The sequence below is a fragment of the Hoplias malabaricus genome, chromosome 5 (genome assembly GCF_029633855.1).
Source record: "Hoplias malabaricus isolate fHopMal1 chromosome 5, fHopMal1.hap1, whole genome shotgun sequence".
NCBI lineage: Eukaryota > Metazoa > Chordata > Actinopteri > Characiformes > Erythrinidae > Hoplias > Hoplias malabaricus.
The window spans coordinates 6,171,564-6,313,575 of record NC_089804.1 but is presented as its reverse complement, the minus strand read 5'-3'; the positions used below and the strand labels follow the sequence as shown (position 1 = coordinate 6,313,575).

The following is a 142,012-nucleotide window of genomic DNA, read 5'->3' as shown; positions in this document are numbered from 1 at the left end:
AGCTTGCGTACAGACACTTCTGCAGTATTTTCCAAGTGGAGCAGTGCTGTGCTGTGTTTTAACTCCCTCTCTACATAATTCTAGACCTGCATCTGAAGCTCTCGCTGCCTTTGGGGTATGAGGGAAACCTACACCCCCTCCTCATCATGGTGTAAGCCCATGCTGTGTCTTTTAAAAGATAAATCTCTGTTATTACAACTGTCCTTACACTGCACTTCATTATCTCCAGTGATTAATTGACGTACAGTAATTGATTCTCTATTGGCTTTAATGAGTAAGACTATTTAGAGCTAATCCAGAGATTTTGACCTCTTTTTAAAAAATGTTAATTAATGTGTTCTCAGTCAAGAAAACATATTACTTGATGTTTTAAAGGAACACTAGGCAGTGTTTTCATCATAAAATTGCAGCTTCAAAATCATTGTGATGCTTCACTGACCTGTAACAGCGAGAATAGAGCCTTTTTTGATGCTGCTCCAAGCTCAGCACAGCAGAAATTGCACTATGTAACTTTTGGAAGAGGGTAGGAAATGATGCCTCCTTCCCTCTTCTCATTGATTTCTGTACAGTGCTGTAAAAATTATTTACACTACAGTGAGCCCCAGGAGGTCACTGAAAAAGAAAAAAAGAAAAAAAAAACTCAAGATGTACCTAGTGTTCCTTTAAATTATTGTGTTTTTTGGGTAAATATCTGCACCTCTATCCACAAACTTTGCGACAGGATCCTACCTTCCTTTGCCTTTCCTTTACTTAAAAAATAGGTTTTCAGTTCTACTGGGCCTACATTGTGTATCTCTCTCTCTCTCTCTCTCTCTCTCTCTCTCTCTCTCTCTCTCTCTCTCTCTCATAGTGATGGCAGTCCAGGCAGTCAGACGGTGACAGAGGAGTTTGCTCTGGGCTGGCCTCAGGTTCTGTCCAGTTTGCACGGAGTAGCTCTTGCCTGGGTGGACGGCAGGAGTAGAGCCTCCCGAGGCCAGAGAACCAGCGCAGTGGACCCCCGCAAGCTTGGGTCGCTCCGTATCAAAGACCAGCTGGGAGTAGTGGAGTGAGTCAGCTCAAATATGTGCGACTGTGTACAATCTTAAATTTCTCAGTTATTTGGCCTGACTCACGTGAAGGATTATCATGCAGCACCTCAGTCATTTACATCTGCAGTTGTTCAGATTTAGCTGCGGTATTTAAGATGGTTCTGGTGAAGGTTTAAAGAAGTGGGATTGTTGGATCATGAAGACGGACGTGCACATATGATCAGTGTTGGGGAGTTATGGAATACTATTCAAATTGTGTAGCGGTTTATATTTTAGCCCTTGGACCCACCTTAAATAGTGCTCTAAATACATGTAGTGACAGTTGTGTGTCTAAACTTTTGCACTACTGTCAGTTACGGAAAGGGGGAATATTGTCCTTTCTCTGTCTTTTTTTTTACCAAGCAATTCATTGAATATCTTTTATCTTTTTATACATCCAGGAAATCTCAGATTACATTTTAGGGAGTGTATTTTGTATTCAGCAGTGGAATATATTTTTAAATTAACCCTCTCAACACTGCACATGTTGTCTTTGTGCCGCTATGAGTCGCCATTTAAAGCCTGAAATAGTCAATAGTCATAGTCAATCACATTACGGGCGGCACGGTGGCTTAGTGGTGAGCACGTTCGCCTCTCAGCACTGGGATCTTGGGTTCAGACCCCATCTGGGTGGAGTTTCCATGTTCTATCTGTGTCTGCGTGGGTTTCCTCCGGGGGTTCTGGTTTCCTCCCACAGTCCAAAAACATGGAGGGTAGGTGAATTGTCTTCTCTTATAACTGTCCTGGTGTGTGAGTGAATGAGTGTGTATGTGAATGTCTGTATGTGTGAGTGAATGGCGCTGTGTCCTGGGTGAAATCCTAGTGCCCGATGCAGTCCTCCAGGTGGACGGTTGTTCCTGGTCGAGAGTACGCTGTGCGTGTTTGGCTGCCGCTTCTCAACAGTGTGTGTGTGTGTGTCTGGGGATTGAGTGTTCTGAGCAGTGTAAAGCGTCTTTGGGTGTCTAGAAAGGCGCTATATAAGTGTAACGATAGATAGATCACAAACATAGCTCAAATGTCAGATCCGTTTCCATGGGCAGAGTATGAGAGGATTAGAGAGATACAGCCAACTGTCTTGTAACATACAGCAATTTCTAGATGAAAAAAATACAGATGACAGAAATGACTGCTGTATAAAAATGCTGTTATTGAACAGTGTAAATAGTTAAGTGAGGAATGACGACTGGGTGGAGCAGTGGTTTCCAAAGGAGTTGCGGTTTTATATGAATTTCTGCATAATTTCAGTTAAACATTTTCACCAGAGAGGTCTCACAGCACGTTCTACAGCGATTAAACATGTTATTTAGTCCTTCCCTATCATAGTGTCCGAACGTCTGCCTTAGTGGTGGTTTTTACTATTTGGTGCATTATTAAATCCATCTGTTCATATACTTTCAGGTGGCTGACTCAGTTGCCGTACATTGATGGTCGAAGGATTGCTCTTTACGGGAAGGTATTTGTTTTTCCGTTTGGATTTCTGTGTGTTTCACCCATAAAGATGATGCAGATTAATATACGCTGCTGAGAATAGGTCTGGTGTAATTCTAAATGCATGTCTGATAAATGCTTTCAGTGTAATACCATCTACACTGTGCCTGATATTGTTGTCTTTAAAGGGATTTGGAGGCTATTTAGTCTTGAAGATTCTGACAGCTACTGAGCAGATGTTCAGATGCTCATCCATCATGGCCCCAATCACAGACTTCAGACTTTACAGTAAGTTACGCCACACTTCTTTTCTAAAGTGAGTTTTTTTTTTTTTACTTTGTTACATGTGTATATCTAAAATTGATTTGCGGAAGGGACTACACTTAGAGCTTTGAAAACAAGCAATTGTGTGTTCCCTCTTTAAAGAGCCTGTCAAATGTCTGCAACTGCATCTTACAACTGGAAAGTTGTAAGAATCTAAACATGATTACGTAAAATCAAGAATATTTTAATAATAACTGAACAAAAATAAGTTTTGTTGTATACTATATGTGTCCAAATCCATTTTAAATCCATTTTATGAGCCTGTGAGCTCATCCATATTCATCAGAGCAGTGTCACAATACATTGTGTGTAAATCTGAGGTGTTTGTAGATGCAGAAAACAAAATATAAATTACAAAAAAATATGAGTGAGCTGTGGATTATTATCGAAACTTACAGATCATCCATTTTGTAGGTGCTGCGTTCTCTGAGAGATATCTGGGACTCCCTGGAAAGGAAGAACACGCCTACATGGTCAGAACCAAACCCAATTACTTTTCTCACACGTGTCATGTTTAGGATTCATGAACATTAAGAATATGCTTCGCAATGGTGCAGATGTAAATAATTGTGAATGGACCGGAAGATACTTTCTAGCAAAGGGAGACACAGACACAGAGAGAACACACCACACTCCTCACAGACAGTCACCCGGAGGAAACCCACACAGACACAGAGAGAACACACCACACTCCTCACAGACAGTCACCCGGAGGAAACCCACGCAGACACAGAGAGAACACACCACACTCCTCACAGACAGTCACCCGGAGGAAACCCACACAGACACAGAGAGAACACACCACACTCCTCACAGACAGTCACCCGGAGGAAACCCACACAGACACAGAGAGAACACACCACACTCCTCACAGACAGTCACCCGGAGGAAACCCACACAGACACAGAGAGAACACACCACACTCCTCACAGACAGTCACCCGGAGGAAACCCACGCAGACACAGAGAGAACACACCACACTCCTCACAGACAGTCACCCGGAGGAAACCCACACAGACACAGGGAGAACACACCACACTCCTCACAGACAGTCACCCGGAGGAAACCCACGCAGACACAGGAAGAACACACCACACTCCTCACAGACAGTCACCCGGAGGAAACCCACACAGACACAGGGAGAACACACCACACTCCTCACAGACAGTCACCCAGAGGAAACCCACACAGACACAGAGAGAACACACCACACTCCTCACAGACAGTCACCCGGAGGAAACCCACGCAGACACAGGGAGAACACACCACACTCCTCACAGACAGTCACCAGGAGGGGGAATCAAACCCACAACCTCCAGGACCCTGCAGCTGTGTGACTGCAACACTAACCTTCTGTACCACCGTGCCGCCCTTACATTCCACTATTTCTTACACATTTAGGACTGTGCACACAGGAGGCAGATGTTGAGGATGCAGAGCTTGATTTATTTATTTTTTTTCACCACAGAATTTGTAAGCTCTTTATTCAGAAAAACGAATGAAACGTTTATAGCTCTCACTCTCTGCTCTCCAGTGGCCTACTAACATGAACAGAGAAATATTAGAAGGCCGTCATTAATCAGTCTGTTTCAATGGGACTGGCTCTCCGCCTCGAAACGGATCAATACCAGACCTCACTAATGCTTATGTGGCTGAACGCAATCAAATCCCATCACTGAAATGTTCCAGCATCCAGTGTTTGTCCTTCTCAGATGATTAGAGACTATAACAAAGAAACAAAAACCACTATGTCATTACCCTTCGTTTCAGAAGAATGTTGGATAATCAAGTGTCCACAAATGGCCTATTCTACTGATAAATGCTTTCAGTGTAATACCATTTACACTGTGCCTTAATATTGTTGTCTTTAAAGGGATTTGGAGGCTAGGGTTAGGGTTGGAGGGCGACACGGTGGTGCAGCAGGTTAGTGTCGCAGTCACACAGCTCCAGGGACCTGGAGGTTGTGGGTTCGAGCCCCACTCTGAGTGACTGTCTATGAGGAGTGTGGTGTGTTCTCCCTGTGTCTGTGTGGGTTTCCTCCGGGTGACTGTTTGTGAGGAGTGTGGTGTGTTCTCCCTGTGTCTGCGTGGGTTTCCTCCAGGTGACTGTCTGTGAGGAGTGTGGTGTGTTCTCCCCGTGTCCACGTGGGTTATATCTGGGTGACTGTTTGTGAGGAGTGTGGTGTGTTCTCCCTGTGTCTGCGTGGGTTTCCTCCGGGTGACTGTCTGTGAGGAGTGTGGTGTGTTCTCCCTGTGTCTGCGTGGGTTTCCTCCGGGTGACTGTCTGTGAGGAGTGTGGTGTGTTCTCCCTTTGTCTGTGTGGGTTTCCTCTGGGTGCTCTGGTTTCCTCCCACGCTCCAAAAACACAGGTTGGTAGGTGGATTGGTGACTCAAAAGTGTCCGTAGGTGTGAGTGTGAGTGAATGTGTGTGTGTTGCCCTGTGAAGGACTGGTGCCTTGCGCCCAATGATTCCAGGTAGGCTCTGAACCCACCGCGACCCTGAATTGGATAAGCGCTTACAGATAATGGATGGATGGGTTAGGGTTGGATACAAACCACTTCACTGAACTCGCTAAACCTCATGTTTCTCTTGGGTTTTTACAGACTGCTTCTTTACTGGAAGACGTACAGAAGTTAAAGGATGAAAACTTTCTCCTGTTGCATGGCACTGCAGATGGTAGGGTTTGTAAGGAACGTAAACTTCACGTCACATCAGTGTCAAAAGTAGACTGTGCAAAAACACCAGGTGGAAAATATCAACTTGCAAGTTTTAACATTTTGCGTGTGTAAATAACCCTCTTGTCTGTATTTACATTCTCGTTCTCGAATGGTTTTTACCCTCTTGATTTTAAAGTGTCCCTGAAGCTCCCAGGGCGCTCTCTCTCTCTCTCTCTCTCTCTCTCTCTCTCTCTGTCGTCAAGAGGATTTTCCGTGCTCATGTGTGAAATGGGTGGGTTTTTTATCAGTTTGGGGCGGGGTCTGGGCCGTTTCAACCTATTGGCTGATGTTCTCTGTCTTCCTGCCTAAAATCAACAGGGTACAAACCATTCAAGAATGAAATAAAGACAGTTAGAGAGTGAAATTATGATCAGTGTGGGTGCATTTCTTGGCTCTGTGCTCGCGAGGTTCACATTTACACAATACGAAACACTGCAGCTCTATGCTGCCAGTTGATCAATAATATATATATATATGTGTGTGTGTGTGTGTGTATGTGTGTGCAGCTCGTGTGCATTTCCAACACAGTGCAGAACTGCTGAGTCGACTGGTGAAGGTGGAGGCCAACTACACCCTGCAGCTCTACCCAGATGAGGGCCACACTTTGAGGGAAGAACGCAGCATCCAACACCTTCACCGCTCTCTCCTTCACTACCTCCAGAACTGCCTCAAACACGACCCCATGCTGGTCGCAGAGGAGGAGGAAGAGGAGGAGGAAGAAGACTGAACTTGTCTGTTATTCTGTCCTCCTCCTGCTCTCCAGAGATTCAAAGGACTAATATCTCTCTTTTCATCAGGACCCAGGATCCCGCTGACGTTGCTGTATTTTGCCAAAGGGAAGAGGAACTCTATGGCAGTGAGTCAGAATCCACCAGCCATTTACAGCAACTGAAGCTGCGCAGAGAATTCCTGCATCGTACCGTCATTTGTATGTTTTTTTTTTTTTTTTTTTAAATCATTCATTCCTAGAGTTTGGTGGAGGCCCATTGCATCGTAATACGTGCAAAAGAAGCCAATTCAATGTTCTGTATGAGTATTCATAGTGGTCCAGACAGACTCACCTCTACAATGGACAGTGTGTCTGGCATTCAGCCTCAGCTCAAGTCCTACAGTGACCCCCTATGGCAAATTAATGCCACTACAATGGACAATGACTCGAGGATCACTGGCATTAAGTCTCAGATACTCCACAGCGTTTTCTGTGTGAAATGTATTGGGACAGAAAGCTACAGCACACTGTCTGACCCTAGCACTTGCTATGCATGACAAGAGGACTGCATCGTGAAGTATAGTCTGATTTTAGCATAACCCTGAGCCAACAGCTGTTCCTCTTTGTACATGAATCAGCATAAATCACCTTAACCTTATTAGAACCTGAATAATGTACGACAGACAAATGAAGCATTGCAATGTGTGCGAATAACCCTGTATGAAAGAACCAGCGGCAACCTGTGCATCATCCTGCATGTTACGCAATGCTTTATAGATGCCTAGTTGTTTACACCTCTCAGTATGTTCCTGCTCATGCATTAATACGTCATTATACAGTGTCCATATTTTGTATTAATAGCTCTTCACTTAATGTTGTCATGCACTCGGTGGTGTTCCTGAACGAAATGTGCCAAATACCATGTGACCAAGCTTTTTTAGGTTCAACTTGAGTTATCAAACTATTATTATTATTTTCTCAATTTGTGTCCATTTACGCCCAGATGCTTTGGCGCAGTCCCTCAGTGCTGAGGCATCGTACATCAAACAGAACAATAACCATGTACTGGAGAAGGAGAAGAAATATATAGCAATAATCCTACAGTATACACAGAATGTACAAAATGTTACGGACACATTACATTACAAAACTATTGGGGCATATGTGAAATGCTCGTTATAACAGTTATAGAACATTCTGGTTCATCTGTGTACTAAAGGAACACTAGGTAATATTTTTACCTGAAATTACAGCTTCAAAATCATTGAGGTTCCTCACGGACCTGTATTAGGAACATTACAGAGCCTCTGTCTTTGCTACTCTGGGCTCATCACTGTGGAAACTGCACTATGTAACATCTAGAGGAGGGTAGATTACCATTCCAACTCTCACCCACTGTGTCTTGTTTACAGTACAGTGCTGTAAAGTGAAATACGCTCTTCAGCTGTAGGGGGCGCCCAGGAGCAAAAATACCAACTCTAACCTAGTGTTCCTGTAAAATGAAATGAAACCAATCCAAAAATACAATGCTAACTGGAGCATGTTCACCATTGGGCAGTGTTTGTTTTAATTTTACCAACTTTTTCTAATCTTCTGGAGGCTACAAGCTGATCCAGGTTTGAAAGTGGAATATTTGAATTGGAATTCTTCTGCTGTACAATTGTTGGCAGCAGGAAGACCAAGCTAGAACCAGCACACACTCACAACGCAACCAAGCTGTTTTAACAGTTAGTAAACATAAATGAACACACTCTACACAAAGACATACACTTTATTGTGGCTCACGGCTCTGTGTGATGGCCAAAGATGGGATGCTAAGGGACCTAGCCCAGTACCTGAAAAGCAGGACTAGGCTATTCTTTCTCTTCCTGGCATCTACAACAAACAGGTTTGTCCATTAGACTGCCAAATAGTGTTTACACCACACAGAATTCAGTGGCATTGTGCCCTACACCGCTCCTGTCAACACATGGCAATGCATGTTGTGTTCTAAGGCACAACTTAAAGGAACACTAAATAAGATTTTGATTTTGAAGCTGTAATTTTAAGGTGAATATATCACGTAGTGTTCCTTTACAAAACAATAAATAAAATGAGGGTGAATTTAATAGATCAGATAGTATCTATGCTCAAAAATGCTCAAATGAAATCGTTACACTCCCAGTGCATCTCTTCAGTCAAAATCTGCTCTCAGTGAACGCGTGCTCCCAAAATATCTGTAACACAACCGTCCTAGAGACTGTACGAAGACTAATAAATACACAATACTGTGATCATTCCTGGTGTTTTGTATATTTAGCATAGAGCTTCACACTGTTTCAGCCATGTCTTTTTTTTGTTTGATAATTGTACAGTACTTTCTTACAGTGATTGTGTCTATTACTGACATGTATTTGAAAATTCTTTTTGAATGTAAATTTGTGCTAAGATTGTGATGCACTGAAGAACAATGAGATGTTTCAGAATGCTCTGTCACATATATATCACTGACACAGGAAAATCCCATGTGAAACAATAATGAAACCATTGATGCCAATTGTACGTTGCATGATGTCTGCTTGGAATGAGTGTCCTTCAGCCTTGATGTGTGTTTTTAAGGACTCTTTTCCAATAAAGTCTTAAATATTTGTGTATGTTGTTCTTTTCTCTGGTCTTGATAAACGTACCGTACACGACAAATGATTAGGGATATCTAAATAGTCTAAAAGCACTTCATCACGTCATGACCTGCCGGCCCTGGGGATCAAACCAGCAACCGTGTGTTTACAAACCCAGCTCCCTAACCACAAGGCCGTGGCTGCCCACTTTAATTAGTCTGATTTATTCAGACATCGTATGTTTCACGCTGTAACCTCCGTCTGTGAAAGTACCACTCTGGACCTTGTTTGCCTGTAGTTACTCCAGAGATCACGTGTGAAAGTGGCTATAGTCACCATGTTATAACAGACACAGATGCTAGGAGAGCACACACACCTCACAGATATTGACCTCAGGTGAGGATCAAACAATGGACACGGTGTTTAAAATCACAAGTATCCACTGGTATCAGCATCACGCCCAAATCTTTTCTGCTTGGTGGTGGTCCTGACCATTGTAGAACAGTGTGAAAGGGGGCCTACAGAGTGAAAGATGAACCACAGTCTGCAATTGTCTAACTACAATGTGCTTGTGTATGGTCAGTACAACAGGGAAGAATGGACAGTGATTGTAGAAGCAAGGGGGTGGCCATGTTATAGTGTGACCAGACGTCCTCTTTTACCCGGACATATCCTCTTTTAAAGACTTAAAAAAATGTCCGGGTGGAATTTCACAAACGTCCGGCATTTTGTTTTTCTAGAGCTCACATAGAACTTCGAGAAGTTTCGTTCACAAACTAGTCCCGCCCTCCCCTACTCCGATTGGCTCGCTTGAGTGAGAAGGGGGCGTGGTGAAGTAGCCTAAAGTCTTCTGATTGGACGGTCTGACTGTAGAGCTACCGTTATTGGTCGATAACCTTCTCTGTAAACATTTAATTGGTCAGTCTGCACGTCAGTAGTCCTTGTTTACCTCAGGCAAAGCTCATGTACCTACCCTCATCTCGAGCAGCTATGCCGAAACGTAAATGTAAGTTCTCGGATGAATTAAAAAAGAAATTCCCATGTTTTGTGGAGCAAAAATAAAAACACACAAAGGTGTCCTGTTTTTCACCATCTCAGATCTGGTCACCCTACCATGTTATGATTGTTAAATAAAAAAATAATAATATACACACTTCCACCACTTAACGTCTTAGCGCTGAAATTGTTTGTTTGTTCTCTGGACTCTGGAGTCTGGCTTTAAAATTCTGTCATGATAATTTAGTATCGGCGTGTGGTATCGCAATGACAAAAGACGAGCGTTATTCACCAAGCCGTGGCTTTCTTTTTCATCAGGCACTACCTACAACCACTATTACCCGTCTGCCGTTCCACTCTCTGGCGTTTACCCAATCTCGTAAAAACGCGAAAGACTCAACAGCCAATCAGATCCCGCCTTACAGCCTCTGACCAACAGCGGCGCAGCGCGCTGTCTCCTTTTCACAAGGCCCCGTCCGCTCTACACTGCGGCTACATTTGGGCCCGAGTCCCTTCTTCAACCTTCACTGCGGCCACGGTTTCAGAGGGGCACCTTCAGCAGCTCCGCGGCGGATCCACCTCCACCGAGCTCCTGTATTAACACCCACACACAGACACCATGTCCTTCCTCACTCTCAGCAGGCTGGCCCCGAGGCTGCTCGGCTCCAAGGTAAGATACTTCGCCCAGGGCCGGTGCTCGCAGTAAAGGAGAGTCCGCGCTAACGTTAGCTCTCACCGGTTTATCCGTGAGCACCAGCTGCTAGCGCTGAGCTAGAGTCACTCTAGGGTTAATTTGCTCATAGAGTTGCTTTGTATCTAACACATTATACCAGCTCCTTGGTTACGGCCGTATACGGGCCTCAGTGTTGGTTCCAGAGCCGCCTTCCCCGTCCCCGTCAGCCGAGGAGCGGTTAACGGAGAAGGGTGACTTCGTCTTTTGAGCGCTCCGTGTTAGCTGCTTAGCTTCCAGCCGGCAACGTTATAGCACTATTGTGGGAGGCGAAGCTGCCAGGGCTTTTCTCTCTGGTCCTCCGCTTTGGCTTTAAATAAGAAGCAGGCTTTTAACCTTCAGCTGGGGCGTAGCAGACTAGCCTCTAACTCTGTTAACCGTTAATGTTTGTGTTGTAGTGAGACGTTAACTTCACTCTCCCGCTCTCGAGTTAGCCGACGTTAACGTTACTCGGCCTTCGCCGCTCTCACGTCCTGTAATGTTAACTCTAGTTCTCTCAGGGAGTGAGGGGTGGGGGTGGGTCACACGTAAACCCCACATTTATCCTTTTGGGGTGCAATTCTTTGAGTATTTACGCCTGTAACGTTAGTAGTAAGTTCTTATGAAGGCCACTGATATGACCTTCAGAACACTTTATTTCCCTATTGCTTCTTTGAGGTGTTTTATCTCCTGTCCAGTTCAACTACACCTCGTCCCCCTCAGAGCCGTAATACAGCTGTTATTCAGTGCACAACTCTTACCTCCTGCTCTGTAATTTAAGTCAGTGTTATGTTGTGCCAGAACAGTCATACTTCCCTGGCACAGTGAGTATAACATATGGATCCAGTGATTGTATTCTTTCTTCTTCTCCTCCTTTCACTGAAATAAACGTGCATGCCATTTGCTGAACGTTTAGTGGACGTTACATTCGATCTGGAGCTAAGCTGTCACTAGGGAAAGCAAATCCACAGAGAAATGTCTGTTTAAGATATTTAGAAAAACTTTCCCCTCAAACTGACTGTTTAAAACGTTATTGAACTCTTAAAGGATTACTCCTACACAGTTTAGAGGAAGTCTACGTGAAAATGGTGGAGTAATCCCTTTTTTGTCGCAGCAGTGAAAGGGCATTTCTGATCTGAGCTGCCAAACAACAACAGCCGAGCGCTCGTGCTTCTCGTCTGCCTTAGTGTAGTTAAACAGACCGCTGATTTACTGTCAGGATGACGGCATCTTAAGTGACTGTGTCCTTATCTTGTGTAAAGTTTCTGAACTTTGTACATTGTGAAAGCTGACTGAGAGTGCGGGGTCTGAATATTAAGAACTACTACACCAGTTATACAAAGAGCGGTCCGTCCCTTAAAGGATTACGCGACAAAGCGTATCATCTCCATTTTTGTCAATTTGTCCGCATCGTTGGAACACGGCGACTAATGAATGGACTAATAGGATTGCTCCAAAATTACTTGGAATACAATCTTTCATTGACTTCTAATGAAAGTTAAGAAGGATTTCCCCTTCTCCTGTTAAGCTACTATTTTGGGGATGCATGTTTTTCTTTGGATGACTTTGATATCTTTCACAGTGCTGTACAACTGGTTTGGGAAAGACCTTTTTTAAATATTTGAAATTGGTATATTTTCTGTACCTTGTGTGTTATTACAATTGAATTTAAATGTTGGTGCAGTGGAGGAACTTGTGTTTAACTTTTAATTAACTTGTAATTAAATGCCGACCGTGGCCACATTGGCCTTCAGAACCTGTCTGGGTGGAACTAGTACAGAGAAAAGAGTTGTTTTTGACTTTGAAGAGGCTGGTGGCGTGCAAATTTGTGTTGCTTACTTTTGTTTTGTGGAAAAAAATACCACTCTTCGAGATTCATGTCGCGTAGAACCATCCTCTTTTTCAGGTTAACCTGACCCTTGTCAAACTGTGTTTTGCACGTTTGCATTTTTATTAGAACCATACTCCTGCTGAATCCATAATAAACTTAACACAGCTGTGTATTTGCTTCTTAAATGTCCCCATTCTCTTCAAAACGAAGAATGGTTTCTCATAGTTATTTAAATCGTCCTGAGCCCTCAGTGAATCTGGTGTCCATCTTGAACGTCACCACACCTCACCTCGTAGCTCAGTGGCAGGACTGTAAGCTCTGTAGGAATGTCCTTCTGTTTGGGCCGTACCTCTGTCTTGCCATGAATAGAGCACGCTTTTTTAGCAGAAGTGAGTCAAAGGTCACTGAGAATGTAAGTGACAGCCCCTGACCGACCGTTGGCTCTTTAAGTATATAAGTCGGACATAGTTTTCATTCTGTTTGAGCCCCCTTTTTACCTAGAAGGGTTTTTCAAGGTCACTGTAGCTTGGAAAGTAATCCTGCTGTGATAAGACTAGGGTGATGTAATTATGTCTTGCCTCTGCTTGTAGATAAAGTATTATTAATAAAGGTTTGGGTGAAGAGCAGGGCTATTGACCCTAGAAGAGGTTGGGAGGTGATATCTCAACTCTGAATAGAAGTTGGCATGAGGTTATTGTCCAAATAATTTTTCAAATAAAAATGTTCATTATGTTTATTATTATAATCATAGGCTACTGTGCTTTTGCTTGGCCTAGCAATCTTGAAAGGTTTTAAACTTTGAGTAGAGGAGTGAACTGAAGCAGCCATGCCTCATGCCCATTACATAATCTCCTTCTGCTCCAGTGCAGTCTCAATATCTGCTGGGAGCAGCCTCCTCTTCATTAGAAAGTTGGGGTAATTTGAGTCTAGTGGAGTGATGGGCGAACGGCGATTTATGGCATGGAATGTTGCTTGGCGAAATTGACCTGAGAGAAAGACTCTCTCTGGTTTTGCTTCAGTTTTTTTTTGTTTTGTTTTTTTAGACGGACATGGGCTATTGTTTGCCTCAAAAGTGAAGCGTGTGCGTAGCAGCACCGCGGTACTCTTTATGTACAGGTTTGTTTGTGTTCAGCCTCCTGACTTGGGGCGGTATGGGTGCTGGGTATAGAGCTGCAGAGCCCTAACTTGTCACAGCTACCACAGAAGGAATACTGGCCTGTGTTCAGGAACGTAGTACCCTTCTGGCCTCAGTCCTTCCAGTTGTTGTGCAGTCTTTCCCTTGGGGGAGCCGGGCCATATCTGTATTGTTACTCTATCTGGATTTTGAGATTTTCTTGGGGGGTGATATTCCACAAAGCAAGATTTCTCATTTAACTAGATAAACCCTAGTTTGGGGAATGTCCCTTGGCTATTTTCCTATTGGACAGGCTTAACTCTGGGCTTAGTCTAACTGGCTGAAACAGAGAGATCCTGTTTTGTGGAATGCCCACCTGAAGTTCCTGACAAAATACATGACATGGACCCCAAAGAAAGAAAAAAATCAGTGTTTCTCCCTCATTCTCCTTTGCAGTTCTTAATGGTGGAGTTCAGAACAGATCCACGCCACTCCCTCTGGGGGAACATTTTAATACTATTTAAGCATTGATCTTTAAAATTGTATTCTTTGTAAACATATTTGATTAATGTGTGCCTACTGTACTGCTAAAGGTTTGTGTTTAAAATGCAGTGACTAACTATTGTTCTTTGTGGTTTCCCCTCTGTTTTGAATGCTGTTGTTGTTGTTATTGGTTGAAGTGGCAGATGAAAGTATCTTCTGCTCTTCTTACAGTTAATCAGGGGCATATTTGTTAGCTGAAGTGTCAGATATGGGTGGGGTGGGGATTGCAAAATGAATGTTGCACTCTTTTATAGCCATTAATCTGATGACTCATTTCTGGTAACGTGGTATTGAGTGTGACATTCATGCTTTTTACTCGTGTTAAGGTTTTTCTTACAGGCATTTATAAGTATTTTTGCTTCTTTATTTGTCTGTTTTCAGCTGCTCTACTTTTAATAAAGATTTGAGAATGTCTTTTAGGATCCCTATGGGGTGCTCTTTCATTAAGTGGCCTCATACCTACTTTATTTCATGTTTCATTTTGCAAAATTCATCTAGCCGTATGTTCCTAATCCGTATATTCTCTTCTCTTCCAGAATGCAGCATGTGTTGTTGTGGCTGCTAGAAATTCTAGTGCAGCAACAGTAAGTATCTACACACAGTTCTGTAGTAGCTAATTGATTTTTGCTGTCACCACCCTATCTTTTTAACTTCCTCTGATATAATTGTTTTTTCTTTTCATCATATTATCTCACTTCCAGTGAACCTTTGTCTCTCCTCTTGTCACATGACTTTAGAGCAGTTTGTGGCGGTGAAGGTTCATACCCTTATTGACGCTATCTTTAAAAAAAAAAAAAAAAATGCAGGAGCTTTAAAGTGGATTTCCTTGTTGCACTTTTCCTAGGTTCTCCACAGGTTTAGTTCCATGTTTATAATCTTTTTTAGACTGTGCCCTGATCACTTTTTACTTTTGACGTTTGCAGAATTTAAAAGACGTGCTGTCAGATCTCATCCCCAAAGAACAGAACAGGATCAAGAACTTCAAACAACAGTACGGCAAAAACAACATCGGCCAGGTCACTGTGGATATGGTGAGTCTTTGTTTCGTTCTTTCTTTATAAAAATGAGTTCACTTTACGCAGATGTTTTGAGCTTGAGTTTTCCAGCACTTTCTGTGGAAACAAACATCTTTTTCATTATTAATTTACTTTAACAATTTTTATAAAAGTGTCTAATTTTAAATTATAATATTTAAGCTGTATGTCATTCACACCCCAGGACAGTCGGACAGTTATGTTATTTCTATTTTAATTTTGCGAGGGTGATCATTAGACTCTGTGTCTTATTTTCTGGCCCTTGTTTGAACTTTGGGCTTTGGCTATAGTTTAGAGCCTAGGGCAGAATATGTGGCCTTTCCTGCTGTAGTTCTCTGATTGGCTACCTTGTCTTTTCAAGGACCTTATGGTCATGGTGTGATGTCACCTCATAGATGGCTTCTGCTGAGTCATGTGGGTTGCTATTTTTGTCCTTTAATGTTATTTATTTTTATTTTTTCCAGCTTGTTATCAGTGAAACCTACTTATAACTTACTCTCCCTCCATAACTGCTGCATTCCTATATAAATTCATTACACTTTGATATTGTTGTACTGAACTATGAGTACCACGATGTATTTAATTGTTTTGAAAGTATATTTAGAGCCACTGTGGTTTAATATCATCCTGTTTGTCTCACCTTGTCCACTATATTAATACGAATACGTTGGAACACTAATAATGGCAGAGGCCTATGTTGAGTACCTGTATAAAATATGAATGTTGTTCTGTATGTTTTTACTCAACAGGTTTATGGAGGAATGAGGGGTATGAAAGGCCTAGTTTATGAGACCTCTGTACTCGACCCTGATGAGGTAAGTGTCATGTTGTAAACTCATGAGACGTTTACGTAATCTTTATAAAACTAATCAGTGTAGGTCTTTAACCTGCGGAGATGTTACTAGCCTCACACAGGTACGTCACGACTCACTGAACCTGTGTATTTGTTTACCTGTGTCTTCCAGGGCATCCGTTTTCGCGGCTACAGCATTCCAGAGTGTCAACAGCTGTTGCCAAAGGCTGTGGGAGGCGAGGAGCCACTGCCCGAGGGGCTCTTTTGGCTTTTGATCACAGGGAAAGTTCCCACTGAAGAACAGGTAAAAAGGATAAAAATTAATGAATAACCCGTATACACACGTACAGGGCGTGCTCATGTGACGACTTTTTTATAGGAACCTCAAACACACGCATAGGTCCCCTGTATTGTAAATAAATTAGCCTCCACTTCCAACGCTCAAACTAGAATCAGTACAGTTCAAATTCACTTCAGGATATCCATTGAAAACGAATGAATCTCTCATACTAAACAGCTATTTTAAATCCTTTATTGCTGCCTGCTGTGATGAACTGATACATTTAATGCGCTGTAAGATTTAAGAAACACACCTGTGAATTTTGCTGCACGTGGTTATTAACTCAGACGCAAGTCTTACAAAAAGCAATGCTGCAAACTACACTTTTAGATGTTTATTCTGTACTTAAAAGAATAGAAAATAGACTTTGGTTGTTGTGTTTTTATGGTTGCACTATGGCAGGGTTGTGGATGTTTGAAGAAAGCTTTCCCCGTCCTAAAACTGGCTGGACAGCATGTTTGCTGCATGCACATCCTTAGTGGCTGGAGTGTATTTATTCCAGGGGCCTTATCTCTTCTGACCTTATGTGATTATGAGATTAGCTATGACTCTGCAGGTCTGGGCTGCATTACTGCATTGCTGTAGGGAGCAGAAATACTGCATGAATTATGCATGATTAAGGTTAACAGGGTTACTGTCAAACAAGGTTTTCCTCTGGATGGGATCCACTATGATTCATATTGTCATCTAAATCAATGACGGATGGATGGATGCATGGAGGCCTTTATTCTCTTGGACTGGTTGAAAGGAAAAGGAAAGTAGCCCACAACTGTATTGTCAGTTGAAACAATGAGACGGGGACAGCAAGAATGGGCAAAAGTTCTACCTACAAAAAACAATTTGTATCTTCAATTCCCAGATTAAAAAGTATAATTAAAAGTAAAGGTGATGTGCGCTGGTGGTAAACATGCCTCTCTCCGAGCTTTTTATTTTAATTAAGTGTGCTGTGGGCATCAATTCCTACATGTTTTTATTTAAGGAACTAAGTTAATTTGCCATTAAAAACACAATCTTTTCGATGCCCTTTTGTGTGCTGTGTAAAGGTAAGTGAATTAACAAACTACAGATTTTAATTGCGTTTTTAGTAAGTATCCCACCTTTTCTTGAAATGGCGATTGTATATTTCACTTCAAATGTAGGGCAACACTAAATCAGATGATGATTTTTTTCCTTCAGTGTAATAGTGTTTATTTGTTTAGCCCTAGTAGTTTGTGTTAATGCAGCTAACCATGCATCCCCGGTGTTGTCCCCTGCAGGTGAACTGGTTGTCTAAGGAATGGGCCAAGAGGGCGGCTCTCCCCTCTCATGTAGTCACCATGCTGGATAACTTCCCCACCAACCTACATCCCATGTCGCAATTTAGCGCCGCCATCACTGCCCTGAACAGCGAAAGCAGCTTTGCCCGGGCGTACTCTGAAGGAGTTCACAAGGGCAAGTACTGGGAGGTGAGACATTTTGAGTTGAATTTAATGAAAATTTAGTCTGTGACATGGAAACTATGAAGCCCATATTACAGCAGATGAGGTAAATGTGTTTTTGCCTCAACGCACACTTGATGTTCACTGTACACTCTCATCTCTCATCTAAATCATTATAGCTGTTTCACCTGGTGTGTGACACATCTCCCCATTGCTCAGTTACCACGTATATAAGAAAACTAGCAGCGGTGTTCCAAACTTATATTGTTGCTGTTAGCTGTCTTCATATGTCCTCTACATAAAGTTTAGTTAACTATTTAACAGACAGGGATTTTTCCTCACCTCCTCCAGGAAAAGTAACAATTGTGTTTAATGTGAAATAAGTATTAATTTTTGGAAAAACATAAATTGTGTTGTTTCTTCTTAAGGCTGAAGCTTTGGTAGTGGAAATGTAAGATTAACGTAGTTGGATTATAATTGTATCAGTAGTGTCCATCAGTTTTAAAACGTTTCTGTGTTAATATTGACATCTGTCTCCGATCTGATGTTAAATCTGGGCGATTTGAACTAACAGGCTTTGTTCTCCCTGAAATCTTTTCTGGTTTAGTTTGTGTATGAAGACTCCATGGACTTGATCGCCAAGCTTCCTTGCGTTGCTGCTAAAATCTACCGCAACCTCTACCGTGAGGGCAGCAGCATTGGCGCCATTGACTCCAACCTGGATTGGTCTCACAATTTTACCAACATGTTGGGCTACAACGACCCCCAGTTTGTTGAGCTCATGAGGCTCTACCTCACCATCCACAGGTAACAACTCTTTAAGGCATTTAACAAGCTTATAGCTGTTTTTAAACCATAATAAAATGAAAACTAATATTGAGTGTAGTGCTGTATATTGTGATCAGTACACATTGCCATGTGCTAAATGCTTCAGTGTGTCAGTCATTATATTATGCACCAGTCATTATATTATATTTAAATTCAATTTATTTAAAGTTTAACAAATTACTGTGAATAGTGTAGATGTTGTGTTCTGGCCGTACAAGCTGGTCTTTCCCTTTGGGAGGAGGAATGACTTGGACTAAGATGGAATTGTTTTAATGGAGAAATCTCATTGGCACAGATGAGTGCCAGCACACAGACTTGGCTTTTACTTCGGGAAGAAAAGCACCTTACAGCCCCCTCATACTAATGTCATGTGTGAATAGAGCCGGTAATGTACCGGAGTATGATGCCGTGCCTCACGGGTGCTGCCCCATGCCTAAAACACCAGACATTTACAACTCTGAGAGCACATCTGACACTGAAAATCTCCAAATGTACAATACATGTGTGAAAAGACAACTCTGGAAAACATCTAGACCTAATGCTCCATAATTCATATGTGAAAATGTCTTTAGAGAAACCAAAATGCCTGCTGCGTGCAGTGTCTGTTGCCTGATCTAGTTTCTAACGATGACTCATTAGAAAACAATTTTTCCTCCCAAATACTGATGATAATTTTTTTCCAAGCTTTGGAAGTGATCCTCCTTTCTTTGGCAAACCATGACATTGTAGGTGGGCAGAGAAATGGAAGGAGAAGCGCAAACTTAGGTTTTAAAACCTCCCTCCCTCCCACTACTTAATGTTAAATGGTTGACATTTTTGTCAACGGCCATGTTTTCTTCAGTGCTTTATTGAAGATTCGCTTCAGAAAAGCACAAGGGTTTTCGTTTTCATTTAAAGGGTCACCTGTATTAATTATTCTGTTATTATGAATACTATATTTTATATTAATATGTGTGTTTGTGTTTTTCTCTCTGGTTCAGTGACCATGAGGGTGGCAATGTCAGCGCCCACACCAGCCACCTTGTGGGCAGTGCGCTCTCTGACCCCTACCTCTCCTTCAGTGCAGCTATGAATGGCCTGGCTGGACCCTTGCACGGACTAGCAAACCAGGTACACACACTTGACTGAGACTCTAAACTGACAGGTCTCTCAGATGTCTGTTTCTGGTACATATTAAATATGAAACATACAGTTCACACTTTCCTCAGATTAACCAAATTTAGCTAAAAGAGAAAATATTCAGGTTGCCTTTTTTGGTACTCACTGTGGCAAATGTGCAGCCAAATATGCATGATATTCTTAGTCAAATATTTGTTTTTATCTTCAGTGGTGCAGCATTTAGGAGCTAAATTGTAACCGATCCTCTCTTTTTAAATAAAAATCTAAATTTGCATAAAACATTCCTGTATAAACGCACAAATGATGTAGTACTGTTTAGTCCAGTGGATCAGATACAGACTGAACCTCTGCTTTTGCTAGCTTTAACATCAACAACTTTTGGATAAGAATTTATACCATGGAGATTTTGTGGGCGGTGCCTGCTGCATGCTCATGTCTAAAAGCCGATTCAAAGAAACTATACAAAGTTGTTCTCATTAGCTGTGTGTTCAATCAAAACAAACGTTTGCAAACGTTGCGATTGGAGGAGGGGGTTGGGGTGTGAAATGAGTCGATGTATCTGTCCATTAGACTTTTGGGAATAAACTTCAGAAGGCACAGGCTCCCGTCAAAACGAGATGGAGAGAATCGAGTGGGGATTTGCTTTGATCAGAATTGTTTTTGCAGCCGTTTTAATATCAAAAATACACTTCAGAAAGTTGATATAATATGTATTGGAGCTTCAGTGTGGTTTCTGTCATAGAACTAGTCCTTAATGATTTGGCAGGAATGCATGTAAATGCTGTGTATATGTGTACAGTCTAAAATGAGAAACTCGGGTGGTGTTAGTATGAAAACAGATGTCATGAAGTATTTATAGTAGAAAAGGAAGAAGAGTCCAGAGGAGTCTGTTAAAAGCCTGTGGTCATGGGGTCAGTCCAGGGCACACTGTGCCGCATGCGCAGTAGGTGTGAACCAGCCAAAATGTTATTGTTTATTCAAAAAACCCTTTTTCAATCCTTCATTTGCGCTTTAGTGATTGTCTAACTTTCCTCCTCGTTCTGACATGAAGCACTTTTTAAAAATATATTTGGGAGGTTTTATTTTTTTGAGGGCTTCAGGTTTTTAACACACGTTTTAATAATTCGCAAAAACTACGTGGATGGAAACTGCTAATGAAAAATATTAGTGGAAATGTTCAAGATCTAAGCCATAAGCCCATTCCATCCTCGTTATGACTCTCAGGTAGGGCTGCAACTAACGATTATTTTGATAATCGATTAATCTGTTGATTATTATTATTTTTTTTTTTTTCGATTAATCGATTATTAATCTGATAAAAAGGAAAACAAGCCAAACTTGATTTCCAGCATTTTATTTAATAAACCAAACTGTCTTTGTACAAAACTTGTTTCCAACAACTCACCTAAAAAAATAAATGTGTGCTACATTGAGTACAAAAAAATAAATAATTTTACAGCAGCAGAATCAATGTAAAGAAACACACAAAATCTTTTTTTATAACGTGCAACCAGCATTTCTTTATATTGTTTTGTTAAACAAAATCCTATTCAAGTATTGAATTTACAGACGGTGAACAGTTTAAATGTCTTTTTAAAGTTAATAATTATTGATCTAAAATGCAGACAACAATGCAGGCAAATTGAAATGACATAAATGGATATTGGGTGATGCCGCCATGTGCTGAGAATAAAAGGGAAATTCAACTAACACACATGATCAGATATGGTTAAGATATTTTAGAGAACTAATGTTGTAATTGTATAAGGAACACACAACCTGCCATTATTAAAAAATAGTGTTTACATGAAGAATTAACCCAACCATTACATTTTATATTTATCAATATTTAATAACACAACAGTGTATGTAATGTAAATATACACTTGGCTGTGATACTCAAAACACTAACACGGGGAGTGACGTGCTAAGGCTTGTTCGCTAAACGCGAGTGTAATATCAATTTACTAAGAAAAACAAATGTTGTTTAACTACTCTAGCAGGCTCTAGTAACAATGAGTGAGAGAAAAAGTAGAATTAACTTACTATACTTAATCTCTTTCACACACAGCTCCAACAGGCTTCCTGTTCAGATGCTTGTGCAGTGATGTTGTGCTGCCGTGCCATGCAGTGATCAGCTGTGCACATTTTGCACCTAACGCTGTTCTCTGAAGGCGTTAATGTAAAGTGCTCCCATACCTTTGATGACTTGTAACACACAGGTTAGATTCAAGCCTCTAATTTTAGTTGGCTTTTGTTTTGAAGCATTTCCCCTTGTGCTCCACAGGAAGTGTTGGTGTGGCTGACAGCGCTGCAGAAGGAGCTGGGAGGTGAAGTGTCCGATGAGAAGATGAGGGATTACATCTGGAACACGCTGAAATCAGGCAGAGTAAGGACAAAGCCGTGTAGTCGTTACATCTCCGATTTTAATAATAATGAAAAAAAATCAGTGGCCCAAAAGGTAAAGATTTATATTTTTCTCCATTTTCTTTTTGTGACCCAGGTGGTGCCTGGCTATGGACATGCTGTTCTGAGGAAGACGGATCCCCGTTACACGTGCCAGCGCGAGTTTGCCCTCAAGCATCTTCCTAATGACCCCATGTTCAAGCTGGTGTCTCAGCTCTACAAGATCGTGCCCAACGTGCTGCTTGAGCAGGGCAAGGCCAAGAACCCATGGCCCAACGTTGATGCTCACAGTGGAGTGCTACTACAGGTAAGTCCCTGACGTTTCAGAGAGACCTGCATTGTCTCCAGTAAAGAGATTTTATTTATTTTGGAGCATTGTTTTTGGTCCAGTCTTCATTTAAAGTTCACAAGGACAATGCAGGAAAACATAGAATTTATTTACATAAACTATAACCTATATTATATATTATTATAAACATCCATATTTTTAAATGATACCCATATGTAGGATACACAATTGGCTAATTCTTGGGTGTGTTTCATTTATTTATGTATTTATTTATTTGCAGTACTATGGCATGACTGAAATGAACTACTACACGGTGCTGTTCGGCGTGTCCCGGGCCCTGGGGGTCCTAGCTCAGCTGGTGTGGAGCAGAGCACTGGGCTTCCCTCTGGAACGTCCCAAGTCCATGAGCACAGACGGACTTATGGCTCTTGTGGGAGCCAAGTCAGGCTAGAGGAACCAGGCTAGGCTACGGGAGCAGAGGCGATGCTAAGCTAACTAAATTAGAAACGAGACCCGGGGCCGAGGGATTCGAAGAGACAGTACACTTTTAAACTACACCTGAAAAAGGAAGTAAGAGCCACCTTTATTCAGTAATATTAATCTTGATCTTGAACATCCCAAAACACACTTCCACAACTCCTAACCCTGCAGAGAAGAGAGGGGGAATAGACAAAACTTAACACCTGTTTTAGACATTTTGCAGATTTTGTAAAAGTGCTTGTTGTCCCTGACCTCCTCCTCTCATGTCCTACATCAATACATTATTTTCTTTTTTGTTAAGTACGCCAGTTCACTGATCGTTACAGTCATTACCACATACAAGGAAGGGGGAGCTTTACAGATCAACACTCTCATAGTAGCATTAGTTATTTACTATTTACGGCTTCTTTTGCATTATGTGTAAAAGGCCCTTTACAGGAATAAACCAACAAGAGACACCATGCGTTCCTCAGCTTTAGTAGCGCTTGGCTAAGTATGATTTTATTTTTATTTTATATTTTTCTCCCCCCTTTTCCATACGTTAGTCATTCGACCAGACACCCCCCCTTCACCAATATTAATATCAGAACGTTTCTCCCTAAAAACACTCCAGATGACAATAAGGTCCTCCCTAAATTCAACTCAGTTCATTAATGAGCAACCAATTCAGTTAGGAATAGATCTGTTAAAAGGGTACTGCCCCTTTAAATTCATGAATTTCCTGAACCACTCTCTGACTTCAACCAGTCGAATTGTTTTAAGAGCGCTCTGGCTTTCCCTCTTTTTTTCCCCTTTTAATTTATCATCTGTGTTTTTACTTCAAATTGGTGTCTCTCTCTCTCTCCCTCTCCATTTTGAAAGTAGATATTTTAGGAAGATCGAATGCAGAACAGTGCGATGGAACCAAGAGATTTAAACTTGACTGTGATTGTACTGAACTGTTGGTTTGTACCCATCCATTAACACTTAAGATCAGCGTCGAGAGCAAGCTAAAGACTGAGCAGTCAGTGCTTTCAGTGTTAAAGGCCAGATTTTTTTTTTTTTTCTTTTAAATTAATGCCTGTTAATACGGAAGCGTTTCAGTGATCTGCTACTCCAAAATAAGCACTTGCTGGTTTGGAACCCTCAAATTGCTAGTTTTGTTTTCATTTTTTTAGGTGTAGGAAAACCCCTGGTTTGATTTTAGTGTCCTTATCATCGGTAGAGTTTTGAGTTCTTGTACAGTTCTTGTACAAAAGGAAATCGCTAATTTTGTGAGTACATAATTTGTGATTTTATTTATGTTTTGTAAATATTTAGCTTGAATGTATGAGCTCTGCTTTAAATAATCTCACTAGATCAACGTTTGGGTGTCGTGCTCTTAACCCTGGAGCACCCAGTAACCACTCTTTTACACCTTCTTATTTTGTCAGATTCTTCCATTTAATACCAGTTCAACACATGCTCCTGCTTGTAAATAAAACCACGTTGTCTATAGGGTTGTGTTTGTCTTCTGGGTTGGCACAGGCTGGTCCTGCTTTGTTTTATGCTTGCTCTCAGGTGGTCGCTGGTTTGAATCTGTAGCAGCTCATTTGTCGAACGACAGGTCCATAAACACTCCGTGTACAACGTGGGGACTCGTCCCCCATCTGAATTTCCCTTTCTGGCTAATTATAATTCACGAGGTATTTTCAGTCATCAGTGTTGAATGCGTTTCTCCCGTAGATCTGTTGTTTCTCGTTGTGTGCTGTTTTAGGATGTTTTCAAATGGTGAGGGACAAGAACGGTCAGAGAGAACATGAATTGGTTGAAGTCAGCGTGAACCAGAGAAGGTAGAGGAACCAGTGAATGGGGTCACGTGGGTCAAATGGGAACGAGATGCTTAGATGAACAAAAACAAAAACTTAACAAAAAAGGAAAACCAATAAATGTTTTTAACAAAATGATTCTCTGAGCCTTTATTTCCGTAATCCATTCAAGTAATGAACCCCTATCAAGGTTAAACCCCTCAGTGTCGGGACTGAGAACAGTCCGCCGACCAAAAACATCCAGCCGACAGCGTCCTGTGTCACTGATGAAGGACTAGAGGACAAGCGACACACACTGTGCAGCGACAGATGAGCTACTGTCTCTGACTCTACATCTACAAGGTGGACCAACGAGGGAGGAGTGTCTCACAGAGTGGACAGAGAGTGGACACAGGGTTTAAAAACTCCAGCAGCACTGCTGTGTCTGATCCACTCTACACCAGCACAACACACACTAACACACCACCACCACGTCAGTGTCACTGCAGCGCTGAGAATGATCCACCACCACATCACACCTGCTCTGTGGGGGTCCTGAGCATTTGGAAGAGCAGAGTGAAATAGGGGTATGAAAGTATGTGGAGAAACAGATGTCTGTAAAAAAACTAATTGTGGAACTACACCATGCTCCTGTGCGGTCAGTGGAGCTGATAAAATGGACAGTGAGTGCATAAAAACTCTATAAAAACAGCCACACAGTTTGTTTAGAAATAATTTATAGGAAAACAATCCAGTAACATACAGCAATACAATTTCACAGAGCCAAGACATGAAATAACTTCATCTGACACCAGCCATGCTTTCCACTTACAGTCAATCAATTTCCAAAGCAAAACACGGTTCTCCAATATAGAAACTTTACAGCAGAAGGAAAAAAAAAACTTGGCTTTCAATGGAATCTGAAAGAAATACCATTAGAATTTAATTCCAATTAATTTTAGAGCATTTTTATTGGTTCATTCATGACATTTTCACACAGTGAAGAACAGTGGCTGTGTTCAAATGACGTAGTGAACTGAAGGCTACAAAAAAAGGAAGTTACACGTTTTTCTTTGGACAGCGATAGGTGATGGATTTAAAAAAAAAAATAAGAATAAACACTAACCACTACATAAAATAAAAACATTTTGGTGATTAATGTTTTAAACTTGATATTCTTACATCATGTAAATACTGAACAATGAAACAATCTGAGGAGCTCAACTGTTTCATCCACATGCTGAAAGAATACATTATTTCACTAGAGCTAAATATTAACAAACAGGCCGTACACAGGCGTGGGAACACACTGAGACTGTCTCTACCTGCAGTGTGCTGTAATCAAAACAAGACCACATTTATCTTCATTTTGAGGTTGATCCTGACCCATTTTAAGCCCTGAGTAACAGTTCCGTGTATAATTTGAAAAAACAAAACCATGCTAATACTCTGTAGAGTTCTAGTGTAAATGACTATACAGTACTTACATTCTATCATCAGTTAAACAAACATGACTAGCGTGTGTGTTCACTGTGATCGACCTGTTGCTGGCAGACTGAATTAACCTAAAGTAAAAGCATAAAAAACACAGATTGTGTAAAATAGAAATGGTCCCCTAACAGAAGTGAGACGAAGAGAGGCTCTGTTCTGGTGAAGACAGAAGGATGAAGTGCAGAGTGAGAGAACTCTGTGAGGTAGAGGGAGATTATACTCCTTCAAAGTGCACTGAGTAAATACATTTACATTTTTTAGGAAGCCTATAGATTACAGCTGCATTGTGGGGACACAAACAATATACATTTTTTAAAAGAAAGTTATATTTTGAGAATTAAGTCAACATTTCCAGACCTAATGGCAATGTCAATGATTCTGCCCAAATGCTCTTCTCTCTGGTTTGTTTACGTTAAGAAGCTCTGCTTCTTTTAAAATGAAACGGTGTGTTTGAAATAAATGTTTTTTTGTTACGTGCTTGAAGCTTAACTCAGTAGTAAGTCGAGTTTCATTTTTCTGTCTGTATTTCATGCAGTTAGCGCTCTCCCAAAATTTTGTCTGTTCCCCCTTAAGTATTTGGAAACAGCAAAAAATAAGTCAACCTCACCGTCCCTGGCAGGGAAAGCCTTTAGTAAATACATTAGACCAGTTTCAAGGACGCAAACAGACTTGAGAACAGCACACGTTAAAGGCTAAGCACCAGCTCTATGAAAGTGTCAAAGAAATAAATACAGTGGAGTTTGAGTTCCTAACTTGTGTTTATTGATCGTCAGAAAACATGTTATTTCTTACTAATTGAAGGAATAAGGTTTAAAAGACCGTTGGTCCCCCCCCCAACGGTGTTGGGAAACTCTAATAGGCGTCTTGCCTGTGACGTAGATGGTGGACAACACTCTAGAAGCTGCACTTAATTTAATGCAGAATGAGGAAAAGGTGTGTTGTTTTTGGCTGCAATCATTCAATGTACAGTGGGACATCTGTGAACAAATGGCCCAAAGATCCCAAAATATCCAGAAAATAGACTAAATTTGTCAACTTTAAACGGGCACTTTGGAAAGGACCCTCCACTCACTCCGTTATCTGTAGCTCATTTCACTGGCGCTTTTCCAACAATATGGGCATGTAAGGACACCAACGAAAGGTGTTCAAGAGCCTCTGTAACATGGAGGTAAACAGGGTAAGGACACTCACTTCGCCTGTTTTAGTTGGTGTTAGTTAACGTTAGCTTGACTCGCTAAACTCGGTGCTCAGATTATACTCGGCTACGTAGCTGCATTACGGAGGTTTATAGTGTCGGATGAATTCGAGTTCGACTTCGATCACATTTACAAGAATAACGGTACCTCTACATTTGAGTTTAGCTTATTGCTAGGCTATTGTCATGAATAATGTTGGTTATTTAGCTAGATACTGTCATAACAGTCAGTCATAACGGTGTTTTACCGCGGCGTTGTTCAGCTGTTGTCCACCAGTGACGTCACTGTCGCGTTCAAGAATTTCCGTAGAGAGCTCGGGTTTTTCCGTCAATTTAATAAAATTGTCAGTTTTAAAGCAAATTAAGCTGCTATTTTCATTTTAATTCATACTTATATCTGTCAGTCACTACAATAATGTGGAATATTCACGGAGGTCCATTAAGTGGTGTTTAGCCTTTAATTAAAATCGTGAATGTCACCTTTAATTCATAATATTTCAAGAATGTCGTTTTCTTTTGGTAGAACTGTGGAAAGGTGACATCAGATAAAATGTAGGCAGCAACCTTCACAGGGATTTGGAGAATTTCTTTCAGACTTAAAAAGGTTTCACAAATAAAGAAATACCTCCTACACATCAGCACCAGGTAGTTATTAGTTTTTCCAGAAAAATTATTTTCCAATTAATCATTATTATTCTTTAATTTTTGAAATATTGCCTTTCTATCCCATAATATTACAATTTTTTTCTCAAATTAAAAAATAATAATGAAATGAAGGTTGAATTTTTTGCTCAAAATCTTAACTTTTTCCCGCCATTTTGAAAGTGTTCCTTAAAGCAATATTAGGTAGTGTTTTTTGTTTTTTTTTTAATTACAGCTTCAAACCCATTGTGACGCTCCACTGACCTGTAACAGGGAGAAACGAGCCTTTGTTGTTGCTACTGTGGGCTCAGCACTACAGAAAGTGCACTATGTAACATCCGGAGGGTAGAAAACCACCCTTTCAAACTTGATTTCAGGACAGTGCTGTAAAAAATGAGTGACACTAACTGTAGGGGGAGCCCCAAAAATACAAAACATTACCTAGAGTTCCTTTAAACGCTGCTGTAGAATGAACAGAACGTTTGTGATTAAATGGTGGGAGACATTTACTCGGTTCCACATCCAACGGAACAAAGCATGTCCATGTCTCACATTTGATTGACCTCGTGAAACATGAGCTCCCGCGGGACGTGTGTCTCAGGTCCATACAGTTTCTTGGCTCTGTGCTCGAATGCGGTGACCATCTGCTTGACCACCTCATCAAAGAACACGGTCGCCAGCTGGGAGTGGAGCAGCGAGCGGAACTCGAATGATATCTGCAGTGGGGTCAGAGTTAAACAGAAGAGGTGGGGCACAGAGAGGAGAGATTACCAACATGAAATACAGAGAGTCCAGAGAGGGTTTAGAGAGGAAGCGCACTACTCACAGAGAAATCTACTGTGCAAGTACGTGGGTAACCAGGAATGCCGGGACTGAAGCGCCATATCGTTTCCAGGTGATTAAAGAGTTTACCATCGGTGCACACTGCCTAACATTAAAACAACAGAGGAATCCAGATAAAAACAGCTTCAGATTCTTAGAAACAACTGTGAAAAATGACCCTTCATTCTAACAATCTGATGCAAGGCACCCACTGAACCTGGCTTGTTGATGTCGTACAGTTAGCAGGCTTTATGTTTGTTAGATTAAAAATAACATTTAATATAAAGGTTCTATGCCAATTAAAGCAACACTAGGTAATATTTTTGCCTTAAAATTACAGCTTCAAAATCATTGTGATGCTTCACTGATCTGTAACAGTGAGAATAAGACTCTGTGGTTGCTAATCCAGGCTCAGCACTGCAGAAACGGCACTATGTAACGATTGAAGGAGGGTAGGAAACCACCCCCGCCTCACTCCCGATCGCCCTTGATTTCAGGACAGTGCTGTATAAATGAATTACTTTTTGCAATTGTAGGGGGAGCCCAGGAGCAAAAACAACACACCTTCCTGTTGCAGTTAGAACTGTGAATCCCAGCTAAGGTCCAGTTAGGAACTGATATTTTAGAGTGTCAGATATAGTGAATACTGACATTTTTGTGGCTTAAATGTAGAATAGATTTGTCACATTGAGACGGCACTTACTTTGACCAGGTGTGGGCGGACACAGCTGATCATAGACGTATATCGCTCTATCACCGGGGGGAAGCCCACCTCCAGCTCAGCTTTGGCGTGGCCAGACCGCCTCGTGATGGTTTGGGACTTTTTGCACCAGGGCACAAAATATTTATAGTCATCCACATTGGCTACGACGTCATACATCTCTTGCATCGAATACCTGCAGGTCACATGATGAGCGGTCAATGAGATTTACTTAAAGAAATTATATTTTATTCTAGAACTAAGCTGAATTTGAATTGAATTTAACATAAACGCAGAGAGTGAGAAATCAACATCACTCTCACACTGGTGAGTTTTACACAGACAATCCACCTACCAGTGTTTTTGGACTGCGAGTAAATAAAATAAAAAAATAAATTAAAAAAAAATTAGCACTGGGAGGAAACCCACACAAACACAGGGAGAACACACCAACCTCTTCACAGAGTGTCACGACCTGTTGCACCATTTTACCGCCCTCTCTCCAGAAAGTCTGCATTTTTATTGTCGCTTTTAAAACAAAAAGCTTGAATCTCCAAAAATGTCAAGAGAAGGAATAAAACACGATGGCAAAACTATGTGATTAGTGCTGTTAATCAATTATTTTAGCCCAAATTAAATGTAATCTACCTTCTGAGCACAATACAGGATTACGTCGGGTTACGTCAGTGCCGAGTTACGATGTTTCGTGGTTACGACATATCTCCCATTTACTGTATAAAGCCTTGTTTCGACTTAAGTGGTTTTGCGTCGTCAACGTCGTAACGTGAACTTCCTGTGTGGTGTGCGCGGCGCGGCGGAAGAATACACGGTTACGCGGCTCGGGACCGAGGAGGATCGGTGTTAGGATAGGATAAGTGCTTACAGTATGTTATTTACGTACAGTATTTACGTATGTTCCGACTTACACCGAAAATCGGTTTACGACGCGACGTAGGAACGGATCAACGTCGTAAGTCGAGGACCCCCTGTAGTAGCGAGGCTGTGTTTACATCGCTACATAAAACCGCTAATGTGTCACTAGACTCTTTAAAAAGAGTGGATTGTGGGAGAAATTTTGGCTAAATTTGGTAAAATGATTGTTTAGCTTTAAAAATAATTAACACATTAATTTAAGGTTTTGTTTTTGACAACACTAGTAATTATAATTTAGTGTGTAAGAAAAACAAATTCAAAATGTTATTTCTCATTAATAATAATAATAATAATAATAATAATATATAATTTAGTGTGAATCAGAGGCGCTACACGAAAGGTCACCATCTGTTCGGTTTGTTCTCCCTGTGTCTGCATGGGTTTTCTCCAGCTTCCCAAGTGTCTGAAAACGATGCTGACGAGTACAAATTTGTTGGTATTTTTCCGTAATAAAGTAAGAACGCACAATTTTCTCAGACATAACATTACACTGAATAAATTCCAAAATTCCATAGTTGACAAATAAAAATCAGTCATTGATTGTGATTTTAAAATAGTATGAAAAACTGAAAATGGCATTGACAAATTGATGGGACCTTTATCGTAGTATTTTGTTACTGCACTAATATTTTTTTTAAAGGCATTTACTCAAAATAATCCACTCCTACAGCTCTGAATGAGACTTCTGCACCTGCTGCAAGTGCCCACTCTTCCTGGGCAAACTGCTCTAGCTGTCTCAGGCTTGGAGTGTGTCTTCTCCAGACACGTCTCATCCCTTTCCACAGATGTTCCAGAGGATGCAGTTGAGGGCTCAGAGGCAGAGGCATCTTTTTTTTCTGGTATAAATCATTAGATATATATTTAAATTGCAGTTTCCAGATAATTGTACTTGCATTTTACCCACAGTCCTTTTCAGTAACAGCGCTGAATCTGAAACACACCCTTCTTCGGAGTGGAGTAGAGTACGGCTAGAGTAGGGACGCATTATTGTCTTACCCCATTATCCTCCTCTCAGAGTACTCTTTTCTCTTATTGCTGAGACTGATCAGACTCCTCCTGTGGTGAGTGGGGGTCAGCTCCACATCTTGAAAGCGAAGCATTCTCTGCGTCCTAGTCATTAAAATTCCACACGAGGACAGGTGCCTGTGAGGCGAGATTCAAACAGGTTGCACGGCTTACTGGGCTGTAATGATATGTTCTTTGTCAACAGCACAGTCAGCGGGAAAGAGATCTCGTAACATAACACCATCCCAGACCTTCACTGCTGTGTAAGTGTGGTTCGGCCTTGTCCTACTGACAGAGGGACTTTTTACAGTTCTTAAGCACGACCCATGTAAACTGAAGAGAGTCTCAACAGTGTCATTTAGCTGTCCTTTAATTAAGGAAAACCAGCGCTGTGTGGTCAAATGTTCAGGGGCCACTGAGCAGTTCTGATTTTAATTGTTAGTTAAATATCTTTTAGAGAAACATAAGTGCCGTGTGTGCTGGAGAAAACCTGTTTAAAAACAGCAATCTGGCCTGTTATTATTGAGGTTTAACTGCTGAGCCCCTGGAGTAACGCACCTGGAGATGCGCTGCCCCTGGTGGCTTCACAGGTGAACTGCAATAACACAGACAAAGACACTTATACAAGTATACTTCACTTTTACAGCACTCTCCTGAAATCTACTGGGAGATGAGAGGTTTCCTACCCTCCTCCAGACGTTGTATTCTCCCTATCACAGCTCAGTGGAGCGTCACCGTGATTTTAAAGCTGTAACGTTAAGGGTAAAATTCTACACGGTGTCCCTTTAACTCATAACTAAAGACAGGTAATGATGTTGGAGGATTAGTTCTGGATCACAACCACCAATTCAACTCATCTCAGAGGGTCTCTGCAGCTCCATCACTCCAGAGAACAGGGGTCCACGTTTCATTTCATGCCTTTTGTGAGTGAGTGAGTGAGTGAATGAATGGATGAGTGAGTGTCTCTGACCTGATGGGCCATCTCATACGGTCCGCACATTTCTCAGAGCTGCCACAATGACCAGGACGAAAAGTGGCCATTTCAAAAACCTCACTCAGTGTCCGCACACCCATGGGCACACGCCGGGTGCCGCCGCCAAATGCCATTAAACGAAGAGGGGAAATGGACGCTGCGGCAGGCTCCTGACAGGGCTTCACTAATAAAGAGAGGGTCCGCCGCTCACAGGCCCCCAGCAGTAAACACACAGCGGGGTTCTCCCTCCGCAGAACACTCGGGAACACACAGAGAGACCGGCTTTATCCGCGGAACTAACGGACTCGGCACGCCTTCCTCTCTCGGTGGAGTTAACGGCAGTAAACGACCAAACCCTAGAGTGATAGTGTGTGTGTGTGTGTGTGTGTGCGTGTGTAAACACAGGGAGCTTGACTCCGGTCTGTTACCGCAGTGAGCGCTGCCACCAGCTGAACTGGAGGTCCAACGTCTTACTAGCGACCTTCATAATAAATGTCTAACCCACACTATCTTCAAAAACCGGAAATATAGTTCGGTCAACACTGTCAGCAGTTTTGTGTTATTATCTGCAGCTCCTTCTCTGCCTGGCACTGCGTTGGCTTTGTACTTAAAGCAACAGTATTTGGTATTTTTGCCTTAAATTTACAGCTTCAAAATCATTGTAATCTTTCACTGACCTGTAATAGCGAGAACAGACCCTCTGTCGTGGCTACTCCTGGCTCAGCACTGCAGAAACGGCACTATGTAACTTTTGGAAGAGGGTAGGACCCAAAACCATATTTCCCCTCGATTTCAGGACAGTGCTGTAAAAATCAATTACACTCTGCAACTGTAGGGGGAGCCCATGAGCACAAATACCAGATTTTACCTACTGTTTGTTTAAAGGTGCCCTAGGTGATTTAATTTTAGTTTTGAAAATTGTAAATAATTAAAAAAAAAGATGTAACAATGACTACAATTAAACTGACTGGCACTCAGGTCAAAATGCATAGTGCATCTTTAAAAAGGAAGGGCCATGTATATTTACTAGATTGCAGATACCAGATTGCAGTGAGTTTCTTTTATCCTTAAATTCTGAACTATCCAACTGAATACTGCTGAATGCTACAGAGATTTAGTGCAGTACCTTGGTAGTGTGTTCAACACTTGAATCCATTTAAAATACATTTAAACAACATTGCTGACAGCTGTTTGTGTTTTATTGATGGTCATTAGCTAGAAGGAATGCTCTTTATGTTTGACACTGTTATGATCCAGGACTTAGGGCTTCACTGTGAGGCCTGGACCTCAGTGGATTTACCCTCTTTGTGTCTAAAATGGCTCCCTATTCCCTATATTATTCACTATATAGTGCACTACAGGAAACTGGATTCAGGAGGGTAGTGAACGATTTCAGACACTACCATGATTCTTTATGGGTAATTATTGTGGGCAATTGCTATCTGCTAGTGTACACGGGTTGTACAGTACTTTATTGTTTGAGTGCACTGAAAATTGTCCTGTGTTTTTGAACTACTACAAAATGGCGGAACCTCAAAATAGTGCACTATGTAGTGAATAGGTCACAGTTTCAAACACAACGTCTCAGTTCTCTGTGGAAATACTAGCTGAAGGTTTAAAAATATAGGCTTTTTACAACCAAATTAATGCACTATACGTCAAATATAAACAGATGATATTCAGTATAGGTAAAGGACTCCCTTTCTAAGCGCTCCTGTTTTGACTTTAGTAGTCAGTTTTGCTTGTATTACCTCTGCAGGTGATAAAAAAGCTTCAGTCTTAGAAGAGATCTCCTCTAGGGGCGCCGTTGGACAAACGTAGCCCTTTGTTTTAACAGGAGGATTTTTCAAAATATAAGTTCCTACTCTACTTATTATAATAAGAAATTCTAACAGTGAGCAGAACTTGGTGACTTTATAAGTAGTGCTCATACCCTCCAAAGAGAATCTCAAACAGAACTATTTATAATCGTGTAGGTCTTAATTCATTTTTAAGTTAATTTTTAAACTCTGCTTATCACACAAATGTATTACTTCATTTAATAAGTCTTTTATATCAGCTTCATCCTGTGTTACGGTGCACTCTTAAAAATGAAGGTGCTACAAAAGGTTCTTTGGGTGATGCCATAGAAGAACCACTTTTAGTTCCATAAAGAAGCATTTTTGTTATAATATGATTAAATGGGTAAAGCACGTTAAGATCGAGTGATGGATTTTTAAACCTTTAAAAGGTTCTTCACACTCACACATCTCCTAAACAAAGAAAAATGGTTCTTTGTGGAACCGAAAGTGGTTTTTCTATAGCATCGCTCAGACATTTTGTAGCACCTTTAATTTAAAGATTGTGGGTCCAATCACTGGGCACAATGCAGGAACACACCCAGTCCATCACATGGCATTGCACACTCACCCAGTCACTCAGTCACACCTGTGTGTGTTTACCTTGTTAATGTTTCTGTGTGGGTGCGCTAGAAGACATATCACAATTCCCAAACATGCAGATGAGCCAGCCAAGGTTTCTGATGTCATAAACCCAATGAACCAATCCCATTAACTCATGGAGTGGAGATATTGATAGAGGCAGGGACTAATTGTATATTTTTGGATTCATGTAAACTGAAAAAAAGCGAAGATTTAATGGCTTTACATCAGAAACCTTTGAAGGCATTAGGGTTTTCTTCTTGGGGAAAAAAAACTTTTATTGGAAGACCAGAGGGGGACTTAAAGGCTGTATACATAAATGAGCTCTGTTCTTATTGACTGCCCAGTATCATACCTTGTTCAAAAATAGTCCAGATGGAGAAAAAGGTTTTTTACAAACATATTTTAAAATAGACCATTTAAGAAAATTCAATTTTCCATATAATGTACAATTTAAAATGTGCAGGGGGTACTCTGCCTGCATTTATAATATACTAGATAACATTTTTCATATTAGAATATTAAGAAAAATATTTGATGTTCCATTCACTCCTCAGCCCTGTTCCAAAAGCCACGGTTGGTTATTTCCCAGCTGCGTGTAAATTCGAGGACAGTGAGACTGTAGGATGTCCCACTTCTCATTTTGCCAAACGAAGCGTGGTTGTGAATACCCACTACTTCTGAGGTTTATTACCCAGAATTCCTTGACATATAAGCGAGGACCAATAGGAAGGGACAGTTCTGTTTATGGCTGTATGACCAACACGGCAGAGAAAAATGTATTAAGATGTGAATATGAATGCACTTATATATTTTCTGAATTCACACAGAGCTGAATTCTGCTTGAAATATGAACTGAGCCTCTGTAGATTCCCAAATCCGATCATTTACAAACACAAGCTCAGGAGAATCAGAGGATTGTTTGTTTGTTTTTATAGACTTTCAATACAATGTACAATAATAGTTCAAGAAACACACAGCACAAATATAGAATATACATTTAAAAAAAAACAAGGCCGCTCCTTTTTTCCTTTAGCAAAATTCTCACCACAATTTAGAAACTTCACAGTCTTTGGATTATTAAGCATTCTGAGATTTTTTGTGTAGTATATTCTACTAAAACAAAACAAAAAAAATAAATATAGGTAAATTCTGTTGTTGTTGTAAAAGTAAAAAATTTCACAACTATTTCAAGAGGTTCGTTTTTAGATCAAAAACAAGTTGATTTTAAGGTTAAATTATAATCAGAATTGATACAAAAAAAACAGTAAAACATTCTCTTTTCAGAAACTGCTGACCGCACTACGATTATAGGAAAGAGGTACAAGGTTTTCATCACAACTTCCACAAAAGGTACAAATGGCGAGGCCCGCTTGGGTGACGTTAAAAAAGTGTGCACTTCGAAGAGGACTTCCGGCTATTAGCGAGAATTGGGACACGGCTCCCCCTCGGCCACGCCCGGCCACCATAGATATATAAGGGGCGTGACCTAGTCACGTGGTTCTGCGGTTGAGCGGCGGAAGGATGGTTGTTGTAGTTTTATAAACTGTTTCAACAAGTTTGTAACGAAGACACATGGGCACGTCTTTGGCTACGATCCCTAACGAAAGTAAAAGCGAGTAAAGCCCCTGCTTCTCCTCCTCCTTCATGTCGGCGTCTCCTCGCCGGGGAAGGCGTCCTGTGTGCGGTGGTCTCTGGTGGTCTCTGCCCCTCGTGTTGACGCTGAGCGCTGGGTCTCTCCGCACGTAGTGAACGGGTGAGTTACTTTGCTGTCAGAGCTTTTCCTGTTTAAAGTTGTTCACTGTCGAGTCAAAACTCAACGAGACCTTCGTTTAAACGTCGCTAAAATGTCGAAGCCAAAGCGAGGTCTCTTTACTGACCGTGAATGTATAACTTAATTATTCAGTGAAATATGTACAGCTGGCACTTCCTTCATTCATGTTTGTGAAATGTTCGGTGTCAGGGAACGCTGAAGTGTGCAGAAGCAGAAGTTTACACTAGAGCCCCAGTCTTCAACATTATTTACCTATTTCTTATGCTACACATTTATAAACCACATTATATTTGTTAATTAAATGTTTATATTACAATTATGAGTTGTTGATAATGGGCTTTGCACGGATAATATCATAGGCTTAATGTATTTAAAAAAATAATGCACCTTTACTGGGGGAAAAGTTTTATTTTATATATATTTTTTACAAAACACGTGGTTTTGAATATGTTACTAGGTGCACTAGGAAATAAAAAAAAAAACCCTTTCATACATTCACAATAACCCAGGACTGTTTTTCACCTGGAACAGCTGTATGTTTGAACAGCAACATCCATAACTTTTGTACCGAACATTACCTAGACTCCGGGTGACTGTCTGTGAGGAGTGTGGTGTGTTCTCCCTGTGTCTGCTTGGGTTTCCTCTGGGTGACTGTCTGTGAGGAGTGTGGTGTGTTCTCCCTGTGTCTGCGTGGGTTTCCTCCGGGTGACTGTCTGTGAGGAGTGTGGTGTGTTCTCCCTGTGTCTGCGTGGGTTTCCTCCGGGTGCTCTGCTTTCCTCCCATGCTCCAAAAACACGTGTTGGTAGATGGATTGGTGACTTAAGTGTCCATAGGTGTGTGTGTGTCACTCTGTCAAGGACTGGTGCCCCCTCCAGGGTGTGTTCCCACCTTGCGCCCAGTGATTCCGCAACCCCTAATTGGATGAGCGGTTTCAGACAATAAATGAATGAATGAATTACCTGGACTCACATTCAGAACCCCTAATAGTCCTGGGTGCATTAGCCAAGGTGACCTCCAGTGGCCAAACCTAAGAACTACAACAACAAAGACACGCTTTGTTCCACGGTGCCATTTTTCAGAATGGTTTTCAAAAACAAAGCACAGAAAGTTATTGAGCTGGTGCCGTGGTTAAAATAGTTACTGTTAATCACGTCCTTCATTTTTTAGAGTTAATTTATACTTGTTCAAAAATCAAATTAAATCACCCCATGCACCTTTAAGTACAAAGATTACAAGTCCACGCTGTTCACGGTTGTTGAGATTGGATATGAAGGTTTTCACTGTGAATGTGTCCCTGATATTGTCATTGAGTTAAATGCAGTCTCCCACTCTTCTGTCATTTTATAGTAAACATTGTGTAGTAATAAATATTACTTTGTTTCCAATAATTAATTTTTAGGGTTTTTTTTTTTAATAAAAACAATGATTGAACTTCGGTTGTTGGTAACGGTATAAAATGTTGATATAAGTTCCAGTCTGTTCAGTTTACAGGAATATGGCACTGATCAAAAGGTAGGTTTGATGCTATGATGTTCCGGGTCTTGGCTCTTACTGGACCTTAATGTATTTTAATGAAATACCCGTGGCCTAGTGAATTTCTCGAGGCTATATCACTATGGGACAGTTTCCCAGACATGGATTAAGCCTAGTCCTGGAATACACATTATTCTGAATCTCCACTGAAAGGAGGATATCCTGTCTGGAAAACCAGCCCCAAACCTTTTTCCTGACTGAATAAAGAGTATACACTCATACCGCCGTTATCAAAGTGATGACAGCCTTCTGTTTCTTTTCTAAGGTTTTTTTTAGGATGGATTCTGTACGCTGCCACTGGAATGGAGGGAGTGTGGAACAGGCCTGTAAGAAGCGCAAGCCCATGGTGGGTGCATTGTCCAGACTGGCTGAACTCATGGCTCGTGTAGAGCATAAACAAGAAGGACAGTCTCTGAAGACCCAGCAGTTCAGTCCTTCCATATGTAAAGAGTGCGGTCAGAAATGCTCAGATCTGGACAGTCTGGCCTGCCACCAGAAGAGCGAGCATGCTCTGCGTAAGCCTCATGGCTGTCGTCACTGTGGCCAGGAGTTTGCGCTCGCGTCTACACTGCAGCTGCACCGATGTCTCAGCGTCCCCTCGCCGTGTAAGGTGTGTAAAGGGAAGAAAGGCTCTTCCTGCCCCTCGTGTCAAGCTCAGGTGACAGGTCCCCATAGCCCAGAGGAGACGGCCCACCCTTTAAACCACAGGCTTCACCATGACGACAGTCCCTATGCCTGCGCCCCATGTGGGAGAGCCTTCAGTCATAAGCAGGATCTTCTTTACCACCAGCAGGCTGGAGTCTGTCAGCCAGCCCCACTGAGCCCTAAAACGTTAGCTCCTCCTCCGTCTGTGCTCCCCCGCTCTCCTGACGATGCGCCCGTGCCCTCCTACCCCTCCCTTCCGCCGTCGCCCTCAGGGACGACAGATTGCCCGTTTTCTTGCGACGCCTGCCCAAAAACATTCCGCACCCCGCAGGGCCTGGCTGCACATCAGCGCTTTGCTCATACGAATAGCTGGAGGAAGAAAAAGTGTGCTTCCTTTCCATGCCGGTCCTGCGACAAGGTGTTCTCCAAGACCACCGCGCTGTACCTTCACAGGAAGGAGGAGCACAGACGGGAGAGTTTGGGGATGAGACAGCAGAGGAGCTCCAAGAAGAGCACGCGACAGCAAAAGAAAGGCGAGACCTACCCGTGTTCGCACTGCGGAAAGGTGTTCCTGCACCACCTCACTCGCTGGGCGCATTTCAGGAGCTATAGCGCCCATTATCAGGCGCACCTCGCAAAAAACGGGAACTCAGGGAAAGTGCAGAAAGCTGACCGAGCCGCCAAAGACCTCAAAACGGCCAAAGGCCTGAAGGTTAAACGCGTCTCAAAACCTTCCAAGGAGTCCAAGCTTGGTAAGACTTGCAGGAAGAGACCGCAGCTACGTTTGAAGACCAGGCGGCAGAAGAAGGCAGAAAAGGAGGATACAGACGTACGAGAAGATGACGGGGAGTTCCCTTGCCCCTCGTGTGAGGAGGTCTTCAAGACTCGCTCTGCCTTCCAACAGCATGAAAAAATTCACCAGTCTTCACAGACCCCTCATCAGTGTAGTGTGTGTGCTGGTGGGATTGCACTGCCTGAGGTGGATGGGTGCTCTGTGGACAAAGTCTATCACTGTGTTCCCTGTAAGAAGGCCTTTGTGAAGCTCGGTACGTTTCTGCAACACTGTACGACACATCTCCATAGCGTTGACGACGGGAAAGATGGTGAAGACCAGCCAGGTAAAGAATGACGAGGCAAACGATGAGGTCTCGCCGAAATAACGTCAGAAGTTCTCCGCTACATACGTCTTCCTCTGACATCTCCAGAGTCGTAGGTTCCTGTGTTTAGTAGCTCTTCTTCATCATCTGTGAAATGCTAGCTTTTAGCGCACCGTGCCAATGACTTCTTATAGATCTCAGTGAAACACTGCCATCCATCGTTGAAGAAAATGGGCACAACATTAATCACCAGAGACATGCTCACAAGACGCACACTCTGAATGTTAGACTGCTTTTGCTGAAACATACACTGTTACTATGGAATGTTGTTTACTGTTTTAGGCCGAACTAGCAATGCGCTAGTGGAATGCTTTGTGGAACAGTTCAGCTTCATTGTTAATAGCTATAACCCTGTACACACACACACACACACACAGACCACAGAGACAGCCGCGATGGTTCAGAGATCAGCTGTTCTGGTTGATCATGTTCCTATGACTCTTGTGTGACGTTTGCTTAATCCTTTTCTGTGCAGACTTCTCTGAAACTAGAAGAAAAACTGCAGTGTTTATCACTGAAAATGACTTTCTTTAGATACTACTCCTAGCAAAAAATGATGGCATCAACACACTCACTCAGTGCCTGGACACACAGCTTATTTACTTCAGCGCAGACCACACATCAGACTCAAAAATAATGTTGTTTAGTAGTTGAACATTCTGACTGTGAAACATACCTCAGACAAATGATGAATTATATTAATGAATGGCTTATACACTAAAGGTTCACTGGATTAGAAACATGCCTTGTGAAGGACTGGCGCCCCCTCCAGGGTGTATTCCCGCCTTGCGCCCAGTGATTCCAGGTAGGCTCTGGACCCCCGCGACCCTAAAATGGATAAGCGGTTACAGATAATGGATGGATGGATGGATTAGAAACACCCGTCTAGTGTCTACACTCATTCTCCATTTGACCATCCAATGAGACCTCTCTCTCTTTATCACTCTCTCTCTCTCACACTCGCATTCTCTCTCTCACTCTCTTTATCTCTCTCTCTTGCGTTCTCACACGCTCGTGTTATCTCTCTCTCTCACACTCTCTCACACTCTCACATTCTCTCTCTCGCTCTCTCTCTCTTTATCTCTATCTCTCTTGCGTTCTCACACTCTCTCGTGTTCTCTCTCACTCTCACGCTCTCTCTCTCTATCTCTCACATTCTCTTTCGCGCTATCACTCGCGCATTCTCTCTCTTGCACTCTCTTTATCTCTCGCGCTCTCTATCTCTCTCTGTCACAGAATAAAAAGATTTAACGTTAAAACGATGCTGGAGCTTGTGACTGAGGTGATGAGGTTATAATGTGATGAAATAAAGATGAAAACATTCAGGTTTCTTTTTCATTAAGGTTATGTTTTGCGGGTCAGTTTAAAGAGCACTAGCGCTTCAAAGCTCCTCCAAATGTTACATAGTGCAGTTTCTGCAGTGCTGAGTCTCTGTTCTCCCTGCTACAGCTCAGAGGAGCTTCACAGTGATTGTGAAATGGTAACTGTGAGGTAAAATGATTGTGTAGTGGTCCTTTGAAAAGTTGGCATTCACTGCCTCAGCAGGTGTCCATTTGAAAATTAAATCTACAGAAAATGTCCGATGGTGATGTAAGTCTCTTTATAATTTCAAGTTGAATTTGTGTTTCACCAAAGAGCAGTTGTAAAGCATTTCGTCAGGAAAGAAATCAACTCAGTGACACGTCCAGTGAACGGGCCTCGGTATGAAATGCAAAAAAATAAATCAGATACTATTTGAAAAAGCTGGAGCCTTTATTTATTTTATTTTATTATTTTTTTTAAGTTATCGTTGCCTGGTTTTACTTATTTCCTCTGACTTCTGCAAATACACGCTGTTAAATCAAATGTTCTAAAGTGAAGTGTGTGGTGTGTTTCACAGAACCAGAACGCTCGGCTCTAATCGTTACAGTGTTGTTTCTTATCTCTGATCTGTATATTGCAGCTTTAAAGTACATTTCTGGTTGAATACCTTCCCTCATTTTAACTAAGGGTCGAAGCTGACAGAAAAGAACCTTATCTTTTGTAGTTTGGGCTTTTCTGAACCCGTCTCAGATGGTGCCTTTACAGCAGAGGAGGCTGTGCCTGTGTTTCTCTAAAGCAGCTGAGATGAGCTGCATGAACACGTTTGTTGTAGACAGACGTTTTTCAGTAGTTTTTAAACAATATGAAGTTCAGCACTGAAGTCATAAACATATTCACAGACTACCTCTCCACATCTGCTCTTAGTGTCCACCCTCGGGCATTGAGTCCACCATTGTGTTTAAATGTCTTTGATCTGTATGTGCATTATAGGGTTAAATGTTTCAGACTGATGATGATGTGATATCATTCGTTGTCATCTGTTTTTTAAAAAAGGCCTAAATTGATAGACAACTCTGTTATGATCTTCTTAAGTGAACTCAATCTAACTGAAGAACCCAAAGCAAAAATATAATTAAACTGTGATTCAGAGCAAATTCATCTCTGGGAAAGGAAAAGGATCCTGTAGAAGTCAGGGTTCTGGTGCCTTCTGTATAGTTCTGTTCTACCAGTGGGACATTTGAAAGCTTAGTCTTGTAGAATTTTCATTTTTGCCAATTTTTGTGAAGAGATGAACTATAATTAAACTTTTGCTGTGACAATTAATTAAAAACTGGTCTTTTTCATAAACATTTCAGTTCATAAACGTTGTCTGTTTTGACCTGTGTGAACTATTATCAGTGGTGTGTATTTCTGCACAAAAATGTATTGCTATTTGTTATATTTCATCAAAATATTAAAGGAACACTGTTTAATATTTTTTACCATAAAATTACAGCTTCAAAATCATTGTGACACTTCACTGAGCTGTAAAAGGAGATTAGAGCCTCTGTCATTGCTACATTGGGCTTATCACTGCAGAAACTGCACTATGTAACTATTGGAGAAGGGTAGGAAACCACATCATTCCCTCTATGAATATGAATTACACTAGGGGGCGCCCCTGGAGCAGAATACACAAATCTTACGTAGTGTTCCTATATGTTTAATATGTGTGATTGGGACGTATAGGATAACATTACAATACAAAAGACTGCTTTGTTGAGAATAGTACCATGATAAATATCACATCAGAAAGTACACCACTGATAGCAGTGAGGTTATTAGGGTCTAATATGTAGCGTAGTGGCCCTGTACCATACACTTGCCTTGGGCCATTTGCTTGTGTGACTTGTTTAGGTTTTATTCCAAAATGGAGCTCACTGGTGCCCCCTATGTACACACAACCTGCTGAACAGTAGAGGACCAATCAGAGTGGATTATTTTATTATTATTATTTTTCAATATAGCTCTCTGTCTTATACTTTGATTTGCTTTTCATTTTAATGTTATAGATTAACCACAAATTCCTATTCTGATTTATGATGGGAGGAGTTGGTGTGTTCTCCCCGTGTCCGCGTGGGTTTCCTCCGGGTGCTCCGGTTTCCTCCCACAGTCCAAAAACACACGTTGCAGGTGGATTGGCGACTCGAAAGTGTCCGTAGGTGTGAGTGAATGTGTGTGTGTCTGTGTTGCCCTGTGAAGGACTGGCGTCCCCTCCAGGGTGTATTCCCGCCTTGCGCCAATGATTCCAGGTAGGCTCTGGACCCCCCGCGACCCTAAATTGGATAAGCGGTTACAGATAATGGATGGATTTATGATGGTGGGCTTTCTGCTGATTGGATGAAGCTGTGCCCTGGTTTATCGGGAAATTAAAAGAGTTGAGTTAGTTGTAAACAGCCCAAAGAAACTGACCAACATGATTGATGGGATGGACAGAGCCGTTGGTGTAGAGACTAGGACTGAGAGTAGAAGCTTGGATTCCATCAAGGAGCAACTAACGGCTTTGAACTCCGAGATCGAACGTCTGGAAGACCAGAGCAAAAATGGAAGTTTGAATCAGAGGCACTACGAGCTCACAATTAGCTCAGGTCTCTGATTCTAACAAGCTGAACTGTATCAGTTTTGGCTGCCCCTGCTATCAGAGGCCTTGAGCGGCTGATACACCAACTCCTCCAGAGAACGGTCGCACCTCCACTGTCTGAGCTGGGGGCTCAAGGACACGTGCCTTCACAAACTGAACCTGCCATTTATTCATAAAGCATGATTTTACATTGCAGTTCAGAGCAGGTGTGTTTTGCACAATTCTGTTGGTGCTGTGGCTGTGTGCCGGTGACAAATTTAAAACAATTTACAAGAAACAACTAAATTACAAACAAGCTTCTGAATGAGATACTGCTTCAGTCTCACCCTGAACAGAGTAGCAACCAGTATTTGCTGTGTATTATGTATTTTTTAGTCAAATTCTTGTATTATACTTCCTCATGAACAACTTTTGGTACTTCATCAGGTGAAATGAGTTTTAAAAGCTGTAAAAGGCACTGTGGAAGCATTTGATAGAGTTCACTGTGTATACAAACACTTCCTGTCCTCCATCTGCACTTCACGCAGTGACGTAAAAGCACCCAAAATGTAGGCTTGGAGGAGGCCCACAGGGCTAACGGCTCCGTGTATGACTGGGCCCCTGCTCATCCTACCAGCAGGGGGAGACACACAGCGCCTCTCCGCGGAAACGTCACATCCGACTTCAGACGCGTGTTCCTCGTTTTTAGAACCGCGAATCGTTCGGTGTTTTCTGTTGTTGTGTCTCCGTTAACGCTAAGTAAACATGAGCAAAGCGCACCCCCCGGAGCTGAAGAAGTGAGTACGGGCGTCTGTGAGAGGGCGGTTGGGCTGTGCGAGGTTTTCGGGAGGTTTAATTGGTGTGAAGCGCTCCTCGGCGCAAGTTTAGCTCCGCAGCTAACGTTAACTCCGCCGGTAGCGTTAGAACACAGAGGAACCACAGTTCTCACCTCCCGCTTTAATAACTTTAATAGGACCGGGGCTTTTATAAACATTCCCCCGCTGTAAGGCCCAAAGCTAATGGTATATATTTGTGGAGAAAACCTGTTTAAAATCCCCCTTTTTTCGGAACTTATTCACAAGCTGCATCCAAAAACGTAAATCGTTAGTTTTAAAGTTGAGGTTAGTTTAGTAGCTAGTCACTCTCAACGGAAGCGGTTAGAGGCCCCACAAATACACGAAAACAAACGTGTGTGTGATGTTACTGTTGATTGTATTGTAAATGTATTTATTTAAGATATTTTTAAAAGACAAACAGCAGTGTTTGAATCTGTGGAAGCCCTATTATAAGACCATCATTCGGCGTAAATATGATTTTCTCAAGATATCTACAGTTTTATTGCAGTGTGGAGTAGACACCTTTAACCTGTTGTTTCTGGAAAATAATGTTTATTTTCTCAACATCTAACAAAAGTATTTCTTAAAGAGTAGCTTCTTGATCTGAGCTGCAGACTAAAACATGGATGAACATAAAAATAAATGTTACTAACGTTTATTTTTTGTGTTTATTTGTAGGTTCATGGACAAGAAGCTCTCGTGTGAGTAAAACAACCTCAGATAAGGACAGGGAAAAGTGAAAAGCCACATTCAACATGTTTGCTGTGAATGTCTGAAGAGCGTTATGTTTTAAATCTGTGAACAGCTCTAGAACCACAGTGTTGAGGGTTTAGAATTAAAGACACACCATCTCACTTTGAATCTGTTTAGATTATATTTCCTTACCCCTAATTATTTAAATAGTAACATGATCATTTTTTAATCAGGGTCCCACTCCTGCATTTCATTGGCACAAGTCATTTTCACCAACTGTTTTCTACCTTCTCTTGTCTGTTGTAGTGAAGCTGAATGGAGGCCGGCATGTCCAGGGCATCTTACGAGGATTTGACCCCTTTATGAATCTAGTGGTGGATGACACTTTAGAAATGTCTCCAGGAGGACAACAGAATGCCATTGGCATGGTGGTCAGTAGCCCCTGTGTAAACACGCCTGTCAATTGTCCAATGAGAGAATGAGATGAGATCTTAGTGGGCCTTGTGTTTTGGAGTCAAGAATGTTCTCAAATAAGAACTCGGAGCTTTACACTTGCTTTATTCATGTGACGAATATAAGTGACCTCTGAAAATCAGCCCTGTTTCACTCTGAGGTTCACAGACGTTACAAAGCAACAACACAGTCTATAAAATCAACCCAAGAAGGAAATAACTCACATGTTTGATCTCTGTCAAAGCTGCTGGACCTGTGAGAGACCATGCTGGGTGTGTGGGCATATTTCAGAGAGGTTAATTGCAAGAAGTGTTGGACTGTGTGTAGAATCCTTTACTTGGACAGATATGTACAGACTCCCGAGAGTCAAACTGAGTCCCATTCTAAATAAAAGGAAATGAATATGGAGTGTCCCATGTGTGTGTTTTCACCACTAATGAGTCGACCTTAATAATGACCTCAGAACTCTCATAAAAATCATTGACTCATAAAAATTTCAATTTCAATTACAATTTTTGTAAACAGTTCTTTCTTTTTTCATTTCCAGGTCATCAGAGGAAACAGTATAATCATGCTGGAGGCTCTTGAGAGAGTATGAGGCTGACTTCCACACGCCCCCTGCCCTGTTATTTTACACACTTTGTGTTATATATATATATATTTTTTTTTGCCTTTTTCCTGACGTGAAAATGGTTGTTAGTTGTTAATAAAAAATGAAACGCTGTTGATGGGATTTAGGGTGCTGTTTGTAGACTCTCCTTAATTGGTCTTTGTTTCTTTTGTCATTTTTTTATATAATAACTTAAATTTTGTGTATCACTCATGATCCATTTTTCAATAAATTTGAAGTTAACTGCCATCGTTTGTTTATTTATTAATGGTAATGTACATTTGAATCCATTTTGATCCTTACACTTTCAGAAAGGTAACAGTGTGAGCCAATCAAGGTGTCAAGTCTGTATCTAAATTATCATATGGTTTTGTACAAGTGATCCAGAATGCAATATAATCTGTGCCTGCTCTCACTAAAGTCTATGTAGCTGAAATCCATCAGATCCTCACAGCATTGTTCCTCTCTTTTTAAATGTATATTGACCTTATTGAAACAGCCCTCGTGCAGGAGTAAATAAACAAAGGACTAAGTATACTAAAAATCCACAATGCGTACGGGGGACCAGTTTATTTTTGAGTCTAGTAAATGCTTGATGCAATTGTCCCACAATCCTTAGGGAAACAATGGGAGGTGTCTAGAAAAAAATAAAGTTGGAGTACTTCTGGTTAAAGGAACGCCTAAGTTTTCATCTTAAAATTACAGCTTCAAAATCATTACTGCTCAACTGACCTGTGAGAAGGAGAATAAAGATACTCTGAGCTCAGCACTGCAGAAACTGCACAATGTAGCTTTTGTTGGATGGTAGGAAACCCACACACATCCCCCAGCTAGAGTTGATGGGTTTTTAAATTAATTTTGTGTCAAAGAGATTGCCCAATGCCACCTTCAGAACTGCAGCTTGGGTTGACTTCTGTAGTCATAATAATAATAATAAATAATAAGCACATTTCACATATATAAATTGCAGCTTAAAGTTCTGCACAGAGACAAACCGATAAAAACAATATAAAAGCCAGGATATTTAAATAAATAAATAATAGTAACACCTAGTACAATAAAAAAAACATTAAAATAAGTAGCAACTATAAAAAGCTAATAAATATTACTAGCTTATTTAATGTTGAAGTAAATAGATTTATTATAATTTTTTTAAACACAGCCTGAGCACACACAGTTCATCACATTCTGTTAGTAAGAAACAGTTTCATCTATAAAATAAACAAATGAATATTTATAAATGTCTAATAACCTGCCGAACGTATTTGTAATGGAATTAGCACATTAAACAAACTGTAAATACAGACAGTATCGGTGTGTAGTACACAACTGAGACGGAGCTAACGGCTTTTACTCTGACAGCGCAGGGCCCGGATGTGTCGTGTGTGGGAGGGCGAGCTTTGCCCCGCGCTCCTATTGGCGGACCCCTGTTCGGCTGCTATGTGGAGAGTAGTGATGTCGGAGGAGGTTGGGAAGAAAGTGCAGGCGGTGGTGGACCGGGTGAACCAGGCGGTGTCCCGACGCCCCAAGGTTAGTTTTTATATGTTTCTCCGGCGCAGGGAGAGAAGGGCACAGCGGCCGGAGGCGCCCCGTGAGACCGCCTCTGCGTGTCTCGGCGCCGCGGGCTCCTCTGCTCGGTTATATAAGCAGCGTTCAACCCTTGGACCTGGTTCTGTCTGAACACAGAGACGGAGCTCGATACCGGAGTCGGCTCCTTACTCTGCTTTTGACTTCACACTGAAAGCCTTCAAGCCGCGTATCAGCTTCAGCGCCCCAGGGTGCGGGAGCTTTGTTCCTTAGATGAAGCCAGCTCCGGGAGTCGAGTGGAGGTAAACGGCCCCGTTCAACGGTAGACCACTGGGAGACCTAAGAAAGACCAGCAGACTGCAGTCACTCTGGAGGTCCAGCTTTAAGCTCCTTTAAGTCCTGGGCAGTTTCTCAGTGTGTTTTCTTGTATTCTCAGGTTCTCACCCCATGTCATTTCCCACTCCCCTCTGCTTTTAAATCCCATGTTTTGAAGTTCCTCTTAAAATGTCTTGGATGTAACTCTACACCTACACCTTCATTCACTATGCGCAGGTCTATAAATATCCAGTCCCCCACGTGACCTCCACCCACACCTTCACTGCTCACCTGCAGCTCAACTCGACAGGATCGGATCTTTATGAGTTCAGAAACACTGCTTGTCTGATTTAGCCCTGTTTCTGAATGCTCCGTTTTTCAAAGTTGACTATTTGTTTTGCTCATTATTTAAATCATTCTCATACCAACTCACACACTGTGAAACAAGACCACTCAGCCTACACATGAAAACATGGGATAAAACAAGCCATTTTGATGTTCCTTGGCTTCTGAGACTTGGGAGTGTACCACTCCTTAGTCCGAGTCTCTTGACAGCAGAGCTGAGTAAATGGTGAAAATTAGAATGGGGGAGAAATGGCTGTAAATGAGAGCTTCTGCTCCTCACTCCTCACTCCTGTGTGCTCGTGTTTGGGTGAACAGTGGCTCACCTCATTAAACAGGCTGTTCTGAACGGGGCTGTTTAGACAGGGGAGGGAGAAATCCTAACACTGTTATAGAATGTGATTTATGTTCGGACATGGATTGGCGCTGTGTCCTGGGTGAAACCCTAGTGCCCGATGCAGTCCTCCAGGTGGACGGTCGTTCCTGGTCGAGAGTACGGTGTGTGCGTTTGGCTGCCGCTTCTCACCAGTGTGTGTGTGGATTGTAAAGCGTCCTTGGGTGTCTAGAAAGCCACTATATAAGTGTAAAGATAGACATAAAAATGTATACAAACTATTAGTTTTGCATTTGTGTCTCTTTTTTTCAGACTTTACCATGTGTGGCACCTCGATTAGTTGCCGTCAGTAAAACCAAACCTCCAGACATGGTGCTTGAGGCGTACAAACACGGGCAGCGCAACTTTGGAGAGAACTATGTAAGTAAAGACAGAAAGTAAGAAACGTATTTTCTAAGTTATTATACATGTCTATGTCTTTAAAACTAAAGAGTGTGCTGGTCATTATTACAGGTAAATGAACTTCTGGAGAAAGCCTCTCACCCCCTGGTACGTGGCGTAGACTCTAAATGAATGTAATCACACGTTAAGCTTGATCACTTGGACAATATGCTTCTGATGTACTGTTTTTGTTTTAGATTTTATCGTCATGCAGTGAAATAAAGTGGCATTTCATTGGACACCTACAGAAGAATAACGTAAATAAACTCTTGGGTAAGGCACTTACCGAAGGCCAGCTTCCGTGGCCTTATTCACCTCAGTTCTCACAAACCAGAGACTTTGTGGTGTTATTATTTTGTGGCTTTTAAAATAATCTTGTTGTTGTTATTGGCTCACAGGTGTCCCAAACCTCTACATGGTGGAGACAATCGACTCTGCGAAACTGGCTGACAAAGTGAACACCTCCTGGCAGAAATTACGAGGCTCTAACACACAGAGGTTAAAGATCATGGTCCAGATCAACACCAGCGGAGAGGAAAGTGTGTGTCCACTACTACAACATTGTGATATGTTCTACTGGTACTCACCAGTGTTAGTGATATTACTACCATTAGATCACGGTGCTTGTGTGGCTTCAGACCCTATTACAATCACATGAAAATTAGGGGTAGGTAACATCAATTAGGTGAATTAATATAAGTTTTTTTGTAGCATATTGGGGTTAAAGAAACAGTGGATTTCCTGTGCACTGTAGTATACAGAGCAATGACTGGATTAGGAACACATACAGGGGTTGGACAATGAAAGTGAAACACCTGTCATTGTAGTGTGGGAGGTGTCATGGCTAAACTGGAGCAGCCTGGTGGACAATCTTCATTAACTCCACACTGCACCAGTAAGACCATGTGCATCCAATGGTTCAAACATTGTGTCCTGAAGGCGGTGCCGTGTATCGGGACGACAATGCACCAATACACACAGCGAGACTGGTGAAAGACTGGTTTGATGAACATGAAAGTGAAGTTGAACATCTCCCATGGCCTGCACAGTCACCAGATCTAAATATTATTGAGACACTTTGGGGTGTTTTGGAGGAGCGAGTCAGGAAACGTTTTCCTCCACCAGCATCACGTAGAGACCTGGCCACTATCCTGCAAGAAGAATGGCTTCAGATCCCTCTGACCACTGTGCAGGACTTGTGTATGTCATTCCCAAGACCAACTGACGCTGTATCGGCCGCAAAAGGAGGCCCTACACCGTACTAATAAATTACTGTGGTCTAAAACCAGGTGTTTCACTTTCATTGTCCAACCCCTGTACCTTATATGTACACTCACTGTCCATCCTTTTGTACCAGCACAACACACACTAACACACCACCACCCAAATCATACCTGCTCTGTGGACAACAGGGTGAAATGGGGGTAAGAAAGTATGCAGAGTAACAGATGTACTACAGTCTGTTATTGTAGAACTACAAAGAGCCTCTGTGTGGTGAGTGTAGCTACAGGGTGTTCCTAATCCAGTGATATATTTCTACTGTTTCCCACACATCAAACGACAGCTGTGGAATACTATTTAGTAGATTAATATATCTATTAATAGATTTTGTCATGCCACGCTCTCATCATTCCACAGAATTCAGCCATTTTAAAGTTATGAAATGTTAGTCTGGAAAACTACAGTCCCATGCTGATCATGAACCTTCTTCTCTGGGTTTTATTGCATTAGGTAAACATGGCCTGCCTCCTGATGAAACTGTTAACACAGTGAAGCACATTTTAGCTCAGTGTACGGCTCTGGACTTCGCTGGACTCATGACAATTGGCCGTTACGGCTATGACCTCACGGAAGGCCCCAACCCAGATTTTCAGGTACGTTAAAAGATGGTGACTGCCAATTTGCAGTGCTGTCAGTTGTGTTTATATGTGGGTTTCCCTTGGCCTAGATCAATTAAAAGATGATTGGACTGATATCATGATGTACACTGTATGGAGGATATTATTGGGACACTTACAGGAGCTCAGTTATTGAGTCAGCAGAGCACTGTCAACTTCTATATACATTGTATACACTTTGGCCGAGTTGCTGTGGTTCCTAAACACTGCCAATGTTCAATAACTCTGAACAGCTGAAGAGACTCTTAAATACAAATTAAAAAAATATCCGGAATCTGACTTTTCTTTCTAGTACCGCACCCGAACTGCACCAGAGTTTATCGTAATAGTAGCAAACCTTGCCGAGTGTGAACACACGCCTAGTTTTATATGAAACTACTGCCTCTGTTCTAATTATAAACATTTCTGAAATGTGTAGATGCTGCTGAAGTGTCGGGAGCAGGTGTGTGAGAGTCTGAAGCTCTCGGAGGAACAGGTTGAGCTCAGTATGGGCATGTCCACAGACTTTGAACATGCGGTGAGTTTAATAATTCTTCTGCCTTCTTTTGTGTGTTATTGCACGTGTATCTGTTCTTCTCTGCGCTCCGGATTGTGGTGTGTACATGGGTTGCAGGTGTGGGGGGTGTGTGTAAGTGACTTCAGAAACAAGCCACATATTCCTTTGTTGCAGTGTCCTCTTGTTTACAGGGTAAATCCTGCTGTCTCTGCGCTCTGAAAGTGGAACAAATTCTTGGAGGATAATGTTTTATCGTGACTGTATCATGGCTCTGGTTTGGTTTAAAGTTTAATAAAGTAGTTCTCCTCGTCTGAAACCGTAACTGATCAGTGAGAGTGGTTTCCAAGCCGTGAAGCCGAGACCAAATCCCGAGTGTCTCCCTACATCCTCCGTAGGGAACCGTGTCGGTCATAAAATAATGGTCATGTACACGGTGTCAAAAATAAACTTTCCCTGTTGCATTAACATCTAATTACAATCTGAATGATTAGATTAGATCTGTGATGTGCACTATTTTGGGGAGTATGGCACTTCTTGGGACGTGGCGTGGCGTGGGGTCTGCGTGGGTTTCCTCCGGGTGACTGTCTGTGAGGAGTGTGGTGTGTTCTCCCTGTGTCTGCGTGGGTTTCCTCCGGGTGACTGTCTGTGAGGAGTGTGGTGTGTTCTCCCTGTGTCTGCGTGGGTTTCCTCCGGGTGACTGTCTGTGAGAAGTGTGGTGTGTTCTCCCTGTGTCTGCGTGGGTTTCCTCCGGGTGACTGTCTGTGAGGAGTGTGGTGTGTTCTCTCTGTGTCTGCGTGGGTTTCCTCCGGGTGACTGTCTGTGAGGAGTGTTTTGTGTTCTCCCTATGTCTGCATGGGTATCCCTGCCTTGTGCCCATTGATTCCAGGTAGGCTCTGGACCCACTGTGACCCTGAACTGGATAAGCGCTTACAGATAATGAATGAATGGATGGATGGACGTCTACTCTGTGAACTGTGTTGTTTCTGGTAGAATGTGATCAACACCTTGTAGGTTTCTTGTGGAACCCAGCTCATGCTTTGTTCTGTATTTCTTCCATCAGATTGAGGTAGGCTCTACTAACATCCGTGTCGGTAGCACTATTTTTGGAACTCGGGAATATCCCACCACTCCCAGCCCAAGTCCAGAGAAGAAGCCAAAGGTCGTCTCCGAGGAGGCAGCGAAAAAGATGGAGCGGCTAACTGTGACAGAGCATTGAACGACAGAGACACACACCTGGATGTGGGCGGTTGAAGAGGACCTCTTGAGCATTTCACAAACATTACTGGAACACCCAAGTCGGAGGCCGACGATACGTGGTAATTCTTGCTCTTGACCTGGTCGTCTTAGGGTATGACGAGACGGGAAAGATTCACTGTAAGTCGCAGTGGTTTCAAATTTTTACTCAAAGTAGACACTGTACAGGTCTTCATAACTTTTTCACAATTTCATGTTTGATAACTTTAAGATGCAAGGACTACTGCCTACACACACACCTTGTGCCATTCTAGGTGGGACTAAATGTATGTTTTGATTTGTTCTTTCTTGTCACCATATCTAAATTAATATTAATTCTAATATGTTTTTTCGTTTCTCTCTGTATACCTACAGTTATCAAACATGAGTTTGCCTATGTTCTGTGAATGAAATGTGGACGTGGACAGTAAGTCAGCTAAAAGAGAACGTGTCTGTGTAAATATACAGTATTGTTTAACTACTTGTCTGTTGCTGTGAAAGCTGTGTTAACAGGACTGGTGTTGGCCATTTATCAAAAATGACAGCTACATTTTTAACACATCATTAACACTGCACCAGAACCCCTCCTCGTGTTCGTTTCCTGTAAAAGTAGATTTACTTAACGTCTGTCAGAACTAAGCTTCTCAACAAATTCACATTTACAATTGTGAGTATTTCTAAACACAATCTAAACCACAGCCAAAGCTTTGGAATTGTCAAAAATAACAACACAAACGGAGACGTGGAGGTTTTGTTCTGACAGCACCGTTTAACAGCGGGGCAGGTTTGTTCTATTGGACACACCTTATGAACCGTGGTGGGTTTCTGTGGCAGAAACTGTGTTGGGGAATGTTCAAATCGTCTAAAACATCTTACTATGCAGAAGTAACGGTAGTCGTACGAAGACTTCTTTTATTGTCTTTTGGGTTTTGGATATTTACAGTGTAGAATAAAACCTATTGTTACTGTCTGTGAACAGCTGTGAAAGGTACATGGAGAATGTACAGTAATTTGACCACGTGTACAGTGTCAGACAAAAGACTGTCTTGTCTATGGGTGGGTGTGTATATAAAACAATTCCTTGATCTGTACTTTGATGAGCAATAAAAAACATTAAGAACTGACAGCTCACACACACTTCACCAACGCTAACCTACAGCACATGTTTAAATCATTTACTCTGGATTCTAACAACAGACCACTGCTTTCACCAGTTTTCCTTCACGTACCTGGGAACCGTAACCCGAACACTGTGGCAAATGAAGACACAAGCTTTTCACAAACTACAACAAAAAAGAAGTTTTAATTCAGATGAAAATTTTTGTACAAACCCTTCATCATCCTGTCAAACCATCAATTTAAACATTTAAAAAAAATCTAGACATAAGCAAAGTGAGCAAAGGTCAGACTCCTGTTGCAGAAGCTATTCACATGCTTTTATGTGTATTTCTATGCATGCATTGTACATTAAATCAGTGGCATCTTCAATGGAATTCAGTTCAACTCTAAGTACAGAAAGCCAAATGACAGTCGGCCAAAACATTCAAATCATCTCCTTGTTCCCTACATTGTGTCCATTTCGTCGGCCCGATTTTACCTTAGGTGCAGTCTATAGTCATTACTCCAGAGTGTTAGCATCCCTTTCAGTCTAAAGAAGGACTAGAGGATGATAGCAACAGATGAGCTAGAAATTTGACCAACAAGGTGTGTCTAACAGAGTGGACACACTGTTTAAAAACTCGAGCAGCACTGCTGTGTCTGATCCACTCGTACCAATGAAACTCAGTGACCATTAAACATTAGAAGGGAGCTAAAATATGCAGAAAAACAGACTGCAACTGTAGAACTACAAATTGATAAAAATGGAAAAACGAGTGTAGAAACAAGGAGTTGTTTTTAATGTTACGGCTGAGCTCCATGTAAAATCATGTGACACTTCGAGCGAGAGGCTGGTGTGTGTTATTATTGGTCCACACTCCAATAACACTGAGTTTAGATCAGAGCCAAGAACGTTTTCAGAGTAAAATGTTTTTTTATAATTAGTTTATAGCTGGATTAGTGAGAATGTAATTAAACTGCACCAATAACAAGAGGTCAGATTGTGAACCAACATATACAAACTTAAAACATAAAACATAAAAAAAAAAAGATTGTAATTTGCATCATGGAATAATATGCAGCAGAGTCCTGAAAAGATTCCTTATCATTATCAACAACACAGCAATCCTGACGCAGCTCGAGTCGTAGACAAGCTGCCATTTTGTGATTACAAGTAAAATGACCCTATTTAAAGGAACACTATGTAAGATTCGTAATTCATTTTTACAACACTGTACTGAAATCATTGAGGAGGAGTGAGGACCTACCTGTTTCCTATCCTCCACCAATAGTTACATAGTCCAGTTTCTGCAGCGCTGAGTCCAGACTATCAACGACAGTGACTCTAATCTCCCTACTGCAGGTCAATATCACATTCTCTGATTTGGGCTAACTGAAGCAATTTATGAATAAAATGCGTTAATATTAAAACTGTTTACAGAGTATTGGTTTAGAGACCCTTTACCCTCCAAAATAGCAAGATATAGTCACAAAATTTGATGAAGATGTTTATATATTAAATAAAAACATGGGGTTTAACTCCATGTTAAACTTGAGTCCGTTGGTGAGATTTGTCATTGTAACGGCTTCTGTTTCACACAGAACTGAACGGCAGGTTTGGAATGAACAATGTAGTCTGCTGAAGATGCAATTCCTCAACAAGCTCATGGTCTCTCTCACACACAAAAAAAACTATGTAACAAATTGTCACGTTCTGACTGGTTTAAACAACAGTCAAGATACAAAATATCATGGCTTTAACCGCCTGAAAATTCAACAACGGGGCCGTTGGAGTTTAGCAAAAGCATGAACTCTAAATAATTCAGTGTACAACCAAAACGGACTAGTCGAACAGCACTGTGTATTTGTCTGTTATTTTTTTTGTCTTATTCACCAAGAAGTCTGTCTCCTCCTCTTAAGAATTTTACACCAGCTTTTTGGCTTCGAAGAAGCTCTTGAGATGCCGCATCTGCCAGATGGCAGTGATGATGAGGATGATGGTTTGGGCGATGGACCACCACAGGACGCGCTGGTTCGTGCTCTCGCTCGTCATACGAAAGCGCTCCTCCCGATACTACACACAAAACGCCAAACACACAACAATCTTTAGATGTATACATCCACAGCAAGGAGATGAAGCATATCACCATGGTGTTATGATGTATGATACATCTTTAACCTAATAATTTCACTGAAATGTCAGAACATGAACATGTCATGCCTTGCATAAAAACATATCCTAATATCATTAGTGTTCAGAAAGGCAGTCTTTGTTTTATCGCATAAGGTGCTGTAGTGACGTATGGCTAGGGTCTGTTTTCCATGCAGCCTGCCTTTAAAAACATTTCCGTACGAATGTGTCATTCCAAAAACCTAATTATATTCAAGCGTAGTGCTGTAGCAGGATGTCGTCAGTTTGTGAAATTTCTCGTCTCCTAGATATTCCATGATCCACTGTGTGTGGTATTATTGAAAAGTGTTTAGGAACCACAGCAACTCGGCTACTGAGTGGCAGACCATGTAAAGTTACAGAGAGAGTTATAGAACTTTGTAAAACTTTCTGTAGATGTGACATGCCCTTCAGTTGAAAATGTCTGGCAGAAAATAGCACGTGACAAAGCAGTGCCCAAGAATAAATGGAAACAGCTTAGGGCCACATTTGCCAGAGCAAAGAAAAAGCGTCTATGACTGTTTGGCCATTCTCTAATTTAAACACCTTTATACTAAGCAGAGTTTTGGATGTGGGTTTCTGGCCTTACACTACACAGACAGAAAGAAATAGAAATGTGGACATCCGCACTTCCCGCTCTCCTCTGTTCATTACAATTCTTGGCTGAAGACTCCTAGCCAGACAGCACTACACTAGGGTCTGACAGGATCGCTCATGGAGACTCACCCGCTGGTAGTTCTGCTCTTTCTGTATCTGCTCCACTTGGTCCAGGAGTTGCCGCACTCTCAGCTGAAGCTCGGTCAGCTTGTCTTTGGCAGCAATCTCTGGGTAGTTGTTTGTGTGCTCACCCACCTGAATGTCTAGGTGAACTCTCTGTCGGATCACAGAAAAAAAAGTGTTTCACCACCTCAACAGTGTTTCTCTGAAACCATCAGACGAATGTTTCATTAGCTACTACGGACCATGTCCGTGAAGCCTGAAACGAGGAGGCGAACTCGGACACTGGCACGCTGCACACGTGCTGCTGATGTAACGCGCATCACAAAGAATCAGCCTAATTACCCAATACCTAATCAAAGTGATTTTCTTCATATCGGGACTGATGTCAGATCATAATATCGGCGCATTCCCTAATCAGTAACATTATTCAACAGCTGTGTTTTTGCGCGTCAGTTGGCACAGTCTTTTGGTGGCAGTGACAATTCTGTGATGATTTGCATTTGACAAGTCCCCACAATTTCTAGCTCCACCCACATGTCCTGGATTGGCAAACTGCAAGACAATCAAAAAGGTAATCAAATTCATCTTTTCTTCTCAGATAAGGGGCAGTTCACTTAAAGCTGTAAAAGGGCAACACACACACTCACACATTCACTCACACCTACGGACACTTTTAAGTCGCCAATCCACCTACCAACGTGTATTTTTGGAGGAAACAGGAGCACCCGGAGGAAACCCACGTAGACACAGGGAGAACACACCATACTCCTCACAGACAGTCACCCGGAAGAAACCCACTCGGACACAGGGAGAACACACCACACTCCTCACAGACAGTCACCCGGAGGAAACCCACGTGGACACAGGGAGAACATACCACACTCCTCACAGACAGTCACCCGGAGGAAACCCACGCAGACACAGAGAGAACACACCACACTCCTCACAGACAGTCACTCGGAAGAAACCCACTCAGACACGGGGAGAACACACCACACTCCTCACAGACAGTCACCCGGAGGAAACCCACACAGACACAGGGAGAACACACCACACTCCTCACAGACAGTCACCCGGAGGAAACCCACACAGACACAGGGAGAACACACCACACTCCTCACAGACAGTCACCCGGAGGAAACCCACGCAGACACAGGCAGAACACACCACACTCCTCACAGACAGTCACCCGGAGGAAACCCACGCAGACACAGGGAGAACACACCACACTCCTCACAGACAGTCACCCAGAGGAAACCCACGCAGACACAGGGAGAACACACCACACTCCTCACAGACAGTCACCCGGAGGAAACCCACGCAGACACAGGCAGAACACACCACACTCCTCACAGACAGTCACCCGGAGTGGGAATAGTACCCACAACCTCCAGGCCCCTGGAGCTATGTGACTGCGACACTAACCTGCTGCGCCCCTGTGCCGCCCGGATTACAATGTATTAAACGTATTAAAATTGTGTTAAATTTTCAGAATTTTGTTGCACTTTATTTAACAATAAAAGAAAAGGCCAGTTTTTTAGTTAGTTACTAAGTAATTGCAGTTAAGATTGTAATATTAGACATTTACCTCATAAACAATTAAGTAGCTCTTCTGAAATGATGTGGCATCTACAGAGTTACTTCTCTCTACAACAGGGCCTCAAACCCTAGTCATCAGCTCTTATTGATGTGCAGAGAATCCAAGATTAGCAGTCGTTACTGACCTGGGCTTTTCCAAACAGGGATTTGAACCCTAGTCTATGGCAGAAAATGTAGAGGCTTTTCGCAGTACACCCAAATAAATACATTTTATTACAATAACACTGCATCATTTCAGCGCAGGTAGTACACTGTATTTCAGGGTTATAGCCCTAACATTATGCACATTTTCACAGATGCAATTCCTCAATTGTAAATTAGTATAAACTACTATACCCACTGATTTACAATCTGTCAAGTGGCACCCAGAATTTCTTTACGATACTGAAAACCCTGATCTTTGCTGAACTGGGCTCAGGGATGGAGCTCTAATGGACAACAAAAGCAACACTAGATGTTCCTGCCTTTCTACTTCACATCATGTGCATCAGTCATACCAGTTTTCCACCAGCAAAGAGTGCCATCTTTGTAGAGTTGGAATGCAGGCAGATTTGATGTTCGCCTGGCGTGTGGGAGGTGAAAGTGAACCGTCCATCTGAACCGTACTGACGAGACAGAATGACCTAAAATGACAGGCAGGAGAAAACAACAGAAACAGTGAGGCGTTAGTGAATATCAGGCGTGTTACAGCTCCAGCAGGAGGACCCCATGATGTCATTAAGGGGCTTTCACAAGAGGCTGAAAGTTACGTTCTACCTCTTGTGCCTCAGAGGATGTCACAGGTTTCCCTGCAGTAGATGGGTCTCCCACTCTTATATTATGTTCATACTACCAGGCTGAAATGACTCAAATCTGATCTCCTTCAGTGCGGTGTGAACATGTCAAATTCAGTTGTGTCACTTTCATACGTGGTCCTATATCTGACACGTATCCAATTAATTGGGCACGTGATGTGAACGTGAACGGCCAGATCGGATATTTATTATTTTCAGCCAACGCTACCAGGTAAATACATACACAGTGAATGGAACATACTGTTGACAAAATCTGAATGCAAGCAGAGTTTTAAAAGGGGGATGGAGAAGAGTATTACCTTGGTGTCGGGATCTTTAATCTCAACGTGCATGCCCAAACCTGGGGTCGCTGGCAGGAAAGAGCTGGTCTGTTTGTCCCACAGCTGTGTTCTGTATTTTCCTACATAACAAGGGACAGACAGAATAAATAAAGCACACCCATGACTCTGGAGGAGGACAATAATTCACTTAAACACAAACACACTTAATCACAACTAGGACTCTACACACTTTCCAAAAACACCCTAGCATTTAATCACAGAATGTCAAAAACCATCACCACAACAAAGGGGTTGTTCTGCAGGTAACAGACATCTGAGTAACCACAATAAACATATGTTGTAGTATTTTGATAAGTTTAATGACGTGGTTCCACTGCCAAACTTAAAGCCACCTATAAACAGGACACAATTTTAAAGTTGTTAGTGTCTAGTGTTGACTGTAAACCAGCAACATTACGGCTGAAGTGAGCTGAGCAGCGTGAACCTGTCTCATAACGGACAGCTCAGTTCCTGAAACACCTAAAGCAGGATGCAGGCAATTCCAGCTTTGTGTGCACACCCCTGACAGGAATTACAGCTCCGCCTCATAACTAACACAACACCCTGGACCTGATATCTGAAAGATTTATACAAATACTTCTCAGGTAAAGCTGATAAATCTAGATATAAAAATATTAACCCATGCTTATAGGTTTTAATAACACTTAAGTGAGTTTAAAAGTCTTTCCTCTACAACGTTTTGCATTTGATCTTCCATTGTGGAAAACATCACTTACACATTACCAACACCTTTAAAGGTGCACTAGGTCATTTTTTTAACTTGCTCAAATAAACGGTAAACTGTCATTTAAAACATCATTTTAGCAATTGGGCTCTTTTGAGGACATCCAAAACATCTTAGACTTGTGGCTTGCTCCTCGAGGTCAACGTTTCTCAGTCACCCCAATTTGACGGGACCCCTGACAAAGCCAGGCGACACACATAAAGGCTGATCTAGAGTAATGCACTAGTGCACCGTTTGGGATTCTGGATGCTCGACCTCTGGTGGCCAAAGAGGTGAACTACAACAACACTGACACATCCTGGATAAACTGCCTAGTGCACCTTTAATGAAGACTGTGACAGGCTGAATTGTGTTGTCAGAGTTTTTGCTGGGTTTAGTTGCTTGTTGATGACAGCTACATATATCTAAAGTTTCTGTTGTTGATCACACTGTTAACAATAATAATAAACAAGCTAACACTCACAGAACTAATTGAGTAAACCCTTTATCTGGCCACAGGGGTTAGTGTCCAAACCACAGCAAGGGAAACACAGTGTTGTGCCTTGGTCAGTTCTGGATAAAAGCTGTGCTTTATTATTAATTTAATGCGAAATAACAAAAGCCAGCGCGGCAGGTGTTGACGATGATGATGATGATGAAGATGATAATGCCCTAAAAGCTAATGCTAACAGGCTAACGGAGCCATAATGCTGAGTGGCTTTTTTTAAGAACATACCTATCACCATCGTCTCATCGGGTATTTCCTCTATGAAGCATTTCTTCTCTGTCTCTCCGATGTGGAAATACAGGGCTGTGCTCAGGGAAAGCCAAGCAAACAGCAGGACAAGCCCCAGAGAGGACACCGCAGCCTTCATCTCCAAACCCACTGATTCACTGCCCCGCTGTAACGCGGCAATTCGGAGAGTCGACTCCAGAAGAGTCGGTTCCACAGTTGGGTCCAAACCGTTGGTTCAAACTGAATAGTGGAGTCAACGAGCTTTGACTCTAAACTTGAAAATCAGCAACGACATGTCACCGAATAAATATCAAGACATCACACTAAAGCTTACTTGTATGCATACAATATATTTAAATATATATTTTAGTGGTTAATTTTAATTTATTTATTTATTTATATAAGGTCCCAGTGTGTAATTATTTTTATACACACTTTATTTTGCTTCCAACACCAATTGAATTAATTTTAAAAATAAATAATACAAATAATTCAAACAGAAACTTCTTATTGAACACAGAGAATTACTGTTCCATATCTTTAAAATGGAATATGTATTTATATATGTATATATTTTGCCTTCCTGCCCCCCCCCTTTCTAGCGCCGTCCACTTTGGGAACCACTGTCCTCGCATTATTCGACGCGCCATTCACCAGGCTTTTATTTTGAAATGCCGAAGACAGAGGGATTGTTCTAGAGGCTGTAGCCGGACTGTGGTGGTGGTGGTGGTGTTGTTGTGGAGAGCGGATACGTTGTTATTTACAGCCTTTAATCTCTGTCTCTTCTTTACCGTTTGTAAAGTTTCCAGTCGCAGGTAAAGTGTCGCTGAAAGCTCGCCATGGCGCAGTACAAAGGAGCGGCCAGCGAGGCCGGAAGAGCCATGCAGCTGATGAAGAAACGAGAGAGAGAGCGAGAGCAACTGGAGCAGCTCAAACAGAAAATAGCAGAGGCAGGAACTCACCAACATTAACTGCTGATTCTGATAGGGCTTCTTTTACTGTATCACTTACAAACCAGTCTCACAAGACAGAGATTTAAGAGGGTTAAAAGGGCCAAATAAATTCAGACTTAAGTCAATTAAGTCATGAGTACACTATATGGACAAAAGTATTGGGACAGACCACATAATCATTGAATACAGATGTTTAATTCAGTGCCATTGTCAGAGATGTACAATCATGCTGCCCAAAGACCACTCAATTCGAGCATGGTGCTGCACTAAGATGCCACCATTGCAGCATGTCAGTTTGTAAAATTTCTTCCCTTCTAGATAGTCCACAATCAGCTTTGAGTGGAGTTATTGAAACGTTTAGGAACCACAGCAACTCGGCTACAAAGTGGCAGTGCTGTCACACAGTTTAAAAGTCGACAGTGCTCTGCTATTTAACCACCTTAACCACGTTAAATCTGCATAGGAGGAACCAACTCCATAATAATACCTGTGGATTTAGAGTGGAATATCATAAAAAAACCTCCTGTAGGTGTAATGTGTAGGTGTCCCAGTACTATTTTCCACATAGTGTAAGTCACATAAGTTCAATTATATAGAATAAATAAACACTACTAATAGAACAACATCTAATTTATAAAAGGATGATGTTAATTACTATGTCTCAAAATGCTATTCATATTCTTGTTCCTCTAATTTAAATAATATCATTTTGTGCTCTCCAGGACAACATGGTGAAATCCAACATTGATAAGAAGTTCTCAGCTCACTATGATGCTGTTGAGCAAGAGCTAAAATCAAGTACTGTGGGTCTGGTGACTCTGAATGACATGAAGGCCAAGCAGGAAGCCCTGGTGAAAGAGCGAGAGAAGCAGCTGGCCAAGAAGGAGCAGTCCAAAGAGCTACAGCTGTGAGCCTGCTTTTTTTTCTTTCTTTCTTTTCGTAACTGTTTTTTATTCCCACATGAATCCACTGACTCAAGCACTTTGTTTTGAATCTGAAGATGTTTTATTTGGTTCTCACACACTTTCTCTTTCATGTTATCTACAAAGGAATGCCATTCATAATTTTTGTCATTTTTCACTTTAGAAAACTGGAGAAACAAAAGGAGAAGAAGCGGAAAGAGGAGCAAAAGCGAAAGATTGCCAGTTTGTCCTTTAATCCAGAGGAGGGGGAAGATGAAGAGGAAGAAGAAAACGATGAAGAGGAAGAAGACTGTATGTGGTTTTAATTTTCTGACACCACCAGAGATTAATGCCATTATTTTTAGTCGTGTTTCAGAGTAATATAGCCTTTACAGATTGGATGAGTGTCCTGATGTTTTGCTGCTGTATTTTCCAGACGCTCCAGTAAAAAAGAAGAAGCTTGGGAAGAACCCAGATGTTGACACCAGCTTTCTACCAGACAGAGAAAGAGAGGTAAACTTTGTTTACTTGTGCTTGGGTGTGGTGCAACATTTACAGCAGTGGAACTAGACGTAAAGAAATGTTATTTCTAAATTTCTGGTGTCAGGTGACCAGTGTTTATGTTTATGTTTTATGTTCATGTTCTTCAAGGAAGAAGAAAATCGCCTGAGAGAAGAGCTTAGACAAGAATGGGAACGAAAGCAGGAGAAGATCAAAGGTAAGTGCATGGGGAAGAAAAAAAATCCTGCAGTATGTGACAGATACATTCTCCAACAAAATTCCAACCCACTGCATTTCATTATCTAAAACATGTTCAATGATTCAAGACATTTGTTGTTATGACGAATTAAAACAGTCAAGTTAGGCTATTAATATTACAATAAATAATGACACGGCTAAATGTCGAAATTTCAGCAGTGATCCAGTTTCCAAAAAAGGTTATTACTCTTTTACAACTGGAAATACCAGATATGGCTTATTTTTGTTATTATTATTATTATGTTATTTTTAGATTTTTAAAATTAAGCGATGCATGTAGTCCACAATGAATTCAAATGTCCAGCACTGATTAAAAACATGTTATTAACACTTAACTAAGATGGAAAAGGTGAGCACGGGAAGAGGCACACTACCAATAACCAAAAGCTGTCCTTGAAAAATGACACAGCACATGAATGCTGTTTGCACACTCCTACACTTCTTTTAGGACAAGACTCTTCTACAGAAACTGGCCTCTTTGTCAGTTCCCTCTACAAATAGCAAAAGATTAAGGGCAGTGGGATCTTGAGTTGAAAACCCATGCTTTTAAAACCAAAACCACTTTATTTTGCTGGATAATCTTAAACCTACAAGGAATTTATCTTGGTGAGGGCACACATGGCTGAACATAATGAACAAGCAAAACAAGTACACAGATGATTTACAGTATTCAAGAGTGGGAAAATATCAAATAAATCAGTAATAAAATGTTATATAATGGGCGCTTAGCAACTTTTCATTCCATTTGTCGTTTACATTTTCTGAAAATCGCATTAAGTTACAATTAAGGAGATATGCGGTTTTGTTCTGATGGCTATAAGCTACTGTAATCTACTCTCTCTATCTTATTTTCATATTTAGTTGTAACAATGATTGGTATTTATGTTGTAAATATGTTTGGTAATGTTCGTCAGGTCTGCCACTTGGGGGCACTAGAATGTTTCTTAGCTAAATGCTAACTCCTGAGGGAAATCATATTACATTGATCCCTCGTTTTTCGCGGGTTTTTTTTAATAGAGGAAATATATTTATTTTATGTATTTAACGAGTATTTGGACTTTTAAAACCCTCACTGCACTGTTAACAACCCACCCCTTTGCATTAAACAGTCATTCTATAATGTTTTTTTTAGCTGGAACTACATGTGTTTTCCTACCAGTTTCTTTAATAGAGTCATTCCTAAGCTGTGATTTAGCGTCAGTAAATTTCACACGGATGTGGACATGAACAACACATGTACTTTACGTAAGAAACACTTGTAAATGATATATTTTGTCACCTACAGGCCTAGTCTAATACATGTAAATAATAATAATAAAAATAGTGGCTATTCATCTTTAACGGTTTTCCCTCAATATCCGCGATATAACGGTCATAAGCCCCCTCGAAAAAACCCGCGAAAGATGAACCGCGAAGTAGCGAGGGATTACTGTATTCATATTATTACCCAAAAAGAAGCCTTTACCAGTTTCATAGCTTCCTTTTGTATGTGCTTGTGTTGCCATGTGATATCCCTTTATGCTTATGACTTAGATTCAGTTCTGTATCTAATTCTGGTTTATTTATTTGGAGCGAGTTTACTAACCTACTAAGTGCGTTTGGAAATGGCTTGATTATTAGTCTTTGTACACAGCATGTAGATTAAAATAAGCCCTTGTTTCATCACTCATTGTCCACGGTATATGTGCATTTTGTAATCACATTAACAGACTGTTGACCTGTTTTCTTTGTTAGAGTTTAAATGACTTTCACATCATGGACATTTTGCTCTGAGACCTCTGTCTGAATCATCAGCAGCAACCCTCCAGCAACTTTGTGTTTGATATATGTAACTTTAATGATTACCACACGTGACTGTGCCTTTAAACTGGTCTTTGTGTCCTATGCAGGTGAAGAAATTGAAATCACTTTCAGTTACTGGGATGGGTCCGGACACAGGAAAACAGTCAAGGTAATTACAGCCAACGGTGCCACAGCCACAAAACTCCACTCGTCTTTCCAGTGAATCCTGATATGTATTTTAAATATGTATTCTGTTATTGATATTGTTCACTTCATTCAGGATTTAAATCAGAGTTGAGCAGTACACAGTTGTTTAAAGCCGTTTCCTCCTCAGTTTCTTAAGTCTTTATTTATATGTAGGGAAGAGGATCATTTCCTCACTTGATTGTCTGTTTAAAAAGTCATTTAAATGTTCCAGACCTAGTGTGTGAAGCTAATTTAACAGAACTTACTTTGGTGATGTCCCTAATTAATTTTGTTCTGTTGTGGTGTCTGCAGATGAAGAAAGGCAACACGATTCAGCAGTTTCTCCAGAGAGCCCTGGAGGTTTTGAGGAAAGATTTTAGTGAGCTGAGGTGAGCTAGTGTGAAAGGCTTTTTAAAACCACTCTGCCTTGTAGACTTACAGGCATCTGAACAAGTAATTGTAAGTTACCATTAAGGAGATGTGAGGTTTTGTTCTGATGGCTATAAGCTACTTTAATTTACTCTCTCTTAATTTTACTCTCTCTTAATCTTATTTTCATATTTAGTTGTAACAATGATTGGTATTTCTGTTGTAAATATGTTTGGTAATGTTCGTCAGGTCTGCCACTTGGGGGCACTAGAATGTTTCTTAGCTAAATGCTAACTCCTGAGGGAAATCATATTACATTGATCCCTCGTTTTTCGCGGGTTTTTTTTAATAGAGGAAATATATTTATTTTATGTATTTAACGAGTATTTGGACTTTTAAAACCCTCACTGTGCTGTTAACAACCCCCTATGCATTAAAAAGTCGTTCTATAATGTTTTTCAGCTGGAACTACATGTGATTTCCTACCAGTTTCTTTAATAGAGTAATTCCTAAGCTGTGATTTAGCGTCAGTAAATTTCACTCGGATGTGGACATGAACAATACATGTACTTTACGTAAGAAACACTTGTAAATGATATATTTTGTCACCTACAGGCCCAGTCTAATACATGTAAATAATAATAAAAAATACTGGCTATTCATCTTTAACGGTTTTCCTAGATTTTCCCTCAATATCCGCGATATAACGGTCATAAGCCCCCTCGAAAAAACCCGCGAAAGATGATGGGGTTTTTGAGGAAAGATTTTAGTGAGCTGAGGTGAAAGGCTTTTTAAAACCACTCTGCCTTTAAAACTTTTAATTTTAATTTAATTTAAGACTCAAATTTATTGTTGCAGAAAAATATATTAATTTTACATATTATTATTATTATTATTGCTATTACATATTCATGAACATTATTCTATAATATAAATATATAACTGTATTTCTGTTAGAAATTTTTCCATCTTTTTATTCAGCGATTGCAATTTATTTGGCATTGGAAAGACAATAGATATTTGTGATTTATGCATAAATTTAATGTTTAAAATTTAAATCTCTCACACAGTTTTGCTTCCATGTTTATTTTAAACATTGTAATTCACACAGATATGACCCCTCTGTGTCCACAGATCTGCTGGAGTGGAGCAGCTTATGTATATTAAGGAGGATTTGATCATCCCACATGTAAGTGGAGCTAGATCACAGAGTAGAAACATCTGGACCCTAAAAGCATATTGACATAAAGCTTTTTTTTTTTTTTTTTTTTTTTTTTTACATATTTTCTGGTGAGCCTTTTGAGGAGATTTCAGTTCTCTTTCTGATTTGAATTATTGTAGGCTGTTTTTCCTGAAACACAAAGAACTGTATCATTTCATAAAAGTATATGAAACACATTTGTGCTCCGTTTGATATGTGTGATGTGCGGTGTGCAGATTTAATGATGTTTGAATGAGGGCATTCAGACCTCGTTCAGAACAAGAAACGTTTCTAATAAAAACATCCATCGGTCTTTAAACATCCTGTGTTTACTCCTGTGTTTTATTTACAGCATCACAGCTTCTATGACTTCATTGTGACAAAAGCTAGAGGCAAGAGCGGTGAGTGTTTTCTTTTTATTTGTGTGTTTCTTTTCGTTTGCTCTACGCCTACAGTCTTTGTCTCCTAAAGCCCACTGTTGTAGTGCTTCTATGATTTGCCTTCATTTGAAGAGATAACATCGAGGAAACCCTTGTGTTCTCTCTCAGGGCCGCTCTTCAGTTTTGACGTTCACGATGACATTAGGTTGGTGAATGACGCGACTGTTGAGAAGGACGAGGTAAAATGTTCATTGTCATAAAACATTTAGAGTTTTTTTTTTTTTCAAAAACCTTCCACGTGATGAGTTTGACTTGTGTCTGTTTTGTTGTGTGTTTCCGTCCCCAGTCACATGCGGGTAAAGTGGTTCTGAGGAGCTGGTATGAAAAAAACAAACACATCTTTCCAGCCAGCCGCTGGGAGCCGTACGATCCCGAAAAGAAGTGGGACAAATACACGGTTAGTATTTTAAAGTTTGAGATGTTTTGAAGCAGCTATTTTGTGTAAAGTATAATTGTAATTCAAAGTTCAAACCTTCCGCTCTTTTGTCATTTTACGGTAACCATTGTTTAGAATAAAAAATGACATTTGAAGTTTTGATCAACAAAAAATAGCCTAAAAATGAAGTAGTTTAAAAACGTGTGAGACGTGTTTGTCGCTGTAATCGCATTTGCATTGATTAGTTCTGTTCTTGTGGATAATATTGTATCCAGAAGTACGTGTAATTTTTGGTTTAGACGATTTAAAGACGGTGATTCAAATTTTTTTCCATGTGAAAAAAATGTAATTTTTAATATTAGAAACCCGTGAAATACCGTAAAAAAAACAGGAGAACATTTGAATCTTGAATTACGATTATATTACATCAAAAATAACACTTAATAAATTGATAGATATGTAAATTATTTTCTTTGGGTAGAAAATATAAATTGTACAGAATGGATCTAAAACCAGGAAAGATGATTACATTTCTCTTAAAAAAAACAAAAACAACAAAAAAAAACACAGTAAATAGTCCTGACTGCGTTAGATGTTTGTATTAAGACAGAGTCGGTGTTGATGTAAGTTTAAAGCAGCTCCACTGTGCTTTATTTAAAGTGTTTTTGTTTTGCTTTGTGTTTCAGATCCGATGAGGGGTGGCGGTCGGTGCCCGTGAGGAGCCTGGACTTTAGAAATATGTCGCTGATGTTTGTGTATAGTGCCATTTTATTTTATTTTTTTTAAACATTTAAAAAAATTATTCTCCTTATATTGTTCCTTTGTAAATTGCAGTACACTGTGTCTCACCCATCAGATGTTGGATAAGGTTTAATTATGCAACAAATATAAAGGTCTTACTACCAGATAAACCTTTCTGTTAGAAACACCTTCTGGATGTAAATAAGATGTTGTTCCACCTCTGGATGTTAAAAATGCTTCTGCTGTCCCACTCACCTCTTGTATAAAAACATTTTTGGCCTTTCACAGCAAAACCCATGGCTTGCTTTGATTTATTTCATTTATTTTAGGGCTTTTACTTTACTTTACTTTATTACATTTAGCAGACGCTTTTATCCAAAGCGACTTACAATGATAGTACAAAAAATATAAAAAATTAAAACATTGAACAATGCAACATTAAAAGATTATGTCTATACGCATCAGATAGTTATACTGGCTAATGCAGGTGTTGTCTAAAGAGCTCAGTTTTTAGGAGTTTCTTAAAAGCGGCGAGGGACTCCGCTGCTCTGGTGGAGGTAGGCAGCTTGTTCCACCATCTGGGAACTATGGAAGAGAACAGTCTGGATTGCTTAGTGCGGATGTTGGGTAAAGCAAGGCGACGTTCAGTGGAGGAGCGCAGTGGCCGAGGAGGGACATAGGCCTTTAGGAGCAAATGCAGGTAGTAGGGCGCCTGCTCTGTCATCACCTTGTAAGCGATCGTGCAGGCTTTATATTTGATGCGAGCAGCAACCGGAAGCCAGTGGAGCTCAGTGAGCAGTGGGGTGATATGTGCCCTTTTTGGATTGTTGAAGATCAGACGTGCTGCTGCATTCTGGATCATCTGTAATGGTTTTATAGAACAGGCTGGAAGGCCCGTTAGCACTGCATTGCAGTAGTCAAGACGCGAGATGACCACAGCCTGCACTAGGAGTTGAGTGGCATGTTGGGATAGAAACGGTCTAATACTTTAACATTATTAGAAAGGGCTCATACTTTAACATTTTTAAAAAATAAATAAAAAAGGATGAATGGTTTAAAGCGGCACGGTGGTGCAGCAGGTAGGTGTCGCAGTCACACAGCTCCAGGGGCCTGGAGGTTGTGGGTTCGATTCCCGCTCCGGGTGACTGTCTGTGAGGAGTGTGGTGTGTTCTCTTTGTGTCTGTGTGGGTTTCCTCCGGGTGACTGAGGAGTGTGGTGTGTTCTCCCTGTGTCTGTGTGGGTTTCCTCCGGGTGACTGTGAGGAGTGTGGTGTGTTCTCCCTGTGTCTGTGTGGGTTTCCTCCGGGTGACTGTCTGTGAGGAGTGTGTTGTGTTCTCTCTGTGTCTGCGTGGGTTTCCTCCGGGTGACTGTCTGTGAGGAGTGTGGTGTGTTCTCTCTGTGTCTGCGTGGGTTTCTTCCGGGTGACTGTCTGTGAGGAGTGTGGTGTGTTCTCTCTGTGTCTGCGTGGGTTTCCTCCGGGTGAGTGTCTGTGAGGAGTGTGGTGTGTTCTCCCTGTGTCTGCGTGGGTTTCCTCCGGGTGACTGTCTGTGAGGAGTGTGGTGTGTTCTCTCTGTGTCTGCGTGGGTTTCCTCCGGGTGACTGTCTGTGAGGAGTGTGGTGTGTTCTCCCTGTGTCTGCGTGGGTTTCCTCCGGGTGATTGTCTGTGAGGAGTGTGTTGTGTTCTCTCTGTGTCTGCGTGGGTTTCCTCCGGGTGATTGTCTGTGAGGAGTGTGTTGTGTTCTCTCTGTGTCTGCGTGGGTTTCCTCCGGGTGAGTGTCTGTGAGGAGTGTGGTGTGATCTCTCTGTGTCTGCGTGGGTTTCCTCCGGGTGACTGTCTGTGAGGAGTGTGGTGTGTTCTCTCTGTGTCTGTGTGGGTTTCCTCCGGGTGACTGTCTGTGAGGAGTTGGTGTGTTCTCTCTGTGTCTGCGTGGATTTCCTCCGGGTGACTGTCTGTGAGGAGTGTGGTGTGTTCTCCCTGTGTCTGTGTGGGTTTCCTCCGGGTGACTGTCTGTGAGGAGTGTGGTGTGATCTCTCTGTGTCTGCGTGGGTTTCCTCCGGGTGACTCTCTGTAAGGAGTGTGGTGTGTTCTCTCTATGTCTGCGTGGGTTTCCTCCGGATGCTCCGGTTTCCTCCCACAGTCCAAAAACACACGTTGGTAGGTGAATTGGTGACTCAAAAGTGTCCGTAGGTGTGAGTGAATGTGTGTGTGTGTCTGTGTTGCCCTGTGAAGGACTGGTGCCCCCTCCAGGGTGTATTCCCTCTTTGCGGCCAATAATTCCAGGTAGACACTGGACCCACTGTGATCCTGAATTGGATAAGCGCTTACAGATAATGAATGAATGAATGGTTTAAACCCACAGCTCCCACCTAAAGGTTTCTCAGAAACTGTTTAAAGCGTGTCCTGGCAGAGGCTGGGTACTGGTTCTGGTTGCACGCATTGGGTTCTACAGAGGGATGTTTCGTGTGTCTCTTGTTTTATGAAGGTTATAATTAGTGTTCAGTTGAGTCAGTGAAAGTGCACGTTTAGTCACTTCTCAGGGTGGAGACAAATTGATAAGCTGCTTGTTTAACTAGAAATACTTGAGCCATCTGACATCAACAACCAAACAGCTACTGCCTGAGGCTACCACTCCTTCAATCCCTCCTGTTTTCTTCTCCAACACACACACACACACACACACACACTCTCTCTCGCTCGCTCTCATGATACTTCTGTCTTGTTCTTCTACTGGACCTCCTCCTGAGTCCTACTATGACCAGAAGACCAAGAGCATAAGGGAAGGGCAGGATGTTCAAAAACAGACTGGATTTCGCTTTATTCCTGCTCTGTGCGTTCGTGGGAACCCAAGGGACCAGGACATATTTCCAGCCTCAGAACTGCACACTGCAGTGTGTTCGCCAGGTAATCGTTCACTTTCCAGCCTCCAGTCGCCTGTCAACAACAAAGGGGTGATTGACTCTTCTTTCTGGGGTATGTCTTGTTTTAACTTTGCTGTGTCTGTGTTAATGGAAAAGCTCTTCAGTGGTAGGTACAGTGTACAGTTCCCAGGTGAAGTTCTGAAGAAACACCGGTGGGTGTTTATTTGGACTTGTTGGAGCTGGTAAAATAATTTGACTTGCATGTGCATGGCGAAGTAGCAGTGCATTGATTAGTGACACTTTAAATTACAGCCCCGGCTCATCACGGAGTAAGTACCTGGTGAGTAAGCCCTAAGATACAATAAGTACTGAGTAAGTGAAGGGTATAATACTAGAAATATGTGGTTATTACTGGACTTCTTACAACTCATTTCATAATTTCATCATTATTCAGCTGTGTACAGATAATGCCTCAGTACATACACAGTGTTAAATATCTCTTAATTGTGTGATGATGGTGACTGTGGTAAATCACACGTCCTGAACAGTGGAACTCAGCTAGAGCCTGTGATGGAAGTAGCCGACCATGTCCTTCTCTGTAGGTGCATTGTAAATCATTGTAAAGGATATATTCCTCATTGATAATAAATGACAGTAACAGTCACTCGCATAAACCTTTACTTACTCTGTACTTACATTTTCTTACACCTTACTTAACAGGTACTTACTCTATATTTACAGCGTGCCTTATTTGTAAAACCAAATGTTTCCAGTATCTTGCCCTTTACTCAGTACTTACTTTATCTTACGGCTTACTTACTCAGTACTTACTTTATCTTACGGCTTACTTACTCAGTACTTACTTTATCTTACGGCTTACTTACTCAGTACTTTATCTTACGGCTTACTTACTCAGTACTTACTTTATCTTACGGCTTACTTACTCAGTACTTACTTTATCTTACGGCTTACTTACTCAGTACTTACTTTATCTTATGGCTTACTTACTCAGTACTTACTTTATCTTATAGCTTACTTACTCAGTACTTACTTTATCTTATGGCTTACTTACTCAGTACTTACTTTATCTTACGGCTTACTTACTCAGTACTTACTTTATCTTATGGCTTACTTACTCAGTACTTACTTTATCTTATAGCTTACTTACTCAGTACTTACTTTATCTTATGGCTTACTTACTCAGTACTTACTTTATCTTACCGCTTACTTACTCTGTACTTACCCAGTAATTATCGGGCTGTAATTTAAAGTGTTACCCACTGGTTGTAGTTTGATAATTCCCTGTTAAGTATCTAATATCTAAAATGATCAGACTGTTTGTCTGAGTTCAAAGGTAGATGTTAAACTTACATTAAATGAAACAGAACAATATTTTTGTGAACATTTATAATTTGAGTTTATAAAATAGGAGAAGATCAAAGTTTAATTATAAAATTCAGTGTTAGATATTTCAGAAAATAATGAACATCAAAATTCATAACAGGTCATTTAATAGATAGCTGACGGACAGGTGACGTGAAACATCTGCATCTGTCAACAGGTGGGGTTTAGTTTTCAATAAGTGAACAGTCTGTTCTTGAAACTGATGTTGATAGCAGGACACTTTTTAAGTAACCGGGTGCGAAGAACTAAACTGTGATGGTCATAATGTAACTTTGGAAAGCACCTACACTGGGCATGGAGCTTCAGAGCTGGACCATGGAGCAATGGAGGACATTTGAGGAGGCAGTTTTGGAAAAAAATCACTGAGCACTTGTAGAATTTATAGAAACAGTCGATTTGAAGTCACAGAATGAAACGTTTTGTGAGTTGCAGAGTTGTATGGTCCCACAAATAGAACACATATTTGTAAATCAGTTACACAACTGTAGAATAATTTATCACAAATACATGTTCCTTGGATAGTTGTCTTGCACAAGCACATATCAGTAACTACATCAGCTTGAATCTGCGGGTACAAATCTCAAACTCACTTTTTTCGCTCACAAGTTCTGTGTGTTCGCTCTTTCACAACAAATATCTCAGTCAGTGTGGTGCGCAAGTGATTTGTAGAGTCAGGGGTGAGCACTGTTCCGAGAGCTGCCAATCCTCTTGACCAATCAGAGGAGCTTGTTGGACATCTGTTGAATGCTAGTTTTTGATTTAAATGATAAACATCGCCTTTAATGGGGGAAGAGTTGGGGGAGAGGGGTCATCCAGCCCACTGCTGTCTTGAATTTCCATCTTTGGACAGTTGACCAAACCGGCGATGGACAGTTCACCAACACAGGAGCTCTATGTAAGAGACGCTCTATATATAGTCACTTAATTTGAGTTCCTGTCTGTGTTCATCTTCAGGGAACCCCAGGATGTGAGTACTGCAGGATCAGTAAAGAAGATGTCCAAACTACACTTGGCTCCACGTCTGCCGGCCTGTTTGGAGGTAAGTGGTTCTGAGATGGCCCTGAGCGGTGGTGTAGTACACGTTATGTGTGATAGTATTCCGGTTGAGGAGAGAATCAAAAGAATAGAGCTGCTCTGGAGTAGCTGCTCATGAGGTCACCATGCCCAATGCCAAAATCTGCAAGATGAGCCTATAGCCGGAGGTGGAGCACCAAATGTTGAGCCCTGGGCACAGAGGTATTTCCTCGCCCCTCTCAACAACTATAAACTGTTTTAAAAGAGTCTCCACCGTGCACCATCTGCAAACATTTACATGTTTTAAGTTGGATTATTGTATTATAAACTTTGTTAGTTGTACAGTTGAATTAACATAAACATTCAATGTAAAGTTGTATTAAAGCAACATTAGGTCACAGCTTCAGAATCACTTTGATGCTCTACGTACTAGTAATAGGGAGAACAGAGCATCTCTCAATGCTGCTCTGGGCTCGGCACTACAGAAACTACACTACGTAACTCCTGGAAGAGGGCAGGAAACATGCTTGACATTGAACATGGTGACCGTAGGCTCATATGGAACATGAATTTCATTCTTTTTCATGAAAATATCTGTACATCTGTCCACAAATGTTGTATTTGAGATCCTCCACATCTGCACAAAGCCTTTAATGCTGACTCTTCTCTGCTTGGGCCAGGTTGTGTGCCATGGCCGTGTCATTCTTTTTTAGGGCAGCAGACCCCTGAGATCTGCCAGCACTATGTCCACGCTCCGCAGAACGTTACCATTGAGTTTGTGGATGATCCAAGCACTAAATATGATACAATTGTTGTGTCCTGGAGACCAAGCCCATATGGTAATAATGAGGAAAATATGATTGTTTCTTTGTCCTTAAAAAGGTTGCCAGTGTTGTTTTTCTCCGTACACTATAAATGTTTATGACCCATGAATCATAAGGGACCCCACGAGCATGCAGTGTTCTCTTTTGTTTGTCACGATATTACTACAAAAGCAGTGCTGGAAAGTTCTTAGAGCGTAACTGTCCGTGACTCTCGTACGGCGTAGGAAGGCCCGCCCTTTCCCCATATCTCAAGGCAATGCTAGGAAACACTGATGTCTGTTAGGGAACAGAACTGAACTGGGCCGTTAAAGCAACACTAGGTAGAATTTTCACCTTAAAATTACTGCTTCAAAATCACTTGATCAAGGATGTTTAAGTGACTCGTAATACAGATAATAGATCTTCTGTCTATTCCCTGCTCAGCACTGCAGAGACAGCATTATGTAACTTGTGGAGGAGGGTAGGAAACCCCTCATAAAACAACAAAAACTACGAAACTAGCAATTTACTATTTGCTCACAATTACAAGTCTTTAAGTAAAAAAGCTTTTATTATTATTATAATTATTATTCATTCATTCACTGTCTGTAACCCTTATCCAGTTCTGGGTTGCGGTGGGTCCAGAGCCTACCTGGAATCATTGGGAACAAGGCGGGAATACACCCTGGAGGGGGCGCCAGTCCTTCACAGGGCAACACACACACATTCACACCTACGGACACTTTTGAGTCGCCAATCCACCTACCAACGTGTTTTTGGACTGTGGGAGGAAACCCACGCAGACACAGGGAGAACACACCACACTCCTCACAGACAGTCACCTGGAGGAAACCCACGCAGACACAGGGAAAACACACCACACTCCTCACAGACAGTCACCCAGAGGAAACCCACGCAGACACAGGGAGAACACACCACACTCCTCACAGACAGTCACGCGGAGGAAACTCACGCAGACACAGAGAGAACACACCACACTCCTCACAGAGAGTCACCCGGAGGAAACTCACGCAGACACAGTCGAGAACACACCACACTCCTCACAGACAGTCACCCAGAGGAAACCCACGCAGACACAGGGAGAACACACCACACTACTACTCATTATTATTATTATTAATATTATTGTTATATATATATATTATTATATCATTGTTATATTATATATTATTATTATTATTATTATAAATTTCAGGGCAGTAGATCTACAGTCATCTTCAGAGTTTATCTGTAGTTGCTAATGTCATCGCTGATGTTTTATTTTCTGCAGGTATTGCTTTTCTGCGAGGGTTCCAGGTGACCCTTCAGGCTTTGGGTGGCACTCAGGGCTCCTGTCAACTCTTCCTTCTTCAGAACAATCTGTTGCTTTCTGGCGTGCACACTCAAAGGGTACATAAATACATAAATATATATATATATATATATATATATATATATATATATATAGCCTCTATAAGGTATATGTACTCTATATAACCAAATATATTCAGACAGCTCTCAATATCCTTAATAGGGATACTCTTGTAGAACGGCTTAACTTTAGAAGGTGGAACATTTCTGCGAGGACACAGACAATGCATTGGACGTAATGACATTAGGCTCACCTTAGAGTAGCAATAGTTTAAACCCTGTGTCCAGAAAGTGTGGATTTATTTGGTAAAATCATAATGAAATAAAAAATCTGAATTTTCCCTTGAGCATTCATTTAACTGACAAAAGTAGAAAACAAAATATATCTCCAGTCACCAACATGAAAATACTTTGTAAATATAAATAAATGTAAAATCTGATGGCAAAAATGGATTCAAAACTTGAGCAAGGGGTAAAATAATAGGGAAAAGTTTATACAAAATAAAAGTTTTCACTGTTTTCGAAAGAGAATTGTCAAACGAGTATAATAATAAAAAAAAATAATAAAAAAATACATCAGTCTGTGAAGAGCATGGCCAGAAGCAACTAATGAGCATGCATGATTTTTGAGCCCTCAGATGGTGCAGCATAAGAAACTGTCAACCTTCTGTGATAAATAAAACTGTATGAGCTCAGGAGGACTTTAGCAAACTATTGTTATTTAACATAGTGCACCACTGCATCAAGAAATGCATCCTGAAACTCTAGTATACAAGGAGAACGGCAGCAGAATGATTGTACCTTTCTTTGTGTTTGTTTGGTTCTGAAGGTATTTTACTCCAGTCCATTCTCATATCTCGCTCTGGGCGCCGAGTACGCCGTGACTGTGATGGCCCTCCCTGTCCCCGAACTTTGGGACAGATTCTATCAGAGCACACAGTTCTTCACACGCAGTAAGGATTCCCTTAAATACAAGAACTCAAACATTACTCCCTTTACAGAATTCAGATGATTCCTTAGTAATGACCAAGTGGACAAATAAAAACGGTTAGTGCTGCTGTAAATAATTAAGTCAAACATTTCCACAGCATGTCCCGAGAAACACGGCTTGGAGCACTGCAAAACTGGTGAGTGTTCAGATTTTATATATTCTATAACTCTCTCTGTAACTTTACATGGTCTGCCACTCTGTAGCTGAGTTGCTGTGGTTCCTAAACACTTTTTTCATTTTTACTTAATGGATATTGGTGTATTTGGGGATGTGACAATATGATTGTGTTTGTGTTCTGTTTTGTTGCATTTATGAGTATACAATTTATATCACAGATTGTTTTTAGAACACTGTGTGCTTCATAAAATAAAGGCAGCCTGTCTATAGCGAGTGTTGAATCTGCATAGCTTCATACGTCAGTCTATAAACCACTGTTATATTCCATTCATTTCATTTTTTAGATAAGATATGATAATCCATTAATTGGAACATGTGCTTGGTTTTGTGATCTTCCTGCCCTCATGTTCTCTCTGGTCATGTGATTACCCTTGTGTTTCCTGGTAGTTGGTCATTTGCTTGATTCTTGTCTGGTTTTGTATCTCTGTCCCCAGGCTGAGCTGTCCCTAGTTCCTAGTTGTTTTACCGTCTTGTTCTACGTTTGCCGTTCTAGTTGTGTCTTTGGGTTTAGCCCCTTTTTCTCTGTGTCTAGCCCCATTTGCTTTGGGTTTAGCCCTCTTTGCTCAGAGTTTAGCCCTCTTTGCTCAGGGTTTAGCCCTCTTTGCTCTGGGTTTAGCCCTCTTTGCTCTGTGTTTAGCCCTCTTTGCTCAGGGTTTAGCCCTCTTTGCTCTGGGTTTAGCCCTCTTTGCTCTGTGTTTAGCCCTCTTTGCTCAGGGTTTAGCCCTCTTTGCTCAGGGTTTAGCCCTCTTTGCTCTGGGTTTAGCCCTCTTTGCTCTGTGTTTAGCCCTCTTTGCTCTGGGTTTAGCCCTCTTTGCTCTGTGTTTAGCCCTCTTTGCTCTGGGTTTAGCCCTCTTTGCTCTGGGTTTAGCCCTCTTTGCTCTGGGTTTAGCCCTCTTTGCTCTGGGTTTAGCCCCCTTTGCTCTGGGTTTAGCCCTCTTTGCTCTGGGTTTAGCCCTCTTTGCTTTGGGTTTAGCCCCCTTTGCTCTGTGTCTAGCCCCCTTTGCTTTGGGTTTAGCTCTCTTTGCTCTGGGTTTAGACCTCTTTGCTTTGGGTTAAACCCCCTTTGCTCTGTGTTTAGCCCTCTTTGCTCTGGGTTTAGCCTCCTGTGCTCTGGGTTTAGCTCCCTTTGCTCTGGGTTTAGCCCCCTTTGCTCTAGGTTTAGCCCCCTTTGCTCTGTATTTAGCCCCCTTTGCTCTAGGTTTAGCCCTCTTTGCTCTAGGTTTAGCCCCATTTGCTCTATGTATAGCCCCTTCACTCTGGGTTTAGCCTCATTTACTCTGGGTTTAGCCCCCTTTGCTCTTGGTTTAGCCCCATTTGCTCTATGTTTAGCCACCTTTGCTCTAGGTTTAGCCCCATTTGCTCTATGTATAGCCCCTTCACTCTGGGTTTAGCCTCATTTACTCTGGGTTTAGCCCCATTTGCTCTGGGTTTAGCCCCCTTTGCTCTAGGTTTAGCCCCATTTGCTCTAGGTTTAGCCCCCTTTGCTCTGTGTATAGCCCCTTCACTCTGGGTTTAACCCTCATTAGCCCCCTTTGCTCGGGGTTAAACCCCTTTGCTTGGGGTTTAGCCCTCTTTGCTCTGGGTTTAGCCCCATTTGCTCTGAGTTTAGCCCATTCTCTCTGTGTTTAGCCCTCTTTGCTCTGGGTTTAGTTCTGTGTTGTTTCTTTTCCTTTTGTTCTATGTCAAAATTGTCATTTTTTAGTTAATCTTTTGTCTTTAATATAAGTTTTGTTTGTATTTAGTATATTTAAGTAAAATATTTTCTGCACCTACCTCCGTCTCCATTCCTTGTTTCTCGACTCCCTATACATGACATTAACAGTCCTGCGGTGGGGAAATTTAGTGTTACAACAGCAGAAGTATAGCAGAGCACACAACAGTAGAAACAGGCAGTAAGCTAGATATTAACAATATAAACATTATATCAATTACAAAAAACTGCACATGGTAAAAAAAATACATATTTTTTTTTCAAGTTACTTGTTTGATTGATTTTTAGATCACTGTTCTCACTTTATAGCCTTTAAATGCAGCCCTCCTGCTTAGCAGTTATATTTTTGACCATGTTGCTCACCCTTACTTCAAGCTTGGATTTGGGTTTTGTTGCTCACTGCATGTTCTGCCAATGTGTTTGTATTTGTCTGTCCTCACAGACTGGTATCCCAGGTATGTTGAAGTCCACCAGAACAGCAATGCCACTCTAGTGACTTTCAACCTGGCACCTGAGAAACTGGGCATCAGTCGCTACTTTCTGGTATGCCATGGAGGGGGCTCACGCAGCTATGAAATCATTCAGCCGGTACGCACTTCATTTTACAAAGTCTGGGGATGAAAAATGATGGAGTCACAACACTTAAATAAACAAATCAAACTCAGTGATGATTTTATTTATATATACAACAAGATGCCTCTGGATGAGATGAGTTCTTCCGCTAAAGCCCACTGATGAATGTCTTTGTTGTGGTGTTACCTAGGACCTCAGCATAAACACTACTCATCACACTCATTGCTTGGCCGGTCTCCATGCAGGAATCAATTACACCTGTGAGGTGAGTCCCACGTGGTTAACAGAATGAGTTCATCAACAATTTTTATTCCTGACATAATGAGCTGCATATGCCTTGGGGCTGTTGTAAACTGGATCCTGTTGGTTGGAGGTTGAAGCAGTACAATGTAGTAACTAAGACATCAAAACATCTTTGTTACAACATTTACAGCAGCAAAATAATATGCCAACCCTTCGGCATTTTCTAGCATTTTGGGAGTGCCAATGTGCACATCACTTTATACATTTATGATGTTTTTCATCCCATAGGCTCATTTCTTGATTGATTGATACCTCGATTAACCTTTATCTGTTCCTGTAGGGTTCTGTTTTTACGTCTTTAAGCATTCTGTAGGGTGTGGTCCGTCTGACTGTAGACTGACAATTACTTTGCAAGCCTTAACTGCTTTATGCAAAGCTTCAGTTACAGATCAAACACTGACCAGCCCATAATACTAAAAGAACCTCTTTGTTTCTACACTACAGGTAATTGTTTCATCTCTTTTACTTACAAAATAGGTGCACATAGGTCTTTCTGGATGTTGCAGTGACCCTGGCTTGGTGGTGTGTGACTGTGTGTGATGCTGCTATGAGTGGATCAGACACAGCAGTGTTGCTGAAAGTTTTAAAACACTGAGAATAGTCCTAATTTAGAGTTTGTCATTTTTTAAGACACCAGTAATTTGTCCATTGATTTATATCGCAACCCATGCAACAAAATCTTTGAACTTTTAATATGTTATAAGACGAAATATAACTGATGTTGGACTATTTGTATCTTGACATCACTATTAACAATATTTAGAATGAATGTGAATTCCATTTCTCCATGTTGCCTGGGGGTAGGGAGACTCCTTTAATTTTGGGAAATAAACCAGAACAGTTGTATTTCTTTCTCCTTTAAAAACTATGATATCATTTGTATTCTTTCAGTTTAATGTAGTTTATTAAATTTATTATGTCCCTTTTGTTTATAACAAGCATAAAACACTAGTAGTACACTGATGTCTCTGTAGGTAGCTAGTGAAGCAGTTGCATTCTAGCACCTGATACTAGTGCAACATTTAAGGTGGAATAGAAAAGTTTGTAATTATGTTGCAGAATGAGGAACTGAATTCAGTTTCATCCCACTGAAGAGTTAGGAGAGGGTGATAGTATAGGATTGTTGAACACCTGAGAAGGCATATAATATCTTTAATTTTCCCTAAAGTTCAGCTCTGCTCCTCTGATATCACTGCAGACTGGTGCAGAGCTAAAGCCACAGGTAGCAGCCTGAGAATCAAGCCCTGCTCTTATTTATTTGGGTTCTGATGATGTATAAGGTTCTAGAAGGATCGTCCCGTGTCATATGGGAAGATTTTAAGCACTACGCCATGTAACTCCGTTCCAAGGATGACGCAAATAATATTTTGAAAAAAATATCTTAAAAATATTAATCTACAAAACACATGATCCTTCATTCAGATGCTGTTATTATTAAATTGTCTTTTAGATTGCAGCAGATATTGCGGATGCTGTTAGGAAGAAATTCTTTGTTCAATTCCGGCATCATTCAACAGGTATATAAAGGTTTGATAAGATAGCTCTTTAAGAGCTTTGATAAATGCATGTCTACAGTGATGTAATTAAATATCATAGACCACCCTTCATTAATGTAAATTTCAGTCAATTTTTTTTTTGCATAAAAAAGCTTAACAATTAAAATCAATTACAAAATACTGTATAACATCAAAAGATTCAGTCTTGTTTTTTTCACATTTTCCTTTATTACAGACAAAGGTGATCTTTAAAGATGATATTCACAATTTTAATCAACACACTTTTGATAAAATTCTGACCTTGCCCTCAACATTTGCAGCTCTCCAGTCTGTTTGCGCACTCAGAACTGTTTTAATGTGTTTACGAGACCCTGGTGTCTGTAAACGGTTTAAAACAAAAACATATCGTCTCGGTCCGGTATGCTAGGTTTTCTCACTCTGTCCACGGTGGAGAAAAAAGGAGTTTTTTAGACAAGGGAGAGAAGAAGAGATGAGGATATTGCTCTAATGCCTGCTCCATAGGTGTGTAATATTAACTTATTTTTGCTGTTTCGGATCATTAAAGTGCAATGTCTCTAAATTTGGGGCAGCTAACTGCATTACCGACAACAACTCGAGTTACAAACGAGATTCTGTTGTAATTCAAACAGTGAATAAAAACTTGTTAAACTTCAGCCACGTACAAACAATAGTCATTATTTTTCTTTCAAACTTACCGTTCCACCTGAAGGGCGACATCTACGACTGTGGGGAACTGCAGTTCTCTCTGGTTTGTTTATGTTCAGAATCTGCGTCTTCTTATGGTCTGTGTTTACTTTCATGCACTTAGTGCTCTCCCGGATTTAGAGTGGGTTCCTATCTAAATAATAAAAAACAGCAAAGATAACTAAATATTACCCAACTATGGAGCAGGAATAAAGTAATATCCTCGTCTTTTTTCTTGATTTTCAATGTTTGGGGGTCTCTCTTTGCCGTTACTCTGCTATGAACAGAGAGAGGAATCCTAGTATGTTTGACCGAGCCAATTTATTTATTCGTTTACTGACACTGGGACTTCGTAAAAACATTCAATCTGTTTTCAGTTCGCAGACAGACTGGAGAGCAGCACATGGTACGGAAACATCTTCTGAATTTTATAAAAGGTGTTTTTTGATTACAGTCATTCCCTTTTCAAAAGAATCTGAGCTCAGAGTGTAAACAAACAATAGCTTTCCCCACAATCACAGACAGCCCCTTTAACTCCAGTTATAGAAACACCTTTTATTTATTTATTTTCATTTTTTTCAATAATATAATACATTGATTATTCCATATCCTTCAAGAAGTCGTCCCTAACAGTTTTTTTAACAGGAAATGAAGTTGAAATGAAGGGTTGTCTCTGACATACGTTACACATTTACTCGCATTAGTGAGAGAATCATATTTTGAAAAGTTATTTCCTCACCTTTGCTCCCTAGAGCCCTCAGCCTTCCCCAGGGAGAGTCCATCTTTGGCAATAATCCTCTCTGTGGGCGTCCTGCTTGTTGCCTCCTTAACAACCATCTTTGTTATCCTCTATCAGAAAAGACTGAGGAAAAAGACATTGCAGACTGAGATAAGACCAGGTAACCATGCTGATTTCTTTCCTCATGAATAAAGCTTATGTTCAATACATTGATCTGCCAAAGACTGTACCTCCTGTTCATTTAAACAAGGATAAGATATTACAGCAATAAATAAATAAGTAAATACATAATTCTCAGTCATGCTCGAACATTTGACATCTGTGTGTGAATATTGTCTAAGAAAAATGACCTAGTGCACATAATCTAGTTTAATATATGCAATGTCTCAAGCTACAGAAGATAAGGTCCTCTCTTTAAAAATAGGGTGAACAGATCTGAAAAAGAGGACACATCTGGGGGGGGAGTTGATGAGCTCTCGCCCCTCGCTGTCGTTGTACGCTTAGCTGAACCTATGTGTGCTTTTAGGTCCTTTACACCTTTATTTGCTACACAAAACATGGGAATTTGTTTTTTATTTCATCCGAGAACTTACATTTCCGTTTCAGCATAGCTGCTCGAGATGAGGGTGGGTACATGAGCTGTGCCTGACGTAAACAAGGACTACTGGCGTGCAGACTGACCAATTAAATGTTTACAGAGAAGGTTATCCACCAATAACGTCCAATCAGAAGATTTTAGGCTACTTTGACACGCCCCCTTCTCACTCAAGCGAACCAATCGGAGTAGGGGAGGGCGGGACTAGTTTGTGAACGAAACTTCTCGAAGTTCTGTGTAAGCTCTAGAAAAACAACATCCCGGACGTTTGTGAAATTCCACCCGGACATTTTTTTAAGTCTAAAAAAGAGGACATGTCCGGGTAAAAGAGGACGTCTGGTCACACTATTTAAAAATCTGTACAGAGGGTGTCTACAGTTTGATGCCCTTCTTGTCATTTGTGGAAAATACGAAAGCTGAGAGCGTAAGCCGGTGTTTTTTTTTTCTTTTCAATTTGTGTGTTAGTGGTGTATAAAGTTTAAATATGGTAATTCTTTGATAAACATCAGAGGGAGCGTAAGTCTGTGTGGATTCTTGAGTTTGGGACTGTTTGCGTGTAATGTGTTAAAACAATAACATGTTTGGTGATGGTGCCCACTTTAAAAGTTCCCTTAAACTCTTCTGTGCCTTCCACAGTGTGCTTGGGATCATTGTATCATTGCCATTTCTTTCCTGCCAAGCATCTGGAAAGTGGGGATTGGTTATTCATTCCGTATTTTGGTGTACACACTGACATTCATATATGATTTAAACTAATAAAAGTCATCTGCTGGACATCTGGTGCACTCCCACAGCCCCTTATCCATTATGTTGTATTTACATCGTCATAACTCAGTTTAAAGACTAAATAATGACAGTTAAACATTGATTTATAAGTTATTATCTCCCGCAGATATCATTGAAGAATATTATGACAAACCCCTGGATGAACCACAGTGTGTGGCGCTAAACAACAGCGCCCATCCCCCCCAGCTCCTGATTTGCTACTCGAGTGCTGATGGTCCCGTCCATGTGAGAGCCATCTTACAACTGGCAACATTCCTGCAAAAGCACATGGCCACTAAGGTAAGGAGCGGAGCACTTGTCGTAAATACTCGCTGCGCAATGGATACTTTAATTCTCAAAAAAAAAAGGGATGGGGGAAGGTGTTTTAGGGGCCTGTTTGCAGTATCACTAATCAAAAGGGTTCACGAATGTGATTGGTTCAAATATTGGGCGGAGCAGACAAACACGAGGTGTTAAACGAACCTGTTCGTTCCGAGCTGTTGACTGGTGACCTTTGCGTAAAATGTCTTCGGCCTTAAAGGCAGCGCTACCTCCAAAACTATTCTGAGAAGTGATTTTGCACACGAGCGTTTTAAGTAGCGTGTGGTCGCATTTTCAGCAGCATATATGTCACATACATAGTGATGTCACATTAAAATCCAAATTTCTTTCATTTATTTTAATTATTTTAATTTGGGAATATTATCGTTTGTTTTTCAAAAGCTTGTTTATTTTTTCATGACCCTAAAATGCCACCATGCATTAAACTCGTTGCTCTCCAATCAAAAACACTTATCTTCATTTTTATCATCTTTTAGTTTGCACCTCCATATGAACACAGCAGCTGTATTTCACACTGTGTGAAAATGTCACGGTGAATGGACCAAGGCAGGAATACACCCTGGAGGGGGCGCCAGTCCTTCACAGGGCAACACACACACAGTCACTCACACACTCACACTTTTGAGTCACCAATCCACCTACCAACGTGTGTTTTTTAGACTGTGGGAGGAAACCGGAGCACCCAGAGGAAACCCACGCAGACACAGGGAGAACACACCACACTCCTCACAGACAGTCACCCGGAGTAAACCCATGCAGACACAGGGAGAACACACCACACTCCTCACAGACAGTCGCCCGGAGGAAACCCACGCAGACACAGGGAGAACACACCACACTCCTCACAGACAGTCACCCGGAGGAAACCCACGCAGACACAGGGAGAACACACCACACTCCTCACAGACAGTCACCCGGAGCAGGAATCGAACCCACAACCTCCAGGTCCTTGGAGCTGTGTGACTGCGACACTACCCGCTGCGCCACCGTGCCGCTTTAGAACTTTTTATTATTATTTAAACTTATGACAGTCTTGAAAACAGGAGGTGCTGCAGCCTCCTCAGCACCCCCACTTCCCGTGTTCTAATTGTATTTTTTAACCTCTTTTTTTAGGTACATTTGGACCTGTGGGACGCCTTGGGCATCATGGAGGAGGGGAAGCTAGAGTGGTACTGCAGGAGAATGAAAGAGAGTGACTTTGTCATGGTTATTTGCTCTAGACATCTCAGCCAGAAAGAGCAGAGCCAGAGAAAGGAAGAAGATGATGACCCCGTAGAAGACATCTCTCTAGCTATGCCAGCCATAATTGCAGGAGAGATATGTCGGGCCAAAGCTTTGGGTCAGGATCTCTCCAAATACATGACTGCCATATTTGAGTACTCAGAAGAATCAGATATCCCCACCGTCTTAAAACTGGTCTCAAACTATACGCTCCCCAGAGACTTGCCACTGCTCTTCTCTCACCTCCATGGAGTGTCTCTGCAGAAGCCTGGAGCTCATCTGCGAGTGGAGAACATCTCAGAGAACGAATACTCCAAACTTCCTGCTGGGGCTGCATTATTCTTGGCTATTCAAGAAGCCAAGACTGCTCAGTGTCCAACTGAGGAGAGGACTGGTGATTACGTAAGATAAGATACTGACAGAGCTACATTTCTCGCAGCAAGACTCCCACCTGCAGTTTGTGTTCATTCAGAAGTTCTGCACTGTTTAATGTGGATCTGTGTGTTTGAGTTAAAAGCAGACTATACCTCGTTCATGGTTGAACTCTTGTCAGTATGTTTTACTTCCCTGTTCAAATGACCACAGGAACTCATTTAGTTGTTTAGCTTGTAGCACTTTCAGTCTGTGTTTACTTTCATGCAGTTTCCGAATTCTCTTCCAAATTCGGGGTCAGTTCCATCCACAACAAAAATAATCAGTATCAGCCACCTAGGGAGCAAGACCAAAGTAACATCCTCATCTCGGTTCATGCTTTTCAATGTTTGTAGGCCTATTTGTTGTCTAAATACCTCCAGATGCTGCTTTTCTGTCGTGAGCAGAGACCAAAACCCTTTCTTTTTTCACCCATTTACAGACAGTGGGGATTTGTCACGCCCTCCCTGTCATGGCTGTTTTACCCTCCATGTGCTCTCTTAGCACATGACTCTGTTTGTTATTGTCCATGTCTCCGCTCTTGTCCCGCCTTTGTTCCGCCTCCTTGTCCGTCCTCCTCGTTATCTGTCTAAGGTGTGTCTTCTCTGTGTTATATATTTAAGTCCCCTTGTCTCACTTCTTGTTTGTCGGTCATTCGTGTCATTCCTGTCATGTTGTTCCTCTTCCAATGTTGCTGTGTCATGTTACCCAGTCCGGTCTGTCTGTCTCAGTCGTTTCCTGTGTCATGTTATTAAGTCTGTCTGTTGTGTTTGCCCTCTAGCCCTCTGTGTTTAGTTTCAGATTTAGCACTGTGTTTATGTTTAGCTTTAGCTATCTGTGTTTATTTAGCTTTCTAGGTTTCTGTGAAGTATCTGTCTATGTCTTTAGTCTGTGTGTCTTTCCTGTTTGCTGTAGTTCTCCGTTTTATGTTTAGTCTGTCTAGCTCTCTGTATTTTAGTTTAGTCTGCGTAGCTCCCTTTGTCTGTCTCTGTTAGCTCCCTGTGTGTTGCCTTTCTGTTAAAGTCTCTTTGTTTTGTTATTTTGGTTAAATAAATATAACTGCGTTTTAGCGAGTGCGTCCGCCATCCGTGATTCCTGACAGGATTTGTAAACATATTAGACATGTTTCGTGCATGAAATACAGACTGGAGTGCTAGAAAATGTGAGGAAACATCCTCAGAATTTAATAAAAAAAGTGTTTTTTGATTAAAAACGTAAAATTTGCCTTTTAAGTAATGTACCTTTTAAGAGGAAAAATAAGTCAGTATCACCCACCTATGGAGCAGGAATAGAGCAACATTCACATCTTGTCATGCTTTTCAACATCTCTCCAGCGTCCACTCGTCTCCAGATGCCATTTCTCAGCTGTGCATGAGCAGGCAACAGTGGGAGAGGGCTCCTTTTTTTCCATTTACAGAAATAGAGCTGCATTGTCCCGTTTCCTCATTTCACATGCTGTTATTATCTTTTATGATGTATGCACTTTATGTACTGCTTTTTTATTGTGTGTTGAGTGTTTTGTGTCGTAAATGAATGCTACAGCTTGAGATGTATTGTTCTCGCAGACATCAGTGTATAGTTTTGAAGTCTATAGAGGCGGCAAATACATTGAAATGTTTAAATATATATTTTTTGCTTTGTAGACTATTTGTTGTTGTTTAAAGATTTAGTGCAGAATTTGGTCGATACTCTCCTCGTTTTCATGAGAAGTCTGTAATTTAGAAAAAACAACAACAGCAGGAAGTTCAGATTAATGTACTATGTAAACATTATTAAAAATGTCAGCATCCTCTCTGCATTACAGCGGTGAATGAAGATTTTCAGTGTAAAAAATTTGAATGACATGTCAAATTTATTTATATAGCGCTTTTCACAACTGATGTTGTCACAAAGCAGATTCACAGAATTCCAGTAAGACAAAGATTTGACATGAAATGTAAAAAACAAAATGTAAAACCCTCAAGTGAGCAAGCCAGGGGCGACAGTGGCAAGGAAAAACTCCCCCAGGAAGAAACCTTGGGAGGAACCAAGGCTCACAAGGGGTGACCCATCCTCCTCTGGTCAATCTACTGGTGATGATAGTTAGTAGTCCGTGAGAACTTCAGTGTAGGGGCAGCTTCAAGGCACTTGGTGGTTGCTGGAGCGTGGGCAGCTGGTCTGAAGCGTGGAGGAGGATCTCGACAGTCATCCATCAGTGTCCAGACAGACAGGTGGGCAGTCGTTTACTCGGAAAGATGTAAAGGGATGGAATTAGTTTTGAACTGTTTGGTGTTTGTAAAGTAGAAAATATGAAAATTTCCAGAGTGTGGCTAATGACTCCGGCAGATCTGACTATGACAGCTTTATCTAAAAGGAGAGAACCAGAAGGACACACAGACACGGGAGCATCCTGAAACACTGGCATCCCTCCGCTCCACCGTCAACAAACCTGAGTGATCGCGAGAAGCGGCGGACGACACCAGCGTCTCAGTTTACTATAATTCCCTGTGTCCATGGACCCCCGGATCTGCCGCCTTTATCTGTGGGGGAGCATTAACTACCAAATGATAAACTAAACAAATGAGTTTTTAGCCTAGATTTGAAGATTGTGACTGTGTCTGAGTCCCGAACATTTTCTGGAAGATCATTCCAGAGTTTGGGGGCTTTATAAGAAAAGGTTCTTCCCCCAGCTGAGGCCTTCTGAATTCTGAGAACTATTAAAAATCCAGTACTCTGTGATCTGAGTGAACGTGGGGGCTCATAATAGGAAATTGTATCTTGAAGATATTCAGGAGCAAGCCCATGTAGAGCTTTATATGTTAATAACAAAATTTTGTAGTCAATGCGGAATTTAACAGGCAGCCAATGAAGTGATGATAAAACTGGGCTGATATGTTCAAATTTTCTAGTTTTAGTGAGGACCCTAGCTGCAGCATTTTGAACTAGTCGAAGTTAAATTGCTGCTGGTGCGTCCTGACAGTAGTGCGTTACAGTAGTCAAGCCTTGAAGTAATAAAGGCATGTACTAATGTTTCTGCGTCCTGGAGGGATAAGGCATTTCTAATCTTAGCAATATTGCAAAGATGTAAAAACGCTGTCCTAGTGATTACTACCTATGTGTTGATCAAACTCGATGATAAATCCGGGTCAATTATGACGGCCAGGATTTTTTGCTGCTGAACCAGATTTAACTGGAAAGTCAGCGAGATTAAAATTAAATCTGATCATTTATTTCTTGCCACTTTTGGACCCAAAAGCAGGACCTCTGTTTTGTTGCTGTTTAGAAGGAGGAAGTTACGCAACATCCAGCCTTTCACGTCTTTTACACAGTCCTCTATTTTCTTTAATCTGTGTTTGTCATCGGGCTTGGCTGAAATATACAATGGCGTGTCGTCTGCGTAACAGTGAAAGTTAATGTCATGGTTTTCTTATAACTGTGCCTAGCGGTAACATGTATAATGTAAATAATAATGGTCTTAAAATAGAGCCTTGTGGAATTCCAAATCTTACTTTAGAATAATTTGAATTTAGATTGTTTACTTTTATGAATTGATAATGTTCCGTTAAATAAGATTTGAACCATAATAGGGCTGTCCCTGTGATTCCAACCATGTTTTCAAACCTTTCTAGGAGAATATTGTGGTCTATTGTATCGAAGGCTGCGCTTAGGTCAAGAAGCACCAACAGGGATACGTGGCCTTGATCAGAGGCAAGAAGAAGATCATTTGTTATCTTGACTAGAGCTGTCTCTGTACTATGATGTCAACAATTTACTCAATAAACAGATGGCATCAAACACGTTACACAGGTTTATCTTATGGTAAGACAAACTTGTGCAGAAAGTGCATTTTCCATAAATGCTGAACATAGAATTAATACACACTCATGACAGTGAATACATACATGAGCATCACACTCAGGCAGTTTTTTACATACATTAAGACTAAAAACCTTTATAAGAAACTACCACATTAACGGGACAAGATCCTAAGACATTGCATGTCTGTTAACGTAAATGTTGCCAAATAGAAATAAGATAACTAAGAAATTTGAATAATTTAAATTGCAGGTGTGTTTTAAGTGGTGTGTGATCTGTCTGGTGGAAGGGCTTTAATTCAGCACGCCTTAGTGGGGCCCACATAGTTGCAGGGTTCAGGATGGGGACATAGGCTGTATGGGTTAGTACATGGGCTATTTGTGGGTACCTGGCCAGCTGCCTATATCAAGTTCAAGTTCAAGAAGTTTATTGTCATTTCAGCAGTAAACAGTGTTTACAGTACACAGTGAAACGAAACAGCATTCCTCCAGGACCAAGGTGCTGCATAAAACAATAAACAACATTAAAGTGCAATTAGTGCAAAGCTAGTGCAAACAGAAAACAGTGCACACACATTAAAGTGCAAAAGACATGGCTAAGAAAATACAAAACAATATCCATACAATACAATTAAATACAATGTGCTGTAAACGGTAACTGGATGTAACCATGATGTAAACAGGATATGTGTAAACAGTACACTCACTTTCAGTCCAACAGACCAGTGTTTTGTGTAGTTTCTTCAGTCCAGTCTCAGTCTCTAGATGTTCAGGAGTCTGATAGCATGTGGGAAAAAGCTGTTACGGAGTCTGGATGTGAGGGCTCGAATGCTTTCATACCTTTTTCCAGACAGCAGTAGGTTGAAGAGTGTGTGTGATCTCCCACAATGCTGAGTGCTTTGCGGGTGCAGCGAGTGATGTAGATGTCTGTGATGGAGGGAAGAGACACACCGATAATCTTCTCAGCTGTCCTCATGATCCGCTGGAACGACTTGCGATCTGCCACAGTGCAGTTTCCAAACCAGACAGTGATGCAGCTGGTCATGATGCTCTCGATGACTCCTCTGTAGAAAGTGGTGAGGATTGGAGGTGGGAGATTAACCTTCTTCAGCCTTCGCAGGAAGTAGAGGCGTTGCTGGGCTTTCTTTCTGATGTTACTGGTGTTAGTGGACCAGGTGAGATCATCCGCTAGGTGAACACCAAGGAATTTGGTATTCCTGACAATCTCCACAGCAGAGTTGTCGATGTTCAACGGCGAGTGCTCACCACTTGTTTTTCTGCAGTCTACAACCATCTCTTTGGTTTTGTCCACGTTCAGAGACAGGTTGTTGACTTCACACCAGTCAGTTAGCCACTGCACCTCCTCTCTGTATGCTGACTCGTCGTTCTTACTGATGAGACCCAGTACAGCTATGTCATCAGCGAACTTGATGATATGATTTGAGCTGTGCATCGCTCCACAGTCATGGGTCAACAGTGTGAACAGCAGTGGACTGAGCATGCAGCCCTGGTGAACACCATCCAGTGTTCAGTGTGATGGTGCTGGAGGTGTTCCTAACGATCCGAGGTCTCCCAGTCATGAAGTCCAGGATCCAGTTGCAGAGAGAAGTGTTAAGGCCCAGGATATTCAGCTTCCCGATCAGGTGCTGAGGAATGATGGTGTTGAATGCTGAGATGAAATCTATGAACAGATAAATGCACAACCCATGAGCTCTATGTTTAATCTGCCCTGGTCCAATCAATGACCCTGGAGAGCATCCATATGTGGGCCCAGATTTAAGCTGTGGGCAAAACTTGTAGGTTACATAGTGCAGTTTCTGCAGTGCTAAACCTGGAATAAGAGAGGTCCTTTTCTCCCTATTACAGTGAAGCATGAAAATAATTTTGAAGGTGTAAATTTAAGATAAGACGGCATGCAGCAGGTAATGTTGCAGTCACACACCAGGGACCTGGAGGTTGAGGGTTCAAGTCGCACTCCAAGTGATTGTCTGTGAGGAGTGTGGTGTGTTCTCCGTGTGTCTGCGTGGGTTTCCTCCGGGTGACTGTCTGTGAGGAGTGTGGTGTGTTCTCCCTGTGTCTGCGTGGGTTTCCTCCGGGTGACTGTCTGTGAGGAGTGTGGTGTGTTCTCCCTGTGTCTGAGTGGGTTTCCTCCGGGTGACTGTCTGTGAGGAGTGTGGTATGTTCTCCCTGTGTCTGCGTGGGTTTCCTCCAGGTGACTGTCTGTGAGGAGTGTGGTGTGTTCTCCCTGTGTCTGCGTGGGTTTCCTCCGGGTGACTGTCTGTGAGGAGTGTGGTGTGTTCTCCCTGTGTCTGCGTGGGTTTCCTCCGGGTGACTGTCTGTGAGGAGTGTGGTGTGTTCTCCGTGTCTGCGTGGGTTTCCTCCGGGTGACTGTCTGTGAGGAGTGTGGTGTGTTCTCCCTGTGTCTGCGTGGGTTTCCTCCGGGTGACTGTCTGTGAGGAGTGTGGTGTGTTCTCCCTGTGTCTGCGTGGGTTTCCTCCGGGTGACTGGCTGTGAGGAGTGTGATGTGTTCTCCCTGTGTCTGCGTGGGTTTCCTCCGGGTGACTGTCTGTGAGGAGTGTGGTGTGTTCTCCCTGTGTCTGCGTGGGTTTCCTCCGGGTGACTGGCTGTGAGGAGTGTGATGTGTTCTCCCTGTGTCTGTGTGGGTTTCCTCCGGGTGACTGTCTGTGAGGAGTGTGGTGTGTTCTCCCTGTGTCTGCGTGGGTTTTCTCCGGGTGACTGTCTGTGAGGAGTGTGGTGTGTTCTCCCTGTGTCTGCGTGGGTTTCCTCCGGGTGACTGTCTGTGAGGAGTGTGATGTGTTCTCCCTGTGTCTGCGTGGGTTTCCTCCGGGTGACTGTCTGTGAGGAGTGTGGTGTGTTCTCCCTGTGTCTGCGTGGGTTTCCTCCGGGTGACTGGCTGTGAGGAGTGTGATGTGTTCTCCCTGTGTCTGTGTGGGTTTCCTCCGGGTGACTGTCTGTGAGGAGTGTGGTGTGTTCTCCCTGTGTCTGCGTGGGTTTTCTCCGGGTGACTGTCTGTGAGGAGTGTGGTGTGTTCTCCCTGTGTCTGCGTGGGTTTCCTCCGGGTGACTGTCTGTGAGGAGTGTGGTGTGTTCTCCCTGTGTCTGCGTGGGTTTCCTCCGGGTGACTGTCTGTGAGGAGTGTGGTGTGTTCTCCCTGTGTCTGCATGGGTTTCCTCCGGGTGACTGTCTGTGAGGAGTGTGGTGTGTTCTCCCTGTGTCTGCGTGGCTTTCCTCCGGGTGACTGTCTGTGAGGAGTGTGGTGTGTTCTCTCTGTGTCTGTGTGGGTTTCCTCCCTGTGCTCTGGTTTCCTCCCACTGTCCAAAAACGCACGTTGGTAGGTTGCCTGAAGTCAGAACTCCTCTATTGAGCTGTTTAATCCCTTTATACTTTACAATTAAAATCTCAATTAAGGGTGTGCGGTATGGCGCTAAAATTATATCACGGTATTTAAGGGTATTACCGCGGTAACGATATTCATTGTGATATGACACAGAAAAACACAGATTAAAAATATTATTATTAAGAATATACAATGGCCAGGTTCCAGTGGCAATATTTAGATTATTGACTTATCGTACATTATATGGACATTTCTCAGTAATGTTTGCCCTTTTTCTTTACTGTTTGTTTACAGTTAACTGAATAGTTTACTGTAAATAATGAGTATTGCATAAACATCAGTGTTATAACAACCAACTTTGCTCTGTTCTCTGATTTCATCTGGACCCTGTTTTAATGCCATTACATTGATTTGTTCTCCCTGTGTCTGCGTGGGTTTGCTCCGGGTGACTGTCTGTGAGGAGTGTGGTGTGTTCTCTCTGTGTCTGCGTGGGTTTCCTCCGGGTGACTGACTGTGAGGAGTGTGGTGTGTTCTCTCTGTGTCTGCGTGGGTTTCCTCCGGGTGACTGACTGTGAGGAGTGTGGTGTGTTCTCTCTGTGTCTGCGTGGGTTTCCTCCGGGTGACTGTCTGTGAGGAGTGTGGTGTGTTCTGCCTGTGTCTGTGTGGGTTTCCTCCGGGTGACTGTCTGTGAGGAGTGTGATGTGTTCTCCCTGTGTCTGCGTGGGTTTCCTCCGGGTGACTGTCTGTGAGGAGTGTGATGTGTTCTCCCTGTGTCTGCGTGTGTTTCCTCCGGGTGACTGTCTGTGAGGAGTGTGATGTGTTATCCCTGTGTCTGCGTGGGTTTCCTCCGGGTGACTGTCTGTGAGGAGTGTGATGTGTTCTCCCTGTGTCTGCGTGGGTTTCCTCCGGGTGACTGTCTGTGAGGAGTGTGATGTGTTATCCCTGTGTCTGCGTGGGTTTCCTCCGGGTGACTGTCTGTGAGGAGTGTGATGTGTTCTCCCTGTGTCTGCGTGGGGTTCCTCTGGGTGACTGTCTGTGAGGATTGTGGTGTGTTATCCCTGTGTCTGCGTGGGTTTCCTCCAGGTGACTGTCTGTGAGGAGTGTGGTGTGTTATCCCTGTGTCTGCGTGGGTTTCCTCCAGGTGACTGTCTGTGAGGAGTGTGGTGTGTTCTCCCTGTGTCTGCGTGGGGTTCCTCCGGGTGACTGTCTGTGAGGAGTGTGGTGTTTTCTCCCTGTGTCTGCGTGGGTTTCCTCCGGGTGACTGTCTGTGAGGAGTGTGATGTGTTATCCCTGTGTCTGCGGGGGGTTCCTCTGGGTGACTGTCTGTGAGGAGTGTGGTGTGTTCTCCCTGTGTCTGCGTGGGTTTCCTCCGGGTGACTGTCTGTGAGGAGTGTGGTGTGTTATCCCTGTGTCTGCGTGGGTTTCCTCCGGGTGACTGTCTGTGAGGAGTGTGGTGTGTTATCCCTGTGTCTGCGTGGGTTTCCTCCAGGTGACTGTCTGTGAGGAGTGTGATGTGTTATCCCTGTGTCTGCGTGGGTTTCCTCCGGGTGACTGTCTGTGAGGAGTGTGATGTGTTCTCCCTGTGTCTGCGTGGGGTTCCTCTGGGTGACTGTCTGTGAGGAGTGTGGTGTGTTATCCCTGTGTCTGCGTGGGTTTCCTCCGGGTGACTGTCTGTGAGGAGTGTGGTGTGTTATCCCTGTGTCTGCGTGGGTTTCCTCCAGGTGACTGTCTGTGAGGAGTGTGATGTGTTATCCCTGTGTCTGCGTGGGTTTCCTCCCGGTGACTGTCTGTGAGGAGTGTGATGTGTTCTCCCTGTGTCTGCGTGGGGTTCCTCTGGGTGACTGTCTGTGAGGAGTGTGGTGTGTTATCCCTGTGTCTGCGTGGGTTTCCTCCGGGTGACTGTCTGTGAGGAGTGTGATGTGTTATCCCTGTGTCTGCGTGGGTTTCCTCCCGGTGACTGTCTGTGAGGAGTGTGGTGTGTTCTCCCTGTGTCTGCGTGGGGTTCCTCCGGGTGACTGTCTGTGAGGAGTGTGATGTGTTATCCCTGTGTCTGCGTGGGTTTCCTCCAGGTGACTGTCTGTGAGGAGTGTGGTGTGTTCTCCCTGTGTCTGCGTGGGGTTCCTCCGGGTGACTGTCTGTGAGGAGTGTGGTGTTTTCTCCCTGTGTCTGCGTGGGTTTCCTCCGGGTGACTGTCTGTGAGGAGTGTGATGTGTTATCCCTGTGTCTGCGTGGGGTTCCTCTGGGTGACTGTCTGTGAGGAGTGTGGTGTGTTCTCCCTGTGTCTGCGTGGGTTTCCTCCGGGTGACTGTCTGTGAGGAGTGTGGTGTGTTCTCCCTGTGTCTGTGTGGATTTCCTCCGGGTGACTGTCTGTGAGGAGTGTGGTGTGTTCTCTCTGTGTCTGCGTGGGTTTCCTCCGGGTGACTGTCTGTGAGGAGTGTGGTGTGTTCTCCCTGTGTCTGCGTGGGTTTCCTCCGGGTGACTGTCTGTGAGGAGTGTGGTGTGTTCTCCCTGTGTCTGCGTGGGTTTCCTCCGGGTGCACCGGTTTCCTCCCACTGTCCAAAAACGCACGTTGGTATGTGGATTGGTGACTCAAAACTGTCCATAGGTGTGAGTGAATGTGTGTGTGTGTGTGTGTGTGTGTGTGTGTGTCTGTGTCGTCCTGTGAGGGACTGGTGTGTTGCTACCTTGCACCCAGTGACTCCATTTAGGCTCTGGACTGAACCCACCGCGACCCTGACTTGGATAAGCAGTTTCAGACAATGAATGAATGGATGAATGAATGAATGATAGTCCTTTTACAAATTCACATGCACAATCCAGGTAACAATAAAGGGAGTCTTTCTGACAGTCTAAGCCAGTGTTATCCAATTCTGATCCTATTCTCCCTGTTCAAACAAACTTGATTCAACTAATTTTGTGAGTAGGATGTTCCAGGACCTGGTTCTGATACCAAATCAAAGCGTGTGTGATCATCTGAGCGTAAAGAGTAATACATAATACTCTACAACAAGGACATACTTCTATAAAGAATCATTTAAAACCATGTAAAGGAACTAGATGAAGTACAGTGAACTTCTCTGAACGTCTGTTTATATTCTTAGTTTTAAGTTGAGCCAAATTTCCTGAAAGGTTGCACCACTATTTTGGAAATCATTAAACCATAACTAAATTACAGTGAACTTCCACTTTACTAAGTTCACCTCACTTGTAGCTACAGGCACTGACTCTAGTGTCATACACACCCACTATGACTGAGTGCTCATGGTAGGTTTACTGAATATTATAATTATTTGTAAGTTATTAGCACCATTTCTCCCATGGCCATTAACGGAAAGGAGCTGCTTTAAATATTCATTTCAATAGTGGACCATTTTCTATAGTGTTTCTTAAGGGTTTACACATTTAAACTGATTATAATCCGATACTGTGCTGAGTACAAAACAAATAACACAGTCCTATAGTTCTGTAATCACATTAAAATAATGATTGTAGACATGAGAGACCTAGTGGATTTCATAAGTCTGCAGTTCACCCCATAATCAGATTAACACAAATATCTCATTAAAATATCAGGAGTGCTATGTATTTCGTTTTCACTGAAACCTGATGTTTTAAACTATAACTAGTGAAGGGTACCTAGTTCTGTTGGAGATAAACTATGCCCGTTTTTTCAAATCACAAAGGCTGCTTTTCCTACATTCGCCTTCCCACAAAACAATCTAGCTCCCCACTTGCTGGTTTCTGTCCACTTGCTGCGTACGCCCCTCCCACTTGCGGGCCTCCGGCCTGCAGAGATATGTACTTCTGGGCGCTGACTGAGAGCAGTTCCCATCTCTCCCTCTTTCTCTCTGCTGCAAGGCGTCCGCATTCATTCACAGCGTAGCATCATGGTGCTGGATCTGGACCTGTTTCGGAAGGACAAAGGCGGCGATCCGGGGATTGTGAGGGAGACCCAGAGGAAGAGATTTAAAGATGTGTCTCTTGTGGATAAGCTGGTTCAGACCGACACGGAGTGGAGGAAGTGTGAGTGCCGCAGTGCTCGATGCTTTCCCTCATGGTTAGCTTGGATCAGTGAAATAACGTTAGCTGGAGGTGGTTTCAGAGTTCCAGGCTTCAATACTCGAGACCCGTGTGTGTGTGTTATGAGTACAAACAGTCGAAATCAATTAGGAACCACTATTATCCGTGTTGGTGGTCCAGTATTAACTGTCACTTTCCCATAGAGACGTGTACCGGCTTAGCATGCTAACGGGTTAGCATCGCTGACAGCTCCAATAATAAGAGTCGTTTACGGCTGGGTGTTTTTCTGGTTCGCGTATGAAGCACATTTTACTGTCGGGAACATGGGCTTTTTTTTATAAATATGGTTATATTAAAGAATAAACAATAGCTGCCATCTGGAAGAGTAGGGCGTGTAGCTAACACTTGTCCCATTGTAATGTCGTCAGCAGTCCCCGTGCAATCTGATGCAATCTTTTTAGGATGAAGGTAAAATAATGTGTCACTCTTTTTTTTCTGCTCCTTGCTTTGACAGTTGATGTGAATTTCAAAAGTCAGATTTCCATTGACACAACTCCTCTTTTGAGCTGTTTAATCCCTATATATTTTACAATTAAAATCTCAATTAAGGGTGGGCGGTATGGCGCTAAAATTATATCACGATATTTAAGGGTATTATCGCGATAACGATATTCATTGTGATATCACACAGAAAAACACAGATTAAAAAAATATGATTATTAAGAATATACAATGGCCAGGCCAGTGGCAATATTTAGATTATTGACTTATTGTACATTATGTGGACATCTACTCAGTAATGTTTGCCCTTTGTCTTTACTGTTTGTTTACAGTTAACTGAATAATTTACTGTAAATAATGAGTAAATTGTATAAACATCAGTGTTATAACAACCTGCTTTGTCTTGGTGCCATTACAGTGATTTGTTTGAAATCAGTTATTTTACTTTAGTTTTATTCATTCACGTTTAACACTGCAATACCTACATATATTTAACTAATATTTTATTGGACTTTAAAGGATTGTAATTGCATTGTTATTATATTGGCATTATGTTAATGACGTAAAATAATCTCAAAATGTATTTAATATCATTTTAAATGATATCAGTATGATATATCGACAGACAGGCCGAAATATTGCAATAAAATAAATGTCAAAGTGATTCATTTTTATGATAAATATAGCAGTTTAAATGGCGGCATGGTGGCGCAGCAGGTAGTGTCGCAGTCACACAGGTCCAGGGGCTTGGAGGTTGTGGGTTCGAGTCCTGCTCCGGGTTACTGTCTGTGAGGAGTGTGGTGTGTTCTCCCTGTGTCTGTGTGGGTTTCCTCGGGGTGACTGTCTGTGAGGAGTGTGGTGTGTTCTCTCTGTGTCTGCGTGGGTTTCCTCCTGGTGACTGTCTGTGAGGAGTGTGGTGTGTTCTCCCTGTGTCTGTGTGGGTTTCCTCCGGGTGACTGTCTGTGAGGAGTGTGGTGTGTTCTCCCTGTGTCTGTGTGGGTTTCCTCCGGGTGACTGTCTGTGAGGAGTGTGGTGTGTTCTCTCTGTGTCTGTGTGGGTTTCCTCCGGGTGACTGTCTGTGAGGAGTGTGGTGTGTTCTCCCTGTGTCTGTGTGGGTTTCCTCTGGGTGACTGTCTGTGAAGAGTGTGGTGTGTTCTCCCTGTGTCTGTGTGGGTTTCCTCTGGGTGACTGTCTGTGAGGAGTGTGGTGTGTTCTCCCTGTGTCTGTGTGGGTTTCCTCCGGGTGCTCCGGTTTCCTTCCACAGTCCAAAAATACACATTGGTAGGTGGATTGGCGACTCAAAAGTGTCCCTAGGTGTGAGTGTATGAGTGTGTGTGTGTTGCTCTGTGAAGGACTGGCGCCCTCTCCAGGTTGTATTCCTGTCTTGCACCTTGTGATTCTAAGGTAGGCTCTGGACCCACCGCGACCCTGAACTGGATAAGGGTTACAGACAATGAATGAATGAATAGCAGTTGAAACCATTCAGTAGGAACAAACAAACCGTGAACTACCTGTAAACAACAGTAACTTACCAAGAATATGATTTTTGTATAACATAATTACTGTAAAAATTGAACCTACGACAAACCTAAGTGCAGTAAATGTATTGCATGTAAATAAACAATAGACTTTAAAAAAACAAACAAACAAACAACAGAAAGACATAACGCTTCATGGTAAATAAAAAAACAAATGGAAAATAGATGCTCTGCTGAGTCAGTGTCGTCTCTCAGCTTCGGTTAGAGCTCACATTGGCTGCTGAGCTCTTCTCGAGACATTTTCTTTTTCTTTTCTGGTGCTCAGCTGGGTGCTTCTGCTTGAGGCTGTGACACAGATTTTTAATGTTTCCCCGTATCTTACAGTTACCTTGGTTTATTGTACATCTGATATTTTGTAACTGAACCTCCTCCAAAACAAACTCTTTTTGTTGTTTTGTTGTCTACTTGTTGCTGTACGTAACTCCATGACGTCATTCTGTAAACAAGTCAGAATAGCACCACTTTCACGATATGGATTTTTAGAAATGAATATTAACCCCCTCATTAAACTTAACACAGTACAATGAAAGCATTCCTTACATTAGATCGTGTTGTGAATGTCAGAGTGGTCTTATTTACTGAAGAAATCATAACGTTTGTAGTTCTCCGATCAAAGCAGTTTTAATAATGTCCATACAGTGGTCCTCTGTCAGGAAACCGAGGACTCGACTATTCATGGACATCTCTATTAAAAGTGTGTTCACATAAACAACAGTGTGGGAGTTTAATCTGCTCCAGTGTAATCCACTGCCACAGTGTGAGAGAGGCCGAGAAAACACTTTAAAATGTGAGCAGATGCTGTAGAGACCAGTAACCACTGCTGAGAATAGGGTTAAAAATGGACTGTGGCCAATCAACCGTTTGTTTTCTCTTCCTCCGCCAGGCCGCTTCACCGCCGACAACCTCAACAAGGCAAAGAATTTATGCAGCAAGTCCATCGGTGAGAAAATGAAGGTATGAAGTCACATTTTATGTATTAAACATTTGAAATGTCTTGTATTATATATGTATCTCTGTGGTGATCCGAACACAGTCTCACAGGTTAGATCCTGGCAGTGGACGGTTTTACACATCCTCAGTTGTTCAGTTTAATCAAAATGACACGAGGAAGGACACTGATCGTCCACCAGAACCGGTAACGATATTCATTGTGATATCACACAGAAAAACACAGATTAAAAAGATTATTATTAAGAATATACAATGGCCAGGCCAGTGGCAATATTTAGATTATTGACATCATACATTATGTGGACATTTACTCAGTAATGTTTGCCCTTTGTCTTTACTGTTTGTTTACAGTTAACTGAATAATTTACTGTAAGTAATAAGTAAATAACATAAACATCAGTGTTATAACAACCCACTTTGCTCTGTTCTCTGATTTCATCTGGACCCTGTTTTGGTGCCATTACATTGATTTGTTTGAAATCTGGGGTTTTATATCAGTACTTTAGTTTTATTCATTCACGTTTAAGACTGCAATACCTACATATATTTAACTAATATTTTATTGAACTTTAAAGCATTGTAACTGCATTGTTATTATATTGGCATTATGTTAGTGACGTAAAATAATCTTAAAATGTATTTAATATCTTTTTAAACGATATCAGTACGATATATTGACCGACAGGCCGAAATATTGCAATAAAATAAATGTTAAAGTGATTAATTTTTATGATAAATATAGCCGGTTAAAAGGCGACACGGTGGCGCAGCAGGTTAATGTTGCAGTCACACAGCTGCACACAGCTGGTTTCCTCAGGGTGACTGTCTGTGAAGAGTGTGGTGTGTTCTCTCTGTGTCTGCGTGGGTTTCCTCAGGGTGAAATGTCAGGGTGTTAGTGAGTTATAAACAAGGCACATGAGCTTTTTCAAATGTAAAACACTGACTTTAGAGTTTGGAGTGACGTATTAGAAACACCATTTTAAAAATGGTGCTTAAATTGGTGCTGTCCAATCAAAAACATGTATCTCCATTTAAACCCATTATTAAAAAAATCATCTGAACACAGCAGCTGTCCTTCACACTGTGTAAAATATGCCATAATGAACGGACCAGTAAAAATGCTCTGGAAAACGTAGAGCGGTATCTAACAGACCCTGCAGGCATTATTTTCCAGGAGAAGGTTCTGGCTGGTGTTTAGGCAACATGGGTTTCTCGTGTATAACATGCTTTGTTTGGAGTGTGTGGATGTGGCTGTCTCTGCACTGTCTGCTTGGTTATTAGTCTGTGTTTATTATTGTTGTAATTAGATATTCCGCTGATTTTTTTGCCCTGAGCAGAAGAAGGAGCCAGTTGGGGACGATGAGACGCTGCCAGAAGAAGCACAGAACCTGGAGGCTCTCACTGCAGATACGTTATCGGTGAGACGTGTTCAGAGCTGACACCAAATATATTTATGCTTTTTCCCCACTTAGTGTTTATAAAGTTGTCATTTGATGAAACGTTAACACATGGCAACCATTTGTATGTGGAGCTGTTTCTGTTGAAAGGTGCCAAACATTATTAATATTAACTGATGAACTACACAACAACAACAATGTTCTCAGGATGTGTGCAGCTGTCTGTGTTTAACGCTCCTCTGTCCATTGTGTGCATCTCGTGCTTTTCTCCGTTGTGTGCCAGGCCCTGACAGTGACTCAGATTAAGAAGGTGCGTGCGTTGGTGGACGAAGCGATTCAGAAAACAGACGGCGAGAGGTTAAAGCTGGAGGGAGAACGCTTTGAGTATCTGAGAGAAATCGGCAACCTCCTGCACCCCTCTGTTCCTATCAGCAACGATGAGGTGAGGGTCTCCTACCAGTCGCATGGTGGCATTAGCAATGACCGGAGAGTTTGGCTTTGTTTATCCACATTGAGTGTGTTTACATCCACCACAGTAATCTACCTTCTGAAGGTCAGAGTTTGTCAGAGTTTTTCTAAAATCCCAATCTCTGATGATTATTTCTTTTAAAAATCCAGTGTAAATAATAGTGCTGTCCAATGATTAAAAAAAGATTTAGTCGCACAATTTGCATTGTTTCTTTTTAACGCTGAAGATTTTGTTTATTATTTAAATGTAAAACTAAAGAATCAATGTAAGAGCCACAGTGGATTTATATTTACCCTTAGTGTCTATCTGTTAAAGCATTTATAATCTCAAATCTTGAGTTAAAGACTAGTACTTCCTTTTGTGTTTGGGAGGGAGATAAAAGCGTAGTGTGCAGTGTGAGACAAACTGCTGAGAGGAAACCGTTATTTTCTCAGTTTCTCATCATTTCTCAGTGTAGTTTTGATGATTTTGAATGATAGTCGTGTAAACTGCTGATTCGAAGCTTCAAGAAGAGCTTTAGCCTCAAACACAGAAGCTTTAATGGAGAAATGTAACACTACAGCGCAGCTCCTGGCTCAAACGTGGAGTGATTTAGTGTGGTAGGAGGTGTACAACAGGAACAGGAGGTGTGTGTATATGAGAGAGAGAGAGAGAGTTCTATTTGACTCTTTAAATGAGTTCAGAGAAAGAACACTTTTGAGCTGTAAATGGAAATGAATTCACTACATGAACTGAGAATGAAATTCAGTTCACAGTTCACAGTGAGCGAGTGTGTACATGTGCTACAGTTGCCTCATTGCTTGGACTTGTTTCACCACGAAGGCCTTCATCCTTAGTCTCTACTAAGAGTTAGTCTCTAACTAAGAGTTATTAATTAATTGTTGATGTATTTACTGACTGATGTCTGCTTCTATTTTACACAACGTCCATAAAATTATGACCACCATCTTGTTTCTACACTCACTGTCCAGCCTCTCACCTCCGCTGTCCACTGGAGCACTTTGTACTTTTATAATTACAGACTGTAGTCCATTTGTTGCTCTGCATACTTTATTCTTCCCATTTCACCCTGCTCTCCAGCGCTCAGGACCCCCACAAAGCAGGTGTGATGTGGTGGTGGATCATTCTCAGTGCTGCAGTGACACTGACGTGGTGGTGGTGTGTTAGTGTGTGGATCAGACACAGCAGTGCTGCTGGAGTTTTTAAACCCTGTGTCCACTCTCTGTCCACTCTGTGAGACACTCCTCCCTCGTTGGTCCACCTTGTAGATGTAGAGTCAGAGACAGTAGCTCGGACAGTCGGCTGGATAGACTAAAGTCTGTGATTGTGGAACTACAGAGAATGGACAGTACGTGTAGAAACTAGGAGATGGTCATAATGTTATGGCTGACAAGTGTAGAAACTACACACACTCTTTTCAGACTGTTTCACGTCCAGTGTAGACTTCTGTAGCTTTATTTGTTGTTGCTTCAAGAAATTAATAATAAAAAAATAATAAAAATCTTCTGAGGATGTATCAAGCCAAAAGGCCACAGTTTGACTTCAGATGCTTGCTGATCGGTTTCATTGATTTGAGCTTCTTTCCCCCAAGGACAATGACAACAAGGTTGAGCGCACCTGGGGCGACTGCACAGTGCAGAAGAAGTACTCTCACGTGGACCTGGTGGTCATGGTCGATGGCTACGAAGGAGAGAAGGGTGCCATCGTCGCTGGCAGCAGGGGATATTTCCTGAAGGTTGGTTTACGGCTAAATATACAGGCTTTGTTTTTGTTCAGTGTAGTTCATGTATCTTTAGGAGCTTCTTTTGTTAAAGAAGCACACGCCACATGCTTCGTGGACGCTGTTTTTCATCAACCCAGAACATGTGTTTCTTATTTGCAGGGTACCAACATGATATAGGCATTGACTGACTGGAAAGAGACAGCGCATTTCAGTTGCGGATCATACAGTAGCGTTCATGCAGGGACTTGTACAACCCAAGGCCAACTCAGTTGTGCTTAGCTAACAGAAGGGCATTTTTACACCCAGTAAAATGTCCTTATCTGGGCAGCACGTGGTTTACATACAGCTTTAATGTAATGCTTCCAGACTGTTTTTATTGCCTTTATTTCCTGGCTGAAACAAATCATAAATAATAACTCTGACATGCTTTTGAAAGCTTAATTTGTTTGGACGAGACAGGTTCAAAGCCATTGCTTTAGGCCCAGACGGGCATTGGATCACAACAGGAAACCAAAAGCATAAATCGATGTTTACATGACTGTGCTCGCATATTGACCACATTAAGTTGAAAGCTGTTGGCACTCTTTCTCTTTGTTTACTGACACTTGTGCTTTTCTTTAGGGACCTCTGGTTTTCCTGGAGCAGGCTTTGATCAACTACGCCCTGCGGATCCTCTACAGCAAGAACTACACTGTCCTCTATACACCTTTCTTCATGCGGAAAGAAGTCATGCAAGAAGTCGCGCAGCTCAGTCAGTTTGACGAGGAGCTGTATAAGGTCTGCAGCTTAAACCTTTGCTTTGATGGTTTTTCTGTTGCCAGAACTGTTCAGTCAATCAATCGATCAAGTTTTGGTAATCGATCAAACTTTTGGTTATAGATTGAGATTTAAAAAGCTATTTATCTGAGTGTTTATTTGCTAAAAACAAACAAACAAACAACAAATAACCCCCACCATTAGAATAAACCCAATCACATTCCTCCAGTGTGATCCTCTGTGTGTGAATGTGTTTAACTTTGTCCAAATCTCTCCTCGTGGAGTCTGTATTATTTGAGGTGATCCTCCAGTGCCTCCTGTTATCGTCTGTCAGCTTTGAGTCCAAATCGTTTACCAACTTCCTGATGTTCCCCAGGTGATCGGAAAGAGCAGTGAGAAGTCTGATGACACTTCAGTGGACGAGAAATATTTGATTGCCACTTCTGAGCAGCCAATTGCAGCTTTCCTGAGAGAGGAATGGCTGAAGCCGGAGGACCTTCCCATCCGGTTTGCTGGCATGTCTACCTGCTTCAGACAGGAAGTGGGCTCCCATGGCCGAGACACTCGTGGTATCTTCAGGGTTCACCAGTTTGAGAAGGTGTGTTTAGAAAAGACGCTTGTTAAACTTGTAAAGTCAAAAAAAGCAACACTAAGTGGTGTTTTTACGCTAAAATTACATCTTCTCTAACACTGTAACAGAAAGAATAGAGCCTCTGTTGTTACTACTCCAGGCTCAGCACTGTAGAAACCACACTAGGTCAGTTCTGGAGGTGGGAGTGCTGTAAAAGTGAATGACACTCTACAACTGTGGTGGGAACCCAGAAACAAAAACCCTAAAGACCCTGTTCACATGGTTCTCTTCCTGAATTTTTATCACACAGGTCCAGTATGGAGCCATAGTACCTCTTAAAGAGAGACATCAAAACACCAAGAAGCATGAGAGAAACACAGCGGTTTAATCACAAATTGTTCCATAATCACTACACGTGTAATTACTGCATTATATAATTTTAATAAATAACTTAGATTTATTCATATGTGGGAATCTGAAATTGACTGATATCTGAATGTATACGTTGTAGTTTTATGACTTATGTACTTCACTCTGTAGGGAGTGAGGAGGTATTTGAATTTCAGGCAGAAACACGCTGGGTGACATCATCATTTTCGAAAAACTCTGAAACACGATTTGACTGACAACAAAAATCACCTTGGTTTTTCAAAAACCTCCAGTTTCAGTGATCTAACACCTTTTCCTGGGAACAGGCCACAACACAGTGTGGATGGGGCCTATAAGCGTTTGCCTGAGTGGTGATATATCAGTATTATCATCTTTTTCTGATCCTGGAATTACATCTCTTTTCTTGTTTTTCTTGTGCAGATTGAACAGTTCGTGTACGCCTCCCCTCATGACGGCAAGTCGTGGGAGATGTTTGACGAGATGATAGGAACCGCCGAGGAGTTTTATCAGTCACTAGGAATCCCCTACCGCATCGTCAATATAGTCTCGGGTGAGTGTCTCTTGATCTGTGTCTTTTGTATCTGCGTAAAATTTAGTCTTGCCCCATTTCTGACTGCCCTTGATACACATGAAATTAATCAGTGTGAAAACGTTTTTGCTGTAGGTTTATTTGCTGTCTTAATGTGCTTTTAATTAGGAAATTAGTAATTTCAGATTTCATCTCAACAAACTAGGAACATATTTTAATTCAAAAGTGTTAATAAAGTCCAGCCAAAGTACATCCAGATGGATCCAGATGTGAAACTTACGTAAATTCAAGGGGTAAACAAGCTCTCAAACGGTCTGCCTTTGTTTCAAGGTGAAAAGTCATTGACCTATTTTATCTTTGTTTACACATCATAAGGATAAACATTTTAATATTAAGATAAAACATTTCACCACCCCATTTCCAAAGAAGTTGGGATTTTTTGCAAAATATATGTATACATTTTTTGTTTTTTAAAATTGGCCCAGTTTAAATGTGATACCAGCAACTCGTTCCAAAAAAGCTGGGACAGGGGCATATTTGCCACTGTGTTGCATTCCTTCTTATTTTAATGACAAGCTGTAAAGGTTTGGGAATTAAAGAGACCAGTCGCTATTATTTTGAAAGTGAACTGGTATCCGATTTTTACTTGTTATAGGATTTCAGCTGCTCAGTTTCTCTGGGTCTCCATTATAGTGTTTTCATGATACACAGTCAGGTCTGGACTAGTTTAGCTCCAGATTTTTTTTTCTAAGGAGCCATGCTGTTGTAATTCATGCAGAATACAAATGAGCCTTGTCTTAATGAAATAAACAAGTCTTTCCCAGAAAAACGTTGTTTGGATAACAGCATGTTGCACCAAAACCTGTGTATATCATTAAGCATTAACAGTGCCTTCACGGATTCACCTCCACATCGTCATGGATTCTGGCTTTTGAAATGTACACTTATTACAAGCCGTATAGTGTCTCTCCTCTTTAGCCCAGAAGATGCAGCATCCATGATTTCTAAAAAAGAATTTTACATTTTAATATCATATATTAATGTTAGACCATAGGACATTTTTCCATTTCCACGCAGTCTGTCTTAAAAGAGCTTGGGCCTAGAGAAGGCAGCAGTGTTTCTAATACAGCAGTGGGTCCTGATAATATATGGTTTTGTCTTTGCCTTTGTGTGTTTTAACTTGCGTTTTTTGGATACAGCAATGAACTGTGTTCACGTATGGCTTTAGGAGGCCATTACAGAAATGTCTGTCTTTAATTTAACGCTGTCTGAGGGACCCAAGACCGCAGCCATATACTTGTTTTGGGCCTTGTTGAGAAAGCTGAGAAACATTATTCTTGAATTATTTCACTGTTTGCATATACCACTTTCACAGAGTGGTGAATCCCTGCCCATCTTTATTTCCTAAAGACTCTGCCTCACTGAAATGCTCTTGTAAAACCCAGTCATGTCACTGATCTATTGACAATCAACCTCATTTATGTATTTATTAGCATTACACAATGAGCGTTACACAACTTTACCCGTCTATGGTTCCCCGTCACAACTTTTTGGAATGTGTTGCTGGCATCTAATTCAAAATGGACAAATATTAAAAACAAAAATAATATCCCAGTTTCATTCATTCATTCATTCATTCATTGTCTGTAACCTTTATCCAGTTCAGGGTCGCGGTGGGTCCAGAGCTTACCTGGAATCATTGGGCGCAAGGCGGGAATACACCCCCAACACACACACTCACATACTCACACCTACGGACACTTTTGAGTCTTCAGTCCACCTACCAACGTGTGTTTTTGGACTGTGGGAGGAAACCGGAGCACCCAGAGGAAACCCCCACAGACACAGGGAGAACACACCACACTTCTCACAGACAGTCACCCAGAGGAAACCCACACAGACACAGGGAGAACACACCACACTCCTCACAGACAGTCACCCGGAGGAAACCCACACAGACACAGAGAGAACACACCACACTCCTCACAGACAGTCACCCGGAGGAAACCCACACAGACACAGAGAGAACACACCACACTCCTCACAGACAGTCACCCGGAGGAAACCCACACAGACACAGAGAGAACACACCACACTCCTCACAGACAGTCACCCGGAGGAAACCCACACAGACACAGAGAGAACACACCACACTCCTCACAGACAGTCACCCGGAGGAAACCCACACAGACACAGAGAGAACACACCACACTCCTCACAGACAGTCACCCGGAGGAAACCCACACAGACACAGAGAGAACACACCACACTCCTCACAGACAGTCACCCTGGAGCGGGACTCGAACCCACAACCTCCTGGTCCCTGGAGCTGTGTGACTGCGACACTAAACTGCTGTACCACCATGCCGCCCCATATACCAGTTTCAATATTTGAAATATTGCTATTGTTCTATTTTGAATTAAACATGGGGTTTAAATGATTTGCACATTACTGCATTCTGTTTGTATTTTCATGTTGTTCATCGTCCCAACTTTTCTGGAAATGGGTAGTATTTTGCCATCCAGGATGCTGAGGCTGTGTCAAAGATTCTAATGATGTATCTTTTGATCTCTGGTAGGTGCCCTGAACCATGCTGCTAGTAAGAAGCTGGATCTGGAGGCGTGGTTCCCTGGATCTCAGGCCTTTAGGGAGTTGGTCTCCTGCTCCAACTGCACAGACTACCAGGCACGTCGTCTTCGCATCCGCTACGGTCAGACGAAGAAAATGATGGACAAGGTAAATCCATAGCTGTTTTTCCATGAAACAGTGCCCCCCAGTGTAGCATTCTGTTTAATATACTGGTAAATGGTATAAATATGATAAAAGCCATATCTCTCTCATTTAAGGCTGATTTTGTGCACATGCTCAATGCAACCATGTGTGCCACAACTCGTGTAATATGCGCCATCTTGGAAAACTTCCAGACGGAGGAAGGCATCATTATTCCTGAGCCACTCAAGAATTTCATGCCTCCTGGTGAGATGTCTTCATGCACACACTGCTAAAACAATGTGATAATTGTTATATTGTATCCTAGACCAGGGGAGTGTTTATGTAAGCGACCATAGTAGTATGGCTCTGAAAAAGCAGCTCCTAAGTAATATACCTCTCTAGAGGGATGCCTTGAGGACCTTGATTGAAATTGCTTTGGTGCAAATAATCGCCTTGTCCTTTCTTAGGTCAGAGGTTTTAATAATGGTTACTTAAATGTAAAATAAAAGAATAACTGAAGGAAAAAGTAATCACAACTTGTATTTTTGGGAGGGAGATAAATGTGTAGTGTGATATACATGACAAACTGGCGAGAGGTAATGGTTCTTTTTTACTTTATTATAACATCACAGTGTGGTTTTCATGTTTTTTGAATTTGAAGCTCTTAATTTGCTAAGGAAATGTTTCAGGGAGAGATTTAACATCGGACACAAGATTTAAAAAGAAAAATTCACCCGGAGAAAACCCACGCAGACACAGAGAGAACACACCACACTCCTCACAGACAAGTCACCCGGAGGAAACCCACGCAGACACAGGGAGAACACACCACACTCCTCACAGACAGTCACCCGGAGGAAACCCACGCAGACACAGGGAGAACACACCACACTCCTCACAGACAAGTCACCCGGAGGAAACCCACGCAGACACAGGGAGAACACACCACACTCCTCACAGACAAGTCACCCGGAGGAAACCCACGCAGACACAGGGAGAACACACCACACTCCTCACAGACAAGTCACCCGGAGGAAACCCACGCAGACACAGGGAGAACACACCACACTCCTCACAGACAAGTCACCCGGAGGAAACCCACGCAGACACAGGGAGAACACACCACACTCCTCACAGACAAGTCACCCGGAGGAAACCCACGCAGACACAGGGAGAACACACCACACTCCTCACAGACAAGTCACCCGGAGGAAACCCACGCAGACACAGGGAGAACACACCACACTCCTCACAGACAAGTCACCCGGAGGAAACCCACGCAGACACAGGGAGAACACACCACACTCCTCACAGACAGTCACCCGGAGCAGGAATCGAACCCACAACCTCCAGGTCCCTGGAGCTGTGTGACTGCGACTAAAATTGTTAATTCCAGTTTTTAAAAAATGTATGCATTAAATTCCCATGTGTGTGTTAACACGTTAATTTTGACTCGTATCTAAATGTGAAAACCCATATAGTTTGATATTGTTAGTCTTTGTTTGACCAATCTTGTTTTTAGGCTTGACTGAAATCATCAAGTTTGTGAAGCCAGCGCCTATTGACCAAGAGCTGTCCAAGAAGCAGAAGAAACAACAAGAGGGAGGCAAAAAAAAGAAGAATCAAGCTGAAGATCCTGACCTACAGGACAAAGTAGAGAACATGTCGGTCAACGACTCATAAATAGACGCACCTACACCCGTAACTGTTAGACATGTCCACGTATATGCCATTTAATCTCAGTTTCCTTTACCTGGATCATGTCCTGTTACTCCACCCCTCTGGGGCATCGTCTTCAAACCTCACTGTGATATCATTCATGGTTTCTTTATTGGAGTTAAGGGCCAGACTGAAGACCCGAGGATTCAAATACTGTTACTAATCATCTTTCCGTGTTCATTACCAGGCGTCCGAATGCAGGTTGTGACAGGGAGCATCTGTTGAAAAGGGAAAATAACTTTCTGTAAATAAACTTAAAGATACAATTCAGGAAATTTACAGAGGGAACATGCATGGCAATAAACACTTTTCATGCTTATGATATTTATATTGTAGTTCTGTCGTAGGGGTCCCTTAAGAGAAATCTGGAAACCTAGTCAAAGAATTCGTATAGTACTCTCAGTGAAGATATGTTCATGAAAATGAAGGAACGGGGCTCGAATTGACCTTGAATAAACAGAAACAGAAACTTGAACACACCTCACATTGTGACTTGGGTGGTACACTTCACATGGAAAGCCTGTCTGCCTTTGATTATATCTGCCTTCAACAAGTTTCTCATCTTCATCTTTGTCACGTCACCGTAATAAAAAGGGTCTGATTTTCACCCATGTCAATGACGTAGGCCTATGTACAGTACTTGCTTGGAATTCTTTGTAATGGATATCAAAATTGTGGTGTAAACCAAAATAAATGGGTATGGAAACAATAAATTACACTGTTCATTCATTGTCTGTTACCACTTATCCAGTTCAGGGCCACTCTGGATCCATAGTCTGCCTGGAATTTCTGGGCGTAAGGAAGGAAAACACACTGGAGGGAGTGCCAGTTCTTTGCAAGGCTTCACACACTTTCACATTCACTCACACTCACACCTAGGGACACGAGTCGCCAATCCACCTACCAATGTGTGTTTTTGGGCTGTGGGAGGAAACCCACGCAGACACAGAGAGAACACACCACACTCCTCACAGACAGTCAGCCGGAAGAACCCAAGCAGACACAGAGAGAACACACCACACTCCTCACAGACTGTCACCCGGAAGAACCCAAGCAGACACAGGGAGAACACACCACACTCCTCACAGACAGTCACCCGGAGGAAACCCACGCAGACACAGAGAGAACACACCACACTCCTCACAGACAGTCAGCCGGAAGAACCCAAGCAGACACAGGGAGAACACACCACACTCCTCACAGACAGTCACCCGGAGGAAACCCATGCAGACACAGGGAGAACACACCACACTCCTCACAGACAGTCACCCGGAGGAAACCCAAGTAGACACAGGGAGAACACACCACACTCCTCACAGAGAGTCAGCCGGAGGAAACCCAAGCAGATACAGGGAGAACACACCACACTCCTCACAGTCACCCGGAGGAAACCCACGCAGACACAGGGAGAACACACCACACTCCTCACAGACAGTCACCCGGAGGAAAACCACACAGACACAGGGAGAACACACCACACTCCTCACAGACAATCACCTGGAGGAAACCCACGCAGACACAGGGAGAACACACCACACTCCTCACAGACAGTCACCCGGAGGAAACCCACGCAGACACAGGGAGAACACACCACACTCCTCACAGACATTCACCCGGAGGAAACCCACGCAGACACGGAGAACACACCACACTCCTCACAGACAGTCACCCGGAGGAAAACCACACAGACACAGGGAGAACACACCACACTCCTCACAGACAGTCACCCAGAGGAAACCCAAGCAGACACAGGGAGAACACACCACACTTCTCACAGAGAGTCAGCCGGAGGAAACCCAAGCAGATACAGGGAGAACACACCACACTCCTCACAGACAGTCACCCGGAGGAAACCCACGCAGACACAGGGAGAACACACCACACTCTTCACAGACAGTCACCCGGAGGAAACCCACGCAGACACAGGGAGAACACACCACACTCTTCACAGACAGTCACCCGGAGGAAACCCACGCAGACACAGGGAGAACACACCACACTCCTCACAGACATTCACCCGGAGGAAACCCACGCAGACACAGGGAGAACACACCACACTCCTCACAGACAAGTCACCCGGAGGAAACCCACGCAGACACAGGGAGAACACACCACAGTCCTCACAGACAGTCACCCGGAGGAAACCCACGCAGACACAGGGAGAACACACCACACTCCTCACAGACAGTCACCCGGAGGAAACCCACGCAGACACAGGGAGAACACACCACACTCCTCACAGACAGTCACCCGGAGGAAACCCACGCAGACACAGGGAGAACACACCACACTCCTCACAGACAAGTCACCCGGAGGAAACCCACGCAGACACGGAGAACACACCACACTCCTCACAGACAGTCACCCGGAGGAAACCCACGCAGACACAGAGAGAACACACCACACTCCTCACAGACAGTCACCCGGAGGAAACCCACGCAGACACAGGGTGAACACACCACACTCCTCACAGACAGTCACCCGGAGGAAACCCACGCAGACACAGGGAGAACACACCACACTCCTCACAGACAAGTCACCCGGAGGAAACCCACGCAGACACAGGGAGAACACACCACACTCCTCACAGACAGTCACCCGGAGGAAACCCACGCAGACACAGAGAGAACACACCACACTCCTCACAGACAGTCACCCGGAGGAAACCCACGCAGACACAGGGAGAACACACCACACTCCTCACAGACAGTCACCCGGAGCGAGGCTCAAACACACAACCTCCAGGACCCTGGAGCTGTTTGACTGCGACACTAATCTGCTGCGCCGCCCTGAGTTATAGTGTTATTATGTGTTAATTTTTAGTTTATTAATACATATTTTTGAAGAATTCTAAAGCTATTTTATCTACATTTTTATTAGTTTGGAACCAAAAGTGGTTTGTCTAAGACATCCAGTTAAGAATCCTTTTGGCACTTTTATTTTGGAGTGCAGGTCTCTCAGTTCAGTGTAATACATTGTATGTTCAAAATATTGTAGACACCCATTATAATAAGTAAATTTATTACTATGAGTAATGCATGCAAATTTTTAAAAATAAAAATGTTAGGTAGTATTTGTATCTTAAAATTACAGCGTTGAAATGATTGTGATGCTTTTGTGAGCTCAAACAGGTTGAAGAGAGCCTCTGTAGTTGCCACTCTGGGCTCAGCCCTGCGGAAACTGCACTCTTAACTTCTGGAGGAGGGTAGGAATCTTAACTCCAGGAAAGAAGGGAGTAAATTCCCTAATTAAACACTGGGGAGCACGTGTCCATGAAGGTTTGGCAGACACTGTGTACATTTATGGAACAATTCTTAAGATCTGGTCACCAAACGTATTGGATTGTGACTGGCAAAACCTTTTTGAACATGTTTTGTGTTTTGGGATATGGAACTACAAAACAGGGACAAAACGTTATCTGAGTTGATTAAGTGTATCTCTACCCCCATCTAGCGGCCAAACCGACACAGTACAATTCACTGTTGCTGTCCTCCACTGTGTAAAATGAGCGTGGACAAAATCTTAGTTTGAATCCAAATTTTCTATGTATCTTAATATAAGAACACATTAAGTATTTGTGGCTCTAATTTAAATACATTGTGTTATGAATGAATTAAATAAAGGAATATCACTCTGTTAGTGTGGAACTGTTTAAGAAATCTTGCCTACAAACTATGAGTAAATAAATTGCAGATTATTCTCTAAACATATATATATATATTCTTAGACTTCCAGAATACTGATAGTTTAAACTACTGAAGAGTAAAAATGGGTTTGATTAGTTGTGTTTTTACTAAATCAATTTACGGAGCTGAGATGTGTTTAAAGACCTCAAAACCAGAAGAAAAAGAAAACTTGTCAACGCTATTCTTAATAAGCGCCGAACTCTTGGAACTACAACTCCCAGATATCTCTACGCCAGCATACAGTATATCGTGTGGTTTGATTGGTCCATTGCAATCTCGCCAGCCAATCAGTGCAGAGGATACTCGCTGTGTGTCAAATCTGAACCGTCAGAGAGTCTGTGAATGGTAGAGAGTCAGTAGAGAGGGTTGTTATTAACAGGTTTATGAGAGAAAGACGGTTCCAGCGCTGACTGAGTTTTTCAGGATAACTAAAGGAGATGGGATCCGGCGAGAGTACGACCAGGAAAGTGTCTTTTGGCGTTGACGAAGATGAGAGTGTGCGGATTCTGCGGGGAGTGAAGGTAAAGCTAGCTCGCTAATTAGCCAAGAGGACATCCCAAGTTTAACACTGCTCAGGGGATTAAGGAGAAATAAACTGAGAGTTATAACATGTAAAATAACATTAACACACATGTGCGGTACAACAGTTTGCATATAATCTGAGGTGTCGGTAGGTTTCGACTGTTAAACTGTCCCCAGATGAACTGGGCGAGGTTTGACCACAGAGCACTGCGTGTTCTGGATTTTATGGAAAAGTCTTCATTCACTGTTTTGGTTGATAGCTACCACACAATCTATCCCCTTTATCCCACAGTCTGACTTCTCTACCCCACAATCTATCCCACTCTGTCCCTTGTAACCTTTTCTGTCCCCTCTATCCCCTCTATCCCACAACCTATCCGCTCTATCCCACAACCTATCCCCTCTATCCCACAATCTATCCGCTCTCTCTGCTCTATCCCACAACCTATCCCCTCTATCCCACAATCTATCCGCTCTCTCTGCTCTATCCCACAACCTATCTCTTCTATCCCACAACCAATCTTCTCTATCACACAACCTATCCACTCTATCCCACTCTGTCCCTTCTAACTCTCTCTGTCCCCTCTATCCCACAACCTATCCGCTCTATCCCACAACCTATCCGCTCTATCCCACAACCTATCCGCTCTATCCCACAACCTATCCGCTCTATCCCACAACCTATCCCCTCTATCCCACAATCTATCCGCTCTCTCTGCTCTATCCCACAACCTATATCTTCTATCCCACAACCTATCCCCTCTATCCCACAACCTATCCGCTCTATATCACTCTGTCCCTTCTAACCCTCTCTGTCCCCTCTATCCCACAACCTATCCCCCATATCTCACTCTGTCTGTTCTAACCCACTCTGTCCCTTCTATCCCACTCTATCTATGAATCTATGCCCTATGTCCCAGTCTGTCTTCTTTCTCCCACAACTTATTCCCTCTATCCCACAGTCTGTTTTATCTATCTTCTCTATCCCACTTTATCTCCTCTATCCTCTCTATACCAGAATCTATTCCAACTATCGCATAGTCTGTCTTCCTTATCCCATAATATATCTCCTCTATCCCACAATCTATGTCCTCTATCACACTCGGTCCCATTTATCCACCCTCTGGTTGCTCTGCTGGAACAGTGTTTCTCAGTCTGAGCTGCTTTAGCTCAACTCTAAAAGGTGTGGAGTAAAACTCCTGTGTTAATGTTAACACAAATATAGTGTAAGGACCAGGGTTACTATGTGTGGTGCTGAGGTGGTGGGGTGGTATTTGTTAGAGGTTTGAGTAGCGTATATGTTTATGAGATACTTTACCTAGTTATTTTATGTTTAGAATATACAGTAACGACCTGCATTGTAGATTATAGTTCGTAATACTGAAATAAGACCATATCAGCCCATAGTGTGGCAGCCCTGAGTATGGGGGAGCTCCCAGCATGCTCAGCGGTCGCCCTTTTGTTAGTTCTAGGTTGTACTGGAGTTAATGTAGGGGGTTTTGTGTTGTATAGGTTGTGTGTTTTGATGGTGGGGTGTTATTCAACCTCCAGAATTTGTGGTGGAGGGTGGATAAGAACTGAATGAAGTCATATTTCACACTAAATTCCTTTTGCCAACAGCTCTCAGAAGATGTCCTGCAGCGCATGAGGAACTCCAATCAGACCTCTGTAGGCAACAAGGAAAGCCCAGGTATGATATGTCTCCTGTTAAAATAATGCTGCCTTTAAATTATGTTGGGTATGTGGTTTATAGGAGGTAAATAATTTCTAGTGGAAAACTAGACCTTTCTCTGATTTGGGGGTGTTTCATTAAAAAAAACTCAACTTTAGCCTTTGGTCATTTTTTTTTACAGTGCATTCATTTTGTTTCAAACCAAAACACAGATTTTAAACACAATTCTACTGTCAAAATAAATAGAACACTTGAAGGCAGCATAAGGACTGGATACACTTGTCATACTTGCTACATAATATACTACAGGACATATTACATAAAGCCATTTTGATTTAGAACCATTATCTTGTTCCCTGTTCTATAGGCCCTCAGGCAAAACCCCAAACAGCCACAGCGCACACCCAGTCTCCGAAGCCTCAGCAGAGTTCTCAGTCTGGATCCACTGCTTCTGACGACAGAGACGAGCTCAAAAGAAGGTCGGGTGCCGTGTGCAGTTTGGTTGAGCTGGTCTATTCATGGGTTGCAGCTGACATCGCAGTACAGGGCAGCCGCCATATTGGGGACCTACTCATTACTCAGACATACAATTGAAATATAAACTGTGAGGCTTTCTCCTTTTTAAGCCTGACGTAGCTTTGTATACGCCTTATTAAAAATCACTATTTCTATAAAAAAACAATAACTAAAAAATGCCACAGACACAGGTTTCAGATTTAAAAGAGAACAGGTTCATTACTTTATTTAAAGCGGTTACAGTCAAATCACATCAGCCCCGGTAAGTCACAAAAGAGACACCAAAAAGCATTCATAAAACAAGTTAAAGTGTAGAAACATTAACCTGGGTAGATCTGGGAAGACAAACAAAAAAGCATTTGTGAAGCTCTCATTTTTTATACAGTATTCAGACGTAATAATGATATTCCCCCACCTTCTTCACACACTCCATAGGCTGAGTTGGATCCAGAGTTGGATCCATTACAATCAAAAGGTACCCTATTCCCCATGTACATATACAAACTTCTGCTTCCGGTTGAGTCTTCAGACACTGTTTATTATTAGGTTCTAAAGAAAGTTTGTGTGCTTCTCAGAAAAGGTTCTTATCTCTACTCAAGGCCATTTTACACTTTCCCATCCTCCTTCTTCTTCCCATTTATTATGTTTCTGTTTTTTCACATTCTCCTCGACTAACATCTAACATTTCCCCGTGTCCTCCCAAATATATCACAACCCTTCATTATTGTTTCCAAAGTACATGATGTTTTGGTTGCTGTATAGACAATGCTTTCATTATTTTCCAACCAAGTTTTTACCAAATAACAACCTCAGGCTTCAGGTCTCGGGCCTTGAGCTGGTCCTTTCTCAGAGTTTCCCCGTGTGTTAATGAAGCAAACTGATAATAACAGTTTAAAACTATCACTGTCTCAGGCCCCTGCCTTCGTATCCGGCAGGTGATTTGATAACAAGGCTCAGTTTTTGTAAGAGCCTTAGTTCACATAAAAGGTGTATGTGTAATGTTTACCAGAATTTGGCTGAACAACAATGGCCTTCTTCAGTGGCACTGATAAGCTTTCTCAGGCCTCACAGAGCACACAGACCAACTGTCTCAGAGAGAACCAGCTTCACACTTCCATCATTATTAATTATAGTATTTTACTGTAAACACCATTATTCTTTTAATTGATGTAAATCCATATTTAATAATTAAGTCATTGTTTTAGTCATATTTAGGTCTGTCAGTATCCTGACACTACTGAGGGTCTACGAGGTCTGGTGAGAGATTGAAGGCAACAAAATATATCCCAACTTTATAGATATCTCTTATAATTCTTAATATTAGCTAGTTTAAATACAGTGGGACTTCCTGGAGGCGCTGCACATTAGCCTCTATGCTACATTCTAGGGTGACCAGACGTCCTCTTTTACCCGGACATAGACTTAAAAAAACGTCCGGGATTTTGTTTTTCTAGAGCGTACATAGAACTTCGAGAAGTTTCGTTCACAAACTAGTCCCGCCCTCCCCTACTGCGATTGGTTTGCTTGAGTGAGAAGGGGGCGTGGTGAAGTAGTCTAAAATGTTCTGATTGGACGGTCTGACTGTAGAGCTACCGTTATTGGTCTCTGTAAACATTTAATTGGTCAGTCTGCACGTCAGTAGTCTTGGTTTACCTCAGGCAAAGCTCATGCCCCCCCCCCCTAAATCTCGAGCAGCAATGCCGATACGTAAATGTAACTTCTCGGATTAATTAAAAAATAATTCTAATGTTTTGTGTAGGAAATAAAGCGGTAAAGGACCTAAAGCACACACAGGTTCAGCTATGAATACAACGGCAGCGAGGGGCGAGAGCTCATCAACCCCCCCATAGCCAAATATGGGCTATAAAGTAAAATAAGCCCCAAATAAGAGAGCTCCTGTGCACTTAGAGAAATAAAAACAATACGGTAAAGTTGTAAAGGCATTTGTACCTTACGGATAATTAAACAGAAGATTTAGTACTCCTGTTAGTCATTTTGTGATGACTACATTAGCTTCTCCCTCAGGAAACCCTAACTGGGGTTCGTGTTTGGTTAATGATGAAGGACCCTCACTGCCATTCTGTGGCCACACAGTGCATTGCATGTCATATTTAGTGTCTTCTGTTGAGAAGGGTATAGCTGCAGAACAGGAGGCAGCCGTTTCTGTGCCATATGTTTTCATGACACTGCCACCTAGCGAAGTGGATACAAGGACATAGGAACGATGGAGGCAGTGTGTTTGTGTTTTTAGGTCCTGTTGGGGATATGTGGTTGAGATCTAGTTTGGTTGAGTTCCAAGATAACTTAGTGTTTGAGGGGAATAAATGCTTAATGCTTAATGTTACATTAGTTTTATTTTAAAAGCAAGATTTGACACGTCAATAAACAAAAATAATTCATTCAAAGTCACAACAGACTGCTTCTATGTGCACAGATATGAACGGGAGCAGACGAATATACAGGAAGAGCTGGCCCGCATTGCGCGAAAGGAGAGAGAGGCGGCGCGACAAGACATCACCAGAGCCGTACAGAGAGAGCGACTACAGACACTCCAAGAATCAGAGAAGGCCAAACAGCTGGTGAGTCACACGTAACATGTACAAACTCTCCTCCACGATCCAGAACAAAAGGTTACTGCTCAGAATTTACTTGTTGGGGACTCAGGAGATTTAAATGTGATTTCTCAAAAAAAATAAACAAATGAATAAATAAAAGACTGGAAGGGCAGGACGAAAATAAGTTTAAAGAAATGTTTTGAGAAAAAAAAGCCACATATTATTTATTATTATTATTTTTCTGACCTGTTTTACACACACCAAAAACATTTTGAGCATCCATCCATCCATTATCTGTAACCCTTATCCAATTCAGGGTCACGGTGGGTCCAGAGCCTACCTGGAATCATTGGGCGCAAGGCAGGGAATACACCCTGGATTGCCAGTCCGTCACACAAGGGCAACACACACACTCACACAATCACTTACACACTCACACCTACGGACACTTTTGAGTCGCCAATCCACCTACCAACGCGTGTTTTTGGACTGTGGGAGGAGACCGGAGCACCCGGAGGAAACCCACGCAGACACAGGGAGAACACACCACACTCCTCACAGACAGTCACCAGGAGGAAACCCACGCAGACACAGGGAGAACACACCACACTCCTCTCAGACAGTCACCCGGAGGAAACCCACACAGACACAGAGAGAACACACCACATTCCTCACAGTCACCACAAGGAAACCCGCCCGGACACAGAGAGAACACACCACACTCCTCACAGACAGTCACCCGGAGGAAACCCACGCAGACACAGGGAGAACGCACCACACTCCTCACAGACAGTCACCCGGAGGAAACCCACACAGACACAGAGAGAACACACCACACTCCTCACAGACAGTCACCAGGAGGAAACCCACGCAGACACAGGGAGAACACACCACACTCCTCTCAGACAGTCACCCGGAGGAAACCCACACAGACACAGAGAGAACACACCACATTCCTCACAGTCACCACAAGGAAACCCGCCCGGACACAGAGAGAACACACCACACTCCTCACAGACAGTCACCCGGAGGAAACCCACGCAGACACAGGGAGAACGCACCACACTCCTCACAGACAGTCACCCGGAGGAAACCCACACAGACACAGAGAGAACACACCACACTCCTCACAGACAGTCACCCGGAGGAAACCCACACAGACACAGGGAGAACACACCACACTCCTCACAGGCAGTCACCCGGAGGAAACCCACGCAGACACAGGGAGAACACACCACACTCCTCACAGACAGTCACCCGGAGGAAACCCACACAGACACAGGGAGAACACACCACACTCCTCACAGACACCCGGAGCGAGAATCGAACCCACAACCTCCAGGTCCCTGGAGCTGTGTGACTGCGACACTAACCTGCTGCACCACCGTGCCGCCCTATTTTGAGCATTAAAAGCATATATATTTTTCCTACCTGTGAGAAGAGCCCGAAGGGTGAAGTGGAAAAAAAAGTCAGGTTGAATGTGATTTTTATTGTTCAATCACTCACAAATGACACGTTTGTGTCACATGATTTGGGCCATTTTTGCCCGCTGTATGAACGGTGGGTCTATTTAACAATGCCACTGCATCTCGTCTTTCTGCATGGGAACTGTACTGAAATGTTGTAACCAACCTCCCGTGTATCACCATCCTGATCAAAATTAAACGATTCAATGCTCTTTGGAGCTTAATGCATTTTTAAATATATTTATTTATTTATTTTAAACAAGGCATTTTTAAACAAGTTTAAATTGCTTTTGACCACGCGATTCCTCTAAAATTCCTGCTCAGACATTAGTAATGCTCTCGAATGCTTACGAAGTCTGCATATAGCCACAGGCCTTTAATCATTTAGATTCAGGGTTAAACATCAGTTCAGGTATTTCAAGAGGAATAAATCTTCCAGCGAGCCTCTCCTGTGTATAAATCATGCAGTCATATTGATATAAATGTGTCCCTCACAAGGCGTTTCGATGGTGTGAGTTATTCTTTGCGGGCATATTGGATATTAAGTGAGTGATATACGAGAGCGTGCTTCAGAACCGCTGGGGACTTCTTAGCGGGCTTTGCTCGAGGATCAATTTTCTGTATGAATACAACTGACCACAGTCCTTTTTTCCTTCATTCTACAGTCTATATATATGTTGTCATGTATTCAGCATGTGCCCAACCAGGCGTGTCAATCAAAATAACATTAAAGGTGCAGTACATGATTTTTTAAATAAAAAAAACTTCATGATTTGACGATCTCATGTCTGTTTGTGGCGGCACGGTGGCGCAGCAGGTAGCGTCGCAGTCACACAGCTCCAGGGGCCTCCAGTGGGTTCGATTCCCGCTCCGGGTGACTGTCTGTGAGGAGTGTGGTGTGTTCTCTCTGTGTCTGTGTGGGTTTCCTCCGGGTGACTGTCTGTGAGGAGTGTGGTGTGTTCTCCCTGTGTCCGCGTGGGTTTCCTCCGGGTGACTGTCTGTAAGGAGTGTGGTGTGTTCTCCCTGTGTCCGCGTGGGTTTCCTCCAGGTGACTGTCTGTGAGGAGTGTGGTGTGTTCTCCCTGTGTCTGCAAGGGTTTCCTCCAGGTGACTGTCTGTGAGGAGCTTGGTGTGTTCTCTCTGTGTCTGCGTGGGTTTCCTCCTGGTGCTCCGGTTTCCTCTCACAGTCCAAAAAACACACGTTGGTAGGTGGATTGGCGACTCAAAAGTGTCCGTAGGTGTGAGTGTGTGAGTGAATGTGTGAGTGTGTGTGTTGTCCTGTCACTGGCGCCCCCACTGTCTGCTCACAGCAGAGCAGTAGACAACGGAGATACTTCGTTCCTGAGGCTCGACCTGAGATGAGGATATCGCTGTATTCCTGCTCCATCCGTGGGTAACATGGACTTGTTTGTTACTGTGGAAAAGGTGGTTGACTGCTTTACCCAAAGTGCTTTCTGTGGAAGTCAAGTGGACACAGGTGTCTAAGGGCACCCCACTCAGTGCCAGGAGCCCAAGCTTTGGGCTGTGGACCAATGAGGCTGCGTTTTCCGGTGCTCTGGGGTTGTCTGTGATCCAGAGCTAATCATTCAACCTAATACTTGACCTACGCAAAGTGGAGACTGGATGTAATCAGAGGCTCACAGAAGTGTCTCTAAATGTCGTGTACCTCTTTCCCAGAACAGACCGATTATAAACGTGTCATTTCACACGCTCCTTCTTTGTCAATCTGAATATTTTACAAATATATAATATTCATGGTGAAATATCCAGGTTAAACCTTTCCTCTGATGGTTCAGGAGAAAGTTCTAATTGCTTTTTAAATTAAAGCTGTCAGTCTCTAGTCTAAAGCCCATAGACATTTCTATTTTTCCTGGCGACAGAGATCCTCTGGGGATTCCTAAATATTAAAAATACCTTTTTAACAGTTAGATAAAGAGGATTTTGGATTGTTAACCTGTTTGTGCATGGCGTTGATAATCAATGCACCTGAAGTAACAGGAAAATCCACTGTGAATCACTGTGATTCTCCACTGAACTGTTGTATTAAGGAGAATAGAGCCGCTGTTGTTGCTACTCTAGGCTCAGCACTACAGAAACTGCACTCTGTAACCTTTGGAGGGGGATAGGAGACCACCCCCCCTCCCTCTTAATTTCTGTACTGTGCGATAAAAATAAATTTCACTAGAGGGAGCCCCAGGAGCAAAAGAAAACCCCTCCAGAAACATACCTTTAACAATGATTGCACAGTCATTTACAGCAGGTTTTAGGGTTTAAAACATGAATTAAAAAACGCAGCTGGTCGAACGGACGGTGCGTGCAGATAGAAGGGGGTTTGATCCATGCTTTTATCGGATCAGTGTGTAACTGAAGAACAGATTCAAATCTGATGGTGGGCTTCCTGAAATTATAATAAATTATTTGACTGAGAATTTTATTGTATTGTTTTTTTGACTTGAGAAACATTGCTCCAGTTATGATTTACACTGGAAGAATTGTAGCTTCCACTAGGTTTCATTTTAAATGATAGCGCTGCGTATTTCTCACTCTGGCTTTGACACCCTCTAATAAAGAGTGCTGCAGAAATACAGTTTAATTGAACTGAGTAATGTATCGCGCCCCCTTGACGTAATCTACCGTTCTGTCTTACTTTGTGCTTTACTTGTGCTCTCTCTCTTTCTCTTTCTCGCTCTCTCTCTCTTTCTCTTTCTCGCTCTCTCTCTTTCTCTTTTCCTTTCTCTTTCTCTCTCTCTCTTTCTCTTTCTCTCTCTCTTTTCCTTTCTCTCTCTCTCTCTCTCTCTCTCTCTCTTTCTCTGTCTCTTTTTCTCTCTCTTTTTTTTCTCTTTCTCTCATTCTCTCTTTTTCTCTCTTTTCCTTTCTCTCTCTTTTTCTCTCTTTTCCTTTCTCTCTCTCTCTCTCTCTCTTTTTTTTCCTCTTTCTCTCTCTCTCTCTTTTTCTCTCTCTCTTTCTCTTTCTCTCTCTTTTCCTCTCTCTCTCTCTCGCTCTCTCTCTCTTTCTCTTTCTCTCTCTTTTCCCCTCTCTCTCTCTCTCTCTCTCTCTCTCTCTCTCTCTCTCTCTTTTCCTCTCTCTCTCTCTCTCTCTCTCTCTCTCTCTCTCTGCTAAGACTTGTTTTGATGCCCTTCATGAATATTCACAGTTAATGACAAGTCTTCACAAGATTAATTTCTCAGTGTGAGAACGAGCGGATGAAAAGGAAAGGGAGAGAAAGAGCGAGGAAGAGAGAGAGAGAGACCATAGGGATTTTTTTCCCTCTTTTAAATGCATTAATGCCATTCTCTGTTGAATGCCCTGTTTGAAAAAGAAAAGAAAAAAAAGAGGTGATAAGTTACATTTGCATATGGCTCCGGCTTCCCTCCCACTCTGACATTAAAAAGGCTTTTTTCATTGCCGCCATTTCATGCTGAGAACGATGGCCGCCGGTCCCCCTCCGTGTCTCTGCTTGTGCTCACAGTTACGTGAAAAAAAGAGAGAAATAAATAAGGAAATGTATAAAAAAGCAGAAATGCAGCACCATTTTTTGCTCCTTTCCTTCCGTGTAAGTGTTCGATCTGGACTCGGTGTGTCGCTCTGAGTTTGAGGTTTTGTGATCTGACGAAGCAGTCCGCCTTAAAACCACCTCAACAACGGGATTTTGAAAATATTTAAGGATTCGTCTCTGAGCCTGAAGTACATTTTTTGAAAACTTAAAGCCACGTTCTCCTCTCTCTCTTTTCACCCTCTTACAACCTGTTCAGCGCAATTAGGGTGCATTTTTACTCCTTACCAGTAGATGGCAGACTGAGACCTCTATCTGTCCTCCATTTTCCTCACCTCCTGTTATAAATAGTATGATTATTATTATTTATATGGATGTTTAAATATTAGTCTGTGTACTCTGTTAACAGGAATGTGCCCATTTTGGTGGCGTCTTGAATTTTTCTAGACTGAGATACTGCATTATGCAGATGTTTCCTTCGCTCCTGTTTATTGGCTGCTAAGTTGAGTAAGGTGTTAACAGCCAGAAAGCTTTTCTTTTACAGATTTCGTTTTTCCAATGACTACTGCGTGTGTGAGATCACAGGACAGTCCTGAGCATTTGGAGAAGGACACTGTCTGTCCGTTTTCTGTGTGTGACATAATGGATGCCCTCTGGCCTCGTCGTATCTATACAAACATCAATACACCCCACCCAGGACAAAGCATGACGAGTCGTGCTCTTGTGGATGTGTGGCTGTGAATGGCGAAAGGTTGGCTTTGATTTGAGCTCGTACTTCGGGGACTGTACTCAACTCTGAGCTTGTAAAGCATTAAAAACAGTGGAGCTGCTTTGGAACAGAGGCTCTGAATCCCATCTTAACGCAGAAGCTGGCGTAAGTCTAGGCTAAATAATGAATGTCCCTGGACAGAACATGCTGAGATCCCACATTCTCAGGCTTGTTTCTTTTTCTTTCAGAATCAGGATCAATGTGTTGATGCTCCTTCGCATGTAGTAAAGTCAAAAATCTTGGAACATTCTGTTGTAAAAAAAAAAAAGTTGGAGTTGGAGTGGAGCTAGGTTCTCAACTTTTAGTCATAGGCATGGGTTGCCTTTGGTTTATGGAACTGTGTAAACTTAATTTCATTGATGTTTCTTTAAGGGCGGCACGGTGGTGCAGCAGGTTAGTGTCGCAGTCACACATCTGCAGGGGCCTGGAGGTTGTGGGTTTGATTCCCGCTCCGGGTGACTGTCTGTGAGGAGTGTGGTGTGTTCTCCCTGTGTCTGCGTGGGTTTCCTCCGGGTGACTGTCTGTGAGGAGTGTGGTGTGTTCTCCCTGTGTGTGCGTGGGTTTCCTCCGGGTGACTGTCTGTGAGGAGTGTGATGTGTTCTCCCTGTGTCTGCGTGGGTCCCCTCCAGGTGCTCGGGTTTCCTCCCACAGTCCAAAAACTCACGTTGGTAGGTGGATTGGCGACTCAATAAGTGTCCCTAGGTGTGAGTGTGTGTGTGTGTCTGTGTTGCCCTGTGAAGGACTGGCGCCCCCTCCAGGGTATATTCCTGCCTTGCGCCCAATGATTCCAGGTAGGCTCTGGACCCACCGTGACCCTGAATTGGATAATGGATGGATGGATGTTTCTTTAAGTTTTTTTTATTTAATTAGTCGCTGTCCAAGGAAAAAAAACATATCTCCAAAATAGTAACTTTACAGATATATTATACCTTCTGAAATTTTCACACCGTGTGAAGGACAGCTGTGGTGTTCAAACAATGTAGTAAACTAAACATCTACAACATTAAAACATTAGCATGTTTTTATTTGGACAGCGATGATTTACTAGTGTTCAGGCCGAACTGGAGCCAGAATGAAAAGCGTTACTGTTAAAACAGGCATGAAGCAGTCTGAACGTTTAATGTCATGATTATCGTAGCCAAAACGATCACGGTTATCAGTGCTGTTTTTTTTAAAATGTGCTGAAAATTTTAAAAGTGCTTATTTATATGTTTATATATACTTTTATACAAACAAATAATTTCACCACGTTTTACATTGAACAACACAACAGAGCAGCACTGTGTATACTCCTTTAAATAAAGTAAAAAAAATAGACCTAAATGAACAATAAACTGCAGCCTTGTTTTGTCCTGTTTGCCTCCTGTGAAGCTGTAAAATTCGTGTGAGATTAGGAATCACTGTATTAGGTTTTGTTTAATAGGTGATCAGTGATAAACATAAGTGATAAACCTTAATTTAAGGCGGCACTTAATGGTAATGTTGGTTGCAGAATGGTATCAAGCACAGTTTAAGGTGGAAAGTGTCTCAGAAATGTATTCTCAATTTAAGGTGAGGGCAAAAAAGCACTCCAGTGTAATTATAGTGCCATTTAATGTGGAACAGAGTGCTGCACCACTAGTAATTAGTAATTCTGGCTAGGATTTTTTTGTTATTTGCAAGACAAACCTTGTTTTTCGCATTTAAAATGGTATCATTACCCATCAGGAATTTTTAACAGATGTTTGCAGTGAAACCGCTAACTGTTTCATGTCTTGAACCAAAAAGAACATAATACTAATTCTACACTGATGCTAATAACCTCTGAACTAGCTTTCACTTGAGTTTATTTATGTTTTTGATTCTATTCCATGAAAGCAAATTTTTAAAACTTATTTTTTTTATTCTTGAACCATATCTAAGTATGTCCTGCCCAGCCGACCACATCCAGCTAATGAAGGGCTAGATAATTAGCTGACGAGTTAGTTGTATTAGGTGTTTTAGAGCAAGCAACGCCTGAAGAGTTTAGAGACAGTGGATCCCCAAGAGTAGAGTTGGGGAGTTTAGAGAGAACCAGGACTCTCTCTCCATGCACGAGTGGAATATCAACTTGCTCTGCAGAAACATATGGTAAAGTGCTTCATTAGCTCAGAGAGAGAAAATAGAGAATGTTCTCCCCTCTCCTTTCGCTGGTGTAAATGCGTGCAGTGCGTACCAAAGAAATCCTCATTAGTGTGAACAGAGATATCTTCGAGCAACTTTCTTGATTGAAAACACACCGTTTGTGATGGGTCTTGTCTTCTTCGATAAAGCCGGGGTTGCGGCTGTCGTCACAGTACAGAGTAGCCGCCATGTTGGGCACCTACTTATTACTCAGACACACCTCAAATAAAACCTGTGATAATGTAATTGGATTATTGTTTTTGTCAACACTTTTAGTCCTCATTTAGATGTTAAGAAATACAAGTGTGGATCCCTGACCAAATTATCCGTGTCACGTTTGTAAACTGAGCTCTGTTCGTCGGTCGGTCAGTGGAGGAGTTCGGGCCGTGTCCCAAAGTAGCGCTATACTTGCTACATAGTGCACATAACAGATAATCAAACTAATAATACGGACTGTAGTAAGATGCTAATTCGACAGGGAAACGTCATCCTTCATTTTTGACATACAACGTGCTCCCTGAGTGCAGACACTGTGCCCTACGGAGGGTGTAGGGAGACATTTGGAATTCAGCCTCTGCTTTGCTGCAGCATGGAAACAACTCTCACTGATCACAATTTAGACAAGAGAACTACTTTATTAAACTTTATACCAAACCAAAGGAATGATTTAAGCAGACAATTGCGATAAAACCTTATCCTCCAAGAACTTATTCCACTCTTAAAATGCAGGGACATCGGGATCAGATTATTCACCTGTAAACAGGGGGAAAACGTTGAGACATAGGAATATGTTGCTTGTGTCTATAGTCTCTTACGCACTAAAATATAACACGAGTGAAATAAGACAATTACTGAATCTTGTGTATGATCTGTGTGTGAATAACTCACTCAGATTCAGACAGAGGAGCAGTGAAATGCATTAGAGTCTGATGCTAACAGTGTTCCATTAGATCATATGATGAAAGTGCTAATATGGCTAACAGAAAATAATGGTCTTTTTCTCCTCATTATGCTGCACAGTGGGATCCTTTACCCCCTCTGATGCAAACAGGCAGTGGGCATCTGTGCTTCCGAGTGCTGTGAGACTCTCTCCAGTGCAGGGAGTGGAGCTGGGTATGAGATAACTCTATCCATCTTTCCCATCTGTTTACATTAGTGCTGGGCTCTAAATCCAGACAATCGGTCCCCAGTAAGGCACCCAAAAAATAGTCATCTGACTACAACCCACGGATAGCTCAAATCTAAAATCATAGCTACTGATTCAGTATCTGATGCAAAGTCAGTCCATACTTGCTTAAATTATTTCTTTTGTGGAAGGGATGGCTCAGATCTGTTTGATGTCTTTATCGCTCACCTATTTGTTTTTGTGCAGCGCCCTTGATGATGCAGATCTTTTGATATTTGCTCAAACCACCTCCGATGGCAAATTCATATGGCATTCACTACCAGCATCCGAACCCCTCTTTTTTTCCACCTCAATTACATCCATCCAATCACACATCCATCCTGAAATAGCTTATTTATTTCCCATCTTCCCTTGCTGTGTATTTTATCACAGGGCCTCAGCAGAGAGAGAGAGAGGGAGAGGGAGAGAAAGAGTCGGGGAGAACAGAGGAACTCTGATAGAGCTCTATCTGTAATTGTAATCTCAGGCTTGACATCTCTCTGCATGTAAAGCCATTAAGAGAAGTGTGCTCGCTGAGCCCACACCAGGCCAGGGGCTCAGGTAATTTCCAGCGAGGCCTCAGTGAACGGAGCGAGGAGATTTTTATCCTCTGCTCTCAACGTCGCTCTTCCTGTCCTAACGGCTGTGAGCGAGAGGAAGGCCAGGATAAGAGAGAATTAGGAACAGGATTAGGGCTGTGTTGTCTGTGTGCTTATGAGTGTTTGCTTATCGCTTCTTTTCTTTTCTTCTCGTTCTTTTCTTTTTTCTTTTTTTTTGAGCATTCCAAAGGTGTGCTCAGTTAGCTTTGAATAGCTTAGCTTTTGGTTCATGACGTATTTCTTAATTTGGGAACGTGTGATGAAATTGTTGAGGCTAGGGATACATTTGGTGATGCATATTTGACTTCACAACAATTCTGTTTCTGTTTTTTATGGGAGTTCAGTGCATCATGGTATATTTATAGAGATGTGAACAGAGCATCAATTTATGATGCAGTATGATATTCTATTTATCACATAGCAGCTCCATTACACTCCTCAACTATATACACTACTAAAATACTAAAAACAAAAAAGTTTATATATCCTCGCTGTTGGATAGTAATAAGATAGAAAATAGTAATATACAGTATTATGTAAAACGATTGAATTGCAAATAATGTGTTTTTAATTGGGCAGCGACAACATGAAAATATACCTGGCATTTTAGTTTGAAAAAACATTAGGTGCATTTCTAATGGTATATTAGTATAAATAATTATAATTTACTCCTCACAGACAGTCACCCGGAGGAAACCCATGCAGAGACAGAGAGAACACACCACACTCCTCACAGACAGTCACCCGGAGGAAACCCACTCAGACACAGAGAGAACACACCACACTCCTCACAGACAGTCACCCGGAGGAAACCCACGCAGACACAGAGAGAACACACCACACTCCTCACAGACAGTCACCCGGAGGAAACCCACGCAGACACAGAGAGAACACACCACACTCCTCACAGACAGTCACCTGGAGGAAACCCACGCAGACACAGAGAGAACACACCACACTCCTCACAGACAGTCACCCGGAGGAAACCCACGCAGACACAGAGAGAACACACCACACTCCTCACAGACAGTCACCCGGAGGAAACCCACGCAGACACAGGGAGAACACACCACACTCCTCACAGACAGTCACCCGGAGGAAACCCACACGGACACAGAGAGAACACACCACACTCCTTCAAATCATCAACACAATGCTCAGCCAATATGGTATTTTTGTCCATTACCTTTTTTATTATTATTATTATTATTATTATCGTTACACTTATATAGCGCCTTTCTAGACACCCAAGGACGCTTTACAATCTACACTGCTCAGAACGCTCAATTCACACACACACACTGGCGAGACCTGTTTTAAGGGGCTGCAAAACATGGTACTATAATATTCATTCATTCATTCATAGTCTGTAACCGCTTATCCAGTTCAGGGCCGCGGTACTATAATATTGATCTGTATATATTTTAGGTTTCTACTATGATTGCATGTGTCGAGCTCTGTAAATTCCAGCCTGTACCCGTGAGGTGAAACTTCCTTGCTACAAAATATTCCACAGTCAGTCAACTGTCAGTGGTATTATAACAAAATGGAAGCCATTTGGAACAACAGCAGCTCGGCCACAAAGTGGTAGGCCACATAAAATGACAGCGCAGGGTCAGCGGATGCTGAGGCACAGTGTGCTGAGGTTGCCAACTTTCTGCAGAGTCGATCACTACAGAGTCGACCTCCAAACTTTTTGTGGCGTTCAGATTAGCTCAAGAACAGGGAGTAGAGAGCTTCATGGAATGGGTTTCCATGTCCGAGCAGCGGTATCCAAGCCTTACCTCACCAAGTGCAATTCAAAGCATCAAATAGAGTGGTCAAATAGAGAATAAAGCATGCTGCCACTGGACTCCTGCTGTGACAAATCGCTGGAAACTAGGCAGGAACACACAGGACAGGGTGTCAGTCTATCACAGAGCCTCTCACACTCATACCTATGGAAACTTTTGAGTAGGCTGTCCGCCTACCAAGGTGTGTTTCTGGATGGAGGGCCTATATCCACACAGACACAGAGAGAACACACCAAAGAGAAATCTGGAGCTGTGTGTCAGTGACACTACCTGAATCCTTATCAAACAGTAATTATACGAATTAACATTAGCTAAAATAATATAATACACAAAAATACCTTTTACATATTGATATCAGGCCCCAGTCTCTATGACCCTGGGTCAAAGCTCCCAACTGCCGATCAAACTTGATCCAGAATAACTCTCTAACTAAGTTAATTTCAGCAAGAGTTATGCTGTTGTTCCATTCCAGCAGGACGTAGCTTGAAGGCAAATCAGCTGGCCTTGTCACAGAGCCAGAAGTCAGTGGTCTCTTGGTTCCCGCCTGTTCCCTCAGCACCCTCTGTCCTGGTGACCCGATGGCCTTCACAAACACACAGACGCAGTGAAAGCAGTAAATAATTATTTTATTTTGGCACACACACACAGCCTCATATTGTCCTCCTCCAAACAGCAGTGGCACTGCGTACTGTGGGTAATCAGTCTGATTATTAAGTGCTAATTTATTGCATGGCTGGGAGCTATGTGTTAAATAAATGCGTCGGAGTAAATAAGTGCCGGGGAATCGGAATGAGCCTCAATGCAGGATCAGATGGCAACCCAGCACATCCAGCCTAGAGGGGATGGCAGAGTGTAAACAGTCACCGCAGGACACAACAGATGCACTGTATTTTTGTGTGTTTGTGTGTCTAAGAAGGGGACTAGGAGATGTTTATCGCAGTACTCACTAGAACTGCATTTACAAGTAGTGGCTGTGTACGTTTCTTAAAAGCTAAGCACCAGCGATATGAAAGTGTCATACAAATAAATACAGTGGAATTTGAGTTCCTAACTTGTTTATTGATCATCAGAAAACATGTTATTTCTTACTAATTCAAGGAATAAGGTTTAAAAGACCGTTGGTCCCCCCCCAACGGTGTTGGGAAACTCTAATAGGCGTCTTGCCTGTGACGTAGACGGTGGACAACAACTCTAGAAGCTGCACTTAATTTAATGCAAAATGAGGAAAAGGTGTGTTGTTTTTGGCTGCAATCATTCAATGTACAGTGGGACATCTGTGAACAAATGACCCAAAGATCCCAAAATATCCAGAAAATGGACTAAATTTGTCCACTTTAAACGGGCACTTTGGAAAGGACCATCCGCTCACTCCGTTATCTGTAGCTCATTTCACTGGCGCTTTTCCAACAATATGGGCATGTAAGGACACCAACGAAAGGTGTTCAAGAGCCTCTGTAACATGGAGGTAAACAGGGTAAGGACACTCACTTCGCCTGTTTTAGTTGGTGTTAGTTAACGTTAGCTTGACTCGCTAAACTCGGTGGCTCAGATTATACTCGGCTACGTAGCTGCATTACGGAGGTTTATAGTGTCGGATGAATTCGAGTTCGACTTCCATCACATTTACAAGAATAACTGTACCTCTAAATTTGAGTTTAGCTTATTGCTAGGCTATTGTCATGAATAATGTTGGTTATTTAGCTAGATACTGTCATAACAGTCAGTCATAACGGTGTTTTACTGCGGCGTTGTTCAGCTGTTGTCCACCAGTGACGTCACGGTTGCGTTCGAGAATTTCCGTAGAGAGCTCGGGTTTTTCCGTCAATTTAATAAAATTGTCAGTTTTAAAGCAAATTAAGCTGCTGTTTTCATTTTAATTCATACTTATATCTGTCAGTCACTACAACATTGTGAAATATTCATGGAGGTCCATTAAGTGGTGCTTAGTCTTTAAGAGAAAATAAGTGTAATAGGCTGTGCACTGCCAGAGCAATGTTTTGAATTTACATGATTGCATTGCTAAGAATATAATGATATCCCTTGACGCACTTTTTAAACCAACATTGCTATAAATATTAAAGCAATGCATTATGTACACAAGAAAGTTTTAAAGCCGTTTTTGGTATAACATAATTGTCATTAAAAACTTAATCATTCTCCCGCTCTTTCACCATTTTATGGTAACGTTATGGCACTTGTGTAGTGTTAAACACGACAATTGTCGTTTTCTTCAACCAACAGTAAAAATACCTAATAATTAAGGATTTTGAAAAAGAAGGAATTTTTTATCAAGGAAAAAGTGCTGCAAAATCATGTGCATTGATTTGTTCTGTTCTTTGGGATAAAATTATATCCAAAAATACATGTGTTTTGTTTAGATTTAAAGATTTAAAAGTTAGCGACTGTGAACGTAGCTTACTATGACTTAATCATTTTTTTGTCATTATTAATACTACATGAGTTACCATAAAATGACAGATAAGCAAAAGAATGTTTGAATTTAGAATTACAATGATGTAATACACAAAAAACTTTAAAGCAACACTGTTACTTAAAATTACAGTTTCAAAATCATTGTGTTTCTTCATTGATCAGTAAAAGGGAGAATATCACTGCTACTCTGGGCTCAACCAGAGCAGGTATGATTGGGGTGTTGGATCATTCTCAGTGCTTCAAATACACTGATGAGGTGGTGTGTTAGTGTGTGTTGTGCTGATACAAGTGGATCAGACACAGCATTGTTGCTGGAGTTTTTAACATGTTTCAGAAAGCAGCGTTAATGTAAATGTATGTGAAAGATGGATAGATTTATCTCATACAAAACTCTCCTCCCTGCGCTGGAGAGAGACTCACAGCACTCAGAAGCAGAGACACCCACCACCTCTTAGCATCAGAGGGGGTAAAGGATCACACAGTGTTAGCCTTGTTAGCATTTACATTACAGTGGCTAATAGTAAACAGTTAGCATGATAGACTCCAATATATTTCTCTGCTCTTGTGACCGAATCCGAGTGAGATATTCACGTACAGACCTTATACAAGCTTCAGTAATTGTCCTATTTCACTCATGTTTTGTTTCAGCCGGTACGAGACTACAACACAAGACACACACTTTGGTCTCATTACAGGGTAAATAATCTGATCCCCCTGAAAGTGGCGACTGCCTGTCTACATGATACCTCTGTTTTAACTTAAAGTTTAATAAAGCAGTTCTCCTTGTCTGAAAGTGTGAGTGACACCGCAGCGAAGCCAAGACCGAATCCCAAATGTCCCCCTACACCCTACATAGGGCACAGTGTAGGTCATAGAGTAAGGGTTTCCGCACTCAATGTGTCTAATTACTGTCTGGGTGCAGAACAGCTATGTTGATTATCTATGATGTGCCCTCTGTAGGGAGAATTGCCCGAGCTCCACCCGACCGACTGCCAGAGTCGAACAGAGCTCTATTTAAAAACGTGGCATGAATACATTTGAATTTCTAAACAAGGACTGAAAGTGTTGAAAGAAACTATAAAACTCTATAGACGTCACTCCGTGTTTATTTGAGTTGTGTGTCTGAGTAATGAGTAAGGACCTGACATGACGTACTTACTCATCTTTTTAATAGGTTATTACAACATGATAAACCGCACTGTCACAAAGCACACGTCATTTCAGACAGGTTCCATAAACAACTGCAATGCAATTCATTGGCCTCCTCTCATCACTAGAACACCTCTGGGTTGGAGGTAGAATGTGAGATTTGCAGCATGAATGTGCAACAGGCAAAATCTACAGCAATGATGTGATGCAATCATGTCAGCACGGATGAGAATCTCATAAGGAATGTTTCCAGCACCTTGTTAAGTCCACGCTGTGAATAATTCAGGCTGTTCTGAAAGCAGTGGGGGTCAAAATGGCTTTCCTAAATGGCCAGTTAGTACTTTTTTTTTTTCATTTGTCGTCCAGAAATGATGTACACCTTTGAATCAAGTAAATTTAGCGCATCCGGTGAAGGATGTAGCAAACTGAGCGTTCCCAATAAATGAGCTGGTTACACATGAAGATCACAGTGCTGTCATGTTTAGAACGTGATCAGTGTGCAGTTCGCATTGTATTTGCCATTCAATAAACCTCTAGGACATCAAGACGACCTGCTAATTGGACCCCGATACTCCACTTAGTTGCAGATCTGTCAGTTTCCCTTCTGTCTGCCCAGCCAGCCTCCACTCACTTCTCATCTGCCTTCCACCTGTCACAGTTTCTCTCCTTCCATTCTGTAAGTGTGCTTGGTTATAGTCTCTCTCTCTCTCTCTGTCACACACACACACACACACACCAAATGTTATTTATGGCATGCATAGTGCAGAGCAGGGATCATTTCTAGACTTATCATTGTAATTCATGCTCTGTGTGTATTATCTGCCTGTTTCAGATCCCAAGCAGAGAACAGCACGCCCATCAGATTGGCTTTGTCACAACTAAGAATTAAAGGAGAATAAAGAAAGAATGACAAGTGCTGTGTAGTCAAGAGACCGGATTTTGTGTGTGTGTGTGTGTGTGTGTGTGTATGTGTATGCACATGTGTCGGTTTTGAGACTGGAGGAATGAAAGAGAGACTGTAAGCAAATGTTTGTGCATGTGTCATACTGTCAGGGCACAGACATCCTGACTTGTTTCACCCTCTGCTTTTTTTTGGAGTTTTCTATAATATATTTTTAAAACCTTATTTTTATTAAAAGATGGTCGAAGCTTTGGCCTAAAATAATCTCCCTCCATAGACATTTACAATAGTTATATACGCAATATTAACTGCTGCAGCTTAGCTTTACTATTAGATTTCTTACTTTTTCCATGTATAGTAAAGCTAAGCTGCAGCAGTTACTGGAAGAGACACACTACCAGTAACCAAAGACACAGCCGTCATTCCTTAAACTTGTAAAAATACCCACCAGAGCTTCCAGATAAGCACAAGATTTGTCTTCAGAAACTGGCATTTCATTCATTCATTATCTGTAACCCCTTATCCAGTTCAGGGTCGCAGTGTGTCCAGAGCCTACCTGGAATCATTGGGCGCAAGGCGGGAATACACCCTGGAGGGGGCGCCAGTCCTTCACAGGGCGTCACACACACTCACACATTCACACCTACGGACATTTTCGAGTCGCCAATCCACCTACAAACGTGTGTTTTTGGACTGTGGGAAGTGACACAGACAGTCACCCGGAGGAAACCCACGCAGACACAGGGAGAACACGCCACACTCCTCACAGACAGTCACCCGGAGGAAACCCACGCAGACACAGGGAGAACACGCCACACTCCTCACAGACAGTCACCCGGAGCGGGAACCGAACCCACAACTGTGGGTCCCTGGAGCTGTGTGACTGCGACACTAACCTGCTGCGCCACCGTGCCGCCCAGAAACTGGCATTTGCAGTATGCCAAGTCAACAAATCACCGAATCTACATCTTAATAGTGCATTATTTATTTCCAATACAACACTGTTTATATTTATTCATATGTGGGAGTCTGTAATGTAGTCCTAGCTGGATGCATACAGTGTTGTTCTGTGACTTATGTAATTCACTACATAGAGAATGAGACACTTTAGCTTCTTTTTAATGGCTTATTTTTATTGTACTTAATTCTATATTGTCATTATTTTATATGTAAATACCAACATACACTGAACAATCACTAGATTACGAACACTTACCTACGCTCACTTTTCATTTTATCAACTCTACTGACCGTACAGGAGCACTTTGCATTTCTACAATTACAGAATTACTGCATCATTTCTTACCTCCATTTCACCCTGCACTTCAATGGTCAGGACCCACACAGAGCAGGTATGATACGGGAGGTGGATCATTCTCAACGCTGCAGTGACACTGACATCAGCATGCAGACACCCATGCTTGCTAGCATCCTGCTCAGAGGGATGAGGGTAGATGGGGCCATCCTACAGATCCAGGGTGGGAGACCAGTTTTTCCCTCTAGCACCCCTCTTTCATCTGCTTAGGCTACTGCTCCACCCGGTGCAGTCTTGTCACAAAATACATTTCTGTACATGTGGGGCCAACTGAAGTAGTGCATAATATGTTAGTGCTGTGTTGCTTTTTGGAAAAGTTTGAATTTTGAAGTGCTTTTATTTGGGTCACAGCTTTTTTTTTTTACTGGCGTCTGCTGTCATTGAAATGCTGAAGATTTATTACAACCTTGATCTAGTAATTATGCACACAATTAAAAGCATATTTCCAGATGTGACATTAAGGTCAAGAAGTCCAAAGTCAACTACCCACCAGCGTTTCCTTTAATAACCAATTGCTGTTTTTTTTTTTTTTTTTTTTTCCCCATATTTAAGCCAGCTTTCCCTGGTCCTTATCACATGAGTTCCATGTGTGCTGTCACATTGTGCAGTGCTTGGCCTGGTCAAACAGAAGATTCAGCCGGGACCCGATTACCTTCCACCAGCCTATTAATTAACCGTGTGAAACATTCCGCGGTTAACTTGATTATGAGAAATGATTCCAAACCACCTATTCATTTCATTGACACCCAATTTGCACCGTTGGAATGAAAACCACTGCAGAATACCGATTTGCTTTTTCTGGACGTTCCTAGTTTAGAATGTTATTTGGGGGATGAACAACAGCCCATGGCAGAATGGTTTGTGTTTTATATTACTGTAAATAATGTTATTGGTGTGGTTTATATTCAGTGCACAGTAAATAGCAGTACAAACCCAATTCCAAAATGGTTAGTATATATGCATTAAAAAAAGGGAAATCTGTCATTTGTTAAATCACTTGAACCTTTGTGTCCCTGATAAACGGACAAAGAAAACATTTTCAGTGTTTGAAAAGGCAAACGTTATTGTAGTTTTTAATTAATTAATAAACAAATGTATACGTTGATGTCTACAGCACACTCAAAAATGCTGGGACAGACCGTGCTTACCACTGGGTTGCATCACTTTATCTTTTAATTATACTTCATAATAATTTGGGAATTAAAGGTGTTTTTTGCAATTTGTTTTTGTAATTTTGCAAATACAATCTTTGCCCATTCTTGCCGTAATCTAGATAGTGGTCACCATTGTCTGATAGGAGATATAACGTCTATGAAGCAGCGCTGTTGTAACTCCTGCAGAATGAAGCCTGAAAAATACGTGTCATCTTTATGGCAGCATATGTCTCTCCAAAATACCAATATAAGACTCCACATCAGTAGTAACTTCACATACATGAAGATCATCAGTGCACCCTTAGGCCGTCACAGATGCTGGTTTTCATTGGTAATGGTTCATCTTTGACACATAATAATTAATAATTAATTTTCCCAAAACAAGCTGAAACGTGAACTCGCTTGACCACAGAACAACTCGGTCCAATTCATCAGATGAATTTGGGCCCAAAGAACTCGTCTGCATTTCAGTGCAAAATGAATATATGGTTTCCTCTCCGCATAATACAGTTTCAGGTTGCATTTCTTGATGCAGCTGCAGACTGTGTTAAGTGTCCATGATTTTCCAGAGTATTCCGAGCCCATGTCCAAAGGGTTCCTCCAACAATACCAATACTTTCACGATATATATATAACTGCAGATGATGAATTCTGTGAATGCCCTCCATTTTGGGCAATTTCCTACAGTGAGAAATAATCCTACAATGCAATGTAATAAGTAGTATACATACGATGCAAGTACTCTAATGAATAGCTGATACCCATAATACACTAGTGTTTGGTAAAACCTCACATGCGGTTTTCGCAGTGTCCAAAATCTATACAAAATTTCACAAGTTCAGTTCCCAATAATGGTGCACTATAACACTGTAAGCCTTTGTAGATGTTCCTTTTATACAGTCTGAAAAGGAGAGGTACATTATTGATCAAGAAAATGTGTAAATGTGTTTTACAAATGTGTAAAATTCAGCGTATGAAATCAACATAGTTTAAAAATCTACAGTTATAATGGAAAACGGTATAGTTATATTCCTCAGGTAAAGGTACTGAATATGTACTTGTTAAGGTGCCACCACAGTGTGACAGTGTAATTAATCATGACCTCATCTGTTAACTGTAGAACCTTCCAGGATAGCGTTACATTTATAAACTTTTCAACAGTTGAGAGCGGTGTGTTTGTCAAATTGGGATTACAAAGTATGCAGAGCAACAGGTGCTTCTAATCGGTGTTGAACAGGCGTTTTACTAAAAGTACATTAGTATCCCTGACTGATTGCCAAGCAGGGGGACAGTTGAGCTCCTCTACGCTGCGAGTACCCAGTACAACAAGTGTTTTTTTTTTTTTATCATTTGCTGTTACATGAATATCATCGTATTTTAAACCTTATTAATGAATATGGAAGTGAATGTCAACTTCTAACATGGTGTACTCACAGAATGCTCTATTTTCTTATTCCCTCTCACTCCTTTTGCCCCTTTCAGCCTGCCTCAGGACTGGATGCTTGGGTAAGCATGGCCTTTCTGTGTGTGTTTTTCTCTCTCTCTCTCCTCCCTGTCTCATCACGTTTTCTTTTGAACACGGTGTTTTGGTTTTAGTGCATTAAGCCCTGATAGCGAGCATGCAAACCGTGTTGCAGTCCGCCGTGGCGGTTTCAGAGCTACCCAGCTAGAAAATTGCATATGATGTGCGTGCTGATGGAGGAGATTCGCAGCATGCTGCAGATAGGAGGCCGAGAAGAAGGGGGTGATTACAGCGGCCTATAATTCCGCGTCGGGCTTTGTTGCGCTCTATTGTCGGGCTGATACACTACACGCTCCGCTCTGCTGGTCAGTGTGAATGCCCACATGTGTGTAAATGCATGTTTCTGCTGACTTTAATGTTTTTTCATACGTAGATATGCAAAACGCGCAGCTAATTGCAGGGAAGGCGGAGTGGGAGGGGTCTAAGCGGTAATGTGGCTGTGGAATGGTTCCATTCTTTGGCAAACGTTTGTATCTTTTGTGCTTAGATGCAGAGTTCCTCAGTTAATTTGTGTGTGTGGAAGCATTCGTACTCGATTATGGAAATTACCACTGTGGCTGTGCACTGAGTGTCTGTCAGCACAGGCGTGTGAATCTATACTGTATTTGCGGTAACCTGCCTCGTTTACAGTGGTTCCAGGGGCACTCCCTACTGCACATGCCAAATCAGTGTGAGTGTGGGGATACACCGTACGAGAAAATCACTGCTATTACTGTCTGTCTGCGCAGATGTGGAAGCACATGCTGTGTTTGCTTTCATATGGTCCATTTACTTTTTCTGGTGCTAAAAATAAAATCCTCATTGGAGGTGTCAAAAAAAAAGGCGAGCCACATTTAAAGGCAGCGTGTACGATTTTGGGAACTGCTGTTCTCTTGGTTGGTTTGCATTCAGAAGCCCCGCGTCTTTTAAGGTGGAAGGGTAGGCTGTTTAGTTTTGTAGCAGAGTTTAGAGTCAGTTCCACCTTAAGTAAAAACTACAGCAAAATTAGTTGTTAAATAGACGAGGAAAATAACAGAGTTTATAGCCTTATAGACCAGTGGCGGATGCTGGTCTTTCAAGGAGGGGAAGCTCAATTTCGACCTACATCATAAAATGTGTGGGTTTATTTATACGTAAATTCTACCCTCCGTTCCTTTTTAAGAAAATGATCTGTGACCCTGTCGTACCAACAAGGCGTCTTTTCCAGGGACTTGACTAGTGTCCTCTCAATGGCCAGCAGAGCTAGGCTGCTTAAACGGCCTTGGCCCATGTGAAGTGTGTCCGCCTGTGAGTGCTTTGTGACGGTGGAGGGGCTCAGCAGCACCCGCTGGACAGAAACTGCGATAGAAGTCAGAAAGTGTGATAGAAGTCAGTCTCCAAACACAAGCAGCTACAAAAAACCACCAGAAATAGAAGCTCGATTTGTCACTAGTCATTTTTAACAAAGAAAATGCCGCTAAGAGGATTAAGAAAGTCCGGTTCAACTCAGAACAGAATGAAAATGTAACGCTCCCACGGCTCTTTACACCAAAGGATCGCTGATTCGCTCACTTCGCTGTCAATCAAAAAGGGATTCAGCCTCAGACAGATCATCCAATCATCATGCAGAAGCTGAGCGTCCGGGCCAGCCGAGGCCAGCCCACTGCCCCATAGACCCCCAGAGACGCTGAGCGTCCGATGGGCGGGACAAAGCCCAGCATTTATCCAATGACTCGTCTCGTTTCGCTGCACTTCGCTGCTTCGCTATTGGACTCTGTGGACACTGTTTAAAGCACTGTGAAGCTGCCGGAATGATTGAGAGGAAAGCTGCGTCTTTACCAGTGATAAGAAGCTGATTCTGAACAAAAGTTGAGTGCGTTGTAGTGCATATTTATTCAATGACATGTACACACAACAGTATATATTTGATCACTTATTTTTTGACATTTTAGGGGAAGCTGAGCTTCCCTTGCAGTCTTAGAGCAATCGCCTCTGTTATAGACACGATGATTACTAATATCGTTACTGTCTTTGGAATCTTCATCCGAGATCTGAAAAATGATTGGAGATCCTCATCAGCTCAAAAATAACTTTACGCGTCTGTCCCTGTTTTCTTACATGAATAAAGTTCTAAAAGTGTGACATGGACAGTGTTTGATAGCTTTTCCATTCACTCTCTACTCTGTGTTTTCTGTGCAGGGCAAACAGCTGGCGAAGAAGGAGGCTGAACTAAAAGCGCTAGATGCATTCTACAGGGAGCAGATTGCACAGCTAGAGAAGAAGGTTAGTGAACGTTGTGCGTGCACACACACACACAAACACACACACACGTATTCAACTCCCCTCTTTCTCAATAAATAATTAATAATAATACAGAATAAATAGATAAATAAGTTTGCAGAAACCCTTTAGAAATAGTGAATAGTAGAAAGTGTCACTCCTTTATTTTAGGGGGGAAACAAAACCAAACCCCCAAATGTTATTATTATATTTAATAAACAAACAAGGCTGCATCCTCGTATAAGGTTCACGTTCACTGGATAAACGC

The 142,012-nt window shown here is 42.2% G+C and overlaps 11 protein-coding genes across 14 annotated transcripts in view; 9 read left to right on the top strand and 2 right to left on the bottom strand.

The window, feature by feature from the left end:
- Positions 1–8,819, top strand: part of LOC136696725 (inactive dipeptidyl peptidase 10) — a 75,227-nt gene extending 66,408 nt beyond the window's left edge. Inside the window, exons 19-25 of the mRNA XM_066671368.1 lie at positions 85–151; positions 851–1,045; positions 2,466–2,520; positions 2,684–2,783; positions 3,234–3,292; positions 5,423–5,495; positions 6,043–8,819. Of these exons, the coding sequence (XP_066527465.1) occupies positions 85–151; positions 851–1,045; positions 2,466–2,520; positions 2,684–2,783; positions 3,234–3,292; positions 5,423–5,495; positions 6,043–6,263 (770 nt within the window). The 3' untranslated portion in view covers positions 6,264–8,819. The remainder of the gene's footprint in view (positions 1–84; positions 152–850; positions 1,046–2,465; positions 2,521–2,683; positions 2,784–3,233; positions 3,293–5,422; positions 5,496–6,042) is intronic.
- Positions 8,820–10,286: 1,467 nt separating this feature from the next.
- On the top strand, positions 10,287–24,665 carry cs (citrate synthase). The gene is made up of 11 exons (XM_066671788.1): positions 10,287–10,508; positions 14,572–14,619; positions 14,959–15,066; positions 15,819–15,884; positions 16,035–16,166; positions 17,459–17,647; positions 18,228–18,427; positions 19,429–19,558; positions 21,855–21,956; positions 22,071–22,280; positions 22,543–24,665. Exons 1-11 carry the CDS (start codon positions 10,458–10,460, stop codon positions 22,711–22,713), a joined length of 1,407 nt encoding a protein of 468 aa, XP_066527885.1. The 5' UTR covers positions 10,287–10,457; the 3' UTR covers positions 22,714–24,665.
- Positions 24,666–27,348: 2,683 nt separating this feature from the next.
- On the bottom strand, positions 27,349–32,653 carry coq10a (coenzyme Q10A). The gene is made up of 5 exons (XM_066672097.1): positions 32,267–32,653; positions 31,288–31,434; positions 29,362–29,554; positions 28,663–28,764; positions 27,349–28,552 (listed from the first exon to the last, which is right to left on the bottom strand). The coding sequence occupies exons 1-5, from the start codon at positions 32,401–32,403 to the stop codon at positions 28,385–28,387; spliced, it is 747 nt and encodes a 248-aa protein (XP_066528194.1). The 5' UTR covers positions 32,404–32,653; the 3' UTR covers positions 27,349–28,384.
- A 3,557-nt stretch (positions 32,654–36,210) lies between these two features.
- On the top strand, positions 36,211–42,556 carry si:ch211-148l7.4 (uncharacterized protein LOC563603 homolog). The gene is made up of 2 exons (XM_066673309.1): positions 36,211–36,445; positions 38,262–42,556. Exon 2 carries the CDS (start codon positions 38,274–38,276, stop codon positions 39,768–39,770), a length of 1,497 nt encoding a protein of 498 aa, XP_066529406.1. The 5' UTR covers positions 36,211–36,445; positions 38,262–38,273; the 3' UTR covers positions 39,771–42,556.
- Positions 42,557–44,292: 1,736 nt separating this feature from the next.
- Positions 44,293–46,548, top strand: snrpg (small nuclear ribonucleoprotein polypeptide G). Its single transcript, XM_066672248.1, has 4 exons — positions 44,293–44,496; positions 45,214–45,236; positions 45,535–45,659; positions 46,229–46,548. Exons 1-4 carry the CDS (start codon positions 44,465–44,467, stop codon positions 46,277–46,279), a joined length of 231 nt encoding a protein of 76 aa, XP_066528345.1. The 5' UTR covers positions 44,293–44,464; the 3' UTR covers positions 46,280–46,548.
- A 1,116-nt stretch (positions 46,549–47,664) lies between these two features.
- On the top strand, positions 47,665–54,214 carry plpbp (pyridoxal phosphate binding protein). The gene is made up of 8 exons (XM_066670435.1): positions 47,665–47,821; positions 49,122–49,229; positions 49,323–49,358; positions 49,448–49,523; positions 49,649–49,789; positions 50,982–51,124; positions 51,567–51,665; positions 52,705–54,214. Exons 1-8 carry the CDS (start codon positions 47,666–47,668, stop codon positions 52,858–52,860), a joined length of 915 nt encoding a protein of 304 aa, XP_066526532.1. The 5' UTR covers position 47,665; the 3' UTR covers positions 52,861–54,214.
- A 156-nt stretch (positions 54,215–54,370) lies between these two features.
- Positions 54,371–61,252, bottom strand: tmed4 (transmembrane p24 trafficking protein 4). Its single transcript, XM_066670437.1, has 5 exons — positions 61,039–61,252; positions 59,558–59,658; positions 58,962–59,087; positions 56,872–57,018; positions 54,371–56,049 (listed from the first exon to the last, which is right to left on the bottom strand). The coding sequence occupies exons 1-5, from the start codon at positions 61,175–61,177 to the stop codon at positions 55,900–55,902; spliced, it is 663 nt and encodes a 220-aa protein (XP_066526534.1). The 5' UTR covers positions 61,178–61,252; the 3' UTR covers positions 54,371–55,899.
- Positions 61,253–61,700: 448 nt separating this feature from the next.
- On the top strand, positions 61,701–69,032 carry fam50a (family with sequence similarity 50 member A). The gene is made up of 12 exons (XM_066670434.1): positions 61,701–61,988; positions 62,714–62,898; positions 63,078–63,205; positions 63,330–63,406; positions 63,545–63,611; positions 65,542–65,603; positions 65,933–66,009; positions 67,124–67,178; positions 67,543–67,591; positions 67,739–67,809; positions 67,917–68,027; positions 68,693–69,032. Exons 1-12 carry the CDS (start codon positions 61,878–61,880, stop codon positions 68,699–68,701), a joined length of 1,002 nt encoding a protein of 333 aa, XP_066526531.1. The 5' UTR covers positions 61,701–61,877; the 3' UTR covers positions 68,702–69,032.
- A 4,843-nt stretch (positions 69,033–73,875) lies between these two features.
- On the top strand, positions 73,876–86,860 carry si:ch211-207e14.4 (interleukin-17 receptor D). Its single transcript, XM_066670903.1, has 12 exons — positions 73,876–73,905; positions 73,965–74,049; positions 74,705–74,863; positions 76,119–76,237; positions 77,028–77,151; positions 77,287–77,325; positions 79,520–79,665; positions 79,841–79,915; positions 81,404–81,470; positions 82,907–83,053; positions 84,381–84,553; positions 85,709–86,860. The coding sequence occupies exons 1-12, from the start codon at positions 73,876–73,878 to the stop codon at positions 86,225–86,227; spliced, it is 1,683 nt and encodes a 560-aa protein (XP_066527000.1). The 3' UTR covers positions 86,228–86,860.
- A 10,285-nt stretch (positions 86,861–97,145) lies between these two features.
- Positions 97,146–111,356, top strand: sars1 (seryl-tRNA synthetase 1). The gene is made up of 11 exons (XM_066671124.1): positions 97,146–97,401; positions 100,321–100,391; positions 101,726–101,806; positions 102,069–102,227; positions 103,846–103,989; positions 104,599–104,754; positions 105,110–105,331; positions 106,115–106,244; positions 108,803–108,960; positions 109,071–109,200; positions 110,459–111,356. Exons 1-11 carry the CDS (start codon positions 97,266–97,268, stop codon positions 110,617–110,619), a joined length of 1,548 nt encoding a protein of 515 aa, XP_066527221.1. The 5' UTR covers positions 97,146–97,265; the 3' UTR covers positions 110,620–111,356.
- A 3,306-nt stretch (positions 111,357–114,662) lies between these two features.
- The window catches only part of chchd6a (coiled-coil-helix-coiled-coil-helix domain containing 6a), a 98,105-nt gene continuing 70,755 nt past the window's right edge, over positions 114,663–142,012 (top strand). For 2 of the 4 annotated variants that reach the window (XM_066671125.1, XM_066671126.1), the window contains exons 1-6: positions 114,663–114,862; positions 116,484–116,553; positions 116,903–117,014; positions 119,486–119,630; positions 139,467–139,490; positions 141,664–141,747. In XM_066671125.1, coding sequence (XP_066527222.1) covers positions 114,779–114,862; positions 116,484–116,553; positions 116,903–117,014; positions 119,486–119,630; positions 139,467–139,490; positions 141,664–141,747 — 519 coding nt within the window. In that variant the 5' untranslated portion in view covers positions 114,663–114,778. The remainder of the gene's footprint in view (positions 114,863–116,483; positions 116,554–116,902; positions 117,015–119,485; positions 119,631–139,466; positions 139,491–141,663; positions 141,748–142,012) is intronic. The other 2 variants (XM_066671127.1, XM_066671128.1) reach the window with 2 other exon arrangements.

Coding starts and splice junctions, on each gene's coding strand:
- cs (XM_066671788.1), top strand. CDS start 10,458: ATGTCCTTCCTCACTCTCAGCAGGCTGGCCCCGAGGCTGCTCGGCTCC. Junction 10,509..14,571: donor CGAGGCTGCTCGGCTCCAAG/GTAAGATACTTC, acceptor CTTCTCTTCCAG/AATGCAGCATGTGTTGTTGT. Junction 21,957..22,070: donor ACACGCTGAAATCAGGCAGA/GTAAGGACAAAG, acceptor TTTGTGACCCAG/GTGGTGCCTGGCTATGGACA.
- coq10a (XM_066672097.1), bottom strand. CDS start 32,403: ATGGCATTTGGCGGCGGCACCCGGCGTGTGCCCATGGGTGTGCGGACA. Junction 29,555..31,287: donor TCTGAGAGGAGGATAATGGG/GTAAGACAATAA, acceptor TGTGACCTGCAG/GTATTCGATGCAAGAGATGT. Junction 28,553..28,662: donor CTTGCACAGTAGATTTCTCT/GTGAGTAGTGCG, acceptor ACCCCACTGCAG/ATATCATTCGAGTTCCGCTC.
- si:ch211-148l7.4 (XM_066673309.1), top strand. CDS start 38,274: ATGGATTCTGTACGCTGCCACTGGAATGGAGGGAGTGTGGAACAGGCC.
- snrpg (XM_066672248.1), top strand. CDS start 44,465: ATGAGCAAAGCGCACCCCCCGGAGCTGAAGAA. Junction 44,497..45,213: donor CACCCCCCGGAGCTGAAGAA/GTGAGTACGGGC, acceptor GTTTATTTGTAG/GTTCATGGACAAGAAGCTCT. Junction 45,660..46,228: donor AGAATGCCATTGGCATGGTG/GTCAGTAGCCCC, acceptor TTTCATTTCCAG/GTCATCAGAGGAAACAGTAT.
- plpbp (XM_066670435.1), top strand. CDS start 47,666: ATGTGTCGTGTGTGGGAGGGCGAGCTTTGCCCCGCGCTCCTATTGGCG. Junction 51,125..51,566: donor GCCCCAACCCAGATTTTCAG/GTACGTTAAAAG, acceptor TGAAATGTGTAG/ATGCTGCTGAAGTGTCGGGA. Junction 51,666..52,704: donor CCACAGACTTTGAACATGCG/GTGAGTTTAATA, acceptor TTCTTCCATCAG/ATTGAGGTAGGCTCTACTAA.
- tmed4 (XM_066670437.1), bottom strand. CDS start 61,177: ATGAAGGCTGCGGTGTCCTCTCTGGGGCTTGTCCTGCTGTTTGCTTGG. Junction 57,019..58,961: donor TCTTTGCTGGTGGAAAACTG/GTATGACTGATG, acceptor GTGATCCGACAG/AGAGTTCACCTAGACATTCA. Junction 56,050..56,871: donor AAGAGCAGAACTACCAGCGG/GTGAGTCTCCAT, acceptor TTTTGTGTGTAG/TATCGGGAGGAGCGCTTTCG.
- fam50a (XM_066670434.1), top strand. CDS start 61,878: ATGGCGCAGTACAAAGGAGCGGCCAGCGAGGCCGGAAGAGCCATGCAG. Junction 66,010..67,123: donor AAAGATTTTAGTGAGCTGAG/GTGAGCTAGTGT, acceptor CTGTGTCCACAG/ATCTGCTGGAGTGGAGCAGC. Junction 67,592..67,738: donor AAAAGCTAGAGGCAAGAGCG/GTGAGTGTTTTC, acceptor GTTCTCTCTCAG/GGCCGCTCTTCAGTTTTGAC.
- si:ch211-207e14.4 (XM_066670903.1), top strand. CDS start 73,876: ATGGACAGTTCACCAACACAGGAGCTCTAT. Junction 74,864..76,118: donor CTGGAGACCAAGCCCATATG/GTAATAATGAGG, acceptor TATTTTCTGCAG/GTATTGCTTTTCTGCGAGGG. Junction 84,554..85,708: donor AAAAGCACATGGCCACTAAG/GTAAGGAGCGGA, acceptor CTCTTTTTTTAG/GTACATTTGGACCTGTGGGA.
- sars1 (XM_066671124.1), top strand. CDS start 97,266: ATGGTGCTGGATCTGGACCTGTTTCGGAAGGACAAAGGCGGCGATCCG. Junction 101,807..102,068: donor TCACTGCAGATACGTTATCG/GTGAGACGTGTT, acceptor GTTGTGTGCCAG/GCCCTGACAGTGACTCAGAT. Junction 108,961..109,070: donor CGAAGAAAATGATGGACAAG/GTAAATCCATAG, acceptor CTCTCATTTAAG/GCTGATTTTGTGCACATGCT.